Genomic DNA, 144179 nt, shown 5'->3' on the forward strand with positions numbered 1-144179 from the left:
CCTCCAGAGCGCGAGGGAGTGCTCCCTCTGCACTTCGGAGGCTTCACGTTGCTATCGCTGAAGCCAAGGAGCCTGCATTCCACTCCATAAGACGCCCCTTAATTTTTGGAGGGGGAAAAGTGCGTCCTATAGAGCGAAAAATACGGTATCATTTTCAACAACTATTAAACATACTTTTATATCTTACACAATTTTTTGACTTCCATCAATCACATCTGAAAATTTTACAATCTTTTCTACTTAGTATACATTTCTTACTTCCACTATTACATTTAAATATCATAACTCATATCTCTCTTCTTTCTCTTCTTTGCAATATTTCATATATTTCTCCTTACAAAACTTCTTGTAGTCCTACTAGCGTAACTTGTTGATTACAGTAGCTCTTCAAGGGTTTCCTAGCAACTCTCAGCGCCCTTCACAACCTCCCGTTCCCAGGATGCTTTGGGGGAAGCCATAACTGTTTAAAATGGTGGGCTACTGTTGTAGCTGGGGCCAGAGGCCGCCACGACAAGAATCGCTATGGGATGCCTTGTGGGAAGCAAGTCATGGATGAAATAAATGAATAAATAATTGGTAAACGAAGTAGGGTTGCCATATTTCAAAAAGAAAAAACCAGGACACCTCGAAAGTTGCAGAACTTTGTTTTAGACAAACACCAAAAATTTTCAGCTTTTTATTTTTACAAAAGCGCCAGCGATTTTGCAACTTTTGAAATCCCAGTAATGTCTGGGGGAATCCAGAATCCACCACTAACCATCTGTTCGGCAGGCAACTGCCCAGTCCCATGTTCTGCATTTCAGGGTCTGAGAACTTGCATACCCCTCAACTGTCCCAATTTAATCGGGACATCCTGTTTTGGGGTGCTGTGCTCTTGCGCGACATCATGGCCCCAAAAGATGCACGTTTTCGGGTGCCGTGGTCTCACACGGGTCATGTGACTTGCACAGGAGCACGGCCCCAAAAGATGGGCGCCCCAGTTTTCTGCTGGGATATGTTGAAGGGCATGGGATTGGGCATGAATCCCACCGCACACACCAATGTAATATTAGAAGACTAGAGCAAGGCCCCTTGAGGATCTCTCCTAAAATCAACTACCCTTGGAAGATGGCAGGGGGCGCTGTGTCTTCAGGCAGGAAGTTAATCGCTCTGGTTTCACTCTATGTTAGGACTTCCTGGATTTTTTCAGGAAGTGGAAGCTGTAAAACATGGCCGCTGTTTGGAAAACAAATATCACAACTGGAGAGAGACCTGTTGGAATGTAATGTAAAAGTCCTGTCTAAAATGTATAAAATTTTATTGGAATGGGAGACAAATTATGAGCAAGTAAAATCCTCAATGATACAATGGGCAATAGATATTGGTCATAATAGAGACATGGAAGCATGGGGACGGTTGTGGAATATGGATATAAAATTTTATGGTCTAAGAGAAAATTATATGAAAATGATATATCGATGGTATTTAACACCAAGTAAATTGGCAAAGATGTATAAATCTAAATCAAATAAGTGTTGGAAATACAAAGAGAAAGAAGGTTCTTTTTATCATATGTGATGGTCTTGTAGTAAGGATAAAGCTTACTGGGACATGATATATAATGAAGTGAAGATGTTTGAAATAACATTTGTAAAAGAAAAACCCAGAAGCTTTTCTTTTGGGAATTATATGACAGAACTACCAAAACTGTATAGAAACCTTCATATTCAGTGGCAAGAATGTTACTCGCCCCAAAATGGAAAAAAGCAGAAGTCCCAACAAAGGAAGAATGGATACAAAAACTTATGGAATATGCAGAAATGGCGAAACTTACCGGAAGAATAAGAAATCAAGATAACAAACTTTTTATAAAAGAATGGAAATGGTTTATTGAATATTTACAGATAAATTGTAAACAGATAAGAACATTGACAGGATTATTGTAATAACCTGCAGTCTTATAAGAGTATATATTTAACGTAGATGAATAAATGAGCAAATTAAGTAAATCTAGATATGCAAAAGATATTAAAAATAAATTTAAGGAACTGCAGTAAGAGGGGGAAGGAAGTCAAGGTGTGAAATGTTAAAATTATTGAAATGTATAAACCTAAAAAGCATGAATAAAATTTTAAAAAAATAAAACATGGCCACTGGATTGTTGCTGTTGCTGTTGTTGTTTTAATCATGGCTGTGTAATAAGGATCTCCTGGGGAATGTGGAAGCGGATGCGCTCTATAATAAGAGCGATACGGTATCAACGAAGACCGATGTGCGATGTGTTTGCTGCAAGTAAGGACATGAGAAAGTGACACTCGGATAGCTGACACTTTTTATCAGGGCGCCAGAAGTGGTTGCTGCAAATGTGGCGCAGTTAAAGGAGCCCAAGTACTTGAGCTTCATTGAAGAGATTTCCACGGCGAGGAATGGAACCTGCCAACCATTTCTCGTGTCACATCTGAGGTGTCCCTGAAGATGCTCAGCATCTGCTTTCGGCTAATCGGAGCTTTGTGATTACTAGAGACCTGACGCTGCATGTTAACAAGAGGGGCCTCGCCTCTATGGCGTCCCACAATGCTTTGCAGCTGATTGATGTATTGCTGAACCTAAGGACCTGACACTTCTAGAAAGGCTTCCTGTTTGGCGAAAAGTTCATATTGGAAGAAATGCATGCATTTATTCTTTCATTCGTTCAGCCTATTTTATAGCCTGTGCTTCCTCCCAAAGGGGACAAGGAAGCCACACAAATAATGAAATAAGTCATTTAAACTATATAAACATCAATAAAAACATCATTAAAATGACAGTTACAGATAGGTAGCCGTGTTAGTCCGTGTTGGTTGGTTTTGATTAAAATGACAGTTACTGTGCAGAGGCCTCACACCCAGTTATGGTCCAAAGACCTGGATACTAGTGAAAATAATACAAATATGTGTATGTTTAGTAGAATCAGCGCTTTTTTTCTGGCGGTACTCAAGGGTTCACAGTTCTGGCACCTGTTTTCCAGATATTAAAAGTGTGGCCTTTGAATCATTGTTTCTAAACAGTTTGTTTTTGTTACGTTCTATTTTATCATTGCCGTTTTTAAATGTTGTAAGCTGCCTTGAATCCCAGCTTGGGAGAAAGGTGGGATATAAATTCATTAAGTAATAATAAGGTAAAGGTAAATGTACCCCTGCCCGTACGGGCCAGTCTTGCCAGACTCTAGGGTTGTGCGCTCATCTCACTCTATAGGCACTTCCGGGTCACGTGGCCAGCGTGACATCGCTGCTCTGGCGAGCCAGAGCCGCACACGGAACACCGTTTACCTTCCCGCTAGTAAGCGGTCCCTATTTATCTACTTGCACCCGAAGGTGCTTTCGAACTGCTAGGTTGGCAGGCGCTGGGACCGAACGACAGGAGCGCACCCCGCCACAGGGATTCGAACCGCCGACCTTTCGATCGGCAAGTCCTAGGTGCTGAGGCTTTAACCCACAGCGCCACCTGCGTCCACAAGTAATAATAATGATACTAATAATTGGGGGAGAATGTTTGGATGCAGATATGTGCATGAAAGACTCTCCCAATGTGGACTGATGCCAAATGCAAGGACACTGGACGATGTGCCCAATATCCATGAATACCGAACATCTGAATAAGGTCCGAAAAGGCCCTGAAATCAAGAAGCTTGTGCCTGATTCAGATCTGAGAAGCGGGCCTCCTCTCAGCTCTCTGTTACAGGACCTCGTCAAGCCAGCCTTGAAGATAAAGGGGCTGCTTTCTTCTTATCATTTTGACAACAGACAAAGTACCAGGCTGAGTGCTGACACCATTTCCCAGAGCCCTGGCAGGATCTGGGCCAAAGGGCCATCAAAGAGAACCAGAGGGGATGTTTGTTGTCTCTGAAGAGCTTCTCACTCCCTAGCAAAGAGTAGGGGAGGAGCGCCAGGGGTCATGGCCCTGGGACCACCATTTTTGAAGGGCCGTGAACCAGGTGACCCCACGCAGGCGACCCCAGCACGGCCCTCTTCTCTGCCCACCAATGGCAGTATCGGCCAGCTGGTCTCCCTCCTGCGAGGGCAGGTAGGCAGCTTAACACAACCCCATTTTGCTCCAGTGGTGGTGGGGTCACTCTGGCGGGGTCGGTGGTGAAGGCTGGGCAGGTTTCCCCCAATTATTAGTATCACCCACCTCATGTGCACGCACACACCCCACCACTTGCCTATCCGGCATGCAAGCAAGCACCCCGGGCAGCAGCAACCCACGCTCTGCCACTGATTGTGCTAGATGGCTTCAGTGAAGGGGAAGCAGCTCTGTACCTCTGAGATGCTCTATTCACCACAGTGATTCTTTCTAGGAGAGGGCTGGCCCTACCATTAGGTAGAGTGAGGCAGCTGCTATAGGCAGGACATGCTGCAGGGGGACAGGACCTGGTCCCAAGGCCATTCACTCCAAGCCATTCCCATCCTCATCTGAGTGAGCACCTGATGAGAAGGACCCTTACCCCTTGCTATCATGGGCTGGCTGTTTCACCCGGCCCCCTTCCCCTAACGCAGAGCTTTCCAAACTGTGTGTCATGAGACGTTAGTGTGTCAGCTGCAGTGTATGTTGCACGAAAGCTACCCGCACTCCTCCTGGGGCTGGAAAGGGCTTAGTTTAACCTCTGGTTTGCTAGTAAAACTGAATTGCCATGTCGTGAAATGATGCATGTCTAAAAAACATGTTGCTGACATGAAAAGTTTGGAAAACTGGACTGCAGTACAGGCACACATTCCCCACTTACATGTGTTTTACCTGCGCACAACTGTGTATACACATGGCGCCAGGAGGTCCAGAAACACATCAATAGGTCAGATTGTTGTTTTTTAAAAAAGAAGTCCTATTGAAACACCCTTCCGAAGCACTGCTGAAGCTTTCGGGAGCCACCTGCTTCCCTTTGGACTAGACCTGGATTGCTTCAGGGGAGGTCATAGAATCATATAACCATAGAATTGTAGAGTTGGAAGAGACCACAAGGGTCATGTAGTCTCTGCAATGCAGGAATCTAAACTAAAGCACCTCTGAAGCAGCCCTACAGAGTAGGAGTTGGGCTTCCTCCAAAGCAAGTGCACACCCGGCAACTTGTGATGCAAGACGCAAGCAGACAACTTTCACCAAACGTAGCACTTAACTAGGGTTAACTTGTCGTGCCAGCAAAGACTTAGGATTCCTAACTGTGTCATTGCCATCAAAGGAATTTCAGCAGGCAGGAGAATTCCAAGCGAGGAGCGATGGTGTGATGGCCTGGGACTCGGAACCAGAGGAGTCTCAGTCCGCACCGGATCCTTTGTCTCAGGCAGCATCTGAACCAGGTCTGGGGCCTGATTCTGAAGAGCCCCAGTCTGCATAGGTTTCCCTGCAACAAGCACCAGCTGGGCCGAGTCAGGGGCCTGAGCCTGCCCTGGCTCCAGATGCGGGGATTACCTTATTGCCTTCAACTGGGTAATCACTTACAGCTGCTCCACTACCAGTTGGGTCAGGAGAGGCTGAGGCAGCCTCTGGGTCCAGTAACCCACCAACATCTCCTGAGCTGCAAAGACTAAGGTCTGAGAGAAGGAGAGACCTGAGTACTTGCAGGAGTGCTCGCCTTCGGGCAAGACAGGGAGGTGAGTCACCGGGGGATCAGGACCCCAACACAGATAAAAGGCTGTCGGACCCTGCCCCAGGTTGTGGGAGCAACACTGCTGTTTGCTAGAACCTGCCTGAGACCCTGTGCCTGACCTAGCCTGGTTTCCTGCCTAGGCCCTGCCAGACTGACTCCTCGTGGAATCCTTGGATTCGGGACTGGATCTGGACCACGTTACCCGGGTTAAGCCCCGGGCCCAGCACAGACAGGTTGTTAAACCACTCTGAGAATCGTAGTTCTGCGGGGGGAACTGGACTCTCTGAACAACTTGCAGGACTCTCAAGAAACTACAGTTCCCAGGATTCTTTTGAGCAGGGACAGCCATGGCTGTTTAAAGTGGTGTAACAGTGGTTCAAATGTGTAGTCCGCACGGGGTCTGTGAGAGTGGAATGCACCTGCAGAACCGGGAAGGAGAAAGTTATCGGAGGTTAATATCCTTCTGGCGCTCCAATTATCTACAAGCCTAGGGGGAGGGGGGAGGATGGGCTATTTTCTGTCACATGCACTCTGCACCTCACCCCAGTTGCTTTCTCTCTTTCCCCCTATCATCTGTTACTGTCTCACCCCGATGCATCTAGTCTGGCGATTTTTAAGCCTTAAGAAAACAATCCCAGGCCACTGTCTTCAGCCGAGGGGGGAGGGAGAGAGGGAGACCCCCGTTTTGTCCCACATAGCTCCTGTGTAACTTGAACTCCACTGCAAGATTAATAAGATTCTTTTTGGGAGGACGGACCTGATAGAGCGAGCGGCAGCAAGCAGGTGTGCCTGTGGCAGGGAAGAAAAGAGAAAGCGTGGATCAAATATAGCCTTTGAACGTGGCTGCTCAGCCGTGTATCAGATATCTGCCAATTCCCTTAAAATCTTTCACTACCCAGCAGTTGTTAGGCAGGGCGAAGTCCGTGGGTCTTAATTAGGCCAGGTGGGGTGACGCCTTTGGGAGAAGAAAGGAAGGAGAAGGGTCTCCGCTAACACCCGGCATTAACGCACATGTCGCTCGCCCGGAGAATAAAGAGGTGCAGATTGCACAGATGTAACCTTGCTTTGCAAAATGGGACTGCGGCAGGGAGGGGGGAGGATTTCCACACAAGGGAAATGCCTCACCCATTGTCGATGTTGCCGTCCACCTTGTTGAAGGGGCTTTAGCTTTCTCTCCCCTTTGTTCCCCCTGCATTCAAGCGGTGCAGTTTCTCCCTACAAAATTGCAAAAATACTGTATTGGCCCGAATATAAGCCACAACTGAATATAAGCCACAGCTTTAAAATTGGAGGGGGGGGGAGGAAAAAAAATCTGAATATAAACCGCTCCCTTCCTTGCTGCTCCTGGCTGCATACTGGACGGGGGGGGGGGGGGGAGCCGTGCTGTGTTTCCGGCAGCCTTTCCCCCTCCTTGCTCTCTCCCTTCCTGGCCTTGGGGGAGAGGACGGGGGACTACGCGTGGGGTGGGCACCGCTGCATACTGTAAGGTCGCGAATATAAGCCACACTTGAACTTTTCACAGTCGGAATTTGGCGGGAAAGCGCAGGTTATATTTGGGCCAGTACAGTACAGTGGTACCTCGGGTTAAGAACTTAATTCATTCCGGAGGTCCGTTCTTAACCTGAAACTGTTCTTAAGCTGAGGTACCACTTTAGCTAATGGGGCCTCCCACTGCTGCCACACCGCTGGCATGCAATTTCTGTTCTCATCCTGAGGCAAAGTTCTTAACCCGAGGTACTACTTCCGAATTAGTGGAGTCTGTAACCTGAAGCGTCTGTAACCCGAGGTACCACTTTATGTTCCTTCCTCCCTGCCCCCTCGACAAACAAGCAAAAGGAAAAACAACCTCCATGTCTAGGGACAGGGAAGAAATTTAAATATTTTATTTATTCACATTTCATAGAATTTATACAGTGGTACCTCGGGTTACATACGCTTCAGGTTACAGACTCCGCTAACCCAGAAATATTACCTCTGGTTGAGAACTTTGCTTCAGGATGAGAACAGAAACCGTGCAGCGACGGCACAGCAGCAGCAGGAGGCCCCATTAGCTAAAGTGGTGCTTCAGGTTAAGAACAGTTTCAGGTTAAGAACGGACCTCCAGAACGAATTAAGTTCTTAACCCGAGGTACCACTGTATATGGCTTGATTGTAAAAAGCAAACTCAAAACCTTAAACCTGGAGGGAGGGAGAATGGAATGGACTTTCCTAGGAGAGGGCATGGCTGGCTGTTTGGCACCCTAAAGAAGAGCACTCCACATCACAACACTTTGTTTCAGGTTCTACTCGTCCACTTGATGTTTCAGAAAACAGTTTCCACGTTCATCAGACTGTTGTTTTTAAGGACAAGCAAATAGATTCACTGTGGACACTTTCCATTTTCTGTAATAGAGAAATGTTATTTTACCTGCACGGGGGTGTGTGTGTGTGATTCGTTATGACATCCATTGGTTCGAATGCTTCCCTACCAGCTTGATAATTAATCCTGAAAATTTGTTCGTTGACAGCGAAAGTCAACACTGGCACCCAGCATCAACACGACTCCCATTTACACAGCTGCTATTTGATGGAGAAATTATCTGCCTGTGTTGTAGAGGTTTGCGAACAAAGTCAAGGATGTTTGCTTCATGAGGGATCTCAGAACAAACCTCTTTCAGAAATATTTGCTGAGCTGTAATACAGAAATTCTTCCTTTCTGATGACGGGATGTTTCCAGGCTGCTCTCCTTCCTGTAAGATCCCTGTGTGGTAACCGCACAAGAGAAAACAATAAAACAAATAATTAGAAAGACAATTAAAAAATCACATCGAACCAATAAAACAGATCATCAAAATAATCGTGCCTCTTCAGACTTCCTCCAAGTACCTTTGAGAAAAGATGTGTTTTACTATGACATCTAAAGCCGTCAGTGAGAGGGACAGAGAGATGGGGGACCACAAACTTGGGGGGACCACAGTGTTGACTCTATCCCATAACACCCGTTCGTGCCCACCAATGGGACCCCAAGAAGACCTCCCTCCACAGACCCCTGGGCCTGACCTGGCAGACAGGGCGTTGCGGGGAGGCAGTGCCTGGGCATGCCATTGCTGTTGTCAGAACCTCAAGGTCTGAAATGTCTCTCCTCTGGGTCAAGTCAGAAAATGGTCTCGAATGCGAGCGAAGCAAAAATAAGGTGAGTTTGGGTGGTCAGTGCAGAGTTTCAATAGAGGCTTCCTCACCCTTCCCTTCCTGAAATACTCAGCAGAATGGGAGAGGGGTGGGAAAGAAATAGAGAAACCCACCAGTGTCTGGCTAGGTAAAGGTAAAGGGACCCCTGACCATTAGGTCCAGTCATGACCGACTCTGGGGTTGCGGCGCTGATCTCGCTTTATTGGCCGAGGGAGCCGGCATGCAGCTTCCGGGTCATGTGGCCAGCATGACTAAGCCACTTCTGGCAAATCAGAGCAGCACACGGAAACACCGTTTACCTTCCCGCCAGAGCGGTACCTATTTATCTACTTGCACTTTGACGTGCTTTTGAACTGCTAGGTTGGCAGGAGCAGGGACCGAGCAATGGGAGCTCACCCCGTTGCGGGGATTTGAACCGCCAACCTTCTGATTGGCAAGTCCTAGGATCTGTGGTTTAACCCACAGCGCCAACCACGTCCCTATGTCTGGCTAATGAACAGCAATATTCCTCAGTATTTTGCATTCGTCTAACCCAGCCTTCTCCAAACTGGTCTGCCCATATGTTTTAGACTACAACCCTAGCAGTGTGCAATTGTGCTGGTTGCAGAAGAGGGAAGTTGCCCAAAATATTTGGAGGGCACCAGAAAGCTGATCTAAGCATACTGTGATCCCTCTCGTTTGCTTGATATTATTGGTGTATGCCTACTTTATTCCAGCAAATGCCAGAGGGATGGGGAAATTGGTGCGTGTGTTTTTGTCTTCACCAGCAGGAAAGAACTCCGTCATCTGGAATCAGTGGGTTTTCATGGGCATGGGAGCCCCTAGAGGTATCTCTCCATGATAGGAACCAGCTCTTCCCGACAACAGGCAGACCAGCTCCCTCCGCTGGAAGAGAACAGCTCTGGTTCAATGTCAGCACTGCTCAAAGTCAGGCAATGTTCTCTCTGCTCGCGTTTGGCATGTGCCAATGGGCTTGCCTGGCCATGCTTGTATCTTTATCATTTTAATTAAACTCTGGAGGAGGGGGAGAATCCCAAGCAGTTAGTTTGAGATTCATGTCTCTGGTATGTGCTCTTGGCTCCAATCAGGATGTTTTCCCCCTTCCCTCTCTTCATTTCAGGTAAAGGGGAGGAGGCTACAAGAGTGTCCGAAATGGCTCATCCTGGCCTTACTCACTGCGTTTGTGAAAGGCTGGTTGCCTGGGGAGGTCTCTCTCTGCCTGGCTCCCATTAAGGGCCTCCTCGCTTTTGCAACCCTCGCCCAATGCGTTGCCATTTGGGTGAATCAGTGCAATGGATCTCAGGGGAGGCAGGCATGTGCAGGAGAGTTGGGGAGGCAGGGAAATATTTCGTGAAAAGTGGTGTGACTCTCTGCAAAACTCACCACTTGCATCTCCACGCACACACCCCTTTGGCTGTCTCGTCGCCGGTGTGTTATTGTGCAGTGGCCCCATTTGTGTGCCAACAGCAAAGAATAAAAGAATTCTAGCGTCGGAAGGGGTCCCAGAGGTCATCTAGTCCAACCTCCTGCAACGCAGGAATCTCAACTAAAGAATCCTTGGCAGGTAACCATCCAAACTCTGTTTTAAAATCTCCAATGAAGGAGAGTCCACTATGTTTTTATGTATTCGTTCCTGTCCTGCCTCTTGACCAGATATGGGATGGAATGCAACATAGAAGTAGAAGAAGAAGAGTTTGGATTTGATATCCTGCTTTATCACTACCCTAAGTAGTCTCAAAGCGGCTAACAATCTCCTTTCCCTTCCTCCCCCACAGCAAACACTCTGTGAGGTGAGTGGGGCTGAGAGACTTCAGAGAAGTGTGACTAGACCAAGGTCACCCAGCAGCCACATGTGGAGGAGCAGGGAAGCGAACCCGGTTCACCAGATTACGAGTCCACCGCTCTTAACCACTACACCACGCTGGCTCTCTAAGGAGGCTCCATCTAAGGAGGTTCCATCAGTGCAAGGATTTTGGCTGCTTCTTCTCTCCTCCTCCTGCATGCCCCCTACAGCTCTGTTCTAGGGGTTCCCCCGGCCCCCTGGAACAGATTTTTGGAGGATGCAGGGCACCGGGGGGTGTAGGAGAGGGAAAAAACAATCTTTTGCACAAACAGATATTCTTGCACTGACAGGATGCTTTAGTGGAAAACCACAGCATAATAACAATGACAAAATCAATCAACAGATTAAAGAGCAGTTGAAAGCCATTGTGGAATTCAATCCTAGTTTACCAGAATCATTGGAGAACATAAATATACAACCTAAGATATAATACCAGGAAAACAAACAGCATCAGAAAGAATAGTTTAAAAACAAGGGCTGCCCACCAAACCTGAAAGCAAACAGGACGGACTTCACTTAGCACCTAACATTCAATTATCGATGACACAGGTGTGCACACTCAGGAAGGAGATCCATTATTCGAGTGCAACCACTGAAAGGGTTCTGAGTTCAATTAATGTCCACACGTGGAGAGGAGCAGGGGGGAAATCCAGAAAAGGACTTTCACAGAGGATCTTGGCTGACAAGAACGTTTGTGAGACACAATAGCATACAGTGAAGCCTCACATGTGCCTGTAGTGGCTTGTTTTTGACAGCCACAACTGGCAGCTGTGTGAATGTAGAGCCTCCTTCCTTCTCCTTGCCTCCATGCTCCCATCAAGGTCACAGGCAAGAGGTTTTTCAGCCCTGCTACCTGTGTTCCTTTCAACTGGAGACGGCTGGGGATTGAAGTTAAGGTCTTCTAGGTCTGTATCCTATGCTCCACTACCAGATCCTAGCCCGTTCCACTCTATTTAGTTATGGCATTTTTACAGTTCCATCCCTTCCCTCCACAGGTGCCTGGGTCTTCCATAAAGATTTCAGAAAAGCTAGCTAAATCACTCGATTCTGCCATTGTTGACTTTCTGGAAATCACCAGCACAGATCTTTATTTCAGGCCCGTTGTTGAAAACCCCCGCTGTGTTCGGCGCTCTTGATGGTTTCTGCAAAAGGAAGTCCGCTCACCAAAGTCTATTTTTTGTCAACAAAGGGCTGATTAGCTCCAGCCAATGTCTCCTGAACAATAAGTGACAAAAACCAAACTCCAGGTCTGTTGAGATGCTGATAACATATAGCTGCTACGCAGGGGCTGTTGTTGTGGGAGCGTTTGAGGAGGGAGTGCCTGCAATGTTTGTTGCTTTCTGCCTTCTGTGTTCTAAACCGATCTACTGCTAAACAGATTAACTTGCAGAGTCGCAAACAAAAAGGAATTTTGCATGAAACAATAATACGTTGTTGTGCACGAAAGATGGCTGCTATTTCGGGTCGCTTCCTGTCGCGTGTTCCTTTGATTATAAACACGGCTGTGTGCCTAAATGAAGTGGGTGTGCACACACCCAAGGATATTGCAAACTCTGGTGCTAGGCAATCCACGTCCCTGAGATGAACAGAACGCAGCATCCCACACAGGGTTGCACAAATTGAGCGAGCCTTCATTGTTTCTCTTGCACAGTCGCCGGAAGGGGCACAGGGCTTTGCTTCCATCATGGCTTGCAGCCACTGTTAGACCTCCTCGCTCCTGCCAGTGTAGCCCATCAGAGGCCCACTTTGCTGAGGGCTCTCTCAAACCTGTCTCTACCAGAAGCCACCAGACACCTCAGCTCAAAGTACCTTACCATAGTAGTTGCACTTAGACCATATGAACCTAAGAAGAGCCTGCAGGATCAGGCCAATGGCCTGTCTAGTCCAGCATCTCACAGGGGCATCATGGCTTGCAGCCATCAATAGATTGGTCCATGAATTTGTCTAATACTTTCTTCTTCTTTTCTTGGTTCAGCTTTATTGCATATGTGGCACACACAAAGACACCATTGGCAACCACTCTCCATACACTGACATCTGTGGAAAGGCTGCACAAGAATGTTTTATTTTTATTATTTATTCAATTTATACACCACCCTATACCCAGAGGTCTCAGGGTGGTTCACAAACAAGATAAACCCAGTGGAAAAAGAGAACAAGGACCATCAACAACAAAAAATGACTTTTTCCAATACTACAATATGACAGTCAATCACCCATCTCCTACTACCCTCCTGAGAAAAACCCCACCCTCCCACTATATACAGTGCTACCTCAGGTTAAGAACTTAATTCGTTCTGGAGGTCCGTTCTTAACCTGAAACTATTCTTAACCCGAGGTACCACTTTAGCTAATGGGGCCTCACACGGCCGCCACACGATTTCTGTACTCATCCTAAAGCAAAGTTCTTAACCTGAGGTACTATTTCTCGGTTAGCGGAGTCTGTAACCTGAAGCGTCTGTAACCTGAGGTACCACTGTATAAGGGTCTGGTGACTTCTGTTTCAGTGTATCTGAAGAAGTGTGCATGCACATGAAAGCTTATACCCAGAACAAACTTAGTTGGTCTCTCAGGTGCTACTGGACAATTTTTTAAAAATTATTATTTATTTTGACTACATTATGACAGATGCTCTTATCTTTTGTTTCTTTGTAATGTGGTTATGTGCTGTTTTATGTTATACAGTGGTACCTCGGGTTACATACACTTCAGGTTACAGACTCCACTAACCCAGAAATATTACCTCGGATTAAGAACTTTGGTTCAGGATGAGAACAGAAATTGTGTGGCGGCAGAGCAATGGCAGCAGGAGGCCCCATCAGCTAAAGTGGTGCTTCAGGTTAAGAACAGTTTCAGGTTAAGAACGGACCTCCAGAACGGATTAAGTTCTTAACCCGAGGTACCACTGTACTAATATTTACATACCCAAAATGAAATGAAATATTGTGTAAGGGGAGTCTAATCCTTTCTTAAAGTCAAGTTGGTGGCCATTGCTGCCTCCTGCAGCAGCGAGTTCCACAGTTTAACGATGTGTTGAATGAAGAAGTACTTTTTTATTTTTAAAAACCCTGCCCTGACTCTTCCAACAATCAGCTTCATTGGATGATCGCAAGTTGTCCTATATTGAGAGAGGGAGAAAAACATTTCTCTATCTACTTTCTCTCCTTCCTTGGAGGTTTTTAAGCAGAGGTGGGGCAGCCATCTGTCACAGAGGCTTTAGCTGAGATCCCTGCATTGCAGAGGGTTGGACTAGATGATGCTTCCAACTCTATGATTCTGTGCCATGCATAATTTTATGAGTTTCTGTCATGTCACCTCTTACCTGTTTTTTCTTTTTAAAAAACCCCCAAAGTTGCTGTCAGCGGCTGCCTCAGGTCCCAGCTCACAAAGGACCAACGCCAGTTGCTCTTTATAAACAAAAGTCTTTATTGTGGTTCATTGTTGGTTTGACATCCGTGGCGCGCAGCGCTACGTCTGAGTCCTTAGACCGGCGAAGCTCCCTCTGACTCTTCCCCTCCCCTACACCAGTTTAACACCCTAGCTTTGCTCCACCTCTTCCTCTGCTCTTTTTTCCTCTGGGTCCTCCTGCCCCCTGGGGTTCCACCCCTCCTGGACTCTTCGGAGGCGGATTCCTCTGACTCCTCCCCCTGTCTCCGGTGGGCTTTGGGACCTGGCTCCCAATCCGGATTTTCTGCTGACCCGCGCGCCTGCACATTTGAACTTGGCGCGCGCGCCCAGCCGGCCACTTTCCTCCTAATGGCTACACTGCTCCTGTCACTGCTTCCTGCTTCAGAGGGGCTGGCTGGAACTGACCTCTGCTCCGCCCCTCCACTCCCCGACTGAGGCGTGGTCAGCTCTGGCTCTTTCTCTCTCCCTGCTAGAGTGGACGCCGGTTCTGATCTGTGGGTTTCTTCCCCCCCGCTACGCTCTGGCAGGGAAGCTGGCCCTGATCTCCAGCTGCCGCTTGGGGACTCACCGCTGGCCCCCCTTGCCCTGACCCTGGGCGCCTCTTTCTGAGAATCTTCTGATTTGCTGGAGAGACTCATGGAATCTCTCGGGTCACTGTCATACCCTCCTAAGCTCCCCTCAGATTCCTCCCCTTCGCTCTCCAACTCCTCTTTCCCCTTTGGCTCAGCCCCTGAGCCCCTGACAGTTGCAAACCTTCCCATAGGATAGTTGCTCCATTCCCTTGATAGCTTTGCTCGCCCTTTTCTGAACCTTCCCCAAATCCACGCTATCCTTTTTGCTCAGCTTGTATTGAAAATACTGCAAAAAAGTTCTTTGAACCACTGTTTGATCCTTGCAAACAAAACGAACCTTTATAAAGGCTGTCTCCCTGAGCTTCCCCACTGCAGTGGGAAGTGGGGTAGCGGACATGACACACAAAAATTCCACTCTATCTAGTGGATAATCAGTTCACTCAGGTGTAATCTGATTTGCCTTCGGTTTATTGATGCCAATTCCAAACCCACATGCGGTATATGTGAGGAATGCATTCCCTACAGATTAAAATGTCACCAGAAGAGGTGTGGAAAAAGAGCGTCTGCTGATAGCGCTGAGAGGAGCCAAAGCTGTGATGACTTAAAGGCAGACCTTTGCTTCAGCGACTCCTCTTCGAAGCACGTGCGCCAGCAGGCAGTCGTTAATTTGTAGAGCTGGGTTGTTGCAGCTGAAACTTTTGAAACATTCCCGGACCGTCAGCTAGGGTCTGAACGCAACCTGCTAGCTCTGAAACTTCAAACTGCTCATTTGCATATACTTAAGCATTCAAATGAATGCATCTTTAAAACGCTCAGGCTTAATACTCAGACTGTCCACACACACACAAACAAAGGAGAGAGGTCCCACCCCCAAACAAATATAAGTAAAAACTTGTGCTCCTTATAGCAGGTTATTCAATGGAGGAAGAAAGGAGAAACTTTGTCCCTCTCAGCAAGACTCCACAACTCAGTGGCGTAGCGTGGGGGGTGCAGGGAGGGCCAGCCGCACCGGGCGCAACATCTGGGGTTAGGGCAAATCCACGGGTTAGGGGGCGCAAATCCACAGGTTAGGGGGCGCAAATCCACGGGTTAGGGGGCGCAAATTACTTGCCTTGCCCCGGGTGCTGACAACCCACGCTACGCCGCTGCCACAACTACCGTATTTTTTGCTCTATAAGACTCACTTTTTCCCTCCTAAAAAGTAAGGGGAAATGTGTGTGCATCTTATGGAGCGAATGCAGGCTGCGCAGCTATCCCAGAAGCCAGAACAGCAAGAGGGATTGCTGCTTTCACTGTGCAGCGATCCCTCTTGCTGTTCTGGCTTCTGAGGTTCAGAATATTTTTTTTCTTGTTTTCCTCCTCCAAAAACTAGGTGAGTCTTGTGGTCTGGTGCGTCTTATAGAGCGAAAAATGTGGTAGGTTGCCATATTTCAAAGAGTGAAAATCCAAACATAAAAGTTGTTGAGCCCTTCCTTCCTTCCTTCCTTCCTTCCTTCCTTCCTTCCTTCCTTCCTTCCTTTCCTTCCTTCCCAAAGTTGTTGAGCAAAGTTGCAATTTTTTTTTTACATTTTTGAGCTATTTTTATTGGAAATCGGCAAAAACAACACGGCAATACATCCAGATTTGACTAGAGTGTTCTGAATTTTACCAGAGTATTCTGGATATGTCCGGGAAATTCCAGACGTATGGCAGCCTACACTACCACTACTCCAGAACCATAGAACATCAGTTCCACTTCACCTATTCTGCTGCTCCCCAATTATATTTTTTAGTAATTGCAATGATTTTTATTATTAAAAATGATGAACTAAACTCAGGGCATCTCTCCTATACATAGGCACAGAGCAAGGGCCCGGCCAAACTCACAATTCCCTTTCCTCACAGAGACGGCACTGTGTGTCACAAAGCTAACTGCAGGCCCATTCACTCTGGTGCACTCGCCTGTTGGTGGATATTCCACAGCACAGCCACTCAACCAATGGGTGGGTGGGTGGACTCTCTCGCTGGAAAGCAGGCTGATAACAGGCAGTTGCCAGCTTTCAGCCTCTTCAGTAAATAGCTCCGGTTTAATTCGCATCTTTAGATTCACTTGGGAGGTGGGCATGCCGAAACAGATCCCATTTTTCCACTGCGGCTGGTTGAGTTTCAAAAAACAGCCACCCCAAGAACACCACCTCCACAGTAGTTCCTTTTCCCAGATTAAACCTCGCATCCGTACGAAGTGTTTTGTCAGCTACAGAGTGCTGACAGTGGTGTGTGCCCAGAACGAGGCTGGCAGCAGATTGCCCTGCATAGTTTGTGCACTGCTTAAACTTGCTCGCTGATGACTTCTTGCAAAATTACTGGAATCCTGACAATATATTCAAGGTGGTAACCCACGCATTATGCAGGCGTAGATATTTTTAAAGATAGTCATTCCTTTAAACAAAGAGCCATAGGCCATGCTTTGCTTCGCCCTTGTTTTCCAGCTCATTTAGATGGAGCTAGATTGCCCTTTTCTTTATCTCGTGTTTCCTAAGGTTTAATCCAGCTCTTCTCCTGTTCAGATCTCCAGGAGAGGGACTGGATTCGCCCCTTTGCATTTGTGCAGTGCTTTCTCTCCGTAATCCTTTTAAAAAAACCACCTAGAATGTGTGTGGCTCTCTCTCATTGTCCCCATTTTACAGATGTGCGGGTGAGAGAAGGAGAGAGAAAGAAAGATGGAACATTTGCCTAAAGCCCGCCAGAGAATATGCGGCTGAGGCGAGATTTAAAAGAGGGACTTCCCACCCCACAGCTCGTTTACGTTAACAACATGCTTACAACATTAATTACATCTGTGTTCCCAGTGTTTAGGAATCTTCTGAATCCCAGACTATAAGAATAATGGGTGGAGCTTGGGAGCTGATGGGAGGTGCCTAGCAGATGAGGGGGTGGAGTTTAGGAGCTGATGGGAGGTGTCCGACAGATCAAGGAGTGGCTGGGCCGGATTAACCGTTAAGCAAAATAAACATGTGTTCGCGGCATCAAGGGAAGGAAGGCATCACAGAAATTTTCCATTGCCAAATTTCCAAGGACCATATGGTGCCGCTGAACCAGGTTCCACAAAAAGGCTCCTATAATAAATGAAAGAATCACATACATATATATACAGCAACAATAATGATAAAAATAATATACTAATAATGAAGTAGTAACAATAGAGATTAATGATATACTTTAATCTTGGGAATACAACAAAATTAGAATCTGGTAACTGGTAAACTAGGGACGCAGGTGGCACTGTGGGTAAAACCTCAGCGCCTAGGACTTGCCGATCGAAAGGTCGGCGGTTCGAATCCCCGTGGCGGGGTGCGCTCCCGCTGCTCGGTCCCAGCGCCTGCCAACCTAGCAGTTCGAAAGCACCCTCGGGTGCAAGTAGATAAATAGGGACCGCTTACTAGTGGGAAGGTAAACGGCGTTTCTGTGTGCGGCTCTGGCTCGCCAGAGCAGTGATGTCACGCTGGCCACGTGACCCGGAAGTGTCTCCGGACAGCGCTGGCCCCCGGCCTCTTGAGTGAGATGGGCGCACAACCCTAGAGTCTGTCAAGACTGGCCCGTATGGGCAGGGGTACCTTTACCTTTACCTTTAACTGGTAAACTGCAACTAGGCCGGATGAATGCCTTATCTAAAAGCAGATGTGTTACGTAAGATTAGTTTTGAGGATCTGATCAAAGACTTTGCAGTTAGAAAAAGTAGGAGAGAATGTTTCAGGTATAAATAAAGTGGAAGTATAGATAAATAAACATAATTTTAGATCTTACTGTAAGTTTTGTTTCATTTTGAAAAATAAAAAAATATTTTACAGTTTATTATTGTTTCTATTTTGAGTTAGATATATATGGGGGGACTCAGTTCCGTCACCTCTCAGGTGGGTGCCATTGGCATTATAAGACAAAAAAGGAAGTATTCATGGTGAGTTCCGGAACCTCTTTTTCTAGAAAAATATCACTGGGAGGCACCAAAATCTTTTAAGCGCAGAGTGCCTCTGAAGGTCTTAATCCAGCCCTGAGGAGTGGTTTAGGAGTAAAAGGGTGGCGCTTGACAGACCAGGGTGGTTCCTGATGGTGATCAGGCCTAGAACCTTCTTGACAAAGAGAGTGAAGGGTACAGAATGAATGACAAAACCTCTGAAATCAAAACAGAAAATATCCTGTCTGCCTTGAACCTGACTCCCCGTCCTGAGATTTTGCACCTTATTCTTATTAATTAATTTTGTATACCACACTACACCAGTAGGTCTCAGGGCAGATCGCAACACAAAGTTGCAATATGCAAAGCACAAAATACATAATAAAAACAATCAAAGCACAAAAGATGTAATAATAATAATCAAAACATAATAAAAGTAGTTAAAACAATTAACAACACTAATGTATGCACACTAATAAACAATACACACACGCAACAAAAGGTGGAGGGGTGTGCCAGTCCTCAGCCAGATGCTGCAGACAGTCATGTGAGGTGTGGGGAGATGCCAGTCTTCAGGCAGTCAACTACAGGTCCAGGTAGATTGAATCCCCCAGGCAGGTAAAGGGACCCCTGACCATTAGGTCCAGTCTTCACCGACTCTGGGGTTGCGGTACTCATCTTGCTTTACTGGCCAAGGGAGCCGGCGTTCAGCTTCCGGGTCATGTGGCCATCATGACAAAGCCACTTCTGGTGAACCAGAGCAGCACACAGAAACGCCGTTTACCTTCCTGCTGGAGTGGTACCTATTTATCTACTTGCACTTTGACGTGCTTTTGAACTGCTAGGTTGGCAGGAGCAGGCACCGAGCAACGGGAGCTCACCCCATCGCAGGGATTCGAACCGCCAACCTTCTGATCGGCAATTCCTAGGCTCTGTGGTTTAACCCACAGCGCCACCTGCGTCCCGTGTTATAGAGCTGCTCTAGCTACCCCAAAGAAGGCTGGAACCTTGGAACTTCAGCTCAACCCTGAAAGCTGCCCAAAGCGCTTTCCCTCTCCTATGTTCAGTCTTTCAATACCCACCTTAGTCTGTTCAGAGAGTTAATTAAAACTTGAGAAGCGCATTTCTTTGACAGCACGCATCCTGGCCTTTAGGTGCCATCTTCCTTTTTTAAAAACAAAACAAAACCATCAAGGCAGGTTTCATACAATTGGCTATTCCACTTCCCGTTGAAAGCTGAATTCACCAAGAGCTGGTATTTGAAACCCTTGCCTCTTGTTTGCAGAACACTTTATGCTCCGGACATGAGGCTACATGTCGATTTCATAAATCACCTAAAGAACAAGGTGAACTTTCCAAATGAAAAGGACAATATTTTCTAGGAAATTCCTTTTCCCCCTCCCCCCCCATAAATGTATTCATTGGCGCAGAAAATTATTTACATATAGTGTGTGCTTTTTGGGGGGTGGGGTTGTACACCCACATACATTTCACCAACAAAACAACTCCCCCCCCCCATGCATTCCAATTATAAACTGTTAATCATGCTGCCCTTTTGTGGACAGAAAGCACACAACTTACAAAAAAACAAGCCTCCATCGTACTACACAGTCATAATATCAGAAAGGAGACAAACTTGAAAACATAGACCTATTGAGTAGTGCACACGAGACACTTCTATGTTCTTTTAATTTCAGTAGGCAAGTTTGGAATGTATTAGCTGGGTGTGTTTAGCCTGGAAAAGAAGAGAGTGAGTGGAGATATGATAGCCATCTTCAAATATCTCAAGGGCTGCCACATGAAAGATGGCGCAAGCTTGTTTTCTCCTGCTCCGGAGGGTAGGACTCGAACCCATGGCTTCAAGTTACAAGAAAGGAGATTCCAACTAAACTTCAACAAGAACTTTCTGAGAGTCAAAGCTGTTTGACAGTGGAATGGACCCTCTTGGAAGGTGATTGGCTCTCCTTCCTTGGAGATTTCGAAGCAGAGGTTGGATGGCCATCTGTCGTGGCCCCCTTAGTTGAGATTCCTGCATTGCAGGGGGTTGGACTAGATGGCCCTCGGGGTCCCTTCCAGCGCTACAATTCTATGATTCAAATCTTTACCACTGAAATGAAAGGAACTTCAAAGTGTTGTGGTACAAGCACTTTCCCCCAAAGGATCTTTCCCCCAGTATACCTGAAGGAGCGCCTCCACCCCCATCGTTCTGCCCGGACACTGAGGTCCAGCGCCAAGGGCCTTCTGGCGGTTCCCTCATTGCGAGAAGCAAAGCTACAGGGAACCAGGCAGAGGGCCTTCCCGGTGGTGGTGCCCGCCCTGTGGAAAGCCCTCCCATCAGATGCCAAAGCGATAAACAACTACCTGACATTCAGAAGACATCTTAAGGCTCAGGCTTAAGGTTCAGGGAAGTTTTTAAGGTGTGACATTTTAGTGTATTTTTGGTCTCTGTGGAAGCTGCCCAGAGTGGCTGGGGAAACCCAGCCAGATGGGCGGGGTATAAATAATATATTATTATTATTATTATTATTATTATTATTATTATTATTATTATTATTATCATCATCATCATCATCATCTCAGGTACTGAGGCTGGGGTAGACCTGGGAGAAACCCTCCAGAAATTGTTGGACTCCAATTCCCATCAGACCTGGGCAGCAGGGCTGATAGGGATGGAAGGTGCATTATAACAGCATCTGGACATAAGAAGAGTCAACAGGATCAGACCAAAGGCACATGGAGTCTAGCATCCTATTTTTATAATGGCCTATATCTGTGGGAAAGCCTGCAAGCTGGAGATGAGCAGAACAGCACTCTGCTCACCACATGTGATTCACAGGAACATTGGCTATTCCTGGAGTAGATGATGCTAGTATTGATGGACCAGGGTTTGACAAGGTTTTGGCCATACTGTTCCTTGCCTGCATTCCAAAATGGTACTGGGTATATGGCTATCCCAGTTTCCCACATTCTTTTTATACGTGGGTAAAGGGACCCCTGACCATTAGGTCCAGTCGTGGCCGACTCTCGGGTTGCGGCGCTCATCTCGCTTTATTGGCCGAGGGAGCCGGCATACAGCTTCTGGGTCATGTGGCCAGCATGACTAAGCCACCTCTGGCGAACCAAAGCAGCGCACGGAAACACTGTTTACCTTCCTGCCAGAGAGGTACCTATTTATCTACTTGCACTTTTGAGGCGCTTTCAAACTGCTAGGTTGGCAGGAGCAGGGACCGAGCAACGGGAGCTCACCCCATCGCGGGGATTCGAACCGCTGACCTTCTGATCGGCAAGTCCTAGGCTCTGTGGTTTAACCCAAGTGGGTAGGACCAGCCAAAATGGGCTTAAGTACGAGAACAGAGCTGAGCTCAATAATCGGAAACTGGGAAGCTGCCTTATACCAGGCCAGACCATAGGTCCATCTAGCTCAAGAAGGTCTACACAGAAAGGTGGTGTTTCTTCAGGAGGCTCCTCAATCCCAACCCTACCTGAAGATGCTCGGGACTGAACCAGGGGCCTTCTGCATGCCGTACCCCTAAGCTTCTGCAATCTTTTCACACAAAAGTAACCCGGTAACTCCAAGCTTTCTCCATTGTGGTATCCAAGGGGTCCTTCCAGATTAAGTTTTTTTTTTTGCAAGTTTATTCTGCAATAATGTGCCATTGACACAATAATGGTGCATTCGATTTAGGTAGGACCAGCCATTATTCTTGTTGTTGTTGTTGTTTAGTCATTTAGTCATGTCCAGCACTTCGTGACCCCATGGACCAGAGCACGCCAGGCACTTCTGTCTTCCACCGCCTCCCGCAGCTTGGTCAAACTCATGTTCATAGCTTCGAGAACACTGTCCAACCATCTCCTCCTCTGTCGTCCCCTTCTCCTTATGCCCTCCATCTTTCCCAACATCAGGGTCTTTTCCAGGGAGTCTTCTATTCTCATGAGGTGGCCAAAGTCTTGGAGCCTCAGCTTCAGGATCTGTCCTTCCAGTGAGCACTCAGGGCTGGATGGGTTTGATCTTCTTGCAGTCCATGGGACTCTCAAGAGTCTCCTCCAGCACCATAATTCAAAAGCATCAGTTCTTTGGCAATCAGCCTTCTTTATGGTCCAGCTCTCACTTCCATACCTCACTACTGGGAAAACCATGGCTTTAACTATACGGACCTTTGTTGGCAAGGTGATGTCTCTGTTTTGCCTTTATTCTTAGAGTTGAAAAAAGCTGGTCTGTGACTAGTTGGTTGACCACTTTTGCATGATGAGTTCTTATCAGGAAAAAAGAAGGAAAGGGGGTGAGGGGTGTGGGTTAAGTGGAGAGAGGAGGTGGAGGAAACTCTTCAGCTGCTATCTTTCAAAATGACACATTTCCAAGGTGTGAACATCTTGTTTGAGTGCTTATCTTATCTGGCAAGTCCTTGTCTTTCTCTGTAGAGCCGATCCAGAAGGAGGCAGAAGAACTTGCTTGGTGACGCCAAGTCAAAAAGATCTTGCGTCCTTCTGCTATTCCCTGGTTCTCCAGAAGACAGAAAAAGCGAAGGAGGAAACTGAGACTGTTCCTTTCTTTCTCACTCACAAGAAAAGTTAGCATATTGGACAGTTGGCGACACTTGGCAAGTTCATCTGGATCGAGTTCTAGCCCAGAGGCAATTCAATTCCCAAGAAACAATATTAGATGTAGACGTTCCCTAAGGCTGTCGAAGTTTAATGAATGGAACCAGGCGTGCTTTGGCCTCCATTCATTAGCCTTGTGTGGAATGCAGCTTCCCAACAACTATTTTATAAGAGAATTCTGACTGCGCTTGGTGTTCGATTCATCGTGCAACAGCTCCCCTACTCTGGCAAGTGGTTTCACGACCTGAACGCGCAGCAACGTGCAAGTCAGAAATTTGGGCCAAGAATCCGAGGATGTGACGGCTTCAGGTTTTCAACCACTTCCTTCCGATGTTCGTGTAGCCATGGGTAATGGGCGGGAGGAGGAAAGTAGCTCTTGGCTCTTGCATCTCGCAAATGTTGGAAGATCTCTTTTCATCTACACACAACATGGGCTGATAACCAAGGGAAGTCTGTGCATTCCCCATTGGCTTTGATCCAGGTCCTTACATGTTCTCACTAGCGAAAAGCCTTACTCAATCTCCCAACCGGGAGGTTTAAAGCTTTGAACAAGGCTGATCTTAAGTCCTCTTAGATTGTGCAAACCAGGAAGTAGTGGACTTGATCTGTAGCCACATGGGCAAACTGTCTCTTCATAAGGGATCTTGCATCCTTCAACTATGGCAGAGCACATAGACGGCTTTTTTCTCCATCTGATATTTGTAATCCTGGTTACATCATAAGGGCGAGGAGACTGAATGGGAAGTTTGGAAGCACATCTGGGCAAGCAAGCACAAACAAACAATCGGCACAAAACCCATGCTTTAAAATAGGAAACTGTGTGGTGAGATGCCATCTCAAAATCTAATGAACTCAGAATATCCTGAGAAAAGCCATACTTATCAATAACTTCCAGTGTGGAGTAGCTCTATTGTTTAGACTCTGCATCTCCTTGAAAGCAGAAAGTAGAAAATGGGCCCTATCCCCATTTTTTAACTTCAGCCACTACCTAAAGACAAGGATATGCACATTGGCCTTCACTGAACAAAGACCAGATTCCAAATGGAGAATGGAAGACTTGGTTGCCTCAGAGAACTCAAAAATGGCACAGATATTTATCCTGGAGTATTTCCAGATTCCTTTTTTGAGGTGATCCCCATATTTGTGTGCCATAACAGATTTGTGGTATGACTTTGGCTTCATAAATTTTGAGAGCTAGGGGAAGATTGCAATGGTACTGCTGTCAATTTTATTTTATTTTATATGGGAGGGGTCAAGGCAGAGATGATTCTCGCTTTCATTTTTTAAAATCCACCTGCATTCAGTTTTATTTTTACAATCGATGCTCTTATTTCCCCCCCCCCCATAAAATATATACACCGCTTAATTGTAAAAACTGCTCAAAGCAGTTTACAAAAAGAATAAAATTACAAAATTACAAAAACAACTAATGACAACAATTTAAAACATTCAAAAAACTGAAATCACCAACAAGCTGAAAACTGATTAACACATCACCATTCTGTACACCTGGCCAGGCTTGTCTAAACACAAGCGTTTTCAACAGTTTTAGGGGTTGCTTGCTAATTGCAGTTGTGTACCTGGCTGTGTGTTGCGTCTATCAATACCGGAGAAGCAATGAATCAATTAAATAAGTGCAAAGGGCAATTGCGTAACCGTTGGCAGGGCTTGGCTTCGAGATGCTACAACATGTGCCCTAGAGGAGGCTTTCATCGCGGTGACATTGCCCAAGACCTGATGCTTTCCTAACTGAAAACACAGCAAAGACAACTCATTTGGAATAGCTCATTCCCCTGGGAGGCACTCTGCCAGGCCTCCTCCTCATCCCTGCTAAAGGAATGGAGCTGGGTGTGGCAAGCTTGCAGTTATGTGAGGGAGGAGAACCAAAGAGAAGCGTAATAAACCTGAAGACATAAGGTGGCATAGATAGATAGCTAGAAAGATAGCTAGAGTTAGCCCCAAGTGTCAGTCAACACTATTGAGGCAAACGCAGTTCACTGATTGGACGATGGAATGGAGGGCAGACCTGGGCTTGCCCTTCTGAACCAATTGAGTTCTGTTAGAGTGAACATGTGTCCTGCCTTACAGAGGACACTTCATTTGAAGGGCTTTGCGGTCCAAGCCTGGTTTCTAGATAAAGAACCATCAGACAGGAGAGCAGGAAAGGGGTCTTGAAGTTGAGGACATAAGAAGAGCCAGCATCCTATTGTCACACATTGGTCAATCAGTTGCCGGCCACAGGGAAGTTGTTAGCCGCTCTGAGCCTGGCTTCGGATGGGGGAGGGCGGGATATAAATTTTTAAAAATGTTGTTGTTGTTGTTTAGTCATTTAGTCATGTCCGACTCTTCGTGACCCCATGGACCAGAGCACACCAGGCACTCCTGTCTTCCACTGCCTCCCACAGTTTGGTCAAACTCATGCTGGTAGCCTCGAGAACACTGTCCAACCATCTCGTCCTTCCTTAAGAATGGATAGGTTTGATCTTCTTGCAGTCCATGGGACTCTCAAGAGTCTCCTCCAGCACCATAATTCAAATATGAATTAATTAATTAATTAATTAACTATTAATTATTAATTAATTAAGCCATCTTCAAATATCTCAAGGGCTGCCACATGGAAGATGGAGCAAGCTTGTTTTCTCCTGCTCTGGAAGGTGGGATGTGAACCCATGGCTTCAAGTTACAAGAAAGGAGATTCTGACTAAACATCAGGACGAAATTTCTGAGGGGAAGAGCTGTTCAACAGTGGAACGGGCTCCCTCAGGAGGTGGTGGACTCTCCTTCCTTGGAGGTTTTAAAGCAGAGGTTGGATGGCCATCTTACTGGAGATTCTTGCATTGCAGGGGGTTGGACTAAGATGACTCTCGGGGTCCCTTCCAACACTACAACTCAATTATTCTATGATCACCCATTCCCTCCATTTCAAAACAGAGTACTTCTTTACCCAAGAATATCCTCTGACATGAGATAATTCTTCATAGTTTTCTTACGTTATCAGTTCCTTTTTTAAAAAAATAAAAATATTTTATTAGTTTTTTTAACATCATATTCAACAATTATTAAACATACTTTTATATCTTATACAGTTTTTTTGACTTCCATCAATCACATCTGGAAATTTTCCAATCTTTTCCACTTAATTTACATTTCTTACTTTCATTATTACATTTAAATATCATAACTAATATCTCTCTTCTTTCTCTTCTTTGCAATATTTCATATATTCCTCCTTACAAAACTTCTTGTAGTCCTACTAGCGTAATTTGTTGATTACAGTGACTCTTCAAATCATTCGTATATTTCTTCCAATCTTCTGTGAATCTCTGGTCCCACAGGTTTCAAATCCTTCCTGTCATTTTGTCCAATTCTACGTAGTCCATTAAATTTGTCTGCCATTCTTCTTTTGTCGGTATTTCTTCTTGCTTCCATTTCTGGGCCAACAATACTCTTGCCGCTGTTGTTGCGTATAAAAAGGTAAAGGTAAAGGTACCCCTGCCTGTACGGGCCAGTCTTGACAGACTCTGGGGTTGTGCGCCTATCTCACTCAAGAGGCCGGGGGCCAGCGCTGTCCGGAGACACTTCCGGGTCACGTGGCCAGCGTGACAAAGCTGCATCTGGCGAGCCAGCGCAGCACATGGAACACCGTTTACCTTCCCGCCAGTAAGCGGTCCCTATTTATCTACTTGCACCCGGGGGTGCTTTCGAACTGCTAGGTTGGCAGGCGCGTTGTTGCGTATAAAAACAGTTTAATGTCCTGTCTTTTAATGTCTTCACTTATATTCATACGTTATCAGTTCCTATATATCCTCTCGACCAAGTGTAGCACACCTGCAAGTCGTTAGCTATTGCAACTCGTTAGCTGTGATCCATGGAGGGGAAATCCTAAATTGCAATTACTGAGCTTTTCCTCCATTGTGTGTCTCTTTAATTGCACATAGGTGGGGTCGTCTTCTTCAGAAGCTGCTTGCCAGTGAGATAATGTGCGGGGGTAATGATGCTAGTGGAAAAAATAATTCTCAAATGATATGGCCCCTGGCTTTTTAAAGGAGGCCAAGAGAGAGACAGCAAAGGGAAAGCAGGAAGAAGGGAGCATCTTGCGGCCACATGGAAGATGCATGAGGGGCCTAAAGGCCTCTGAAATTTCCCAAGGTCGGTTTTTCCAACATATCATGGGAATGGAATGGAGGAGAAGGAGGAAGGATGGCAGCCTAGCTGTGGAGGTTTTCTGGTTTCTGAAGAGCCCCATTGTTCTGGAGATCCCCACTGGGAATTCTCACTGGATGTGATCTCAGCTGTAAGGGAAATGCAATACCTTCTAGCACTAGGAATCAACAAACACAAACACAGCAGTAAAATGAAACCCAACACTTTTGGATTAGAGATGCCCAATTTCTTCTCCCACTCCCTGGTCAGGTCTTAACTGGCAAGGAGCAGCGGAAGTAAAATTCTGGGGGAGGTGGGATTTTGGCTTAACTGTACCGTGGCATTTCAGACACTGAGCAGCGGCTGAGAGAAGACTCAGCCAAAGGTCTTTTTTATTGTGCATTCATGAATATTTGGGCTCGTGGTGGTATCTGGGTGGTTGTATGCAATCCTCCTTTTGATACTCTTTGCATCTGCAAAAGATTTGGGGAAGAATCGTTGCTTTGTTTTCCGTCGGTGCATGTCCTGTAACTTCCTACTGAAGTCCTGTAACTTCATGTTGCACATGTTCTGAGCTGCTGCTGTTGTGTTGTCCCACTTTTGGTACAAGAATGCCTCTCCAGCAGTAACTGGGGAAGCATCACAAAACACAGTGCAGTGACATGTAGATGGCCCAGTATCAATCCATCATTAATGCGCTATTATAGCATCAATGACTTGTTGCAGAGGGCACCTGAAAAAAAATTTAAAAATCAGTCTGGAAGGGCCACACTGTGATTATGACACCCTGTTACAGATGTGAGTACGCAATAGTGGCTTCTGAGGTAGACCCACCAAGCTGTTCTGGGATAACCACGTCCACCTTTCCCAGGTCTGATGTCATATATCATGTCAAGCATGAGAAAGCTCAAGTCACAGCTGAAAGGAAAAAGATTCAGGAGCATACTCACTGGGAAAAATTCAACGTTGCACTAAGGCAATTGTTCCATATGATGTCAACAGGCAGGTTGTTCAAAAATGTTGGTTGATTTCTTACAAATGTGGAATGAGTGACAGAGCCACAGACAGAAGCGGTTGAATGAATAAGAAGAAGAGGAGGAGGAGGAGTTTGGACTTGATATCCTGCCTTTCACTCCCCTTAAGGAGCCTCAAAGCAGCTAACAATCTCCTTTCCTTTCCTCCCTGACAACAAACACTCCGTGAGGTGAGTGAGGCTGAGAGACTTCAGAGAAGTGTGACTAGCCCAAGGTCACCCAGCAGCTGCATGTGGAGGAGCAGGGAAGCGAACCCGGTTCACCAGATTACGAGTCCACCGCTCTTAACCACTACACCACGCTGGCCCCCATGGGCACTTATGGGGTAAGGCGATCGCACAAGTAGGGAACTACCTACCTAGGGGGAACTACCTAGAAAAGCACATAAACATGTGCATTTTAAGAGGAAAATGTGTTGGCATCTGTCCGTCTTAAGAGACAATGGAGTGCATCTCCTGGGATGAAGTCAAATTGCTGTGTTAGCAACACCGAAATGACCTCCTCGGGGAGCAAGCCTGGGCAGTGTGTATGGAGGTCCTGGACAGCCCAGATGACAAGACCCCCTCTCAGCCTCACTGATGGGGTCCAAAGGAAAGCAGAACAAGACGTTTGGCACCAGCTTGGTGCCATCCAACCGCCTTAGGGATTCCACTCCGGATTTGTGTAGGGTTGACTTCTTAGCCTTTTCTTCTTCTGAAGACATCCCACAAAAGCAGTGGAGGTTTAGGATCAGAGTTTCCCTTCTCCTAGAAGGGCTACCTTCCCAGGTGGACGAGCCCCACCTGCCTCTCACTTCCTTCTCAGCACGTGCAGAAACCACCTTCTTGACTACTGGACCCACAATTGGACTTGTCTGCTCAATCCACCAGAGCCTGTCTTCGCACGCAGGGGAAGTCCCTATAATTCACCAAGGGTTTGAGATTCAGTGGCTGTCCTCACTTGGTTTAGTCAGCCAATCAAAGCCTGGGATGTGGCGTCTACCACGTGATGACAGCTTCCAGGAGCCACAGGTGAGAGCTGAGCGCAGGGTGGGGGCCAAAGGTTCACAAATTAGCCCAGAAGCACAGAGTGGCCCCCGCCAGAGGTACTACGCCTCCTCTAACACCCCATACTGCCCAGACAAATGTGTACAGAATTCATATTTTAGGTGGGATGCTTTAGAAAAATGGAAACAATTTGAATGTAATGGTAATTTTCTTTCTTTGTTCTAAATCCACGGAGAACGAGGCACAATGGACTGGAGAAACTGCAGCGGAATGGAAGTAAAAAACTGCAGGACAAAATCATTCTTTTTAAATAATAATTTTTATAAGTTTTCAATTACAATAATCCAGTAATAGCCTCATTATAACAATGCCAAATTATAATACAGTTACTAATACCAATCATTCAGATGCCAAATTATACAATTTAGGTGCACCCCCCCCCCCGGGTGCTAGAATTATAGTTTGGTGGTTTACTTTATTTCAGCGTTCTAAAATCTTATTACAGTAGTGCCTCTGGTTATGAACTTAATTCATTCTGGAGGTCCGTTCTTAACCTGAAACCATTCTTAACCTGAGGTACCACTTTAGCTAATGGGGCCTCCCACTGCCACCGCCGCACAATTTCTGTTCTCATCCTGGGGCAAAGTTTTTAACCCAAGATACTACTTCCGGGTTAGCGGAGTCTGTAACCCGAAATGTTTGTAACCCGAGGTACCACTGTAATTTCAATTGCACTCCAAATACCAATCCCTTATACAACAACTGAAATATTGACGACTTCCATTCGTATCGACACATTAAATGATTTATAAACCTACAGGTGAAGCATTCAAAATAGAAAGATAAAACTACAAAATATAGAATCAACATAGAAAACAACCACCCAATAAATGCCCCCCTCCCCAAAAAAACCACCCACACATTTTAAAAGGGCATACATAGGAGGTCCCTCTCCCAGAATTGGAATGCAGAGAGTGACTGAAGATTGCTCAGCAGGAGGGGGAATGAGAAAAGCTTCCTTAACCAAGTTCCCAGAACTGCCTCCTTCTGGAGGCTCAGTGGGGCAAGCCTGTCGCCCAAGGAGACATTTACCCCCCTCGCAACACACTTGGCTGCCGTTAGGAGCCAGGAAGGGCAAGGGTCAAATACACAGGTGGTCACTCCTCATGAAAGCCCACAGTCATCACAGACTGGCTAAATTTGGAACTGCTTCCTTCATTACATTACTGATTCATCTCTTCTGTCTCCCTCTCACTCACACACACACTCTTCTTCTTTCACGATGGTGCTGCTTTGGAATGTGCGACCAGTTTCTTTGCCTCTTATGTGCACAATAATCAGCCTCTGGTCTGCGGAAACTTGTCACTTTTAAAGGTGCTGCATAATACAGCAATTGTGGAAACTGGTCTTAAAACCCTTTTCTTAAAGCAAGGCTATCCACACATAGAAAGCTGGCACGTGCTGTAATCTTTCACTGTTCATTTTAACTATCTTTAAAATGTTTTGACTACACTTTTAATTGATGATTTTAAAAATTTTCTCATAAAGCGCTTGGAGGTTCACATTTTCTTAAGTAAATAAAATAAATTTGTTGTTGTTTAGTCGTGTCCGACTCTTCGTGACCCCATGGACCAAAGCACGCCAGGCACTCCTGTCTTCCACTGCCTCCTGCAGTTTGGTCAAACTCATGTTAGTAGCTTTGAGAACACTGTCCAGCCATCCCGTCCTCTGTCGTCCCTTCTCCTTGTGCCCTCAATCTTTCCCAACATCAAGGTCTTTTCTCTTCTCAGGAGGTGGCCAAAGTATTGGAGCCTCAGCTTCAGGATCTGTCCTTCCAGTGAGCACTCAGGGCTGATTTCCTTAAGAATGGATAGGTTTGATCTTCTTGCAGTCCACTGGACTCTCAAGAGTTTCCTCCAGCACCAGAATTCAAAAGCATCAATTCTTTGGTGATCAGCCTTCTTTATGGTCCAGCTCTCACTTCCATACATCTCTACTGGGAAAACCATGGCTTTAACTATACGGACCTTTGTCGGCAAGGTGATGTCTCTGCTTTTTAAGACGCTGTCTAGGTTTGCCATCGCCTTTCTCTCAAGGAGCAGGCGTCTTTTAATTTCGTGACTACTGTCACCATCTGCAGTGATCATGGAACCCAAGAAAGTAAAATCTCTCACTGCCTCCATTTCTTCCCCTTCTATTTGCCAGGAGCTGATGGGACCAGTGACCATGATCTTCGTTTTTTTGATGTTGAGCTTCAGATCATATTTTGCGCTCTCCTCTTTCACCCTCATTAAGAGGTTCTTTAATTCCTCCTCACTTTCTGCCATCAAGGTTGTGTCATCTGCATATCTGAGGTTGTTGGTATTTCTTCCGGCAATCCTAATTCCGGTTTGGGATTCATCCAGTCCAGCCTTTCGCATGATGAATTCTGCATATAAGTTAAATAAATTTGCATCAGCTAAATTCTCCTTTTCTTCAAAATGCTTGTTTGTTCTCCTCTCACTGCTTCCCTCCCCAGCAGGTGGCCTTCAGGGATACACTTCTGAAAGTGGAGGTTCCATCTAGCAGTCACGACTAACAGAAATTGCCAGACCTTACAATCTCTTCATCTGTCTGATCCCCAGAAAAGTTAGAAAGACCTTTTCTCCAGGCCCCCAGAGACAGATGAGCCGTCCTGGAAGCTGAATTGTTTGCCCCCATCCCCTGCTAACCCACGGGCTGCGTTATCGTGCTTCCACCATCATGTACTGCAAGTTCCAACAACCGCCTGCATCTTAGAAGAATAACATTTAAGGTGTTGTTTTCCCCGCTGTTATAATGAGCCATAGAATCGGTAATTTAGAACTGGAATGCAAAACAACTCTGCTGCGTTTCAACAGGGCAGCTACTTTCAAGTCCGACGCAAACTAGAACACTGAGACATCCTGCTTTTGTGTGTGTGTGTGTGTGTGTGTGTGCGCGCGCGCGCAACCTTTAAAGAGGTGTGGATGCCTCTGAATTAAAAAGTTTGGGTTAGGATTTCAGAGGCTGAGACGTCCCTAACTGAATGTGGTCTGCAGCTGTTAATATGGTTTCTCTTAAAAGAGACAATTCCATTTACACAATAGCTTTTTTTAAAAAAGTTGGGTTTTCTGCTTGTGAATACTTTTCATGCAGAATACACTGGTGGTTGATTTATGGTCTTAAGATTACACAGACACTGTTTAAAGGCCTTCCTCTGACATAGGTTCCCTGCATGGCCTTGAGCAAGTCACTTAGCGCCTGGACTTCACCCCCTTTCTGTGATTCTTCTTACTAGGATCAGTTTCAGACTGTCACTATTTTGGAGTGGAATTCAATTACATGGTGGCCAATTCAGGTTCTGCGGTTAAAGCTGATATGGTCCAATAGTCTAACAAACGTGTCTCCTCACCAAAAACAAAAACACAAAAATCAGATAAGGAACTAGCAAAAAATGGCTTTGGGTTTGGCCAAATCCAGTGTAGAAGCCTACTAGTTTTACACAATAGCAACCTGTTCTGCATAACAGCATATGGTGGTATTCAAATACAGACAAATATCTTATATAGTGGACAGATGAAGAATCAGAAGCTCCTTATTTTCTGAATCTTATTTTTCTGTCTTTCTCTTTTAAACTGTTTTATACTCTTAATTTGTTTCTTTTTCTTTCTATATTTCTTTCTCACTTCTCCTTTTTGTGTTTTTATTGTATCTAGATAAACGTCTTGGTTTGGTTTTAGGAAACGGAAAAGATACTAAATTTTGTATTTTTCTCTGTAAACCTTAATAAAAGGTTTAGAAAACAGACAAAAATCCAGTCCCCATTTCGACAACAATCATGCCAACTTGGGTTACATTTTCTTCAGAGGTGTCCAAATCAGGGCACCTTGGAATTGTTCAGCTTGCCATCTTGATTCAAAAATGATTTTGAACCAACAATATCCAAATGTAAATCAAAATTGCTCCTCCATCTTGGGAACATTCACAGTGAATTGAGTAGCCATATTTGTAGAATCATTCAAATCAGAGCTGTTTAGAACCATCCTGCCTAACCGAGGAACATCACACCAAATTGGGTGACAGTATCTTCATAGGTGTCCAAATGGCCACAACTTGGAGCCCTCATGCTAAACTGAGTGAAGTAATGCCAAGGTCGCATTTTGGTCAGCCATCTTGATTCAAAATGGCGCCCAGCAGCATCCAACATAGACAAAAGCAACTGCCTCCACCACAGGAACCCTTGTTCTAAGTTGGAGCTGTCGTGCCATCTGGATTCAAAATGGTGCTTCAGGGCCAAATAGAATTGTAGAGCTGGATGGGAACCCAGGGGTCATCTAGTCCAACCCCCTGCGATGCAGGAACGAGAAAGAGCAGAACAAGCTATGTTGAACCTGCAACTGCCGCTTCCATCACGGGAACCCTTGGGTTGAGTTGGAGCCATATATCTCTTTCTTTATTTCATTATATATATATATATATATATATATATATATATATATATATATATATATATATATTGATTTCGTAGATTTCCATGGTGGCACCTCCGGATGCTGCACCCCCCTGCAATCCCTACACAGATCTGGCTGGCACAGGCCACAAAACCACAGCTCGCCCCTATACACGAAGCCAAGCCAGAGCACAACTAAATGTAGTACACCCATCTTCTCAGAAAAACTCTTCACAAAGTTCAAGAGGTCAAGACACAAAGGCTTTAGCAACTAATCCACACCTAATGACCCACCTAAGTGGTACTCAGGATATCACTCAAGAAATCACTCAAGATATCCCTCAAGCAATTAAGGAACAAAAGAAGAAAAGGCACACTAGCCTGGGAACTTCCTCTCTGCCCAGAACATTGGAGGCTATACACCATACCTCCTCAACAGTATTTATAGGAACTCAAACACTGAGATCCTGCTCTGTTCCAGTAACAAGAAGCCGAAAGCACCAGCCTGAAGATGACGAGTGAGACCTCGTCGAAACGTCGCCTAGACACCCCAACTTTTACACGGGAAGATACCCGAGGACACCAAAACCTGCATATATATTGATATATATATATATATACTGCTTGGTTGCAAGAAAGAAAGAAAAAGCCTCAAAGTGGTTTACAAATATAGTGGTACCTCGGTTTTCGAACGTAATCTGTTCTGGAAGACCGAGTTCCGAAACTTTCGAAAACCGAGGCGCGAAGGGCAGTCTGCAAATTCAATAGAGAAAATTGGGGGGGGGACCTCAATGGAAGCCGTTCGACTTCCAAGGCATGTTCGAAAACGGAAGCATTTACTTCCGGGTTTTCGGCATTCGAAAACTGAAACGTTCAACTTCCGAGACATTTGGAAACCAAGGTACCACTGTACACATATACCAAGTTGGAAAAGCGAAAAAATACTCTTTCCCCTTATCTCTGGATACCATATTGTCTTACATTGAACGTAACCGAAAGACTTTATAATCTGAACACGAAAAAGAGACATTGCATGTTCTTTTGTAGTTCATGAAAATCTTAAATGATTATTTTAATGGGGTTTACAAAGAGAATAAAACAATAAAATTACCAACTAAAAAATCAGCAATAAACTAAAAATAGCCGAGAACTAATGTCCACATTCTACATGTTTGGATAGGCTTATCTAACCAAAAATGTTTTTAGCAGGTGCCACAAAGAGTACAGTGAAAGTCCCTGCCTGCTGTCAATAGACAGGGAGTTTCAAAGTTGATTTCGTGAAATGCAGAACAGGTATTGTGTGGCGCTTGTAACAGCGCTGTATGGAAGGTTTATACAATCTCTATTCTATAATATCCTAGTTCACAATGTATTTATGCACATGTTTTTCAATGTGAGCCGCTCGGTGGTCTGTCTGGCGGCAAGGGACTAATAAGTTTGATTTAAAAAAAAAAATAAGAATTGCTTCTCCGCTTCAGCAGAGCACATTTTGCACAACAGCTTTGCTGCAGAGACCCACATGCCCATCGCCAAGACTCCTCCGAACATCTCGTTCTGGCCTCAAGACAGATTATTTTTCCCTTCCAGCCTCGGGTGGGAGTATTCCGAAGGCCTGTGCTTGGGCCAACTGCTTGTGTCAGGCTGACAGTGACGCACAGTTTGTCTCCAACATCCTTTGTTGGCTATTTTAAGAGGTCCCCATTTCTGGAAAACACAGGAAACGGAAGCCAGTGGATCTTCGGTGCATTATCCAAGAAGGGGATTTGCTGGAACGGGGGGCCTTTGATCCTGCCTCCGAGATGCCCACCCGCACGTTCAGAATTCCTTGCCATCTTGGGCGAATATATCAGATAGGCAACCAGAAACAAATGGGTACCCTATGGGGAGAGGCGGAAGGGGACTCCATATCTGAGCCAAGGTCACAGCTCAGCGGTAGAGCATCAGTTGTCTCTGCTTCAAACCTCAGCATCTCCAGGTAGGGCTTGGAAGTAGAATCATAGAATCATAGAATCATAGAATCATAGAGTTGGAATAGACCACAAGGGCCATCGAGTCCAACCCCCTGCCAAGCAGGAAACACCATCAGAGCACTCCTGACATATGGTTGTCAAGCCTCTGCTTAAAGACCTCCAAAGAAGGAGACTCCACCACACTCCTTGGCAGCAAATTCCACTGTCGAACAGCTCTTACTGTCAGGAAGTTCTTCCTCATGTTTAGGTGGAATCTTCTTTCTTGTAGTTTGGATCCATTGCTCCGTGTCCGCTTCTCTGGAGCAGCAGCAAACAACCTTTCTCCCTCCTTTATATGACATCCTTTTATATATTTGAACATGGCTATCATATCACCCCTTAACCTCCTCTTCTCCAGGCTAAACAGGCCCAGCTCCCTTAGCCGTTCCTCATAAGGCATCGTTTCCAGGCCTTTGACCATTTTGGTTGCCCTCCTCTGGACATGTTCCAGTTTGTCAGTGTCCTTCTTGAACTGTGGTGCCCAGAACTGGACACAGTACTCCAGGTGAGGTCTGACCAGAGCAGAATACAGTGGCACTATTACTTCCCTTGATCTAGATGCTATACTCCTATTGATGCAGCCCAGAATTGCATTGGCTTTTTTAGCTGCCGCGTCACACTGTTGGCTCATGTCAAGTTTGTGGTCAACCAAGACTCCTAGATCCTTTTCACATGTACTGCTCTCAAGCCAGGTGTCCCCCATCTTGTATTTGTGCCTTTCATTTTTTTTGCCCAAGTGCAATACTTTACATTTCTCCCTGTTAAAGTTCATCTTGTTTGTTTTGGCCCAGTTCTCTAATCTGTCAAGGTCGTTTTGAAGTGTGATCCTGTCCTCTGGGGTGTTAGCCACCCCTCCCAGTTTGGTGTCATCTGCAAATTTGATCAGGATGCCCTTGAGTCCATCATCCAAGTCGTTGATAAAGATGTTGAATAAGACCGGGCCCAAGACAGAACCCTGTGGCACCCCACTAGTCACTCTTCTCCAGGATGAAGAGGAACCATTGATGAGCACCCTTTGGGTTCGGTCAGTCAGCCAGTTACAAATCCACTGCGTGGTAGCATAGTCAAGTCCGCATTTTAGTCAAGTACCATGTCTGAAACCCTAGAGACACGCTATCCATTTTTGTAGACAACATTGATTTAGATGGCCTCATTATAAGTAGGCTTCCTATCTTCTTAAGATCCAGATTCACCCATCCATCCCACCCAGTTCTTTCAGGAATGACAAAGAATGAAACTTCAGCAGCAAAAGGAAAGAGGGTTCGGAACCAAATTCCTCTACCTTCCTAGTCTCTTTTCCTGCTCAGGCTAAACATGTTTCTACTTTTATGCAAGAAGAAACAGGAAATGTATCACCCACACATAGGCAAACACTCAGAGGCCTGGGTAAGGCCTTGCTGTGAACAAGCAGCACAAAATTCAGTCCTTTGATAAGGACATACTTATTTGTTTGCTGAATTTATATACTGCGCTATACCCGGAGGTCTCAGGGCGGTTCACAGAAAAGATCACAATATATAAAATCAAAATAAGAACAATACCACCCCCACACAAAGAGCCACATTTTAAAAGGGTATAGGATGTCAATCAGGTCAACCAAAGGCCTGGTTAAAAAAGAACGTTTTTGCCTGGCGCCTAAAAGTGTATAATAAAGCTGCCAGTCAAACTTCCCTGGGGAGAGCCTTCCAGAGAAGGCCCATTCTCATACTGCCACCCTCCACACCTCTCCAGGAGGAGGCACAAAAAGAAGGGCCTCAGAAGATGTTCTCAGGGTACGGACAGGTTCATATGGAAAGAGGTGGTCCTTGAAGTATTGTGGTCCTGAGCCATTGAAGGCTTTATGAGTCCAAACCAGCACTTTGAATTGGGCCTGGAAACTAATTGGTAACCAGTGCAGTCGGACCAGGACTGGTGTAATATGCTCAAACCGTCTTGCTCTGGTGAGCAAAATGGCCGCTAAATTCTGCACTGGCTGAAGTTTCCAAACCATCTTCAGAGGCAGCCCCGCGTATAATGCATTGCAGTAATCTAACCTTGAATTTACCAGAGCATAGACAGACAGGGGCGCAGCTGGGCCACCAGCCAAAGCTGACGGAAGGCGCTCCGGGCCACTGAGGCCACCTGAGCCTCGAGCGACAGCAAAGGATCCAGGAGTAACCCCCAAGCCGTGAACCTGCTCCTTCAGAGGAAATGTAACCCCATCAAGAGCAGGCAACCTCCCAGCCACAAGAAGAGTCCTGCTGGATGAGGCCCAAGGCCCATCTGTCCAGCATCCTGTTCTCACAGCCGCCAACCAGATGATGTCCCATCTCCCTCACCTTTTCTCTAACAACTTGTTAAAGTGGTTGTAATGGTTTTGTGCATGTCCCTGGCCCCAGAGGGGGCCGCTTTGCTTAACACTCCCCCAATGTTACAGGTGCTTTGTTTGTTTCCAATGCTCCTGCCGCTTTGGCGCAGCTGAATTCTTAAAAGCAGCAGCCAAGCTCTCCCTGAGCTTGTTTTCCTGCACGGGGTGGGCGTGCCGTGGAGCCAGAGTGTCTGGGACAGCAGCGGTCAAAGGAAGCCGTTTGCTGCTGCTCTTAGGAGAGGAAGTTGGCGTTCCAAGGCTGAGGCAGGGTTAGTGCTGATTTTTCTTCCTGCAGGCGGGCGGGGGGGGGAGAGGGAGAGGAGGCTAAGAAATGAGGAAGGAAGAGGCTCTGAGGCACAGGCCGCTGATGTCACCGCAACAAAGCGGCCTGAGAAATTCTTGAGGCTTTTCTCAGAGTGGTGCAGAATGCTCGTTGAGGTAGGGGCGAACGAAGGCGCCGTGACACCCGGCGTCGCCACGTAGGGCGCATGTGTGGCGTTCCTATGTGTGACACATGCGCTGTACATAGCGATGATGCACATGCGCTGTACATAGCGGTTTGCCGCCGGCGCCGGGATCCTCTGCTTGCGGCTGCAGCCACGAACAGAGGATCCTCCACATGCGGCTGTGGCGGCGCAATGGCTGCTCGCGCCACCGCACCTGGGCGGAGGCAGCAGGGCAAGCACCCCACGGGGTGCCGCCTTGTCACCCTCCTAGATGTGGAACCCAGGGCGCACTGCCCCCCTGGTTGCGACGCCATTGCATTGAGGCAGGCGGGATGGTGGCCACAATGGCGTATGCTCCAACATTCTGCTGATAAAAATTGGGGCACAGGCCTCACACCTCTTTCCCAAAGCCCTGTTAGCTTCTGCCCAGCTTAGGGAAGAAGGCACGATGCTCTGACAGGGTGTGAGAGCCCTCCCGCCTCTTCCAGGACACTTGGCAGGTATATATATATATATATACACTGAGCCCAAAAGAGTGTGTTAGGATGCTGCTAGCATGGCTGCCAGCAGAACAGAAGGCAAGTGGTCCAGGCAAGGGATTGAATAAGCAGGCAGGTGGGTGGGTGGCCCAGGGGAGATGCAGAGGAACAGCCAGGGGCTGCTGCTTTACTGCTGCTTCCTTCCTCATACCAATGCCGCCATTTGGGCTTCAGTAGCACTGGAGCCCAATGAGGACAGAAGCTGGACAGCTGCAACGGAGTTGCCCCGGCCTGTCCCTTTGTGGCTTGTGTGGGGCTTGGTTTGGTTGTGAGCTGTAAGGCGAGGAGAGCAAGGCTCTGGGCAAGCTGCAAAGTTGCTTTTCCTAAGGTTCAAGGGGTACTGAAGTGTTGAGAAAGTGTTGGGGTGGCAAGGTGTAAAGGAATGGGGAGGAAGGTTTGGCGAGGTGTAGTGACGCAAAAACCCAGAAAGTTATTCTGCGAAGCTAATCTCAAATAGCAAAGCATGGCTCCTTAACCCCACTGCTGTGCTGCACAGATGCAGCGTCTGCTGAAATGCATTTTCTCCCTTGTTGTTCTTGGTTTTTCGTTGCATTGTGTCAAAAATTTGAGGCATTCCCCACCCCCACCCTGCTGCCTTTCAGGGCTGCCCTTGCTTCAAGTTGAAACGTGAACCTGGCAGCCTTTTCTTCCAAGCAAGTGATGGCTATTCATGCCGGCACGTCCCGTTTTGACTCCCCAAAATCAATATACTTTATAACCCAACCTTTGCTAACCTGGTGCCCTCCAGATGTGTTGGTTTCAAACTCCCACACCAGTTGGGGATGATAAGAAGCAGATTGACAGGGGCCATGATAACAGGGCATGTGCCTGTGTATATGTTATGTTATGTTATATGTTATATGTTATATGTTATATGTTATATGCTATATGCTATATGCTATATGCTATATGCTATATGCTATGATGTTATATGTTATGATGTTATGATGCTCCCGCGGCTTGCGGAGAGGGGCGCGAAGTCTGGGCGCGCTGAGCTCAGCGCGCCCAGCCTTCAGCATGCAGGCAACTCTCCGCAAGCCACGGGAGCCCGGCGCAGGGCTCCCGTGCCTTGCCGAGAGCTGCGCGAAGTCTGGGCACGCTGAGCTCAGTGCGCCCAGCCTTCGGCATGCAGGCAACTCTCCGCAAGCTGTGGGAGCCCGGCGCGGGCTCCCACGACTTACGGAGATCTGCGCGAAAGCCTGCATTCGCCCCATAGGATGCACACACATTTCCCCTTCATTTTTGGAGGGGGAAAAGTGCATCCTATGGGGCGAAAAATACGGTATGTTATATTATATGTTATGTTATGCTTTTGTAGCACAGTCACCCCTTCATGGATCACTGCCTTGCTGTGGCGAAGGGGCTTGAATAATTCAGAGAAGCTATGAGCTATGCCATGCAGGGCACCCAAGATGGACAGGTCATAGTGGAGAGTTTTGACCAAACGTGATCCACCTGGAGCAGGAACTAGCAAGCCACTCCAGTATCCCTAAAAAAGCAGAGAAATCACCTTGCCAAGAAAGGTCCGTATAGTTAAAGCCATGGTTTTCCCAGTAGTGATGTATGGAAGTGAGAGCTGGACCATAAAGAAGGCTGATCGCTGAAGAATTGATGCTTTTGAATTATGGTGCTGGAGGAGACTCTTGAGAGTCCCATGGACTGCAAGAAGATCAAACCTCTCCATTCTTAAGGAAATCAGCCCTGAGTGCTCACTCAAAGGACAGATTGTGAAGCTGAGGCTCCAGTACTTTGGCCACCTCATGAGAAGAGAAGACTCCCTGGAAAAGACCCTGATTTTGGGAAAGATTGAGGGCACAAGGAGAAGAGGACAACAGAAGACGAAATGGTTGGACAGTGTTATCGAAGCTACCAGCATGAGTTTGACCAAACTGCGGGAGGCAGTGGAAGACAGGAGTGCCTGGCGTGCTCTGGTCCATGGGGTCACAAAGAGTCGGACATGACTAAACAACAACAAGCACAGTCAGTGGAATATTTCACATACAGACCCAGGTTCAAATCCATACCCAGGATGGATCTGAGCTTATTGAATCAACCTGAACCACCATTACCTCTCAGCTAAGCCTACCTCGCAATAATAATAATAATAATAATAATAAATTTTATTTATATCCCGCCCTCCCCAGCCGAAGCCGGGCTCAGGGCGGCTAACAACACTAAAACAGTACAACATTATAAATACATTCTAAAAATTAATTAAAATACAAATTGATGGCAACCATAGACTAAAGCTTTGTAGAGATTGCCAAAGGAGGGAGTCAGGCTGCGCCCTGACCAAAAGCCTGGTGGAACAGCTCTGTCTTGCAGGCCCTCCGGAAAGATGTCAAGTCCTGCAGGGCCCTTGTCTCTTGCGACAGAGCGTTCCACCAGGTTGGAGCCGCAACCGAAAAAGCTCTGGCTCTAGTTGAGGCCAGCCTAACCTCTCTGTGGCCTGGGACCTTCAAGATGTTTTTATTTGAAGACCGTAAGTTCCTCTGTGGGGCATACCAGGAGAGGCGGTCCCGTAGGTACGAGGGTCCTAGGCCGTATAGGGCTTTAAAGGTTAAAACCAGCACCTTAAACCTGATCCTGTACTCCACCGGGAGCCAGTGCAGCTGGTATAGCACCGGATGAATGTGATCTCGCAGCGAAGACCCCGTAAGGAGTCTCGCTGCGGCATTCTGCACCCGCTGGAGTTTCTGGGTCAGTCTCAAGGGCAGCCCCACGTAGAGCGAGTTACAATAATCCAGTCTGGAGGTGACCGTCGCGTGGATCACAGTGGCTAGGTCAGGGCGAGAGAGGTAAGGAGCCAACTGCTTAGCTTGGCGGAGATGAAAAAATGCCGCCTTTGTTATAGCTGCAATCTGCGCCTCCATGGAGAGGGAGGTATCTAAGATTACACCCAAACTCTTAACGGACGGTGCTGGCACTAATTGCACCCCCGCAAGAGAAGGGAGTTGCCCCCTCAATCTCATATCGTCCCGTCCCAGCCAGAGGACCTCTGTCTTCGAAGGATTTAACTTCAACCGGCTCCCACGTAACCATCCAGCCACAGCTTCCAAGCATCTGATCAGTGTGTCTGGGGCCGAGTCAGGATGGCCATCCATCAACAGATAGAGTTGGGTGTCATCAGCATACTGATGGCAGCCCAGCCCAAAACTCCGGACAAGCTGGGCAAGGGGGCGCATAAAGATGTTAAAAAGCATCGGGGAGAGAATCGCACCCTGAGGCACTCCACACACCAAGGAGTGGCGGGATGACAATTCCCCCCCAAGCGCCACCCTCTGTCCCCGACCAGAGAGAAACGAGCGCAGCCATTGAAGGGCTGTGCCCTGGATCCCCACGTCGGCAAGGCGGTGGTCCAAGAGTTCGTGATCGACCATGTCGAAGGCTGCTGACAGGTCTAGAAGAATCAGCAGCCCTGACCCGCCTCGATCCAGCTGCCTACGGAGATCATCTGTTAAGGCGACCAGAGCCGTCTCGGTCCCATGACCAGCGCGGAAGCCGGACTGGAATGGATCCAGAGCCGATGTTTCATCCAGAAACCTACCAAGCTGTTCCGCAACCGCTCTCTCAATCACCTTACCCAGGAATGGAAGATTCGAAACTGGGCGGTAATTGGATAGATCTAAGGGATCTAATGATGTTTTCTTTAAAAGCGGGCGCACCACTGCCTCCTTCAGTTCCCCTGGGAATGTCCCGGTGCCAAGGGACAAATTGATGATATCCCCCAGGGGGGCCCGCACCTCGTCTGGACACGCTCTAATCAGCCAGGACGGGCACGGGTCGAGAGGACAAGTGGTGGGCTTTCCAGCTCGGAGGAGTCTGTCCACATCGGCTGGGGATATCCGGTCAAAGTGGTCCAATACTGGACCCGAGGACAGTCGAGGGGCCTCCAGTTCCTTTATTGTATCGAAATTGGCGGGGAGGTCATGGCGGAGCAACAGGACCTTCTCCGCAAAAAAGCTCGCAAATGCCTCACAGCTGTGTGTCCAATTGTTATTTAAATTTGGCTGTCCTTCGAGGGACGTTAAAGACCGAATTATACTAAATAATTGCGCCGGGCGAGAGCTAGCGGATGCAATGGAGGCCGAGAAGTAGGACTTCTTAGCGGCCTTCACTGCCATCTCATAGGTTTTCATAAAAACTCTATAGGATGTTCTTGAAGCTCCGTCACGGGCACCCCGCCATACTCGCTCTAGCCGTCTGAGGTCCCGCTTCATTTTCCGGAGCTCCTCGGTAAACCAGGGAGCCCGGTTTCTGCGGGGTCGCAGAGGGCGCTTAGGTGCGATCTCATTGATGGCTGCCAGGAGCTGGGTATTCCAGCCCTCAACAAGCTCAGTCAATGAGTCGCCAGGGGGAGCAAGGTCCCGCAAGGCTTGACGGAATCTATCAGGGTCCATCAGCCTCCGCGGGCGAGCCCAAATCGGCTCGCCACCCAAGCAGGGTGGGGGTGGAACGTCAATCCTGGCTTTCAGAGCGTAGTGATCAGACCATGGCACCTTCATCGAAGGAAACATGATCACATCTATACCGACGCCAAAGATCAAATCCAGCGTGTGGCCTGCTTGATGTGTGGGGCCCGAAACAAACTGGGAGAGCCCTAGTGTCGCCATGGAAGACACCAGGTCCAGAGCTTGTGAGGAGGGAGTGGCATCAGCATGGATGTTGAAGTCCCCCAATACCAATAGGTTAGGGAACTCCAAGGCCCAGCCGGCCACCGCCTCCAGCAGGCCTGACAGGGTGGCTGCTGGTGCGCTAGGTGGCCGGTACACCAGCCAGACAGCCAAGCTCACCTCGGAGCCCCACACTAGGCCAACACATTCAATGCCGGGGATCGATGGCGATGGTAGAGCCCTGAAAGAACAATCTTCCCGGATTAATAATGCCACCCCTCCCCCCCGGCCCACAGTCCGCAACTGGTGGAGGACGGAGAAACCCGGGGGCGCCATCTCTCGTAAGGTAACAGTATCCCCTTCGCGCACCCAGGTCTCCGTCACACAAGCCAGGTCGACCCCCTGAGAGATGAAGAAATCTCGCAGGGTGGCGGTTTTGTTGCCTATAGACCTGGCATTGCACAACACCAGTGACGGAGGTGAGTAATCCTTGCTCACCCTACTCTCGTATCTCGGGATGGGGCGCAGATTGGAAGGGGTACGAGCATATCCGTATCTCGATCCCCTTCGCCTATAACATCTGCCCCCACCGCCATACCTCCCTCGCCCCTCCACAGTAGGAATCCCAAGCCTCATATTCGCCTCCATTTACAAAATATAAAAGCAAACAAACAGAAACAATTACACCAGAACAAAACCAATCCCCACCCCACTCAACAACCAGCCCACCCCAACCCAAAATAAAACAAAACAAAATAAAAATACATGGATAAAACCACCGTTTATGGTGGTACAACAAAATAAAAAGTAAAAACACCTTTACAACACTTTAAAATATATAAAAACATTTTAAAAAATTGCTGCAGCAGCACCAGTGTCCCCAAAGTTGTGGCGGTGGTGGGTGTGGGCCCACCACAATGTTCACGGCAGAGCGGCAGCAGCAATGTTCCGAGGCCTCCTTGGAGCCTTATGTGCTGAGGTGGAGTATGGGGCCCGCCCCCAGGCCCAAGATGGAGAATGGGCTTCAGGGGGGAGCGGTCCTCCCCAAGACTCACCGGCAGAGCGGCAGCAGCAATGTTCCGAGGCCTCCTTGGAGCCTTATGTGCTGAGGTGGAGTATGGGGCCCGCCCCCAGGCCCAAGGTGGAGAATGGGCTTCAGGGGGGAGCGGTCCTCCCCACAAACTCACCGGCAGAGCGGCAGCAGCAATGTTCCGAGGCCTCCTTGGAGCCTTATGTGCTGAGGTGGAGTATGGGGCCTGCCCCCAGGCCCAAGATGGAGAATGGGCTTCAGGGGGGAGCGGTCCTCCCCAAGACTCACCGGCAGAGCGGCAGCAGCAATGTTCCGAGGCCTCCTTGGAGCCTTATGTGCTGAGGTGGAGTATGGGGCCCGCCCCCAGGCCCAAGGTGGAGAATGGGCTTCAGGGGGGAGCGGTCCTCCCCACAAACTCACCGGCAGAGCGGCAGCAGCAATGTTCCGAGGCCTCCTTGGAGCCTTATGTGCTGAGGTGGAGTATGGGGCCCGCCCCCAGGCCCAAGATGGAGAATGGGCTTCAGGGGGGAGCGGTCCTCCCCAAGACTCACCGGCAGAGCGGCAGCAGCAATGTTCCGAGGCCTCCTTGGAGCCTTATGTGCTGAGGTGGAGTATGGGGCCTGCCCCCAGGCCCAAGATGGAGAATGGGCTTCAGGGGGGAGCGGTCCTCCCCAAGACTCACCGGCAGAGCGGCAGCAGCAATGTTCCGAGGCCTCCTTGGAGCCTTATGTGCTGAGGTGGAGTATGGGGCCCGCCCCCAGGCCCAAGGTGGAGAATGGGCTTCAGGGGGGAGCGGTCCTCCCCACAAACTCACCGGCAGAGCGGCAGCAGCAATGTTCCGAGGCCTCCTTGGAGCCTTATGTGCTGAGGTGGAGTATGGGGCCCGCCCCCAGGCCCAAGATGGAGAATGGGCTTCAGGGGGGAGCGGTCCTCCCCACAAACTCACCGGCAGAGCGGCAGCAGCTCGCAGAGCTGTTGTTAGTTATACAGGGGCAAGGAGGGTGGAAATTACGCATGCCACTCTGTCACCCTTGGAAGATGATGAATCCAGAACATCCCGAAACCACAATTTCTGTGCATCATCTCCATGTACCTGAGTTAAGGGGTGTGTGTGTGAAATGCAATGTGTCTATTGAGAGATGAGAGGTATATTAGCGAGAGAGGGAACCATGCTCAGGACAGGTATGCTATAGAGAAGACAACCCGCCCAAGCAGTTTAGCTGCCCTGTTTTGCATTTTCTATACAGCCATATATATATTCAGTGTGTTTTGACTGCCAGCCGCAGAACGTGCGCACACAAGCCGATCAGCAGCAGCCATGCACATTGCGTTTTTGTTATAAACGTAGCCTCAGGTAAGGTGGAATCCATGCCAAGCATACATTAGCCCAGCGAAATGAGATTCTCAGCAGGCGGGTCTGGGCTGTGCGCTTCCTTGTGGGCAGAGCCGCTCTTTGGCAGGGCTCGCCTCCCTCCTCCTTCGCAAGCGAGGCCGAAGACGCTCTGTGATCCTATCTGAACAGAGAGTGAACTTATGCAGCAAGCCCCGGCTTGTGCCCTATGTGAATACCGCGTTGGCGGCGGATGCCAGAGCAGCCTTAAAACAAGCCCTCTCTGCCTCAAAAAAATATCTCCCTGCCCCGAGTCCTATTTGAATGGACACAACAGGCTATCGTGCGAGAAATAAGAAGCCCAATTGCTAAAGCATGGGATAAGGAGGTGCCTAAATTTTGTACACTCACCCATCCATTGCAAGCTCCCCGGCCTTCCTAGTGTCTCTGTTTTCCAGGGACAGTCCCAGATTTACAGAAGCCATCCAGGTTTCTGATTTGATCCCACAATTTTGATCCTACTTTTCCTTAGGCTGTCCCTGTTTTCAATGAAGAAATGATGGAGGGGGTGGAGTTAGGTGACCCCTGAGCCAAGGAGATAAGTAACTATGCAACCTTTGGAAGACATCTGAAGGCAACCCTGTATATGGAAGTTTTTATTTTTTAAATGTTTAACATATTATTATGTTTTTATACATGTTGGAAGCCTCCCAGAGTGGCTGGGGCAACCCAGTCAGATGGGTGCAGTATAAATAATAAAATTAGTATTATTATTATTATTATTGAACAGGACGTCCCTATTTTCATCGGGGAAATGTAGGAGGGTATGAGCTCCAGCTAATGTGAGTTTCATTCAACCCTAGAAAGCTGGTATATAGCATAGCAGCTGTGGAAATAATTAGGCACTGCAAGGAAGCAGAGGTTACGAACCACATGTTTTTCTTGCTCAGCAAATGTAGCAGTTTGGGCGCACAGTTTTCAGTCGAGAACCGGAAGATGGATGTGGGGCATTTAATGTGTGGAGGTTGGGTCAGAGACCGCAAAGGAATTATCTCAATCTGCATCTTGCTATGTGCTGAATGTCCGTCGGGGGTGTCGGGCCGGGGGAGCCGAACAGAACTTCACGGGCAAGATTTGTAATTGTGGTGGGCGCTTTGAAGATGTCAAGGAAAAGCGACCCAATCTGGAGACTCAGTTACACTCCCCTTTAGCTCTGCAGTTGAATTTAACGGGAGACTGCTAAATCTCAGCAAAGGTTCTAAAAAGGTTGGGCAAACTGTGATGTTATTAGAGAAACCAGCTAAGGCATATCAAGAGGCTGAACACATTTTAAAATTAGCCGAGAGGGCCAGATGGCATGCACCCTGAGGGGTTTAAGGGAATTAGCTACAGAAGTCTTAGCCATTATCTATGATATTCATTTGTTCCTGGAGGCCAAGAGGAATCCCCAAAGCCTGATAAAAAGTGGGGGGGGGGGAGTAAGTACAGGCTCCCCCCCCTCCCAAGGGGATATTGCAATCCCAATTAGGGGCATGTTCATCTGGGACTGGTGCATCTGAGAAATTATTGGGTGGACATTCGGGGGGGGGGGTTAGAGGAAAACTGCCCACTCGTAATTATATACCTAAAAAGCTGAAGGGCACTTTTAAAATAAAATATATGGATCTATATGCATCGTTAAAGGTAAAGGTATCCCTGACCGTTAGGTCCAGTCATGGCCGACTCTGGGGTTGCAGCGCTCTTCTCGCTTTATTGGCTGAGGGAGCCGGCATACAGCTTCCGGGTCATGTGGCCAGCATGACTAATCCGCTTGTGGCGAACCAGAGCAGCACACGCAAACGCCGTTTACCTTCCTGCCAGAGCGGTACCTATTTATCTACTTGCACTTTGACATGCTTTCGAACTGCTAGGTTGGCAGGAGCAGGGACTGAGCAGAGGGAGCTCACCCCGTCGCGGGGATTCGAACCTCTGACCTTCTGATCGGCAAGTCCTAGGCTCTGTGGTAGGCTCTCGTCCAGTAAAGTGAGATGAGCGCCCCAACCCCAGAGTCGTCCGCGACTGGACCTAATGGTCAGGGGTCCCTTTACCATTAGGAGGCCATCTGTCACAGATGCTGCAGTTGCATTCTGAATTGTAGTTCCTGGTTTGAACAGGGGGTTGGGCTAAATGACCTCCTGGTGTCCCTTCCAACTCTATGCTTCTATGATTCCTAGCTTGGTCTACCTAGTCTCCACGCGTAGCAAAATCAGCTGGAAGAAAACTGAAATGGCAGAATGGACTTCGCTAAACAATGCTCTGTTGTTCTCTTGGTTGTAAGTGCAGTAGTGGGGATCATCCAGTTGGTAAATTAAGGGTTAATTCTGTTAATGTCAGCTACCCAAGAGAGAGCCAGGAGGAGATGTTGCTTAGCAACCAAGCAGAGTGGCATGGTAGTCACAGAGGTATGACATGCCCTGATTGGCTGTGTAGTTCTTGAGGGTTTTCCAACTGTATGTTTGGTTGAATGTCTTTCTGCTATCTATAAGGCCTGACCTACGAAAGACAAGACCTCTCTGTTCCTTTCTCCTCAAATTATGCCCTGTTTATGTTCAGTTTACTCAGTAAGGTGTTACCAGGTTTCTTTTCTCTCTGGGCTCCATCTGTGTTATTCAACTGGCTTTGTTAACACCCCTCAACTAGAAAACTAGCAGATCAGGAAAGTGCTATCAGCACCAATAACAGCTTCTCTCTCCCAGGCCAAAAACCACTGGGGGGGTATTAATTGGGCAAAAGGATTAAACCCTCCACTCCAAATGCTACAGACCTAATCCTAGTCAGCCCCCACCTCTTGTGCAACTGCTATTAAACACAGATAGAGAGAGAGAAGTGTGATCACATAACATTTAATATGGCTCTCAACCACTCGGATGAAGTATATAAAATATCCTGTTTGAAAAATGACTCCGAAAATACAGCTGGGGTTGTGTTGCAGAGAGGAAATTTACATAAACACCATTTTGCTTGGTCACACCGTATTTATCTGGTGTGAGTCCTCCTTGGAGGCTATTTTCGGCAAACCGGTTACCATACTCTCGTTACCATGGAATCTCTGGCAGAGGAGCCATGAATGGTTGCTAACCGGTTGCCAATGTCTTGAGGAAGCCATGTGCTCTCTGGGATTCTGCCGGGGCCACCAGGCACTTCCGAATTCAGGCTGCTGAGCGGAGAGGAGTGAATCCCAAATATTTTGATGGCTGCTGCCTACGAAGGCATTGAAATCGGAAAGCCACCAGCCCACAGACATCCATGACTACGACGAAGCATCTTGACTTGAGTCCAATTGGCAGCCCACGGAGCAAAATGCCAGTGGCTGGTTTCGCACACCCTCCCTCTCCACTTCCATGTCTAAAAGCATCCTCTGTGCTGTGATGAAAGCCCACCAGTGACTCCTCCACTAGAGAAGTAATTGGAACATTTGCAGGGTTCTTTCTTTCTTTCTTTCTCTTTCTTTCTTTCTTTCTTTCTTTCTTTCTTTCTTTCTTTCTTTCTGGAGACAGGGAACTTAAAACCCCAAACCAGATCATTTTTTAAAAATTGCCAGAATGTTAAAAAGCTTGGAAATCCTTAGGAGAATAAACCCAGCTGCAGGAATACCAAGCAATTTCTCTAGGCCAAGAAGTTATTCCTTGCCATGACTCCAGATGCATGGCTTGCAAGCCAATATCTTGATTTGGAGAACATGTTGATTATTCTAGTAGTAAAAAATGCAGGCATGGTTGCCATTGGTGGATGTTTATTGAAATGTATGACTGGACCTAGGGACGCGGGTGGCGCTGTGGGTCAAACCACAGAGCCTAGGACTTGCCAATCAGAAGGTCGGCAGTTCAAATCCCCACGACGGGGTGAGTTCCCGTTGCTTGGTCCCTGTTCCTGCCAACCTAGCAGTTTGAAAGCACGTCAAAGTGCAAGTAGATAAATAGGCACCGCTCCGGCGGGAAGGTAAATGGTGTTTCCGTGCACTGCTCTGGTTCACCAGAAGCGGCTTAGTCGTGCTGGCCACATGACCCGGAAGCTGTACGCCGGCTCCCTCAGCCAATAAAGCGAGATGAGCACAGCAACCCCAAATGAATACTGGCAAAGACGTATCAGTGGGAACAAGACTTGCTAGCTGGCCTTGAGGCAGTTGGATAAGGGGGGAGAGGTTGAAGTATGAGAGATTGACCATCCCTTCCCTCATTCCCTTTACGAAGCGGCCCTTCAGGAAAAGGACCCGGATGGTGATGATGCTGATGATAAAGATAAAAGGGGATGCAGACTTAGCAAAGCCAAACAGAATATACATATTTATTTATTTATTTATTTATTTAGCCATATGTTTGGACAGCGCCTTGTTAAGCAACGCATAGAAGCAAAACGGCCATGCTGCAGTCAGTGCAACCTGAATAAACAAGAGATAAGAAGACTTCAGGCTATTGCTCTGCAGCAAAGGAAAAGATGAAAGGGATTGAAACAAGATGCAATGTGGAAAAATGCACACCGGGAGACCGATTATTATGATGACAATGCACACTTTGCCGTGCAGTAGGGGAAACGTTCCACCGTACGTCAGCTTTTGACAGCCTCCTGCCCTCCACTTGTTTGGGACTCTAACTCTCACAAGCCCCAGCCCCGATCTGGGTCCCCCTATCCATGGGACGCGGGTGGTGCTGTGGGTTAAACCACAGAGCCTAGACTTTGCCAATCAGAAGGTCGTCAGTTTGAATCCCTGCGACGGGGTGAGCTCCAGTTGCTTGGTCCCTGTTCCTGCCAACCTAGCAGTTCGAAAGCACGTCAAAGTGCAAGTAGATAAATAGGTACCGCTCCGGTGGGAAGGTAAACGGCGTTTCCGTGCGCTGCTCTGGTTCACCAGAAGCGGCTGTACGCCGGCTCCCTCGGCCAATAAAGCGAGGTGAGCGCCGCAACCCCAGAGTCATCTGCGACTGGACCTAATGGTCAGGGGTCTCTTTACCTTTATCCATTGGTGAGCTTGAGTACTATGGCACCCTGTGCAAGGCGAAAATTTGGCAGCCCCACCAGAACCTTGCGCTGCCTTCCCAAAGGCAAGTAAGGAGGTGCCTGGATTTGGGATGGAGACACAAGGCTCTGGCAGGGTCCTAGAGCCCTTCCACCACATTCCCAAAGCTGGTAAAGCGCTAACTAGGCTTTGGGAAGGAGGGAGAACTCTAGGACCCTAACAGAGCCTCACACCGCCTTGCTTACTGGGCTTTGAGATGGCTCCATCTTGGATCAGCACCCAGTGCATGCACCATTTGCACAGCCCTAGATCCACCGCTGCCTTATTTCATCTAGGACCTTGGGAAAGCAACTGAGCAGAAGTGGCCTGATAGGCACAGAGGTATGACATGCCCTGATTGGCTGCGTAGTTCTGAGGGAGTTTTCCAACTGTATGTTTGGCTGAATGTCTTTCTGCTGTCTATAAGGCCTGACCTAAGAAAGACAAGAGCTCTCTGTTCCTTTCTCCTCGAATGATACACTGTTTTTGTTCCGTTTACTCAGTAAGGTGTTACCAGGTTTCTTTTTCTCTCTGGGCTCCGTCTGTGTTATTCAACTGGCTTTGTTAACACCCCTCAACTAGAAAACTAGCAGATCAGATAAGTGATATTAGCACCAATAACAGCTTCACCCTAGATCTACCCCTGCCTTATTTTGTCTAGGACCTTGGAAAAGGCAGCAGCAACAGATCTGAGCCAAACCTCAAGTCCAGCGGCTTAATAAGCAGCTAGCAGTTCAAGGCCTCCCCACCACTGGGACTTCCCAGTCTTACATTTAAAAAAAAAATAACGTTGATCGGTTTAGAGCAGATTTAATAGCACCTGGAAGCTGAAACTACCCAAGAGATATTATTCCATTCCAGACATATGTATTAATTCTGTTAGTGTTAAAGTCAACTAGCCAAAAGGCGGGAATGGGTGGAGGTGTTGCTTAGCAACCAGGCACAATGGCATGAATTTTCCTGAGGTAGAACACACTCTGATTGGCCGCATAGTACTGAGGGAGTGTTCCCTCTGTATGTTTGGTGGAATGTCTTCCTGCTAGGAACAAGGCCTGCGGTAAGGAAGACAAAACCTCCTTGTCCATTTCTCCTAAAATTATATGCTGTTTTCGTTCAGGATTTCTTTTCTCTCTGGACTCCATCCGCATCCAGTGACTTTGCTAGCAATGAAATGTGTGAAGCGTCAGGTTTAGAAATCCCCCTGGCCTTTTAAAATTTTATTTTATTAATAAAAGCTCAGATTTGGAGACCTATGCAGCTGAGAAAATGCAAAATTGATTTCAACAATGAGGTTTCTTGTGAGAGGCAACACTCGCACCTATTTCATGAATTGCGGCTTCGCCGTTCATTCAGTTTAGCTTGTGTAAACATATATTTCGAATCGAGGCACTTGACAGTCAATTGTTTCTGGCTATCAAAGGTTTTCTCTGAGAAACAACAGATGGTCCAAGAGCTTTGAGGGGTATTGCTTTGTGGTGCTGTCTGTAGTGAGGGGAAAGAGAAGTTTTGATAATGTGAGAAAAATAAACATGAGAGCTAAACATCAGCCAAGAGAAGGAGAAAATAGCGATGGTGTGGTTTAAAATGTGTAATGGGGGATTGTTTTAGTGCAGAGAAAGGAAAGAGAAGACATTCATTTTATTGTGATTTCCCCCCCCCCTTTTTTTTTTTTTTTTTTTTTGCAAACCACCCACCCCTGGGAATCTGTTGCAGGGCGAAGTATGAATCCCTTTAAATAAAGAAGAAATGATGTAAAAATACACACTTCTAAGGAAGCAGAGTAAAAATTAATTAGACCTGCGGGTGATTAATGAAAAAGCTGGGCTATGTTTTTCATCTAGGGTGAGAAATTTTGAAAGAGCACCAAGAAAAGCAAAATCTCCTCAAGTAATATTCCAGGTGTGCCTGTTGGGCACACTAGGTCCAGAATGGTGTAGTGGTTTGAGTGCTCAACTAGGACCTGAGAGACCTGGGTTTGAGTCCCTGCGCTCAGCCATGAAGCCCACTCGGACCAGTCACTGCCTCCCAGCCTAACCAACCTCACAGGGTCGTTGTGAGGATCAGTTGAGGAGCAGAACCATGTACACCACCTTGGGGTCCTTGGAGGAAAAGGTGGAATATACATGCCAATAATTAAAAATAAAAATAAGTAGGCAAGACGAATAAATGTGCAATCGCAATTCATTTGCTTCGCTTGTTTTTAAAAACTAAATAGCGGACATGGGATTGGGGCCACAGTGGGCAGAGTGTAATTAAAATGTGAAGGGCTGGCAGAGGCCAGTCCTCTGTTCAAAGGTGTCCTCTGTTTAAAGGGGTTTGGACGACAGTCTTGTATTTGCAGGCATTCCTGTGCCAGTGTGGTGTGGTGGTTAAGAGCAGTGGACTCGTAATCTGGTGAACCAGGTTCACTTCCCTGCTCCTCCACATGCAGCTGCTGGGTGACCTTGGGCCAGTCACACTTCTCTGAAGTCTCTCAGCCCCATTCACCTCACAGAGTGTTTGTTGTGGGGGAGGAAGGGAAAGGAGAATGTTAGCTGTTTTTATACTCCTTAGGGTAGTGATAAAGCAGGATATCAAATCCAAACTCCTCCTCCTCCTCCTCATCCTCTTCTTCTTCTTCTTCTTCTTCTCTTCTTCCCTGTTTAAAGGGCTGCATTGTCCAACTCCAATTCAAAGAACCAAAAGAAGACAGATGAGGAGCCTTGAAGGTGCCCATCAACAGACAGGTCACTTCCTCCCAAGTCTTCCCCAGTATGTGTTGTATATTTATTTAAGTTAAAGGAATCATAGAGTTGGAAGGGATCCAAGGGTCATCTAGTCCAACCCCCTGCAATGCAAAGCATCCATGACAGACGGCCATCCAACCTCTGCTTAAAAACCTCCAAGGAAGGAGAGTCCACCACCTCCCCATGGGAGACTGTTCCATTGTCAAACAGCTCTCAACAGTAGTGGTTTCTAATTGTCACCTATGTCATATTAATTGACTTACTATGCAAATATCCTTACCCCTTCATAGGCCGCAGCCTCTACCTATTCATTGGGTGTTTTGTACAGGGTCTTACATGGGGAAGATAAGGAGGGTCCTGCAGCTGATGTTGCATTTTAATATACTAAACCACATGCATATCTTCATTGACCACCTGTACTGGGCATATGCTGGCTGCCAGAGTTTAATCACATTGTTATTGTAGCCTGGTAACTGCAATTGGAATTGTGGGTTATTGGTGTGTTTTTTAACCTTGATGGAAGGTTCTTCTCCATCCTATCAAAGTTGCTTGAATTATTCACTCCTAATTCGTTACCTGGTTGATGTTTAACTTCCTCCCATTTGCGAATTGTACATAAGCCGATTCCAACTTCAATAGTTATATTTGTCATTCACAAGCACTCTCCAACCTGTTTTCTCCTCCTACATTCCTGCCCAGTGATCAGCTGCCAGCTGTTCCCCTGTGGCTGTTTATCATTCACCATTCCCTATTTATAGTTATGCACCACGCTCTTGAGCATCAGGTAAGATAGCCGGTCTTTTCCTGCGTAACAAATCGTTTGGAAGATGAAATGTTATTTTGGCATTTCGGAGCATGTTCTGTTCTCCTTGGGAAAGAAGCCCTTGCTGCTTCTCAGAATAAATGGCAACCCCCTGGAATTTTCAACAATGTGCACATTTGATAACAAGGTAGGGGCAGAGAGCTGCAAGTGTGAGCGCCCCCCCCCGATGTTGCGCCCGGTGCGGCCGGCCCCCCCTGCACCCCCCACACTACGCCACTGCTAAGTCCAGGTCTAAATTACAGACCCTTTCACATACTATGCTTTTAGTTGGGCAGTACCTGCCCGCAGACTGTCTCACAAGAGTGGTGCGTGCCCTAGTTATCTCCCACTTGGACTACTACAATGCGCTCTACTTGGAGCTACCTTTGAAGGTGACCCGGAAACTACAACTAATCCAGATTGCGGCAGCTAGACTGGTGACTGGGAGTGGCCGCCGAGACCATATAACACTGCTCCTGAAAGTCCTACATTGGCTCCAAGTACGTTTTCAAGCACAATTCAAAGTGTTGGTGCTGACCTTTAAAGCTCTGAACAGTCTTGGCCCAGTATACCTGAAGGAGCATCTCCACCCCCCATTGTTCAGCCTGGACACTGAGGTCCAGCGCCGAGGGCCTTCTGGTGGTTCCTTCACTGCAAGAAGTGAGGTTACAGGGAACCAGGCAGAGGGCCTTCTCAGTAGTGGCGCCCTCCCATCAGATGTCAAGGAAATAAACAACTATCTGACTTTTAGGAAACATCTGAAGACAGCCCTGTTTAGGGAAGTTTTTAATGTCTGGTGTTTTGTTGTGTTTTTAATATTCTGTTGGAAGCCGCCCAGAGTGGCTGGAGAGGCATGGCCACATGGGAAGGGTATAAGTTGTTGTTGTTGTTTGTTCACCTAAAAATTAAAGTGACCAACACATGTATCATGCCAGTGGCTCCAACTTGAATAAAATATCGGGGAGGAGGGAACCATGGCAGTTAAACAATTTTTTTAAAAAAACTCAGATAAGTTTGCAATGCAAAATATGCCCCGGCCCTGACATTATATGGAGGGTAAATTTGGGGGGACGGAGACCGCACAGCGAGAAAAGCTTTGTTGTTGCAACCTTGTTTGTCATTTACACACTTCCCAAAATATCAAGCAGGCCTTAGAAAAGGCAGGCCACCTTTTTCCCCAAAACCCTGTCGCTGTGGTTCGCCCATTAATGAGCAGCTTATGACGAGTTTGATTTGGCCCAAACCCTCCTTTGCTTCCTAATTACGAGTTGGTTTAAATGTTGCCCGTGGATTTGGGGTTGTGCCGCTGTCAGTTTTTTGTTTCGGAAGTCTCGAGTTAAATAGTCCTCCAGAGCTTTTGATCGGGGATGGATTGGAAGGTTCCTGAAAAGCTCGGAGCGAGATCGCTCCCTACCCCCACAGCTCTTTTCTCTTCTTAAAGCCAGCCCCATTAAACTCTCTCCTTACACACTGGTGGGTATGCAGCATTCAATAGGGCGCACCGCCAAAGGCAGCTCGTTGATGGTGTAATTGGTGTCGTGCTACGCTAATCTGACGGCCTGTTTCCAAAGCATCCCCCTAGGTGCTTAGCTCACAGGGCGAATTGATACAGGCACCTATCGAGACTGAAAGGAACCTGAATGGGAGGAGGAGAATCTGTTCCCAGAGCTTCCGTGCAGGACCTTCGTTGCTATGGAAATTACTCCATCTGCCTTGAAGCGTTTTGTGGAAGGCTGACACTAAGCCATTGTGAAAAAGCTTAAAAACAAAAAGTGATGTTGAGATATTTCCTTAACCTGTAAACCGAAAGTATGCAAATGTAACACTTTCTCTGTTGTCAACAGATGCCTCAGAAGAGTGTTCTTCAACCTTGGGGGGTCTCCAGATCTTTTGCTGGACTGCAACTCCCATTATTCTTGACCATTGGCTAAGATGGCTGGGGTTGATGGGAGTTGTAGTCCAACAAAAAGGTTGAAAAATCCTGCCTTGGAGTGTGCTGTATGGGGCTTATGGGGGAAATTTGTGGGTTATCTGAAATGTTATTGTACACATATAAGTTCATTAGCAGGATTAACTTAAACCAAACAGTTAATGCTAACAACTAACTAGGGAGTAATTATTAATTGGAGTGATGAAGGAGATGCTATGCTATAAATTTACAGTGGTACCTCAGGTTAAGAACTTAATTCGTTTTGGAGGTCTGTTGTTAACCTGCAACTGTTCTTAACCTGAAGCACCACTTTAGCTAATGGGGCCTCCTGCTGCCGCTGCACCGCCGTTGCACAATTTCTGAAGCAAAGTTATTAACCCGAGGTACTATTTCTGGGTTAGTGGAGTCTGTAACCTGAAGCGTATGTAACCCAAGGTACCACTGTAAAAAAGAAGCCACAAAAGGAGTGAGGGGAAGTAAAAACATATATTTTTGTGAGAAATATTGCATTGTATTTAAAATATTATGGAAAAACTGAATATAAATCATGGAGTTGGAAGGGACCACAAGGGTCATCTAGTCCAACCCCATGCAAAGCAGGAATCTTTTGCCCAACGTGGGGCTCAAACCCACAACCCTGAGAGTAAGAGTCTCATGCTTTACTAACTGAGCTATCCCAGGTCTCTGTGTGCATAGGAAGCTGTCTTACCTTGTGCCAGACATTAGGTCCATTTGGCAAGTCTGGCAGTGGTTTCCCAAGGTCTGTGGCAGAGGTCTCTTTCCTAGCCTTGAACCAGAGATGCCGGAAACTGAGACCTTGTACAGGAAAGCATAACCTCCTTTGGGGGTGGGGGAGGGCACAAACCATAGCTCAGGCCTAGTGGTCTCAGCAATTCCTAGGAGGTCTTTCCCCAATGCTGCAGTTGCGAGGACTCAAGGTGCCCCCCTCCCACTCTACAGTTCCTCTTCTCCAGGGTTTCCCCACACAGAGTCTCAAAACTGTGTCTGCACACATCTAATCTCTGTTCTGCTCTTTTTGTTTCTCTGTGTGTTCTCGGAGACCAGGGGGGAGGGGAACTGGTTGCAGCAGGAGGGGGGGACTCCCTGGGTTCTTCAGAAGCCTCTTGACTCCCCCCCCCCACACTCCTCTCCAGCCTCTGCTTCAGCTGCAGAGTCTGAACTGCACTCTGCCACAGACTCTTCCTGCTCACTAAGCCCTGTTGCCCCTCCAGCTTCCAACACCTCTTCCTCCTCCCAGCCTACCCCTTCTTCTTCCTCTGACCACTCGTCGTCATCCCACCACCATTCCCCAGCCCTGGGCCTTCTTCCCCTGGAGGTTCCTTTGGGGGTTCCCTAGCTGGTGCCCCCCACTCCTCTGCATCCAGCCAGTCCATGACAACATCTCAGCATGTAACCTTGGGTGGGGGAACACCAGAACTCCAATCTTAACTCACCCACGGACGTCTTGGGTGGTCTTAGGCTAAGCCCCGTCACTTAAGCTGCACCCTTAATCTCTGAGCTCTGCAACAATAATAAAGTCCTACCTCATAGGGCTGCTAGGAGAATGACTAAGATAAGGACTGCAAATCGTTTTTGCTCTCCAAAAGACGAACGGAATAGCTTTTTATCTTGTTGACACCCCTGTCATCAGGCAAGGCTTTTCCAGAGGGGGAAATAATAACTGTAGAGATTTCCAGGGATCATTCACTCCATCAATGCAGATTGGTTTCTGGGAATCAACCATTATTTTTGGAGAGGGGAAGAGTGTTCCATGGTTAAAGTAAATAATAGAAAACACACCCTCAGGTGTTGTTTTTTAAGCTTCTTCAACTAACTAGACTTGCTCTGCTCTGAAAGAGGAAGAACACTACCCTGTTATTGCCAAGTGCTCAAACTGAAACTCCGAGGATTGATGGCTTTGATTAATTCAGAGGGATCAACTCTGTACAAGAAAGGAGGAGTTTTGGCACAGGAGTGGAGAAGCATCTCTGAATGTTATAATCTGTAACTCACGCTTGCTGTTTCTCTAACATGTGCTTTGTCAGGTATGGGGAAGCTTTCTTTTTGGGTGCCAAAAGGATTACAGATACGACTAACATTTAAAAAGGAAAGAAGAGGGTTTGAAGCAGACAACCATCAGGGTAGAAATCACATTTCAGCCGTGCAGCCGCCAGAATTTTCAGCGAGTCTGAGCTTCCTGCAAACTACTGCCTCTCTTGATTGCTGGAATCAGAAGTGTAAAGAGACAGAGATTTCCATTCCATCCTGCATTTGTCACAATCAGCTCTGTTTCTGTTCTGCTGCAGTTCGGCTTCTGCTAAAACCCACATCCGTCGTCTTGTTGTCTGCTATGGCCAAAACAAACACAATTAATTGCACAGTTAAAAGCACAATCAATTTCAATGCATTTCGATGGGAGGGAAATGTCAAAAACAGGGCAGAAAGTAACACATATGTGTAATGTTTGCAAACTAAAATAAAAAACAATGATAATGACTACTGCCTGACTAAAAGAAGGCAGGAACGATTCCTGCCAAATCTCTAGTGGCAGGGAGTTCCACAGGGCAGGTTCTGCCACACCAAAGGCTTGGTCCCTAGTAAAGGCTAGCTGACTCTCAGGAGCATGAGAAACCACCAGAATTGACTCCAACTCCAGGTAATGAGCAACATTCATTGCAATCCTCTCTTTCCCCTGCTTTTTTCACTCATCCTTTGCCAATTGCCTTCCTTGTCTTTCCAGGGCCCTGATTTGCTTTTCCCAACCTCACCTGCTTTGCTCCTTATACAAACCCATGCTACATAATCTTGTTGGAAGTTCAACAACAGAGATCATCCCACGTGTACCTTAAGGGTTAATTCTGTTATCTGCAATTCAGTTAACCAAAGGTTGGAGGTGTTGCTTAGCAGCCAAACAGTAGCATGATCCTCACTGAGGTGGAATGCGCTCTGATTAGCTGTACAGTTCTGAGGGAGTTTTCCCTCTGTATGTGCTAATTGAATGTCTCCCTGATATTTACAAGTCCTGATTTAAGAAAGACAAAACCTCTCTGTCCCTTTCTTGTTAGATTATAGGCTGTTTGTGTTCAGTTTTGCTCAGTAAAGTGTTATCCGGACTTTTCTTAAATTACGCTTGCAATAATTAAGTGACTTTGCTGGCAAATCTAACCTCTCACCGGTTTGGGAATGGAGGCAGGGGCGTAATCTGGTTTGACAGGGCCTCACACTGAGGTTAACGTAGGTGGAATTCCCTTGTTCATTTGGACAAAGGAGCAACCCTCCTGTCTTTCTGTTTGTTCTACTTGGCTAAACCTATTTTATGGAAGGAAAAATCCCATATACGTTTTTTAATGTACTGGCCCATTACATAACTGAAACGGAATTAAGGTGGAGTCGTTCCCCATTCCATTCTGGTTCCCCTCTCTAGGCAAGTATGAGCAGAGGGTGGAAGACTTAAGGAGATGGTCCAATTAGCACTTGGCTAACAAAACAAGCTCCCTTGCAAACATTTCACAATAGTTTACGTAATAATTGCCACTAACATCCATGTGGGACACGCAGCTCCCGCTTGTAGCTACTACTCCAAGTCCTCTATGAACAAACTTTCCATTCTTAAGCAAATATGGCTCAAAGCTACAACTTCCCATTCCTGCTTGCAGAAATTTCAGATTCAGAAAATGCAATGGATATTGATGAGATCCCACTCCGTCGATTGTGAATAATGGGTCCCAGAATCAGTGGTGGAGAGTTTTGTATCATTTATTTATCCATATATTTGTGGAGATTCCTGGATGCTTTCTGGAAAGGATCCAGGAAGTTTTTTTAAAAAAAAAGTTTGACATTTTATTAAGTTTTTATGTGTTGGAAGTCGCACAGAGTGGCTGGGGCAACCCAGCCAGATGGGTGGGAAATAAATAACAAAAGTAGTGTTGTTGTTGTTGCTGTTGTTGTTGTTGTTGTTCCAGCTGACTTTCCTGAAGTGAGGCCAGAAAAATTATCAAATAAAAATAATTAAAATTGCAGCTGATTTTTAAAAAGGAATAAAAATAGAAAACATTCGCAGAACAAGCAAAAGCAGCAACAGCAAATGTAATGGTCTTCGCTTCTTTCTAAAAAAAGAAGCTGAATGAACAGGCTGTAAAAGTTGAGATGGATGGATCAGTCTATTAATCTATATTTTTTTAAAAAAAATGTGTAGAAATACTTATTTAAATTTGTGTTCTGTCCCACAATAAATATCTCAATAAGTAAGCCCTCTGTATGAAACGGTGTTAATAAAACACACTCTGTTTATATTAAGTTAGGAGCTAGTCCTTTGCTGATAGAATCATAGAACTGTAGAGTTGGAAGGGACCCTGGGGATCATCTAGTCCAACCCCCTGCAATGCAGGAATATGCAGCTGCCCCATGCAGGGATCGAACCTGCAACCTTGGCTTTATCAGCACCAGGCTCTAACCAACTGAGCTATGCAGGAAATAACGTTCTTTGTCAGACACACGGGGAAATCCCACTCCACCCCACACCAACTTCCAATGGCCGCACCGGGCCGCAATCGCTGCTGCCAGTGAGAATGGCAGGCAAGTTTTTTATTAACTGTTCTCCAGCATCACCATGTCATTGCCGCCTGGAAGGGCACACCAGCACTATGGTGCAACAAAAGCATGACCAACACATACCCCGGAACATATGTGGAGTGAAAATTTACAGGATTTCTGTGGGAAGTGACAGGAGAAGCCTTGATTGGAAAAGGTATGACTGCCCTGAAACCTTTGCAGGTGCCAGCAATATGGAAAGCCAGATCATTTAATAACACCAGTGCTTTTTTTCTGGGTGGCACGCAAGGGTACACATACCCCTAAACATTTTGTGAATCTACGTTTGGCCTCATTGAGGGGCAGTATTTCAATATGCCCCTTCATGGATCACTGCCTTGCCGTGGTGAAGGGGCTTGAATAATTCAGAGAAGCTATGAGCTATGCCATGTAGGGCCACCCAAGATGGACAGGTCATAGTGGAGAGTTTTGACCAAACGTGATCCACCTGGAGCAGGAACCGGCAAGAAGATCAAACCGATCCATTCTTAAGGAAATCAGCCCTGAGTGCCCACTGGAAGGACAGATCCTGAAGCTGAGGCTCCAATACTTTGGCCACCTCATGAGAAGAGAAGACTCCCTGGAAAAAACCCTGATGTTGGGAAAGATGGAGGGCGCAAGGAGAAGGGGACGACAGAGGATGAGGTGGTTGGACAGTGTTCTCGAAGCTACCAGCATGAGTTTGACCAAACTGCGGGAGGCAGTAGAAGACAGGAGTTCCTGGCGTGCTCTGGTCCATGGGGTCACGAAGAGTCGGACACGACTAAATGACTAAACAACAACAATTTCAATATGAGTAGCAAAATGAGAGTACCCCTAAACACTTTTTAGGAGGAAAAAGCACTGAATAACACTATTCCCAGCCCCAACATTTCTCCAATAGAAATAAGGACATCCTATTCCATACCCTCCAACATTTCTCCAATGAAAATAGGGACGGCCTAAGGATCATTGCCTTGCCGTGGCGAAGGGGCTTGAAGAACTCAGAGAAGCTATGAACTACGCCAAGCAGGGCCACCCAAGATGAACAGGTCATAGTGGAGAGTTTGGACCAAACGTGATCCACCTGGAGGAGGAACCGGCAAGCCACTCCAGTATCGCTGCCAAGAAAACTCCATGGACAAAGACAACAACAACAAGGAAAAGCGGAAGCTTCTGGGATCAAATCAGAAACGGAGGCAGTTTCTGTAAATCTGGGGCTGTCCCTGGGAAATAGGGACACTTGGAGGGTCTGCTATCATGAGCTAAAATCACCTTGAATACACAATGAAAAGGGCGTCTGGAGGGGCCCTTAGTGAGGTTGGCAGGTGTGGCTTGCCCCAAAGAATCCTGGGAGCTCTAGTTAGTGAATGGTGTTGGGAGTTGCTAGGAGAGCCTTATTCCCCTCACAGAACTACAGTTCCCATTTGAGGGAAGCCATGCCTGTTTAAAGTGGTGCCATAGTACTTCAAATGTATGGCATAGATGTAGCCCAATGTGCCAGTGCAGTGGGTTCTTGCCAGTGGGCCCCTACTGGGCTGTGGCCCTTAGCAGATGCCCAACTCCACAACAGCGGACTTAAGCAGTATACCTGAAAGAGCATCTCCACCCCCATCATTCAGCTGGGGTCCAGCTCCAAGGGCCTTCTGGCGGTTCCCTCGCTGCAAGAAACGAAGTTACAGGGAACCAGGCAGAGGGCCTTCTCAGTGGTGGCACCTGCCCTGTGGAACGCCCTCCCATCAGATGTCAAGGAAATAAACAACTATCTGACTTTTAGAAGACATCTGAAGGCAGCCCTGTTTAGGGAAGTTTTTAATGTTTGGTGTTTTATTCTGTTTAATATTCTGTTGGGAGCCAGTCAGAGTGGCTGGGGAAACCCAGCCAGATGGGCGAGGTATAAATATATGATGGTGGTGATATGATCCTAGATCTCGGACCCTTCTGAAGCAAAAGCAATTAAAGAGGGCCAACAACAAATTTGTTGTTGTTGTTTAGTCGTTTAGTCGTGTGCGACTCTTCGTGACCCCATGGACCAGAGCACGCCAGGCACCTCTGTCCTCCACTACCTCCCGCAGTTTGGTCAAACTCATGCTGGTAACCTCAAAAACACTATCCAACCATCTCGTCCTCTGTCTCCCCCTTCTCCTTGTGCCCTCCATCATTCCCAGCATCAGTGTCTTCTCCAGGGAGTCTTCTCTTCTCATGAGGTGGCCAAAGTACTGGAGCCTCAGCTTCACGATCTGTCCTTCATTTTGCAAAATATCGCTAGATAACAGTCAAGCGTTCTGAGGCACTGCAATCATGATGGATCTTAGACAAAGGGGCACAATGCAAGAAATGAAGGGGAGGAAATCCTTGTTTCTTTTGCTGTAAGCAACACCATTTCCATGCTCTTTGTGCCCTACATCTCAGCGCAAAACAATACAGCAGAGCTAAGCAGTTTTGCCTCCATCCACCGACCACGTCACACAGCTAAAGGGGCAGCTGGGTTTTTCCCTACATTAGCAAGGAAGCGATTTATTTGCTGTAGGTACATCCGCCTTGGGCTCTCCCACCCTAACCCAGACACTCCCCGGTGCTCTTTTGTTTATGCAAAACGAGAGCTGGGGACATGACGGGTCAAAACCAACGTTGAGAGTCGGAAATCTGTGTTTGCAAATATCTGCCGCTGCAAGTTCCAGGGAGGTGGTGCATCTAAGGGCTTTTCTCTATAGAAATGGAAGGTTTTGCCTACAGAGGGGGTGTGTGGAAACCTGTTTTTGTGTGCGGCTTGAACGTAACCTTACAAAGGTACAAATCAAAACTGCTGCCCTGCCCGCATTTTGCCCCAGGCCCCACCCACCAATGGCCTCCGCCGTTCCAGAGGCTTGCCCACAAACGGATGTGGAAAGATGGAGAACTGGACTTGGCATTGGAGACGCAAGAAACTCAGATAAAGCAAAACTGACAAGTTCACTCATGCCTGTGTTGTTTCCGAGGGTCACCCAATCCTCTGGGAAATGTTTTCAGGAGTCACAGTTGCAAGGGTGAGTGCGCAAACCCCCTGCTCCTTCCTTTAGTTAGTGAGACCTTCCACAACCTTCTCCTGCATAAAGAAGGGGAACCATAGGAAACAGCCCGTCGGTCTTTTGCATGCCATATCAATGTCAGCAACTATATGTGAGGCAGCAACGTTAGGGCAGGAAGTGACGTCATGTTCCTTGCAAGCCTGTGTGGGATGGAGGTCTTTTTCCAAATGATCTGCCTACTGAACATTCATCCTCATTTGTCTGAAGGGAGGTTAGATGGTGGTGCTGCTGAGCATCCATTCTGATTTGTTTGTGGAGAGGTTAGATGACGCCTGCTTCAAGCAAATGTGATCCCATGCTTTTCCATGCATTTTCCTTCATGCAAAATGCCCATTCAGGGGAAAGGAAGAAAGTCTGTTGCTCAAGGGCACCAAATCAACGAGAGCTCAGTTGGTAGAGCATGAGAATCTTAATTTCAGGGTCACGGGTTCAACCCTTATGTTGGGCCAAAGATTCCTGCATTGCAGGGGGTTGGACTAGATGACCCATGCGGTGCCTTCCAACTCTACAATTCGATGAATTCTACAACCTGGCACGTGGGTGAATCCTACTGGAAAATAGAAACAGCCAGGAAGTGCCCTGAGCTTCCAGGAGCCAACACAGGGGTGGCTACCATCTTAGCTCATTGACATGACATTTGAGCTTCAGCCAATGCGGCTTAATATGGGATTGGTTCAGAAAACCGTTTAGGGGTTTTGCCGATTAGATTCTGTACAAATCCTATATACAGTGGTACCTCTGGTTGCGGACGGGATCCATTCTGGAGGCCCATTCGCAACATGAAAAGAACGCAACCCGCAGCGGTGCATCTGCGAATGTGCAGGTTGCGATTCGCCGCTTCTGCGCATGCGCGTGATGTCATTTTACATGTCTGTGCATGCGCGAACAGCGAAACCCAGAAATAACCCTTTCTGGTGCTGCCGGGTCGCCGCGGGACGTAACCTGAAAGAACATACCATGAAGCGGACATAACATGAGGTATGGCTGTATAACAAAAAAAATGATTGTGGCTGATAGCTTAACAGAATCTCCAGGTTCCATAAGGACATAGGAAGAGCCTGCAGGATGAGGCCAATGGCCCATCTAGCCCTGCACACTGTTCTCACAGGGACCACCCAAATGCCTGTGGGAAACCTGCAAGCAGAACCAGGGCACAAGAGCTCCCTCCTCTTCAGATGTATGGCAGCCCTACCCCCACCGTTCAGCTCCGAGAGCCTTCTGGTGGTTCCCTCACTGTGAGAAGCGAAGCCACAGGGAAGCAGGCAGAGGGGCCTTCTCGGTAGTGGCACCCACCCTGTGGAACGCCCTTCCACCAGATGTCAAGGAGATGAGTAACTATATAACCTTTAGAATACATTTGAACGCAGCCCTGTACAGTGGTACCTCGGGTTACAGACGCTTCAGGTTACAGACGCCACTGATCCAGAAATAGTACCTCGGGTTAAGAACTTTGCTTCAGGATGAGAACAGAGATCGTGCGGCGGCAGTGAGAGGCCTCATTAGCTAAAGTGGTACCTCAGGTTAAGAACAGTTTCAGGTTAAGAACGGACATCCAGAACGAACTAAGTTCTTAACCCGAGGTACCACTTTATAGGAAAGCTTTTCAATGTTTAATGTTTTATTGTGTTTTTTATATATGCTGGAAGCCGCCCAGAATGGCGTACAAAAACCCAGTCAGATGTACAAATAATAAAGTTGTTGTTGTTATAGCACTCATTCACATAAAGGGACCCCTGACCATTAGGTCCAGTTGTGACCGACTCTGGGGTTACGGCACTCATCTTGCTTTATTGGCTGAGGGAGCTGGTGTACAGCTTCCGGGTCATGTGGCCAGCATGACTAAGCCGCTTCTGGCAAACCAGAGCAGCGCACGGAAACGCCGTTTACCTTCCCGCCAGAGCGGTACCTATTTATCTACTTGCACTTTGATGTGCTTTCAAAGTGCTAGGTTGGCAGGAGCAGGGACCGAGCAACGGGAGCTCACCCCATCGTGGGGATTCGAACCGCCGACCTTCTGATCGGCAAGACCTCGGCTCTGTGGTTTAGCCCACAGCGCCACCCGCGTTAAACCGTGGCTCTCACTCCCGCCAACTAGGAGAGCTTTAAAAGATGGTTGGACAAAATGAACGGAGATAAAGGCTGCCAATGGCTACCATCCATGTTGGCTGTGCTCAAGTCTCCACATTAGAGGCAGCAACACTTCTCAATACCAGTTGCTGGAAACCACAGGAGGGGAGAGGGCTCTTGTGTTCGAATCCTGCTTGCGAGTTTCCCACAGGCATCTGGTGAGCAGCTGCTGAGAACAGGATGCTGGACTAAATGGGCCTTTGGCTTGATCCAGTAGGCTCTTCTTATTTATGTTCTAAAAAATGTTAAAGTGGATATTAAAGCGCCGAGTGCAATATTGTGTGTTGGTGTGTGTGTGCCTCGCACAAAACCCCAAGAGCTTTTTTTCTCAGTGGTAAAGATATGATGATCACTAAACTATCTGCTTTGCTGTTTGTTCCCACCACTGCCCCCAACCCCTGCCTCATAAGCTAGGGTGCCTCAAGACTTCCTTAACATGGTTTGTTATACTTCTGAACCGTGGTGTCTCCTATATATCTGGGAATGTTTTCCCAGGCCAAAAAGGGTGTGTGTGTGTGTGTGTGTGTGTGTGTGTGTGTGTGTGTGTGGAAAGGCTGCTAAACAAAACGAAAGTGGCTATTGCAACCAGCAAACAACCCAAAGCTCTGTACGGATGGCCCAGTAAATATAAACTGAGAAGAAAGTTCTTGTTATAAATTCTTGTTACAAAATCCCTGTTCCTTGCACTATGCTGCCACCTACTGGTCAATGACTCGGTCCTGCCAAAATGTACTGAAAATTCATAAACCCCGTTCTATTTAAACGATCGGGTGTCTTGTCGGGCAAAGGATGGGGAGGGAAAACTAAGAGTAAATGTACTCTGCCAGCTTCTCCCTTACTGCTGTACAATAGCCCCTCCCTCAGCCCAACCCTCAGTTATTGAAAATACAAAAAAACAGGCGTTACGTGTGCAACTTCACTTTTAAACAAGAAATTGGGGGGGGGGGGGGGAGAGCATGGTTCTTGAAGGGTATGCATATTGCCCAGAAAATGTGCATATTGCCCAGAGAATGTACAAAATGCAATCTAGGTTTGTATGTTCCCCAGAGCCTATTATAGGTTTGCCATATTTTGAAGAGTAAAAAAGAGGACGCTATGACTACTCTCATTTTAAATACCCCTACTACATGTAGGCTATAGAAGCTGTGATATATTGCTGAGGGGGGCAGGAGAAAAGAAGAGGAAAGCAAGCCTTCAACCACCAATTATGTCTATGTCTCATCCAGAAAGTACAGCCAGAAACATTTTGGCAATTTCTAAAAAATACACTTGGACAGAAATTTTACTCCTGAAAAGAGGACATGTCCTGGAAAAAGAGGACACATGACAACCCTAAGAGCATACAAAGGCCAGTCAATATATGCACACTTTCCAAGCTCTCTTTGGGATTATGCATGTGCAGAAATGTGCAGAGTCCCCTTTTCATGGAAGGATTATGTGCACATCCTCCAATAAGGCCCGGCAATTGTGCACATTAACCGACCAGCTTACATTCCCGCCCTCTACACCACCAAAGAGGCACAATTGATTTGGCTGGGAGACATTTTCCTGTACTTTCTTCCCCTCTCCATACTGCCCCCCCATAGTTACCCCGGAAACCAGCTAGGCTACCACCAGTGAGACACCATCGAAGATGTTATCATTCCAAGTCCAAGGGAAACGCCATTCATAACCCTAGCATTTTGGCTCAGTCACAAATATGTGGTCCTGAGGCTGAAGGCATCCAATCTAAGTAAAGAATCTCCTCTATTCCTGTGGAATAACTGCTTGGGCTGCTCGGAAAGTGGACTTGGGGCTTCTGCAAGACGTTCACACAAGGTATGTCCTCACCAATGCTCTCAAATGAGGACTAATCTTCACCAACAGGCAATTCCGTGGTAAAACTGTTATAGGTATAAGGGGCATGTGTGGCAGATCTGAATGTTACCGTATTTTTCGCTCTAAAGGACGCCCTTTTCCCCTCCAAAAATTAAGGGGAAATGTGTGTGCGTCCTATGGAGCGAATGCAGGCTCCTTGGCTTCAGCGATAGCAACGCGAAGCCTCCGAAGCGCAGAGGGAGCGCTCCCTCCGGGCTCCAGAGGCTATGCATTGCTTTCGCTGAAGCCTGGAGAGCAAGACTCTCCTGGCTTCAGCAGAGAGGGAGAGCTGCGCAGCGCCCCTTCAGCGAAGCGGGAGGAGAAAAGGAAGGGGCTCCGTTTCTCCTGCCGCTTCGCTGAAGGGGCGCTGAGCAGAGAGGGGGAGAATTTTTTTTTCTTGTTCTCCCCTTCTAAAACAAGGTGAGCCTATGGTCGGGTGCTTCCTATAGAGCGAAAATACAGTAGTTCCCCCATCAAAAAATTAAAAAATAAAAGCATCTCTCAGGGATCATTTGCCTTTATGTTTTCATTTTTGTTTCTGTGAGATCTCACTCTTGATATTGCACCTCACTTTTCTAGGGTTGGAGATGATTTAGGGTTTTTTATTCTATTTTATTTAACAGGCTAAGGACGGCAATTAATTATACCAGGCAACAGAGCCTCAAGAAGGAGCTCTACATGAAAGGGCCGTGAGCCAGCCCAGAACGCATTAATTTATAAGGTGTTAACTTCCCCAAAATCTGATCTGTCTGGAATCCGACTTGAGCCTCTCTCCAGAAACCCTACCCCACGATGACTCCCCTGAAGTTAAAAATAAATGCTGGATTCTAGTGCACACCACCGCCAACTGAGAGCAGAGAAAGTGGGGAAAAAGCTGTGTGGACAAGCCTAAACAAGGAATAATTAATAGAGAAGCACAAATAAATGAAAGATGAGCTGAAGATTTGCAGTTCAGCTAATAGCCGCTGAATTTTGCTGAGTTCAGAGAAGCCTTTAAGTTTAAGGTTCTGGCTTTAAGTTTTTGGTAGACTGATCTGTCGGAAGGCAAGGAAGACTTTGAGAACCCACAGAGATTCTGACTGACACAGCCCAGCAGCAATCTTGATGAGGGTGGGAGAGCCAAGGTAGGAGAGGGGGGAGTCCCCACAGGAAAATACTGGATGATATGGGTTGCACTCTCTTCCTTCTTCTGTCCACCCCACAGCCATTTTCCTGCTTTCCACTTCCTTTCCCAGTCATTCACAAAGTTTTGTGTCTCCACCACTAGGGAACAAATTCAGTTCACATTCACAGGCGAACTTACCTAATTTGCACTTTTCAAAACAATACGCAGATCAAAGCACAGCCGTCCTGCAAAAATTCACACTGCTCTGATTTTTCAGTGCAATTCTCCAGGAAAATCGCATACATAAAAATCTATATACTAGATTAAAGCGTCCATACAAATGCATATTTTAAAGCAAAAAACCAAACATCAGTTTATTGCAACACATGACAGGATATGATTTCCTTGCATTATTTTGACTGATGTCAGAAGGAGGTCCCCTGGTTTAGGTGAGGATATGTCATAAAAAGGGGACGCGGGTGGCACTGTGGGTAAAAGCCTCAGCGCCTAGGGCTTGCCGATCAAAAGGTCGGCGGTTCGAATCCCCACGGCAGGGTGAGCTCCCATCGCTCGGTCCCAGCGCCTGCCAACCTAGCAGTTCGAAAGCACCCTCGGGTGCAAGTAGATAAATAGGGACCGCTTACTAGCGGGAAGGTAAACGGTGTTTCCGTGTGCGGCTCTGGCTCACCAGAGCAGCGATGTCACGCTGGCCACATGACCCGGAAGTGTCTCCGGACAGCGCTAGCCCCTGGCCTCTTGAGTGAGATGGGCGCACAACCCTAGAGTCTGTCAAGACTGGCCCATACGGGCAGGGGTACCTTTACCTTCACCTATGTCATAAGAAGAGAGCAGAAAAATGAAGAATGAGTGTGTAAGAAAGTCTTTTAACATCTTTTTCCCCAATTTTCCTCATGATGACTATCAAATTCTTTTTTTAAGAGAAATTCTCAGTTTTTGGGGGTGCTACTGTTGCTGGTGCCCTAAGCACATGCTCAGTCTGTCATAATCAGCACTGGATTAGAAACTATCTGTGTCCTAATGGGTATTTTAGCTTTTGATCAGCGGCAAAGGAGGGCAGCTTAGCACAGGCCCTTTACCACTCATTTTTGTTGCTGTTGGTCTTTAAAACGAAAGCAACATTCTCCCCTGAGCGTAGTCCAGCTGTTTATGGACTACAACTCCTATCATCCCTAGCTAGCAACACCGGTGGTCAGGAATGATGGGAATTGTAGTCTCAAAACAGCTGGAGACCCAGGTTTGGGGTACATTGTCTCCAGCTGCTTTCAGTCTACAATTCCCATTATCCCTGACCACTGGTGTTGCTAGCTAGGGATGATGGGAGTTGTAGTCCATAATCTAGATTGACCAATGGTCTGACTCAGAATAAGGCAGCTTCCTATATTCAAAGGAGAACAAAATAAGGGAGTACACACAGAGAGAGGGGGGGGATGTCCTTAAAGGCATAGTTTACATATGGCCAAGGTATTCCTCTAGAAAGGCAACTTATCAAGTAAAGTCCCTTCATGACTTTTCCACCGACCCGCAACCAATAACCTTTCTTCTTACAGCAAACAATGGCCTTTCTCAGTTTGTATTTTTCAATGGCTTGTATATATACCTTCTTCTTGTCCTCACAATTAAAATATCTCATTAAGCAAGCCTGGACTTGCCTGGGCCGATACCGGCTGCTGTAAAAATCCAAACCTTTGGCTAATAAACCAAGGCGGAGAGGAGAGACAGCCTGTTCCTCGAAGCAGAGACTGGCTTTGCTGATCTTATTTCTAACACGAAACCCGTAGCTTTGTGTTCCACTCCTGTTGCTTCTTGGCCAGCTTTCAGATTTCCTAGCACTGGGTCAAGTTATCTTACACTGGCGTTTTAAAACTTTCAGTCCCCAAGGGTTGACTTTGCATATTGTGGTTGGTCTGAGTCCAGACTGAACCTACTAACCTTTAAGGTGCTGCAGGACTCTGACGCAAGACCAAAGAGCCATTCAGCATCCTAACCACAGGTTCAAAGTAGGACAGCACAGAAGGGGAACAGATGTGGCTTAGTGGTAGAGCATCTATGACTCACCTGCTGATCATAGGTTGCAAGGTGACTGATATTGCGGAAGGCACTCTTTTAGATACTTGAGTCCCAAGACATTTAGGGCTTTATAAAGAAGATTCTGACTAAAGATTAGGAAGAACTTTCTGGTGGTAAGAGCTGTTTGACGGTGGAACAGTCTCCCTCGGGAGGTGGTGGACTCTCCTTGGACGTTTTTAAGCAGAGTTGGGTGGCCCTCTGTCACGGGTGCTTTAGCTGAGATTCCTGCATTGCAGAGGGTTGGACTGGATGACCCTCATGGTCCCTTCTTACTCTTCAGCTTTATGATTTTATGATTTATATGCTAGTACTAGCACCTTGAATTTGGGCCCGGTAGTGTTCTCTCTGTCTACTTCCACCTCTCTCTCTCTCACAGTCAGGGCAGGTGTCAGGAGCAGGCCAGGAATAACTCACAAGGTGTCCATGAAGTTAACTCTTTATTCAAAGAAACAGAACAGCTCAGGCCTAGTGAGCACAGCAACTCTTCCCAGTAGGGTTTGCCCCAATGAGGCAGTTGTGGGGGCTGAAGGTCCCTGCTTTCCCACAGCCCCCTAAGTCTCCTCCTCATATCACCCCTTAACCTCCTCTTCTCCAGGCTAAACATGCCCAGCTCCCTTAGCCGTTCCTCATAAGGCATCGTTTCCAGGCCTTTGACCATTTTGGTTGCCCTCCTCTGGACACGTTCCAGTTTGTCAGTGTCCTTCTTGAACTGTGGTGCCCAGAACTGGACACAGTACTCCAGGTGAGGTCTGAGCAGAGCAGAATACAGTGGCACTATTACTTCCCTTGATCTAGATGCTATACTCCTATTGATGCGGCCCAGAATTGCATTGGCTTTTTTAGCTGCCGCGTCACTTCAATCTTGGGGGCAACCCATGGTTGTGTTCGAACAATGTGTACGAATTTTCATGTGCCTTTTTTTTCAACTGATGCAGAAACGAGGCGAACGAAAGACCTGAGATACGGAATTGTACAGATTCACCCAGTTCCATTCTTTTGCCCTGCTCACAGCTCTGGGAGAAAAGGTTCTCCCTCTCCACCCCCATGTTCAGTTCAGCGTGCTTAATATCATGTTCACTTCAGCATGCTTCGGAATACTTGCAATTAGACGGCATTTATTTTGCTAAGGAACAAAGCGAATTCCAGTAACCCTCTGCAGTCCTTACAGAAAGGTGAATCAGATGGGCAACAGAGAGCTTTTGATGGGAACTGCAAGCCCACCCTGCCCAGACTTTGCGATACCCAGCTCTTAAAATACTCTTTGCTAACATGCCTTGAGAAATATGAAAGCCACCGCTTTCAACAGCCCCTGTTACATCTGACTCTGATCTTGATTGTGGTGAGAGCCCTGGGGGCAGGAGTCCAGGGAGCTGTATCAGTGGGGTGAAACCTGAGAAAACTGCTCCGAGCGTCGGTGGGGGTCTATCGCTGAAACGACACAGGCAAGATGGAGTAACAGCAATGGGACAGCAAGACCAGCGTTACTCCTTAATTTGCCTGTCTCGTCTCCTTTGCAGAGAGTTTCGGTTACATTTCATTACATGAGAACAGAGAGGAAGGGGGAAATTCTTAAGGAAGCAAACTGGAATCGAGAACAATCCCCCTTATCTGCAGATCGGTCCACCAACAATTCAATAAGTGTGTGCAAGCTTTTGTGTCCTTCATAAATGGACTGCACATTTGAAAACGGGCCGTCAAAGCACTTCTCTCTCAAAGCAAAAGACCAAAAGGATTCCATTGATATAGAGATTCTTGGTATCTCTCTTTGCTGGATTCTTTAAAAAAACGAAGCAGAACTGAGGAAACAAGAATGAAATTCACCACTTTCATATTCAGTCTCAATGGCCCTTTCTGTTCCCAAGAGAACATCTACTCAAGGGGCCCTTCCATTCAACGGCAGACTATAGCTGTTTGTTCTTTTGATGGCAGCCTCTTACATGGGGAGAGATCGATATTTACTCTGTGAGCATTGAGTGTGGGTGAAGAGGAGCCCTGGCTTAGTGGTGGGACAACTGTGCTGCATGCAGAATGTCCCAGATTCTATCCCAGACATCTCCACCTAAGGCTGGGTGTAGGAACAGGAGAAATTCAGTTCTATTCGTGTTTAAAGGTGAATCTACCTAATTCACACTTTCGGGGGGGGGGGGAATACAATTACAGAAATGCAGCCGTCGTTTGAAATTCACACGTCTCCAGAAAAATGAATGACCCTCATCTTCAGGGAAACAAAACAGGTGAGTTTAATGGTAGTTATGAACTCTGGAAACAGGGAGAGGAGAATTGTATAAATTTATCATCTTTCATTAGAACGATCCTGCACTTGGATAAACAGAAGGAGTCTAGAGAAAGAGAATGCCTTGATCTCAGTTGGCAGAGCATGGAACTCTTAACCTCAGGGGTTCGAGCCCCACGTTGGGTAGTAATAATAATAATAATAATAATAATAATAATTTATTATTATACCCCGCCCATCTGGCTGGGCTTCCCCAGCCACTCTGAGCAGCTTCCAATAAAATATTAAAATACAGTAATGCATCAAACATTAAAAGCTTCCCTAAACAGGGCTGCCTTCAGATGTCTTCTAAAAGTCTGGTAGTTGTTGTTCTCTTTGACATCTGGTGGGAGGGCGTTCCACAAGGCGGGCACCACTACTGAGAAGGCCCTCTGCCTGGTTCCCTGTAACTTGGCTTCTCACAGTGAGTGAACCGCCAGAAAGCCCTCGGCACTGGACCTCAGTGTCCGGGTAGAACGATGGGGGAGGAGACGCTCCTTCAGGTATACTGGGCCGAGACCATTTAGGGCTTTCAAGGTCAGCACCAACACTTTGAATTGTGCTCGGAAACGTACTGGGAGCCAATGTAGGTCTTTCAAGACTGGTGTTATGTGGTCTCGGTGGCCACCCCTAGTCACCAGTCTAGCTGCTGCATTCTGGATTAGTTGTAGTTTCCGGGTCACCTTCAAAGGTAGCCCCACATAGAGAGCATTGCAGTAGTCCTGCATCGCAGGGGGTTGGACTAGACAACCTTAGAATCATAGAATCATAGAGTTGGAATAGACCAAAAGGGCCATCGAGTCCAACCTTCCAATACTACAATTCTATGATTCTATGACCCAAGTTAGGATTGAGATTTCTAGGCCTGAGTTCAGCCAGGCAGGGCCAGCGCACCTATGAGGCAAGGTGAGGCAACCGCCTCAGGCAGCAGGATGTGCAGGGACAACAGACCCGTCCTCTAAGAAATGCATCACCCGCTGCCACTGCTGCTGTGGCAGCAATGGCTGTGGTGCAACTCCTCAGAGGCCGGATCTGCCTCCTCCTCAGCAGATTTTGAACCTCACAGGGGTGCATGAGAAGGGGAGCAATGACACGAAAGAGGGAAATAAAAGTTTCAGGAGACACACAAGATGTTAAGTTGTGTGTGCACATATCAGACGACACAGCGATTCTTCAAACAGCTCTTGTTTATTCACAGGCCCAGAACAGAACTGGGCTAAAGCAACAGTAACAACTTTCTGTAACTATCCAATCACTGAACATCACTTTCAATTCCTTATTTGCATATGTGGACCTGAGTGAAAACTATCTACAGTATCCCCCTGCTGGCCCAGGGTGAGAACTTCAGTACACAACACAAGAGTTGGTATCTTTCCTGCCAAACGTGCCTAAATGTTGTCATCCGGTGAGATGTCTGCTGCAAATTCCTGCGTTTGGAGTAATCAAGCTTTGTCTTTCTAATTCTAACATGTCGTGAGTTATATCTGGGCTTGACACTTGGTGGAGCCTGTTCTCCGAGGGACCGATAAATTACTGACTCGGGAAGCTTTCCCAATGGTGTTTCCGTTTTGCCAATGTTATCAATATTTGCCTGCTTGCAGTCTCTGGAGCCAGAAAGCCGGCTGCTGCATTCTAGTTCATAAATAAGAGTCACACACTCTCGCATGTCTTTGCAGCTAAGGTGAGCTGAGGCTCCGGTTTTTCATTTAATGTATCACGGACTGCTGCCTTTTGAACTGTGAAGCAAAGCGGCAGGTACTGTGCCTGGCCTTTATTCCTTCCACCAGGGACAAGCAAAAGCTCAAACGCAGAGAGGCCAGAGGTCAAGCAGGACTAACGTGACCCTCTCTGTTTGTTTTATGGCACTTTTCTCCAGCCGTTTCACAACACAAGACTTCGGGCAGCCTGGAGCCATGTAGCTTAGCAACTTGCAACACACATGATATAACCACCACGAATGAGTTTTGTGCTTAATTGGGAACGAACGAGAAACAGCAACAGGGAACTTTCAAGACAACAGCAGCAGAAAATCTGGTTTTTCCTACAGGGTGTGAGCCTTTCGAAACAATTGTTGAATTATATGGTCATTGTCCCAAAGCATCTAACCCACTTGCCATTGAGCCCCTAACTGATTAGCCTTTATAAACTGGACTGTGAAATTTGTTTATTTATTTGTTTGTTTATTTATTTTGCATATTGCCTTTCATCTGTAGATCTCAGGGTGCTTCACAGCATAAAAATGCAAGATAAAAACAAGAAAAAGAACAAAAGAAAGCAATAACTACCAACATAGTGGACGCTTGGGTTGCAAACGTGATCCGTGTGGGAGCCACGTTCGCAACCCGCAGCGCCGCGTCTGCACACATGCGGGTTGCGATTCGGCCCTTCTGCGCATGCGCAAAGCGTGATTTAGTACCTCTGCGCATGCGTGTCCACTGGAACCCAGGTTTCGGTGAGTCCGTAACCCAAAAAAACACAACCTGAAGCATCTGTAACCCGAGGTATGACTGTAATCCAATCGGGAGAGTTTATGTTTTAGCTGAAGCACCAGTGAATCTGTTGGAGACACAATTGCAGTATCAAATGTGGAGCTCAGAGGCTCTTGAACACTTTGGACATTTGTGTCTCCCAAAAGGCTGGGGGGGGATTTCCTACTCCCCCAAAAAATATGATCTAGTTTCAGAGTCATGTGATATAGAGACAACTCTACAGAATGATAGGGCCGGCCCTCACACATTGTCAAGGAGCCATCAGGTGAGCACAGGTCATCCACAGGGCAGGAAAGAACGCGAGGCAAGAAATGCAACCAGCTTTTATTCACAGAAAGCAAACAACACAGCAGAGTTCCTCTGGCTCTGGAGACATTGCCTTCCCCATCTAGCCTCTCACTCCGGATCGCTCCCAAGCAGACGGAGGCTGCGACGAGGGGGTGGACTTGCCCTCTGAGCCCGTCCGGCCCACTGCTCAACAATATGCAGGACTCTCCTTGTTCTGGGTGTCAGAGAGGGAGGATAGCCAGCAGGACTGGGGCTGCCCCGCTGCATCCCGCAAGATCTCGCGTGATTTCAGGTGAGATCTTGTTAGAGTAAGTGTGAGAGGGTCTGTGATGGCCCGTGAATATGATTCAGAGGCTGAACCGGAGGAATCGCAGTCTGCACAGGAGTCCCCGCCTCCAGGGCCGGCTAAGCTGGGGCAGGGCCTTGAATCTGATGGGCCCGCACCTGTGCCAGATCCTCAGGAGCAGACACCAGTTGAATCCACTCGGGCTCAGGGGGTGATTGAGGACCCATTGCCTGCAGGTGCTCCTCTCCCAGCCCTGTCAGGGGAAGGTGAAGCTGCCTCTGGGTCCAGTAACCCTCCAGCCTCTCCTGAGCTGCAGAGGTTCAGGGCAGAGAGGCGGAGGGAACTAAGTTCTCTCAGGAGGAGTGCTCGCCTTAAGGCCAGGAGAGGTGAGTTACCTGTGGGCCGGAACCGCTCTATGCCTCAGAGGAGATAAAGGCCAGTCAGCCCAGTCCCAGGTTGCGGGAGCAACGTCGTTGGAAACCTGTTTCTGCCAGCACCCAGACCTGTTCTTCCGGAGTTCCCGACCACGCCCGACTTCTTGCTTTGGACCCCGCTTCACCCTTGGTGGACAGTCTCCGGACCCTCGACCCAGGACCGAACTCTGACCACACCTCACGGTAACCCACCCCACCCCCCGACAGGGTCATTCATTTCCAGAAACTGAGAGAAGATTCTTGAAGATTCTTGAAGCATCAAAGTGAAATTTTGTTTGGTCTGCAGCAGCCTATAAATAGGCGTGGAGCACTTATCGGTGGGCATGCGCAATTCTTACAGGGGAGAGACTGTGGCCTGTGTGCAGGCAGCATGGAGGACAGAAATGTGCCTTACTATCTGTGCGGTAGTAAAGTTGTAAATTGCCTTTCAAGTAAACAGTGCTTGACTGAGCTTTATTGCTTTCGTGAGTGTTTTATTGACATCGGCCGTGTGCAACTTGATCTTTCAACGCAAAGCTGTGCGATTACTTATGCTAACTAGCACACACGCAAGGAAGTGTGCTGGACCACCCTCAAGATTTACAGTTGGAGATCACAAAATCTTCTTCATACCTTGCCCCAAATCAGCACAATTTTGCCCCAAATCGGTACCAGTTGACCTTTATCTGCCTCCATCCTTATAGTTTCATGAGCTTATGGTCCCCTAAGCCTACAGATGACTCGCTTACCAATTCTGACTATAATAATTATGATAATATTCTAATAAGTTGTTATTTATACCCCATCCATCTGGCTGGGTTTCCCCAGCCACTCTGGGAGGCTTCCAGCAAAATATTAAAATACAATTATTCATCAAATATTAAAAGTGTCCCTAAACAAGGCTGCCTTCAGATGTCTTCTAAAAGTCAGATAGTTGTTTATTTCTTTGACATCTATAAATCACATTTCATTATGCTATACAAATAAGATCCCTTTTCCAAAAGCCAACAACGTTTAGTCATAAATTCTGAACCCTTCTGGAGGTAGAGAGCTTGTGTGTTACAATGTAAAATTGATCAAGAATTAATGAGCTGGGCTCTTCATTGCAGCATAGAAAACTTGGCCTCAGGCACAAACATTTCTCAGCAGGGCTTGTTTGGGTTTGTGTTGTGTTTTTCCCCTAAAACACACTTTTTAATTTGAGTGGGAAAGTGCTCTAAAACGGCATACTTCAACTTGCAAATGCCTAAAGCTCTAAAGAATTGAAGTGATAAAGAACTGAAGACCAGAATTCGGCTTACGATAATGAAGTTCCTCCCGTCCTTTCACATTTTACCCAAAGTCGACAAGGTGCCACGTTGCTCCACATTTTTCTCAAGAGAAAATCAAAGCTGCTTTCTACAAAGTACTCAGAGCAGAATACATCAGAGCTTCCCCCATTTCAGCCTTAGTCACAAAAACCCTTTGAGATAACCCTATGTGTTTTGTGGCTTTCTCACTTAAACACCACACACCACCCCCTGCTCCACACTGTCTTGCTGTCAGATTTCCAATTCCGTTATCATGGCATCACAAGTGCGTCCCAAATGATACGTACATTGAAGGAGCGAGGAGCTAAGGCTGCAGGAGGTCATTGGCAAACCTTCCAACATTCCTCTGATGAAAATAGGGACGCCCTATTCCATCATCATCATTTTATTATTTATACCCCACCCACCCGACTGGGTTGCCCCAACTCCTCTGGGTGGCTTCCGACATACAGTGGTACCTCGGGTTACATACGCTTCAGGTTACATACGCTACAGGTTACAGACTCGGCTAACCCAGAAATAGTGCTTCAGGTTAAGAACTTTGCTTCAGGATGAGAACAGAAATTGTGCTCCGGAGAGCAGAGAGCTCAGAGGCAGAGGACACATCTCAGCACCCATAGCGATGGTGCATAATGAGAGAGAGGGAGGAGATTCACTCAGAGTAGCGCCATTATTTCCAAGCCTCTCTCTGTGAATATGGAATAAAAAGCAGTCGGTAAGAACTTTTCCTTGTCTTATCCGTTCCTGGTGACCTGCCGTGGGGGTTGGCTCCTCTGACGCCTGACACTATACAACCTTTAGGAGACATCTGAAGGCAGCCCTGTACTGTGAAGTTTTTTTTAAAAAAAAGTTTTATGTTTCGTTATGTTTCGAGATACAGTGGTACCTCGGGTTAAGTACTTAATTCGTTCCAGAGGTCCATTCTTAACCTGAAACTGTTCTTAACCTGAAGCACCACTTTAGCTAATGGGGCCTCCCGCTGCTTCCACACCGCCGCTGCGTGACTTCTGTTCTCATCCTGAAGCAAAGTTCTTAACCCGAGGTACTATTTCTGGATTAGCGGAGTCTGTAGCCTGAAGCATCTGTAACCTGAAGCGTCTGTAACCCGAGGTACCACTGTACTTAATTTTATCAGTCCTCTATCTTCCAACACTCAGCTTCATTGGGTGTCCACAAGTTCTGCTATTAAGACAGAGGAAGAAAACCTTATTATTGCTGCTCTTTGGGGTTTCAGGCAGGGTCTCTCCAAGCCCTACCTGGAGATGATGCAGACTGAATCTGGGACCTTTTCAGGAATTGCATTGATCCCTTGATACAATAAGGGACGCGGGTGGCGCTGTGGGTTAAACCACAGAGCCTAGGACTTTGCCGATCAGAAGGTCGGCGGTTTGAATCGCCGCGATGGGGTGAGCTCCCGTTGCTCGCTCCCTGCTCCTGCCAACCTAGCAGTTCAAAAGCACATCAAAGTGCAAGTAGATAAATAGGTACCACTCCAGTGGGAAGGTAAACGGCGTTTCCATGCACTGCTCTGGTTTGCCAGAAGCGGCTTAGTCATGCTGGCCACATGACCCAGAAGCTGTACGCCAGCTCCCTCGGCCAATAAAGTGAGATGAGCGCCACAACCCCAGAGTCGGTCACGACTGGACCTAATGGTCAGGGGTCCCTTTACCTTTACCTTGATACAATAGAAACTACAGATATAAGGCAACAAAAAACAGTCGAGATTTTTTGGGTCTGCAGATCTGGCTTCGACATGTTAGGATCTGCCCCTTCTAGAGATGCTTTGATAAGCTTTCATGCCGCTGAGCAAGTTCAACAGGGGCACAAACAAGTGACCCAGAAAATAGTATTTCTCCAATTGCATAAGGTTCGAAAGGGATCTCCCGCCCCACCCCCGGCACCCTCCACCCCCACCTCTTTTCTCTTTTTAATCAGTCAATTACCACATCCTTCTGCGCATCACCTGTGGTTTGTCTGCATGAGATAATTCCTGTCAAGTAAGAACAAGAACGAGTCGAGGTCACGCGTGCTAACATTCATTATGAAAATAAGGTTTTCAGCAAAACCAGCCAAGGGTGTCACGTACGAGGAGCAGATGAACCCAACCGAACGGAGTCGCTCTACATTCCAGCTGCAGGTGACTCCTAATTCATTTTTGAAAGGGAAACATTAAAAGCCTGACTCACGCTCCATGGGGCTGCATGACTGGGCTGCCCTTCTGTGTCACTGTTGGATTCATGTTGCTTACTCCCCAAAAAGTTGGTTAATTGCAGGGCAGCTGGTGGAGGAAACCTGTGCCTTCCCAGCTGTTGCTAGACTACAATTCCCATCAGTCTTACCCGGCATGGTTAATGTTCAGAGGTGACAGCTGTCAGTGTCCAGCAACTCCGGGGCGGGCACAGGTTCCCCCTGCCCCCTAGTGTAGTGGTTAAAAGTTTCAGGAAACCCCCACATCAGAAGGTGAAACTGCAACAGGGCCTTCTCGGTAGTGGTGCCCACCCTGTGGAACACCCTCCCTTCAGATGTGAAGGAAATAAGCAGCTATCCTATCTTTAAAAAACATCTGAAGGCAGCCCTGTTCAGGGAATTTTTTAATATTTAACGCTGTATTGTTTTTAACACTTGATTGGGAGCCGCCCAGAGTGGTTGGGGAAACTTATTATTATTATTATTATTATTATTATTATTATTATTATTATTATTATTATTATTGCAGCATGGAACATTCTCCATGTGCAAAATTCTAGCCATTCTATTCCATACCCTCCAACATTTCTCCAGTGAAAATAGGGACGTCCCATTCCATAATGATAATTTTGCTATAAGCCAACACATCTTACTAGGTTGCCCCAGCCACTCTGGGCAGCTTCCAACATATATAAAAACATAATAAAACATTAAACATTTTTTTTAAAAAAAAAACTTCCCTATACAGGATTGCCTTCAGATGGCTCAGGGGTCGGATAACTCCCTACCCTCCAACATTTCTCCTAAGGAAAAGTGGGACATTCCGGGATCAAATCAGAAACCGAGATGGCTTTTCTAAATCAGGGACGTCCCTGGAAAGTAGGGACACTTGGAGGGTCTGCTATTCCTCCCCCTGCCTGGTTTTACTCCCTTTTTTCTGTCGCCCATCCCCTCTGAAATTCAGTCAGTCCTTATTTGGTGGTTTTTATCAGGGCAGATGAAGATTGGGCTATAAACTTTTTTTGGGTTCAAGCCCCATTGGACTAGATGACCCTCGTGGTCCCTTCCAACTCTGCAATTCCATGATGCCTCCCCAACTGTTGCCATTGGATGAGGACTGCTTGTGATGTCATGAAAGCACTGAGTGAATATCTTCTTCTTCTTTGGTGATCACTTGTAGCCGAGTAAGACTGTCTTCCATAAACACGGTTTTAACAATGAGTGACTGTGGAGGCCAATTCTTGATCCATACGTCCTTCCACAGTGGGGACATTGGTTTCTGGGCAGGAGCTGATCACGGTGTGGATTTGCCAAGCGTGCCTTCCTCTTAGCACATTTCTCCCTTGCATCCTGAGTTTGAGTGTCTTCAAAGCCCATGACACCTTTGGTAAAGGCTGTTCTCCAACTGGAGCACTCACATGCCAGTGTTTCCCAGTTGCTGGTGCTTATACTACATTTTGTTAAATTTGCCTTGAGACAGTCTTTAAACCTCTTTTGTTGACCACCAGCATTACACTTTCCATTTTTAAGTTCGGAATAGAGTAGTTGCTTTGGAAGACGATCATCAGGCATCCGCACAACATGACCAGTCCAACGAAGCTGATGTTGAAGAATCATTGCTTCAACACTGAGTGAATATAAAGGAGGGCCAATGGGGATTTGAATCTCCCTTCTGCTCCCATGAAAAGGCCCAAAGGTGAGAGGTTCTTCCTAAGTATAACATGGCCTTCCCAGGCCCTTCCATCTGAGATCCTACCAGCTGGCAATGCTTGAGGATTAAGCCTGGGGCTTAGTGTGTGGAATGCAACATGTTGCCTTATAACCCATCAGGCCCTAGGTCCATCAAAATGGTGCCCATAAGTGCCATGGCACCTGCAAAGGCCTTTCATGTTCCCAGGAAAGTTCTCCAGCTTACACACACACACACACACACACACACACACACACCCTCAAGCAAAATCAAATTCCTAAGCTCAAGGAAGCTGCCCTGGTCTTTTATTTCCTAGTTGTCCACATCTGCCAAGGCTTCCTTCTGAATTGGACCCCAGAACAGGGCACCTGGAGAGGAAGACATGGAAGGAGAAAGGGCTAGAAACAGTAGTTTGTTAAAGGTGTCAGGAGCTGTTAGGAGACACATATTCCCCTCACAGAGCTACAATTCCCAGAGTTCCCTGTGAAGCGGGATTGATTGTTACACTGCTACAGAAACTGTAGCTCTGAGGGGAAGAGGGATCTCCTATCAACTCTCGGCGACCTTAACAAACTACAGTTCCCAGGATCCTTTGGGAGAACTCATAACTGTTAAAGTGGCATAAAAGCGCTTCAAATGTATAGGGCAACTGTGGCCTGTCATTACTGTAGCAGCCAGCTATGAAGAAAGCTGGAGCGATCTGCCTTTGACAAAGCCAAGTTATGGCCCACTATTGAAAGATGCCATCTAAAAAGATGTTTCGGGGCGATAGGGAAACCAAGAGACTTGTTTTTGATGCTGAAACAATATTTCTGAGAAAAACACTTCCTTCGAACCCGTATTGTGAACACCACACAAATCACAGCTCCACCCTTCTGAAACGGAAGATGCAAACTGCATTTTCGGCATTGATTTCCACTTAATCTAGGAGGAGCTCACCCACATCCCACAAAGTGATAAGGGTTTTGGTTTGCTATGTGAGAAGTCTACTGGGTTCAGAGCAAATTTTTCATTTGTCTTCTGTGCCCCAATTTTTGAAGCAAACAGAGGCTTACCAAAAACAAAAAAACAGATTGGCTGTAGTTGCTTCCACAATAGTATGGAAATGACATCCTTCCATCAGCGACTTTCTTTGGAGAATTTGAACAATGTCACTCCCAATCAGTTTTGTCCTCTCACCTTTTTCTTTTAAAAAAACCCAATCTGATTTGCAGTGATTTTTAAAACATAAAATACAATTGTAACATCCAACTGTCCAGTGACACTGTTTGTTTGTTTGTTTGTTTGTTTGTTTGTTTGTTTGTTTGTTTGTGGTATTTATACACTGCTTTTCAGGCAGACCTCACAAAGTGGGTTTATATATGATTATAACAAGAAGCATCGCTTTTCAAAAACAAGTTACAGGAAGACAACTGGTTTGTTTACAAAAAGCTGTTTTCTCCCCTTCAGATAGTTGCAGGGAGGAAAGGGCCACTTTCGGAACCGGATGGTAGAAGTTCCTCGAGCTTCTTTCTTCTCCTCTCAAAGGCTCACTCCAATATAGAGGCTTTGGGGGCAACTGTGCCTTTAATTAAAAGCTTCCTTCTTAAAGGTTATCCTATCCCTGTTCCTATTGCTTTAAAAGGACTGGGGTAACCCAGTCAGATGGGTGGCATATAAATAATATATTATTATTAAGTGTTGTTGTTGTTGTTGTTGTTATATTTTTATTTCCTTTTTAGTCTTGTGAAATTCTTTTTCTTTCCTTCTTGAAAAATCAAGTCAAGAAAAACCACCTCCAACTCACAGTGTGTCACAAGTGTTTCTCCCCCCTCCCCCTCCCCAGGCCACTTTTCTTAGCCTGATCCTTGATCTCCCATAGTGCTGTGGAGATGTTTCAAATGCCTCTTGAAGCTCAGTGTAATATCGGGGGTGCAACCCCACACCTGCCCTGAGCAGCCGCCCCCTCCAGATTCGGCAGCCAGACACAATTTGGCATCATCTCCTTACAGCGCTGACTAGAGACGCAGAATTATTATTCAGATTGCTCCATGTGGTTGGACAGAGGCTTCCCTTCTGCGTACATCTTTCACTTGGCTCCCTTTCAGCTCTGGACAAACAGGTGTGTAAGGCTTGTGAGATCATAGAAAAGCCAGCGCAACCTGTTTGATCAGGCACAAAAGCAGAGCAGCGATCCCTCTTCCAAACGGACTCGGTTTCCCAAAACAAAAATGCCTGACTGCCTCCATTGCCGAGCCTTGCAATCTGTGTTGCGGCTCTCACCCTCTCCTCCGCCTCGTCTGTTTCCTTTTCCTGTTCTAGACAGCCATGCTGTGCCTGCGAAGGGAGCAGACCAGACCATTTGTAAGCAATTGCCACCAACTACTTTATCAGCTTTCAGCAGACCACTTCCTGGCATTTTATTTTTATTTGGGGGGGGGGTCCATTAGAAAGTCTCCAGAATCTGTAACAATGCCTGGAGACAGTCTATCGTTTATAAGAGAGTTCAAAGTGCTTTGAAAAAGGGGAGGTATTTCATTTTCCATGATGCACACACCAATTTCCTTGGCCCCAATTCACCCCAGCTCCATGAGGTTTTTGCAAGCTTTAGGAACACCTTCCAAAACTTGATTACAGTTGGGAAGAGGAATTAGATGGCATTTAGCCCACCAGCAGCAGTTCCATGCAGGATTTTCAGGGCAGGCTGAACGAATACAGCAGTAGTCTCTTGAACATTTGCAACTCCAGGAACAACCTTTAACTCAAACATGAACTTGGGGACCCATGGTTAAAGGTTTACCCTCTATTTGTGTGGTGGTAGAGTCACTGCTACAAGGGACACGGGTGGCGCTGTGGGTTAAACCACAGAGCCTAGGACTTGCCAATCAGAAGATCGGCGGTTCGAATCCCTGTGACGGGGTGAGCTCCCGTTGTTCGGTCCCAGCTCCTGCCAACCTAGCAGTTCGAAAGCACAAAGTGCAAGTAGATAAATAGGTACCGCTCCAGTGGGAAGGTAAACGGCGTTTCCGTGCGCTGCTCTGGTTCGCCAGAAGCGGTTTAGTCATGCTGGCCAAATGACCTGTATGCCGGCTCCCTCAGCCAGTAAAGCGAGATGAGCGCCGCAACCCCAGAGTCGGTCACAACTGGACCTAACAGTCAGGGGTCCTTTTACCTTTACCTAGTGTCACTGCTGCTGTGACACATCTTAGATCAAGCTACTTACTACAGTGGTACCTCGGGTTACATACGCTTCAGGTTACATACGCTTCAGGTTACATACTCCACTAAGCCAGAAATAGTGCTTCAGGTTAAGAACTTTGCTTCAGGATAAGAACAGAAATCAGGCTCTGGCAGCGCGGCGGCAGCGGGAGGCCCAATTCACTAAAGTGGTGCTTCAGGTTAAGAACAGTTTCAGGTTAAGTACGGACCTCCGGATCGAATTAAGTACTTAACCCGAGGTACCACTGTACTTGGTATCAGACCCTGACCCACCTGTTGTGGGTCGATGAGCCACAGCATCCCAGATAAATGACTGCGTAGCCTCTGCTTAGTACCTTCAGTGAAAGAGTGTTCTAATTCTCGCTGGATTAAGAACTCAAACTCAGATACGGTTTCTGCCAAAATCCTTAACGCTCAAATCAGAAGGCAAGGAAAGAGTTAAGATGCACAGTCAGCAGGGTAAGGGAGCAAAGAGATTGGTCCGGCAATCGACACGCCACCCCCACCCCACCCCGCCCTTGGCTTTTAAGGAGCAGGGTGGGCACAGTTTTAGTGCAGAAAGTGAGAGCAGTGGCGTAGCGTGGGGGCTGCAGGGGGGGCCCGGCCGCACCGGGCGCAACATCTGGGGTTAGGGCAAATCCACAGGTTAGGGGGCGCAAATCCACGGGTTAGGGGGCGCAAATCCACAGGTTAGGGGGCGCAAATTACTTGCCTTGCCCCGGGTGCTGACAACCCACGCTACGCCACTGAGTGAGAGGCGTCTTTGAGCTGGGGAGCAAAATGAGCACTTCTTCAATTAGGCTGGGCCTGGGCATTCTGTTTGTGCTTCCAGACATAGGTGCCAACTCTCTGGGGCCCTGGGTGCACGAGCACCCACAAAAATTCCCCATGAATTTCGGCGCCAGGGCCAATGACACCCAGCGAGTCACGATGCCAAGTTGACACTTGCGCTCTCAGATAACCTGTTTATTGAGCATTCATCCTGTGTCTGTGTGTCTTTTTTGCTGGAATATCAGAGGACGTTCCTACACACTGCAGTGCCTTTCCTTACCACTTTCCTTCTTGCAAAAGGTCCAATCTTTGGGGGATGCAGGTGGGTTGTGCAAGGTCTCTCAGGCAACTCTTAACTGCACAACCTGAATTTGCTGGCACAGGACTGAATCCCACCTGAAAACAGCAGCAGTCTAGAAGCCCCCAAAGCTTATCCGGTAGTTATGTTCTGTCCCAGGGGGTCGCTAACATCCACCTGGGGGCACCACAGTCTACTAACGCCTTTATTGCCCCATAGTGCAGAGCCTCCTGGCTCTGAACTTTCATTTAAAAGAAAAGTAAGTCTCGAGCCTTCCTACAAAGTCATAAAGTAAAATGTACAGGTACCCTTCTAAGCAATTTCTGTAAGATGAGCAAGACTGGCTGCTTCTGCCTATCTGTGTTTTTAGCCAATGAGGAAAGTCAGAGTTGTGACCAATGAAGAATTCCCAGGAAACCCTGGGGTGCTAAAAAGCTTCTGTTTCTGCTTTCTCTTTAATGCCCTCTTCCTGCTTCCATCTTATTTTCGAGGCAGAAACTCAACAGGTCAAACCTTTTCTCATATAGAAATACAGCTACGGGGGACAGCTTCAGCACGGTTGTTCTAAATCTGTGTTATGCCCTGTGCCCCGTGGCAGCCATTTTGTGACTGGAGCCCCCAAAACGCTCCCAAAATTCAAAATGTGACCTTTGGTCCAAAAGAGTTCTATCTGGCCCCTGTTCTGTCTGGTATTTCTGGTATTGAGCATTCACTCCGTTTTGTTTGCAATATGGTTATACAGTGGTACCTCGGGTTAAGTACTTAATTTGTTCCGGAGGTCCATTCTTAACCTGAAACTGTTCTTAACCTGAAGCAACACTTTAGCTAATGGGGCCTCCCGCTTCTGCCACGCTGCTGGTGTGCAATTTCTGTTCTCATCCTGAAGTAAAGTTCTTAACCTGAGGTACCATTTCTGGGTTAGTGGAGTCTGTAACCTGATATGTAACCTGTAGCGTATGTAACCCGAGGTACCACTGTACAACAATGAGCATTTATTCTGCACCACCACCACCACCCGATCTGGTTGTGGAGGGTTTACATTTGCTCATCGTAAACTTTTCAGTGCATTTCCCAAACTGCAAAAAGGCTGCCTTTTTATTTTAAAAAAGATGAAGTATATTTGTTGTGCTCAGGTGAGAAAGACCTTTAATTTAACCTGAAGTTCTGGTGTCAGCTTGAATCCCTCTCTCAAAATACTTTCCCCCACCCCCCAAAGATCTTTATTGAAACTTAACATATATACATAATAACCAACATTCCCAATGATTCCCTCACATAAAATATAATATCTAAATAAGCTACTTAATTATACACTTAATTATAAAAGCCACCATCCACCCTCCACAGCAATTCAACTTCTTTATATTTCTTTCAACCTTTTTTCCTTGCATTCTATAATAAATTATTTTTGTTAAATTCTGATTTTTCCTTCTTTCTTTTTTGGTTTTGTTATTGCTTACATTTTTTTATTCTAAGCCTATTAGCATGTCATTTTTAGAACAATATTTTGACATATAATCTTCGAAATACTTCCACTCTTAACAAATCTTAACTTTTGATTTGATTGATATCTTATAACTGAAGTTAATTTTGCCAATTCCATACACTGACTTAATTTACAAATCCACTCTTCCTTTTTTGGTGTGTCCTGAGATTTCCATTTAGTGGCAATTACTACCCTGGCAGCTGTTGTTCCATATAAAAAAATTGTTTTTTTCATATGTGGTATGAGACATAAAAGGTAAACGTAAAGGGACCCCTGACCATTAGGTCCAGTTGCGACCGACTCTGGGGTCGCGGTTCTCATCTCACTCAAGCCGCTTCTGGCGAACCAGAGCAGCGCACGAAAATGCCGTTTACCTTCCCGCCGGAGTGGTACTGTCAGGGGTTCAGGAGCAGAGGGACAGGAAAGGGAGGGATTGGAGACCGAGGGAGAGGAATCCGAGGGAGAGGTCAGCGATGATAGCCATCCGAGGTCTCTAAGTCTCTCCAGCGAATCAGAGGATTCACAGAAAGGGGCTCCCGTGGTCAGAGCTAGGGGGTTGCCAGAGGGAACACCCCAGGAAGGAGGGGCCAGAGGGGACTCAGAGAGCAGCAGCTGGAAATCGGGACCAGCTTCCCCACCGGAGAGCAGTAAGGGGGAGGAGTCCCAAGCATCGGCAGCAGGCAGCTTTCCGTCAGCGGAAGGACATGAGTCAGGGTTAGCCACGCCTGCATCAGAGAGCGAGGAAACGGTCAAAAGGAAGGTCAGGGGCAGCGCGCGCGCGCCAAGTTCAAATGTACAAGAGTGGGCAGTGTTGAAACAATTGAGTTAGTTGTGCAGGGTTCTTTTCTTTTTCTTCTTCTGTTTCCCCCCACCCCTCCTGTTATGTAGTGTAGTTTCAACCTGGGCCAACAGGGGGATACTGTATATAGTTTTCACTCAGGTCTGTAGATAGTTTTCACTCAGGTCCGCGGCAGTTATTTTAGGCGGGAACTCTGGGCTGTTGTGGTTACAATGTGACAGCCGGCTGCCTATAAATACAGGCCGGCTGAGCTGTTCACTGCCAGTTCTATTCCAGCTTACCATAATAAAGAGCTACTTGAAGAGATCGCTGTGCCGGCTGCTATGTCAACCCACGACTTAACACTGGCGACGAGGATGGGATGGATGGACATCAGAGCACAGCCAGATGCGGCCAGCCTCTGAACTGAGCTGAATCACTGAGCTGAATCACAGAGCGAAATCACTGAGCGAAATCACTGGGCAGAACCAGTTCAGAGCTGACCGTTCTGGCTAGAGCACTGTGTTCCATCCATCGCCCTTCACGCCGGCATCGGAATCATGGCTTCACTTGTGCCTCTACCGCCGTTTGCGCCAGCCTCTGAATCATGGGACTCCTACCTCGCTCGGTTCGACTGCTTCCTCCAAGCCAACGAGCTGACAGCAGTATCACAGGATCGGAAGCGGGGCCTATTCCTCAGCCTCTGTGGGCCTGAGGTGTTTGAGACGGCCCGAGCGTTGGTTGCGCCTGAAGCAGTCCAGGCATCACCATGGGACACGATCCAAGAGAAGCTCCGCAACCACTACGCACCAAAGCCGTCCAAGATTGCTGCCCGCCATGCGTTCTACCACAGGAACCAGGCAGAGGGGGAGTCAATCAACAACTACACCACCGCCCTGCGACAGGCTGCAATGCACTGTGAGTTCCGAGACTTAGACGATGCCCTGATGGATCGAATCGTCTGCGGGGTCCGGGACATCCATCTGCAACGGCGTCTCCTAGCCAAGCCAGACCTCACGCTACAGAAAGCCATTGAGGAGGCTGTGGCCTCAGAAGCTGCTGAACGCTCCGCTCAGGAGATCCGCAAGTCCAGCAGCCTGCGTCTTGCTAGGGAGCCAGTTCCGGTGCATCATGAAGAGGCCAACAGTGAGGAGGCATCCTCCAGTGAAGACGATGATGTGCACCAGACAAAGCGGGAGCGCAGGAAGTTCCAACAGAAGTCCAAGGGCCAACCGGAATGTGCTGGCTGCGGAGGCAACCATTCCCGTGCCAAGTGTCGATTCAGAGACGCCATCTGTAGGAGGTGTTCCAGAAGGGGCCACATCGCTAAGGTCTGTCGATCGGCTCCGTCTGACACCCCCCCTTCATCGACTCGCAAGTCCAAGTCTTCACTCCAGTCTGCCAAGGAAAGTTGTTTCGCTCTCACCAACTGCCGCTGCCCGTCTGGAACCACGATTGGCCAAACCGACTTGCCTACGCGACGCAAGCTGAACGTCACGGTGCTCATTGAAGGAGCTCCATGTGACATGGAGATCGACACCGGGTCTGCCCTGTCCATCGTGTCATGGAGCACCATCAAAAGACTGGTACCCAGAGTGTCCAAAAGGCAACTCGACTCTCACCGCGTACACCTGAGAGACTACCAGGGAAACGACATTCCCGTGGTAGGCGTTGGCCGGTTCCGGATCGCCTTCAAGGATTTTTCGGGCCTGCTCCGGTTGGTGGTGGTCGAAGGTCAGCGGCCAAGCCTCCTAGGGCTAGACTGGTTTGATGCCCTCGGCCTGGAAGTCACCGGCATCAACTGCATCTCTAACGCAGAGACTGAGGGTCTGGTCAAAGACTTTGCCGAGGTTTTTGACGGCACCTTGGGCCAATATACAGGTACGCCCATCTCCTTTAGCCTGGATCCACAAGTCGCCCCCATCAAGCTAAAGCCACGCCGGGTTCCCTTTGCTCTCAAGGCTAAGGTGGACGAACAACTGGACAAACTGATCGCTCAAGGAGTTTTGGAGCCGGTTGACCACGCAAAGTGGGAAACCCCCATCGTCACGCCTGTCAAGCCAGATGGGTCGGTGAGAATCTGCGCTGACTACAAGTGCACGATCAACAAGGCACTTCAGCAGCACGCTTATCCGGTTCCTGTTGTCCAACACCTGCTGCATTCCCTGGGTGAGGGTAAGGTCTTCGCTAAGCTGGACCTTGCCCAAGCCTATCAACAACTGCCAGTCGATGATGCCACTGCTGAAGCCCAGACGATCGTCACCCACCGGGGGGCATTCCGTTGCCGCCGGTTGCAGTTCGGGGTGAGTGTGGCTCCTGGCATCTTCCAAAGCCTTATGGAGCGTCTCCTGCAAGGGCTTCCGGGCGTGGTACCATATTTTGATGACGTCTTGGTGTCTGCAGACTCACACCAGCAGCTGTTCGAGCGCCTCCGTGCCGTGCTGACCAGGTTCCAGGAGGCCGGGCTCAAGGTAAAAAGGGAGAAGTGCCAGATCGCCGTTCCACAGGTAGAGTTCCTGGGCTATCTTATCGATGCCTCCGGTCTTCATCCAACCACAGCCAAGATCCGCGCTATCCAGCAGGCCCCCACTCCAAAGAACAAAACGGAGTTGCAGGCGTTCCTGGGGCTGCTGAACTTTTATAACATGTTCCTGCCCCACAAAGCCACAGTGGCTGAGCCTCTTCACCGACTCCTTAGCACTAAGACGCCTTGGGCCTGGGGTCATCGGGAGACGGCGGCCTTCAACGCGGTCAAGGCTCTCCTTTCTTCGGACAGTGTGCTGGTACAGTACAGTGAATCCAGGCCGCTGGTCCTTGCCTGCGACGCCTCACCTTTTGGCATCGGTGCTGTCCTTAGTCACCGTTTTCCAGATGGAAGAGAAGCACCGCTCGCCTACTTTTCCAGGACACTATCTCCGACGGAACGGAATTACAGCCAGCTCGACAAGGAGGCATTGGCACTTGTGGCTGGAGTGAAGAGGTTCCATGAATACCTCTATGGCAGGACTTTTGACCTCATCACTGACCACAAGCCACTCCTGGGCCTCCTCGCCGGTGATCGTCCAACTCCACCGGTCCTCTCACCACGCATGCTGCGATGGACTGTTTTCCTGGCTGCCTACCACTACCGGCTCATCCATCGCCCGGGGAAATCGATGGGCCATGCCGACGCCCTCAGCCGTTGCCCTCTTCCAGCATTTGTGGAAGACCCGGCTCCAGCTTCATCGCTCCTTCTGATTGAGGATCTTCCGGAAGCGCCTGTATCAGCTGCCACTGTGGCCTCCGCATCTGCCCAGGATCGCACCATCAGCCGGGTGCTCAACTGGGTGTGGAGGGGGTGGCCACAAGGGCCCTTTGCATCGGAGTTCCAGCCCTTCGCAACCAGACAACATGAACTCTCAGCACATCGCGGCTGTCTGCTGTGGGGAGACCGCGTCGTGATTCCCCAGGGACTCCGTCAGCGCGTCCTGGAGGCTCTGCACGTTGGCCACCCGGGAATTGTCAAAATGAAGGCGTTGGCTCGGTGTTACGTCTGGTGGCCTAATATGGACGATGCCATCACTGCCTGGGTGTCTGCCTGTCAAGCGTGCCAGGAGTCGAGGCCTGCACCACCGGCAGCTAAGGGACACACCTGGGAGACGCCAAAGACACCCTGGTCGAGGGTGCACATCGATCTGGCTGGCCCTTTTCACGGCCGGACTTTTATGGTAGTGGTGGACGCCTATTCCAAATGGCTGGAGGTCGCCCTGATGCCCTCCACCACTACCGAAGCTGTCATCCGGGTGCTGCGAGGCCTGTTTGCAACGCATGGGTGTCCTGATGTCCTTGTCTCTGACAACGGACCGCAGTTCACGTCAGGCACGTTTGAGCGGTATCTTTTGGGACTGGGCATCCGCCATGCCCTAACGGCACCCTTTCATCCATCCAGCAACGGGCAAGCGGAAAGAATGGTGCGCTCGACAAAAGAGGCACTGGCGCGCCTGGACCGGGGAGACTGGCATGAGCGGGTCGCCGAATACTTGTTCGTGCAACACATCACCCCTCATGCGGCCACAGGGAGGAGTCCTGCTGAACTGCTTATGGGCCGCCGCCTCAGGTCACCGCTCGACCGGCTACACCCAGACTTTGCCGTGGCTGAACCCCCAGGCTGTGCCAACGCACCACGGTCATTTGTCCCAGGAAACCAGGTCTTTGCCCGGAACTATGTGGGGGACATCCCTTGGGTGCCAGCCACAGTAGTGGGAGTCACTGGACCTCGCTCGTACCAGGTGGCACTCGAAGACGGACGCTTGTGGCGACGGCACATAGACCAGCTTAGGCGCAGGGTTGGGGACTTGGACACTACCGAGGTGCCCCCAACTGCGCTTGCGGCTCCAGAAGAGACACGTACAGATGGCGAGGCCCCACCTACACCTCCCTCGCAAACTGCCAGCGTGGAGCCGAACCAAGCCGTTTCAGAACAGACTCAGACCACTCCACTTGCGGAGGCTCCACCCACAGCAGCGGATCCAGGGGAGTTGGTGCCAACGCCACCTAGGGTCGCACCACAGCCTCAGCGAGAACTGTGTGGCCCTCCGGACTTGGCTACCAGTCCCCGGCGGTCTGGCAGAGTTTCCAAGCGCCCAACTTATTTAAAGGACTATGTTGTTGGACAGGTATCACTGTTGGTCTAAGTATGGGAAATGTAACCGATATGCTTTTGTGCTTAATGGAACCATTACGCGTAGTGCTGTATATAAGGAAACCATTACGATTGTAACTAACGCCTTATCTCGGTGGGGAGGGGTGTTATGTAGTGTAGTTTCAACCTGGGCCAACAGGGGGATACTGTATATAGTTTTCACTCAGGTCTGTAGATAGTTTTCACTCAGGTCCGCGGCAGTTATTTTAGGCGGGAACTCTGGGCTGTTGTGGTTACAATGTGACAGCCGGCTGCCTATAAATACAGGCCGGCTGAGCTGTTCACTGCCAGTTCTATTCCAGCTTACCATAATAAAGAGCTACTTGAAGAGATCGCTGTGCCGGCTGCTATGTCAACCCACGACTTAACACCTCCCTTTGTTTGGAGCATGAGCTAACACCACAACTGACTGTTACTTCCTGGCCCCGGTTTCATGCATGTAGGGGGAGAGAGACAAGTCGATGCCAGCAGTAGCCGGAGGACCTCAGCTTCTTCTTATACTCCTTCGCGAAAAGAGAGCCCCAAGGCACTTGAGAAGAACCGGGAGCTGCTGATCGCAAAGGTAAGCCATCGCTAGTGTTTTCTGACACTGGCATTTTTTGACACGGGTGCCCCATTCGGTGCTCGACTGGGGTTGCCCCTGTGGCGAAACGCAGCGCCACCCTTTCCAGCCTTACTCAGAAGCCTGCCTTACTGAGTCCAGTGAGACTTACTCCCTCGTAGAGAAAGCAGCTGTAGGCTGAAGACAGGCAATTATATGCACACATAGATAATACATAGGTAATAGAGAAGCACCGTTGCTCAACATTACCACATGCATCCTCGTGATCACGCTGACGGAGAGGTTTTTGTGACAGTTCTAATACCTTCATAGCAGAGCACATGTTTCGTTTGAGACTGGGAATGTTTTCTTTGTAATTCCGTTTCACATTGGTTTTGCATGCCAGCTTTTGGGGGGGGGGGTGAGGGGAGGAGAAAGGGTATATATAGTGCTATTTCCTAGGAAAAGAGGTGAACTCACCATGAACTTGTTCTCTTGTTCTCTTATCGTGGCAATGGCGCCCAACCTGAGAAGTGCCAGAACTGAGTTCTGGTGAGTTCCACCTGAAACAAGCCCTGGGTATACATTTTTGAATACAAATATATAATCACCCCGAAGCTTCATGGGTGCGATGCAAGAGGTCAAGGTGCTTATCACAGGAAATAATGTGTCTGTCACTTAAGATCAGCTCTCACAGAAAGCCACTGCCTGTCTGGAACCAAGAGCTGGTGTAATGTAGCGGTTGGAATTCCCAGGAAAAAGATCTGTGAGACCCAGGTTCACATCCTCACTCTGTCCCAAAACTTGCTGGGTGACCTTGGGCCGGTTTTTATCTCTTCCTAGCCTACCTCTCAGGGTTGTTTGTCATGATCAAATAGGTGTGTGGTTAGAACATTTATTCAGTATGAATTGTAGGGGCTGCAAAATCCGGATTGGGAGAGTGAGATTGTGATGGCTGGATTTGTGCATTTGGCTGAGGAGCTGTAGCTCAGCAGGAACTTCCAGGCAACGTGTTTGTTGATCGTTCGTCCTGATTTTGTTTTGAGGAAGGTTAGATGAAGCTGTGTGGAAGAAAGTGAGACCCCACACTTTCCAGTGCATTTTCGTGTCACTTTCTTTATTGCAAAAAGTCTGATACTTTGGGGAAGCGGGTTTCTTCAAGACTTCCCAATCAACTTAGACTTGTTTAACCTTAATTTGTTGGCATGTGATTGAACCCCTTACAAAAACAGTGACATCGATGTCTATTTCTTTACATACACAAGATCCCAAGTTTGAACCCCATTTAAACATTTTAGGTATCTGTCTCTGCTGGGATGTTAAAGATCTTCTTGCCAGTCAGCAAAGACTGTGCTGGGCTAGATTCAGCAGCTTCAGAAACCCAGTATGAGTACCTTGGTTTGCATGTCAGACCAGGGAAGTCTAGCTTTAAATTCCCAGTGCTCAGATTTATTCAAAAGGCGCCAGGTGATTCAAATTCCCACTCAGCTACGAAACTTACTAGGTCAGCTGAACTTAGGGAACAAGCTGTACTACCAAAATGATTAAGGTTTTAAATGACAATTTTAGGTTATATTTTAGTGATCAAGATTTAATGTATATTTTTAACTGCCGCTATATCTGAATTGTCTGTTATACCCAATTGCAATTCAATGTATTCCTGTTGTGTGATTTTCTTGATATTTTAAGTGAGCCACAACTGGTCTGTGACCGTAATAATAAAACTGAATTCAGGTGAGGCTAGTCATTATCTCTCAGCCTGCCCTACCTGACACGGTTGTTGTAGAAGAGGGTAAAATGTAAGAGACAAATACATGTGTGCTGCCCCTAGCGGCTTGGAGGAAAGGCAGGAAATTCCTGTAGCAAATAACTAAATCTGTATGCTCACATGTTTTCAGGCACAAAATCTTATAGCCATCTCTGTACTTTGGATATCTGCTTGTTGTTGGGCTTTTTTACGTAATGTTTGTATGTAAATTGCTCCCCTTTTGACCAGTGACATCAGACAGCCAGGACTATCTGCTAACTGGGCAACGGGTTTCCCACCCAACCCTTTTTTTTCCTGAGGGTGCATGGAGGTAAAGAGTCTATGGTCACATCCACAGCATACATTTATAGCACACTTACATCACTTTAGGAGGCATGTTTCCCCCCACCCCCAGAAGAATCCTGTGAACTATAGTTTGTTAAGGGTGCTGGGAGTTATAGCTCTGTGAGGGGTCCCTTAGCAACTCAAAGCACGCTTAACAAACGACAGCTTCCAGTATTCTTTGGGGGAAGCTGGGGGGGGCGTTGTTCAGGGGGTTTCATTGGGGTTTTTTGTTGCTGTTCATGGTGTTATTTCTTTGTACCTTTATTTTTAGATCTGACTATGATGGAAACTGTTCGGTTTGGCTGCGTATTTTCAAAGCGTTTTATGTATCGTTCTTGACCACTTTCCTTCTGTTTGCAATTATGTGAATCTTTTAATGTGGTAAATGGCCTGGAGCGTGGTTTTAACGATGGAAAGATACAAATAAAATGATGGTGATGACTGTTTGAAGTGGTATACGAGTGTATCTTGTGGATGTGAGCTTAGTGGTGGGCTGACCCTGCCTAATTCCAGCTCTGAATTAAGAGTAATAACAATAATAAATAATAATAATAATAAGTTTTTATTTATACCCCACCCTTCCCAGTTCAAAAACCGGGCTCAGGGCGGCTAACAACACATTTAAAACACTTAATTGTAAAAGCAGCATAAAATACAATATAAAAACATGAATAACAATAAAATTCAAAATTCAGATGGCTGTGTCTTCTCTGGAGCACAACAACCCAGGGATCCTCTTTCGTTGCCTCATCTTTATTTCACAACCGGGGTTGCTTTGTACATTCCACCCACTCCATTAGCTTTTTAAGAAAATGTGAAATTGAGAGTTGGCAGGAGGCTTTTTCATTCTTCCATCCTCCTCCCAGATGCACCTTGCCTTTCTTCCCTGTGACTTTGCTAAGGGCTCTGGATGATAAAAGCCTGGCACCATGATTATTGCTTCTGCGTCCCACTTCTCACTTGTGGAGGGGCCTTACCCTAGAGGTCAGGGACAAACTTTGCACATCCCTTCCTTGTTGGACAGTTGCCTATTTCTCTGCTCTGTAAGTTGACTCACTGCTGCTTCCTTTCCCAGTCCATGGTTGCTGTAAGCTTTGTGTTTTCGTTTTAGTTTGGGCGTGAGCTAATTTGCACTTCCTTTGGATGATTTAGATCTAGGGACATTCACAATATACACAGAGTGAAGAGCATCTGAAAGCCCTTGATAAACATCCCCATGTTATGATGTTCCCCAAGGGCTGTTTGAAAGCCCTGTGATTCCCGACAATGGGGGCTTCAAAGGGAAGCCTCACCAGATGTAATGATGACATTTGGTGATTGACAGGTGGGTGGCCCTGCATGCCTGTCAACTTTGGCTCACTGGGATGTGGGTGGGGCTAAAAATCAGGCTTCTCCGGCCAGAACAAGTTCCCTTAGAGCCTCTTCATTGGTTCTTGACATTCCAAAAAGAAGGCAATTCATCCCTTCCACCCACCTTGGTGCATTACTGATGCAGCAAGCTGGGAACTATCTGCTTTCACTTTCGATATGCTCAGCTCTTCTGTCTGTGGGTGGAGTGACCACTAGTGGTGAAGCAACCGCCATAGCTATGGTTTGTCAGATCAGACATCCCACCTAACCATAGGTGGTGCGCAAGCTACAACTTGCAAAGCCACTTGAAAGCATGGTTGCTAAGTCTGGTTGGAGAGCATATCACAGAAGCTTCTGAGATCTGCGCACATCTGCCCTGTGTTGCAAGCCACTGACCTGCTTGTGGTAGTAGCCTTCTCAGTGAAGGGCATTTAGATCCTGGGCTTCCTCTGCCAACGCATGTGGCCCATTGGATCCTCCTGAGAAGGACAAGGTATAAGAGAACTTCCTGTTCCAGACAAGCCTTTCTTGATTAACAAGGTATGAAGATCATAAGAAGAAGCAATGGCCCATCTAGTCCTGCATCCTGTTCTCACAGTGGACAACCACATGCCTCTGGTGCTGACCTTTAAAACCGTAAATGGCCTCGGCCCAGTATACCTGAAGAAGTGTTTCCACCCCCATCATTCTGAGGTCCATCTCAGAGGGCCTTCTGGTGGTTCCCTCACCATGAGAAGTGAGGTTACAGGGAACCAGGCAGAGGGCCTTCTCGGTAGTGGCGCCTTCCCTGTGGAACGCCCTACCATCAGATGTCAAGGAAATAAACAACTATCGGACTTTTAGAAGACATCTGAAGGCAGACCTGTTTAGGGAAGCTTTTAATGTTTGATTTTTTATTCTGTTTTCATGTGTGTTGAAAGATTCCCAGAGTGGCTGCAGAAACCCAGCTAGATGGGTGGGGTATAAATAATAATAATATTTATTATTATTATTATTATTATTATTATTATTATTATTATTAACCCACAAGCAGGACCTGAACACAAGAGCTCTCTTCCCTCCTGTGGTTTCCAGCAACTGAAATCCAGAAGCATTGCTGCCTCTGACCATGGAGGCAGAGCATAGCCATTATGGTTAGTAGCCTTTGCTAGCTCACTCCTCTATGAAAACCATCTGTGTTGGTGGCTATCACTGCTTCCTGTGGCAGTGAGTTCCACAGTTTAGCTATGTGTTGTATATTGTAAAATGTATTGCTTAATCAGCCCCACTGCCCCCTCCTCTAAGCAGTGTGCATAGAATCATAAACTTGGAAGGGACCGCAGATATCATCTAGTCCAGCCCCCTGCAATGCTGGAATCTTTCGCCCCACATGGGGCTCAGATCCCAGGACCTTGAGATTAACATTCTCATTCTCTAGCGACTGAGCTAGCCCTTGTGGAACAGTATCAAATATTCAATAGACAACACCAATAAAATTAAACTTGGAAACAGATAGACATAATGAAATGCATCAGGGTATAGATAAATAATCAGCAGTTTTTAAAAAAACGGTACAATACAATACAATACAATATGATAATCTTTGTTGTCATTGTCCCATACAGAACAATGGAAATTGAAAAAATCTACATCAGACATTCAAAAACCAACAAGCCTACTATCCCAGCTATCCCAGCCTGGTTATCCCCCTAAAAACTCTGATACCCCATAATTAAATACAATATACTCCCATAGAGACTACCTTACACTGCGTTTAAAACCAAAATCGCATTTGGAACTGTTTCTCAGGCGGTTAGGGTGGCACTGTGGGTTAAACCACAGAGCCTAGGACTTGCCGATCAGAAGGTTGGTGGTTCGAATCCCCGCGATGGGGGTGCGCTCCCGTTGCTCGGTCCCTGCTCCTGCCAACCTAGCAGTTTGAAAGCATGTCCTGCACTGTCTCTGCAGCTTTCTTGTGACACCTGGAAGCATAGATTTGATCCAAGCTGGGAAGAGTGCACACCTAATAACATTACATTTCTGGGTAGGCTCACTTAAACTTTTTAACAGTCGTCAAGAACAGCACAGCAAAAAGGCACCAGCCTAATATCAAAAGGCAGGGAGTTTCAGAGAACAAGTGTTGCCACACTAAAGCACTGGTGGTCTCTCGCAAGTGCAGGACAGAGATTATATGGTGCTTGCAAAAGTGTCGGTTCCACAGATCACAGCAGTCAAGTCCTACTCAGAGTAGACCCACTTGAACGAAAGGCTATCTTTGCTGTGCTCATTAACCTATGGGTGTACCCTCCAGAGGATTAAGCATTGGCATCAACCCCCAGATCCTTATAATACATACTGTTGCAAAGTATTACTTTCCCCTTGAGATGGTAGGCAAATGAATCCTCCAGCAACTAATATTCTCAGCTGCCCTTTAAATGTTACAGAAACCAGACATGACAGGGGTTTGGCGTGGGATGGAACCCATGAGGAAGACTCTCACTCTCAAGGTTCTTTCGCCTCGCTAGCCTGTGGGCAGCGGAACCAAGCTGAAAACACCATTTCTTTGCAACCAGATTGTGGTTGCTGAGCTTTGTGAAGAGGAAAGAAAGTTTTGCTAGCTGCCTTGTGGTTTGGTGTCTCCAGGGCCACCCATGCCCAACAGAGTGCAGAATACCACAGGCCCTTGTAGAGGTCTAGAAGACATTCAGGTATCTACAGTGGTACCTCGGGTTACATACGCTTCAGGTTACAGACTCCACTAACCCAGAAATAGTGCTTCAGGTTAAGAACTTTGCTTCAGGATGAGAACAGAAATCATGCTGCGGCAGCAGGAGGCCCCATTAGCTAAAGTGGTGCTTCAGGTTAAGAACAGTTTCAGGTTAAGTACAGACCTCCGGAACGAATTAAGTACTTAACCTGAGGTACCACTGTATCCGTTTTGCTCAGGAACTGGGCAGAGACAGCAGAAGGAAGAATAACTGGGTATTACCTTGGAGTGATCATTTCAAATATTTTCAAGAAATCTTGTAGATACAGCTGACAGACAGATAGTTGGATAGATTTATTCTGTATTCCTCTCTGTTCCTCCCCCCACCCCGGTCCTTTTAAAATTCTTTATACCTCTCTGGTCCTTTTTTCTCCCTGTGTGAGAGGCAGGGAAGGGGAGCTCTCCCAGGGTGAGAGGCTGGGGGAAGAAAGAGATGCTCCCAGGTGAGAGCTGGGAGGACACACCTTTTTCTGCATGGGAGAAAAGTTAAGATACAGTGGTACCTTGGTTGTCGAACTTAATCCGTTCCAGGAGTCCATTTGACTCCCGGGACTGTTCAAAAACCAAGGCGCAGCTTCCGATTGGCTGCAGCAGCTTCCTGCACTCAATCGGAAGCTGTGTCGGATATACAGCTTTGAAAGAACGTTCAAAAACAAAAACACTTAAGTACGAGTACCAAGGCGTTTGAGAAGCAAGGTATGACTGTATATCTGTGAGAGAGGGCTTCACATTTTTCTATCTCTTTTTCTTTCTCTCTCTTTTCTTCCTTTCTTCTTTGTTTACATTAGTTTGTTTTTTTACTGTACTATGCAAAAGTTTTAATAAAACCTCATTTTTTAAAAAAGGAATTGGGCAGAGATGCTAGCAAGCAAATGAGAACAAGTTGTTATCTAATAACCCTGGAATGTATGCTCCTAAGGTTCTTTTGTCATGTTAGTTTCCCCTGTAATTCTCATAGTCAACAAAGATCAAATTAATTCCCCATTGTCATCATCCTGTATCTATACCATTGCGTAGTAAACTACGCCCAAGGCAGATCACAACTCGGGCGGGGGGGGGGGGGGTTCCCCGCAATTCATAAGTTACAGAATACAACAAGCTGCTTTCTTTTTGCTTCATGTTTATTTTTATTTAAAAGAAAGAGGGGGAAATAACTCAGGGTCCCTTCTACAAATCTATGATTCAATTATTCTATGAAATAGTCGGTAAGTTAGTGAAAACCTCTCATCCAAAAATATTCCACAAAATTGAACTATACCCTTAATAAGGTCTAACAACAAAATGCAAAAATAAAAATAATGCATCACCAAAAATTAAATCTGGGTGTCAACAGAAGCCTTAAACACCACACCACCCTGATCACAGAGCAGCTCACAAAATATACTATTACTATAGCCTTTCCAACCTGGCACTTTCCAGATGTTCTGGACTGCAAATTCCCATCAGCCCCAGCCAGCGATGGTGGGAGTTGGCATCAGGAGGGCACCAGGTTGACAAAGGTTGGAAGACGAGGCGGTAAACAACTAAAAACTGGATCAGTTCATAACCCAGTAACCTAACAGTAAAGTCAACAGGAAATTTGGTTGCCGCCGTTATTTCTTCACACACTCTGTCTGTTTTTATCTGCTCTCCCACCCTCCTTCTCACACACTGGCAACCTGCGTTACCACGCTGACATGCATGGCCTGGTGTGATTTCCTGCTTGGTTCAATATCTAAACACCTCCGTTCTTTTCACTTTCCCCTACAGCAACAGGACTGACTCTAAATTTGAGCCAAGCTGGCACCCTTACCCAGAAAGGCAACAGGCAGCAGCAACCTAGCCCATGCCAGCCACTGTTTAAATTTCCCACAGTGCCTATATTTCTCAAGAATATTGTGGGAAATTAAAACGGCAGGTTCCAAACCCCAACTGGGAGGCCTCCATCTTTGTTTCCCACAATGCCCCGGGAAACGTTACGTTAAGGGCATTGTGGGAGATTCCTGGAATTGTACCTGGCTAGGACCTTCTGCATGCAAAGGAGATGCCTCACCATTGTGCTACGGTCCCTCCCAGTGATTTGGGAATCACTGCCCCTAAGGCGTTAGGAGATAATATCGTTACAAAAGTTGCGTGCCACCCACACCCTCTGCCAAGCTGCAACAAGAGCCCATGGGGTGCCAGGCATTCACTCAGGGTCTGTGTTCCTTTGTAGAATTGAGACATGGCAGAAACTGTTGTAGTTTTAAGAAATATGGCTTATTCACCTATTTACACTTCAGTCCAGATCTGACAGCATGGTCATTTCAGGAGGGGCTTGTCCCTCACAGCAAAGCAGCTCTGGAGTCCAAGGCATCTCTCCCAGCCAGCCTTCAGCCAGCCTGCCCAAGATGAATCCCAGTCTTTATTCTCCCTTCTTCTTCCCAGAACACCCTGCTAAAAACTCTCTTTTCACCTCTCACCCAGTTAACCCTGCCAACCTCCCAAAGCCCCAGTCTCTGTTCACAGCTCAGGGCAAGGGGAAGGACAGTTTTCTTGCATTGTCAATGGCCCTGTATGTATTGTTTCTTAATGTCCCTAACTTGGCCAGGTCATTTTGCATAGGCTAGCCCAGGAATTCCTCTGCAGCTTGTATTTATCCCTTCATATCCCACTTATTAATTTCTAGGGTTTAGCGCTGCCCCCCATCTATAACAATACAGTGGTACCTCTGGATACGAATGGGATCCGTTCCGGAGCCCCATTCGCATCCTAAAGTAAACGTAAGATGCAACTGCACATCTGCGCGGGTCGCGTTTCGCCGCTTCTGCGATAGCGTGTGACGACATTTTGAGCGTCTGTGTGAGCAGCAAAACCCAGAAGTAACGCACTCCGTTACTTCCGTGTCGCCACGGAGCGCAACCCGAAAATATTCATCCCGAAGCTACTTCAACCCGAGGTATGACTGCATTATGCAGTTAAGAACTCTCCCAAAGAGGAGCTTTGGGGCATTTTTGAGTGGGCTTTGAACAGATGTTTCTACTATTTCCACATCCGCTTTCATAGAACGAGATGCCTGTTCTCAGATCCTCTTTTTAAAACTAAACAAAACGTAGGAGCTGCTTCCTTAACACTGAAGAGAGGAACCCAGTCATCTTGCAGACATTGGGTGGAACTGTTGGGACTGTGTGACTTTTTAGTCCAGGGAAAAGGCAAGTAAGAGGGGACAAGATAGAAGTCTATAAAAGTCTTGTGAAAAGGAAAGTGGTGAGAAAATGCACATGAAAGTGTGGAATATACCCTGCTTTGACACAGCTCCATTTAACCACTTTGTAAACAAATCAAGATAAATGCTCATCAAATAGGCAACTTTGTAGAATCATAAACAGCCCCACATAAGCAAATCAGGACAAGTGCTCATTGATGTATAACCTCCCTGCAAGCAAATCAAAGAAATATAAGAAATGGAAGAAAGGGGAAATCACAAAGGAGGAGTATACACAAGTAGCCAGTGGTTGCAGGGTGAATGTCGGGCTGGCTAAAGCTCAGAATGAGCTCGGGCTTGCAAGAGAGGCTAGCAATGATAATAATAAAGGTTTCATCGGATATGTCCAAACAAGAGGAGGAAGAGGCAAGCAGTAGGTCCTCTGCGTGGAGAAGATGGAGAAAGGTTGTTGGGGACTTCCAGGTTGGCGCCATCCGAGCTCCAGAGGGAATCTGCTCGACAGGGGTCGGGTCCTGCCGCGCCGGCGACGCGGGGACCCTCAAAAACCATGGGCGCGGAAGCCCGTGGACGTGGTGACTCGGCGGGCACCGTTTGCGCCCCCCGACCCGCGAAGGAACCTTTTTAAAGGCTACAGAGCGGTGGACGGGGAGCGGCGCGGTGCTGTGAGTCCTCTGCTTCCCCTGCCGAGCGAAGCCGCATGCCATTCGACGGAAAGCGCTGACTTCTTCTTCTGAAAATTTGGACTAAAACTAAAAACAACAACCCGTGCGTAATTTGGAAATTGGACTAAAAACTTTTTTGGATTCGGTACGAGCGGGGGAGGTGCAAAGAGGAAGTCCGTCTCCCCCCCCCCCATTGTAAACAATTTAAAGCAAGGATTTGACAACTAAGGTCGAGAGAAGAGCCTTTTCTTTATTGGATAAAAGTTATTAATTGCACGGATTGATAGTATAAGTAATTGTGCCGGAAGATAAGAGCTAACTTTCTGAGTTAAAGTCCCACCCCTCCCGGGACCAGGAGTGATCCGCAAGAGGAGCCTGCTGAGGAGACACAGAAGATTTTGACAGCTGTCAAATTAGCTGTCAAAGTCGGAAAAAATAGAGAACTTTATTTCTGATGTTCTTGCCGGTTACATTAGATACAATATAGTTACAAGCTGTTGAAATTAAAGAAGTACTGAAACAAATTAACTTGACTTTTGGGTTGGAAGTGAAAGGAATACTGAATAACCAGAATCTTTCTAGAGGGGGTTCAGGGACATTACAAGAATGGAAATAGGTCGGAAAATACTAGCTGACCTGGACGAGGTCGCTTTTCTCTTGGGAAAGTTGCGAAAGTTGCATGAGCAAGGACATGTTTTGTCTACATGTGCCATAACTTCGAAGTCAACAGTAAATGTATCTACTGAGTTGGAAAAGGACTTGACGTACAAAACCCAGGCAGCTGAACAAGAAAAGAAATTAGAGAAAATCGAGGAAGTGGAGAAATAGATATATGCTGAACAGGAGGAGCAGGAAGGAGGGGCTGCAATGTTGCAGAAGGCAAAGGAAAGCCGGAGGCCTGTCAAGATGGATATAAAAGAAAATAAGGACTGGCTGAGGAAAATTTGGTTTGAATTTAAAAATGAGGAATGGAAAGATCTTCTTTTGTGGGGATCTGAAGATCTATGGACTATAAATTTGATCAAGGTGGAAGTTGGAGCCTTTGGGTTATTGGGACTTAAAAGGATTTGAGCTCCACCTTTAAACATGGAGGCCTGGCTGGAAGGAACATGGACATTATAGGGATAGTGCCCCTCCGAGACTTGGTGTTAAATATAAAGGACTTCCAAATAAACCGGCAGAAAGGGACTGAGAGAGATTTAAGGGCCTCAGACGTCAGGTTGCCAGGCTGATAGTAGATGGACTAATGGACAATGGTTTAGGGATCAAAACCGGGGAAGGGAAGGTGGGGTTTGGAAATCCAAAGGGCATCTGATTTTCTCTATTCTTTTTTTTAATTTTGAATTGTTATTAGTATAAAATGGGGAATTCGTGGAAGGGAAACTGGGTCGACCTTAGAAAAAGTTTCTAAGCATAAATGATTGGTGCATATAAGTTAAAAGTTGATATATAATTTGAATTAAATATAATAACAAATTAAGGTTAAAAATTTAATATAATAAATATAATAACAAATTAAGGTTAAGAATTTAGGGATAAGAACTTGTTGGATAAATATTTGGACATGGAATACAAGGAGGTGAGGGGAAGTTGTGGGGAAAAAGTTATTGAAAATTTGGATTGTAAAGGTTGAATCTTTTTTTTTTTTTTTGTACTATTTGAAACTCTAATAAATATTTTTTTTAAAAAAAAAAGAAAGGTTGTTGGGTGACAGCGAGAAAGCAGAACTACTCAACACCTATTTTGCCTCTGTCTTTACCCAAAAGGAAAGCAGTGCCCAAGCTGGTAAAAAGGTAAAGGTAAAGGGACCCCTGACCATTAGGTCCAGTCATGACCAACTCTGGGGTTGCAGCGCTCATCTCACTTTATTGACCAAGGGAGCCGCCGTACAGCTTCCGGGTCATGTGGCCAGCATGACTAAGCCGCTTCTGGCAAACCAGAGCAGCGTAGGGAAATGCCGTTTACCTTCCCGCCGGAGTGGTACCTTTTTATCTACTTGCACTTTGAGGTGTTTTCGAACTGCTAGGTTGGCAGGAGCAGGGACTCCTCACCCCTCACTCCTCAATGGGAGCTCACCCCGTCATGGGGATTCGACTGCCGACCTTCTGATCGGCAAGCCCTAGGCTCTGTGGTTTAGACCACAGTGCCACCCGCCCAACCTGGTAGTAACAGAATAAATGATGGAAGGAGGGAGTTGCAGCCCAAGATAGGAAAAGAGGTGGTAAGGGAACACCCATCTACTTTAAATAAATTCAAATCTCCAGGGCTTGATGAGCAGCACCCAAGGGAACTAAAGGCGCTTGCAGGGGTAATCTCAGAGCCTTTGTCTATGTTCTTTGAGAATTCTTGGAGAACAGGTGAAGTCCCTCCAGACTGGAGGCAGGCAAATGTTGTCCCTATCTTCAAAAAGGGGAGAAAAGAAGACCTGGGTAAATACCAACTGGTGAGCTTGACATCAATATCAGGAAAGGTCCTAGAACAAATAATTCAACAGTCGGTCTGTGAGTGCTTAGAAAGGGATGCTGTGATTACCTGCCAGGTGAATCTCATTTCTTTTTTTGATGGAGTTACAAGCTTGGTAGATCAGGGGAATGTTGTGGACATAGTGTATCTTCATTTCATTAAGGCTTTTGACAAAGTCCAACTCTATGAGTCTATTATTCTATGAAACACATGATAAAGACTGACCATAATCTATCCTTCCCGTAGGCTTTGTTCAAGCAAATCAGGATGAACACCCAATAAATAGGGCAGCTGGAAGAACCCATAGTTGCAAAACCCAGCCATTTCAAAGATGATCCTAAACAAAACTAAATACATAAACAACAAAAGCATCACAAAGAGGACCCATAGATATGAGTACACGAGTCCCCCCCCCCCATTTTAATACCCCTGTTGTTTCAGCAGGCTTTGCTGCTTGACTATCCTACCCGCCCCCTAAAAGCCTGCCCAACCCTGTCAATATCCTGTCCTGCACTGGCTTCTGAAGCAAGGTGTGTTAGCAACCTGACCGCAGCCTGATAGGCAGATGTTTTATCTCACAATGGATCTGGCTATTCTTCGTATAGAATAACCACAACTTAAAGACTCACAGCAACCGTTGGTTTTTCCCGCCGGGGCTGGGAAGAGCAGTAGATGTACATTCGGTGTCCAGGTGCATTGATCTTACTTTTATTTACTTATAACTTTATTTATATTCCACCTTTCTGATTCTGGTCCAGCCAAAGGAGCCCACAATATCGCAGAGAGCACAATGGATGCTGTTGCAAACACCCTCGTCTCCGAGTGGCAAGAGATTCCAGGAGTGCCTGCACATAACCAGGGTTTGGGTTTTTCCACAAGAGTTTTTCTAAAGGACTCTGAGCAACTTGCAGAGTTAATGATTAACTCTTACTCTGCCACCCACTTTTTTTTTGTCAAGGGCCACCTGAAATCAGGCCAAGGGCTGATGTTTGCTAACACCTTGTCTTCCAGGAATGGACTGCCTTTCAGCCAGGCTGCACAGGACAACTTGATGGTAAAGATCATGGGTAGGCAAACTAAGGCCCGGGGCCCAGATCCGGCCCAATTGCCTTCTAAATCCGGCCCGCAGACGGTCCGCGAATCAGCATGTTTTTACATGAGTAGAATGTTTCCTTTTATTTAAAATGCATCTCAGGGTAATTTGTGGGGCATAGGAATTCGTTCATTATTTTTTTTTCAAAATATAGTCTGGCCCCCCACAAGGTCTGAGGGACAGTGGGCCCGGCCCCCTGCTGAAAAAGTTTGCTGATTTTCCAGAGATCCCTGAGATACCTCTTAAGGTTTTCATTGAGGGATGCTTGAAAACCTTAGGAACATAGGAAGCTGCCCTACCCCGAGTCAGACCATTTGTCCATCTAGCCCAATATTGTCTACACTGGCTGGCAGCAGCTCCCCGGGGTTTCAGGCAGGAGACATTCCCAGCCATACCTGGAGATGCCAGAAACAGAACTTTGGACCTTCTGCATGCAAGGCAAATGCTCGAGCACTGAATCATAGCCCTTCCTTCAGAAGAAACTCCTTGAACAGAGTTTCAAAATCTAGATCATCAGATTGCCCAGAGTGGCTTAACTGAAAGGCAGTACATTCCTGGAGTACTGCAAATATTAATATTGTTCAGCTTGAAGCAAACGGATGCATAAAAACTGACTCCTCTTCTTGGAATAAAACATTGTCCAGACAATGTATTAAGTAGTGCATTAATGTGATAAGTATTGTTCAAAACTTTACTTGCAGAACTTTCTTCCAAAACAGGTACAAAACAATCAAAGATACAACCAGATAGTTCTGTAAGACACATGCCTGTCCAAGGCATAGGTTCATCTTCTTAGAAATAAAATAACTTATAATCAGAGCTGACAAACATCTCTCTCTCACACACACACACACACACAGGCACATTAGCCTGCATTTCAGCCAAGACTGTAAGCTCCTTGGAGTGAGTAATTTGCACATCCTTCACTCACAGAGCCTGGGAACAAAGAAAACAGCCACCAGCCTTCCAAGATGGCGATTTGCAATTGAATACCTTGATTATGTGATCTAAGGTTAAACACTCATGTGATAGAGCAGAGAACATTCTCAGTTAATCGTTAACTTAATCAGTGCTCAGAAAGCTCTTAGTATGCTGCTATGGAAAATCTCCAAAGTCAGCAATACACATTCAAGCATTCTCCATTTTGGTGTCAGTTAAACAATTATACTTAACATGGAGGGCAGGGAGTAGGCAAATTTCAGCCTTCACACGACCCTTGGTCTAATTTTCTGGGGGTGGCAAATGGGAATAGCAGAGAGGGAAAGAGAATAAAGTGAGCACCTCCTCTTCTTTGGATCTGACTCCTTCCACCACTACCCTGTAACCCCTGGCAGATTATCCCCAGAAGATATGTCACCCTCAGCAGGAAAAGGTTCCCCAGCCCTACTGTAGGGCAACAGTTAAGTCTGGCCAGTGAATAAGCCCCCTACAACATTCCCCATGATCCTTTGCCTCATGCGAGGGTTCAGTGGCAGGTGTGCCAAGCAGAAGCGCTCCTTGTGAGACAAGTTGGTGCATAAATGAAACAGGCTGCAAAAACTTTCCCTGAAGCTGGAAAGTATCAAAACCACAAGCCAAATGCAAATTCTAATTTGTCCAATCCTCTTTTAAAACCATCTAGATTGGTGGCTGTCATGGAGCGAGTTCTCTAGTTATCTATGCATGTTTGAAGAATTTTGTCACCTAGATGCATGGAACTGAAGTGTGGGTAAACATGGTTTCTCTAATCCTAAACTTACTTCTCCACATTTCCACATCAGTCCTTGTGAAAATTCCCCTTCATTTTAGTGCAAATTCCTCCTAATATCCTAATGTTTTATTTTCCTTTTACATGATCTTGCCTAATACACACGTTTTTGCAAAACAGATTCCCCTAAGATAGTGCAATTTTGTATGTTATTTTCGCCAGCATGTGCATTTCTGGAGAACTGCATTGCAAAATTCAGAGAACCACAAATTTTGACAGGAGGCATCATTTGGGGGGGGGGTTTGCATCATTTTGGGAAGTGTGAATTGGGTAGGTTCACCGTTAAATGTGAACGCCTTCAAACGTTGTGGTGCAGTTCTCCCGCAAAGTAATGTGCAGAAAGTCATGCACAAGTGAAAATAACATACAAAAACATTCCTCTTTGGCTGATTGACATCCAATGCCCTTTTAAAATGTGTTGGGGAAAGGGGGTTTATTGGGTTGTTTTTGTTAGTTATTTCTATTATGTATTTCGTATTTTTATATTGTGGTTTTGTGTTGTAACCGCCCTGAGACCTGTGGGCGTAGGGCAACATACAAATTTAAATAAGAATAAGAATTTCTTGCACAAAAGTATGTTAGTCAAAACTGCATGCAAAAATCTGAGTATTAGAATAAATTCAAACCAAATGCTGACAAATTTTCATGAGGCTTATTTTTATTTTTATTATTCAAATTTCTGCAGAAAGGTAAAGAACTTGAATTTAAGCCTAGGGGGGGAATGAAAAACAGGGAACCAAAACGGGCAAATCTGTCCATCCTTAATCTATCGAAACGTGTTGGGTTTGGCCTTTAAGGTGCCACAGGGAGTGTGTTCTCTCTCTCTCTTTCCCTCTTTCTTTCTTTCTTTCTTTCTAGCTGGTGCCACTTGCATAATTTCTTGCACATAGTGGCACAGGAAATATAAAAGGCAGAAGGAACTGAGAAAGGGTGGAGGCCTCCCTGGGAGGGATAGGGCTGTTTACGTTAACTGAGGCCCCAGCCATTTACAACTTTCTCTCGACGACAAGGCTTGCAGTTGGTTTCTGTGTTATCGTTGCAAGAGGCGATGGTGAAAGGGCTCTTGCGCCATGCAGACGCTCTCGCTATTGAGCTCCAGGGGGCTTCCAGAAGTGGAGCAAGACCCAGGCAAAAAGTCCAGAAAGGAAGGAAGCTATGGCTTTGAAGCAGATCATGAAGCTCGCCAAGGAAGAAAATAAAAGTCGCTACCAGAGAAGAATCCCTGGGACGTGGGTGGCGCTGTGGGTTAAACCACAGAGCCTAGGACTTGCTGATCAGAAAGTCGGCAGTTCGAATCCCCGCGACGGGGTGAGCTCCCGTTGCTCGGTCCCAGCTCCTGCCAACCTAGCAGTTCGAAAGCACATCAAATGCAAGTAGATAAATAGGTGCCACTCCAGGGGGAAGGTAAACGGCGTTTCTCTGTGCTGCTCTGGTTCACCAGAAGCGGCTTAATCATGCTGGCCGCATGACCTGGAAGCTGTACGCCGGCTCCCTTGGCCAGTAAAGCGAGATGAGCGCCGCAACCCCAAAGTCGGGCACGACTGGACCTAATGGTCAGGGGTCCCTTTACCTTTACCAGAGAAGAATGGCAGATCAAGTTGATGGCTAAAATGACCGGAAGAATCAGAAATCAGGAAGACCAAAATTTTAATAAGGAATGGGGGAAATTTGTAACTTATCTTAAAAACCATTGTAAACAGTTAAAATTGTTAGTGGGATTGGAATAACACTTGTTGGTTAATGGTGAATGTTCGACACAACGGAGAGGTAAAAAGATTTGGATTATTATAAAAGATGCAGGAGGAAATGATTAGCAATAGGACCCAGAAAGGGGAGGAGGGAAGTCCAGGAGGTTCTTTGGAATCTGGTTTCTATGTTGTATGTTGGCTATGTGACTGCAAAATATTATTCTGAAAAACCATATATACAAGCAAATGCAGATGGGCTGGCCAGGGAGGGTTTGCAAATCCACTGCGACCAGAATAAGAAAAGAAGCAATGCAAAGCTGTACAGTGGTGCCCCGCAAGACGAACGCCTCGCAAGACGGAAAACCCGCTAGACGAAAGGGTTTTCCGTTTTGGAGGCGCTTCGCAAGACGAATTTCCCTATGGGCTTCCTTCGCAAGACGAAAGCCCATAGGGAAATCTCCGGGACAGTGGGGAAGCGCAGCGCGTCTTCCCCACTGTCCTCGGACCTCCTCCGAAGGCTGGCGGCGGGCAGAGAGACCTCCTCCCGCCGCCAGCCTTCGTTTCTCCGCTATCCCCGACGGCTTCTGAAGGCAAGCGGGGGGTGGCAAAGACTTTCGCACCCCGCCCGCCTTCAGAAGAGGTCCTGGACCTCTTCTGAAGGCGGGCGGGGGGCAAAAGTCTTTGCTCCCCCCTGCCTGCCTTCCCGGGGGCTTTTAAATCGCCCCGGGACAGCGGAGAAGTCCTCCGCTGTCCCGGGGCGATTTAAAAATGCTGGCGGGCGGCAGCGAAGGCTTTGCTGCTGCCCGCCAGCATTTTAAGATCGCCCCGGACAGCGGAGAAGTCCTCCGCTGTCCCGGGGTTTTTTAAAATGCTGGGGGTGGGAAGAAAAGCCCTTGTCCCCCCCCCCCCCCAGCCTTCAGAAGAGGTCGGGGGACAGACTGTCCCCGGACCTGATCTGAAGTCGGTTTCCATAGGAACGCATTAATTGATTTTCAATGCATTCCTATGGGAAACCATGCTTCGCAAGACGGAAAAATCGCAAGACGACAAAACTTGCGGAACGAATTAATTTCGTCTTGCGAGGCACCACTGTATTGGGAAATAGGAAAAGAGAAGGGCCATATATCTCAGTGGCAGAGCAGCTGCTTGCATGGAGTCCCAGGTTTAATCCCCAGACAGGGCTGGAATTTGCCCCCTGCCTGAAACCATGGAGAGTCACAGCCAGTCAATGCAAATAATTTTGAGCTAGATGGGCCAGTGGTCTGACACAGCAGAAGACAGCTTCCTGTGTTTCTATGAAAGATCAAGCGCAGCTTTCATTTGTGGGGTAAACCAGCATCAGAACCACGATGGCAGACAGCTCATGCCTCAGTCTCCTCTCGTTCTCTCTTCACTTGTTGTCGATGTCAGATGTTTGAGTTCACTGCTCCCTTGACCAACTACGTTCTTCCTGTGGGGCTGAGGAGCCCAGTTAGATCACCCCTCGCCTGCAGAGCTGGCAGCCTCTCAACCTTTTTCAAACACTCCCTTGTGGGGTGTTCCCTCAGTCTCCTCTCCTTGAGAGTCCTGCAGGCAGCTGCTGCCGCCGCCCCTGGTCTCTGAGCTGCCCCACCCTACCCCAAAGAAAGGTGCCTCCACAGAGGCCTGGAACCTGTCTGTCCATTCCCAACAGCAAGGGCTGGCGGACTGGCTGGCTGGGCTCCCTCGCCCGCTTGCTTGCTTAATCCGAGGCCAACTCAGCTCCTGGCAACCAGCGCCAGCAGCGTAGCTAGCCGCTCGGGTGCCCGGTGCGGCACACGTGTCCTGCAGCCAGGGGCGAAGCGAGCCACCCATGGGGGTGGGGCAAACTGCCCACAAGGGCGGAGTGAGCCAAGGCAGGGCATGCTGCGTGGAGCCTCTCCAGAGCCTCCCCCTCAGCTGTAGGGCGGCTGAGACAGTGGGCAGACGCAAGCCCCACGCTGCATGAAAAAGCAGCACGGAGCTTGCAGGCAGTCCGCCCACCGCCTCCCCCTCAGGAGAGATGTGTAGCTCAGGAACACTGCAGGCCCCGTGGTGTGGTGCCCAGTGCCCCCCGCCTCACCTAGCTATCAGTAGCATAGGAAGGGGGTTGCAGGGGGTACAGGAGTTATTTTTCCAAAAAAAAGTGTAGAGAGCCCAATTTTTATTTACTTATTTTAAAGGCACATATTTTGCCATTTTGTCACCCCCCTCAGTGATGACACTCGGGGCAGTCCACACCCACCACACTCCCCTTCCTACGCCACTGGCCAGCACCCCCTGAAAGGCACCATTCGCCTGCTGAGCTTTTAGCCAGGGCTGCTGCAACGAACAGCTGTGCAAGCCTTTGGGAGGCAGAGATGCAAGAGGGCATCAGAGGAGGGAGGGAAGGAAAGAGGGACAGAGGCCAGGGTTGCCCACAGCATCCCTGACCATCATTCAAGGCACACTGGTTGAAAACCACTAGTTTATGTACTTAGTTTTGCTTAGAATTGGTTTATCCAATTATTTATTGCTTTATTGAAATCGTTTTTAAAGGGCAAGATTACTCTACAACAGGGTTTCCCTAGCTATGGTCCATGAACTTCATTCAGATGGTCTGCAAATTATCATGGGATTTGCGGTTCAAGATGGGAGACAGCACTTCTGTTGCATTTAATATTCATAATGATCTTTAACCACATTTCTTTGCTTCTTTTATCATATTGTTTTTTTATTGTACAACAATTTGCATTCCATTTATCAGACAGCATCTAGCACAGCACTTTGGAATAGCTACAACAAGCAGAAAAATCATTCAGTGGTCTGCCAAGAACCTCAGCGCTCGGGCTGAGGGGTGTTGAGGAACCCCTGCTCTAGGAAATTGGGTTGAGAGGAGAGAAACAAAGAGACACAGAGATTCTTGGTGACACCACGGGTGCTGGCCAATCAGCACTATACGCAACCACCATTAAGCCTGACACAAGATAGGAACAGTATGTTTGGGGTGAGTGCATATTGTGCATATTAAATTTGAGACACACCCTTGGCTTGACACTCTGCAAGAATTTTGCAAACCTGGCTGTGATTTTAGCCTCTTGAGTCATTTTCAAAACTAAAAGTTGGAGAGCTAGAAAATTCCCCAGGCATGCTCTGTTTAGGTATTGCATTTATATTCCATACTTGCAGGGTTCAAATAAAAACAAAATCCTTCTCAAGCTGCCAGGCAGCCTCCCTTCCTGCCCCCATTGACTGCTACACATGGGCTTGACTGAGGTGTAGCCCTGGCTGCCATAGAGGTGGACTGGGGCCTTCTTAAAGGGGCGTTTGTGCAAGGCTATCCCTTGCAGATCTTCTCAAGGGGCCCCTCCCAGCCCTACCAGGCTATGCTGGGAATTGAACCTGGTACCTTCTGCATGCAAAGCAGCTGTCCTACCACTGACCGAGAGCCCTTCCCCTTTCATTAGGGGTTTTGCATAAATGGTGGCTTTCGAGGGGGCGCTTGAAGAAAGATCGCAGGCCAGCATTGGCCTGTTCCCATTCCTTAGCGCATCTAACTTTCTCCGTTTTGCTTCCAGACCTTCCAAAGGCCCAGATGAAGGACGCCACATGCAATTCCACGGCCATGCCATACAAAGACAGCCAGCATCTTCTGGTTGCGGTATACAGCACCGTCTTTATCATAGGCATCCCAACCAACTGCTTAACTGCCTTCTTGACGCTCGTTCAGATTCGCAAGGGAACCATCGCTGCCGTCTACCTCTTCGGCCTCTCCCTTTGCGAACTGATGTACCTGTGCACCCTCCCTCTTTGGATCCTGTATGTGCAAAACGGCCGCGATTGGAAGCTGGGGGCCCTATCTTGCCAGGTGACAGGATACATCTTTTTCTGCAACATCTACATTAGCATTTTATTGCTGTGTTGCGTCTCTATCGACCGCTACGTGGCGGTCGTGTACGCGCTGGAAAGTAGAGGGATACGGCGCCAGAGGACGGCTGCGATAGTCACCACCTCCCTCTTTGTCACGGTTGCTGTGATCTATTGCCCCGTTTTTTTCCAGGAAGAAATACAGCAAACAAAGAGCAAGATCTGCTTTGAAACGCCGCTCAACCGCCGTATAGCCTATTACAACGTGGCACGGTTCTTTGTGGGCTTCCTCGTTCCATTCACTCTGCTCCTTTTCATGAACTACCGGATCTTCCGGTGTATCAAGAGCAGCTGCAGCCTCAGCCCACCCCAGAAAACGAAAGTGAAGCGCCTGGCAATTGCCATCATTGCCATATTCCTGGTCTGCTTCGCCCCTTACCATGTGGTGCTCCTCATCAGGTCCGGAGTCTACTTTCTCCGCCCAGCGGAGAGCTGCAGTTTCGAGAGAGGCGTCTACACGATCTCTGTAGTGTTCCTCTGCTTCTCCACCGCCAACAGTGTGGCCGACCCCTTCCTCTACGTGCTGGCTAGCGAGAACGCCAGGCGTGAAATTTGCCGGGCTTTCGCGGCGTGTGGGATTTCGCTGTCCAGCAGCTCCAAGACGGACAGCAGCAAGGCTGACGATTCCCAAAGGCCGCCGAAGGAGATAGGAGATAAAGAGGGCAGGTAGCACCACCTCCTCTGCAAGACTTGTGTGTTAAAAAGCAAGTGGGTGCTGGCCGTTTTCTTCAGAAGGGAGGCAACACCTTCATATCTTCCCCTTGGGTCACTTGGGCTGAGTCACAACTTGCCCACTTTGGGAGATAAGCACTGCCCAGTGCACAGTGCGGTCTCGTTTGCATTGTGCGCGATGAATAGCCCTTTCAGCAAATCCTGGCTGTTATGCATATCAGGATGATGTCATGATGTCGTGATTTGCAGCTGAATTCTGGGGAATGCTTGTTGATGCACCATTGAAGGACCCCACAACACTGGGAGACCCTGCTGGTGAGGAAGCTGGTGTCGCTTGTGCATGGTTTATTATTTATTGTCCTCTGTGCCAAGAGGGAAGGGTTGGAATACAGCAATTCAAGAGAATTCTAAAAATTCAAGAGAATTTTTTTTGGTGCGATATTGGACCTTGTACAAAAACTCACAAGTTTGTATCTTGAATAAACGACCCACTTCTTCACGGCATGCTCCACGTCTAATGTTCGCAACAAACGCTGCACGGAAAGCACGTGGATCTCTCTCTCTGCATGTGGGAGTTAATGGGGGGGGCAGTCACACTAGAGCAGGCATGGCCAAACGTGGCCGTCCAGCTGTTTTAGGACTACAATTCCCATCATCCCTGAGCACTGGTCCTGTTAGCTAAGGGTGATGGGAGTTGTAGTCCCAAAACAGCCAGAGGGCCAAGTTTGGCCACCACTGCACTAGAGCAGTGTTTCCCAACCTTGGGCCTCCAGCTGTTTTTGAACTACAACTCCCATCATCCCTGACTAGCAAGACCAGTGGCAAGGGATGATGGGAATTGTAGTCCAAAAACAGCTGGAGGCCCAAGGTTGGGAAACACTGCACTAGAGCAACTGTTTCATGCAAGTGTTGATGGTGTCGTCATTTAAGATGTCTGTGTCTGCATGGCAAGATCCTTGTTCTGGCTCCTAGTTGCCAAAGAACAAGGAGGATTCTTTCCAAAGACTTTAATGTTTAGATTGCTGTGGTACATCTGTAGATCGCAGGCATCAGGCAATATATATAATCAATCCTAAACACAGCTGCTGCACCTGCCAAAGTGTTGATTTGACACTGTTACCCCTCTTTGCTATCCTATATACAGGAATAGGGCAGGCAAACTTATTTATATATAAACAAGTTTGTAGAGAGAGGCTCTGTAGAGCCTATCGCCTTCCCTCCCTCCCGCCTCATGGCTTCCAAAATTAACCTTTATATCATTGCATTTTGTACATTTTCCAGTTCTAATTACACTCATTACAAAATGGCTCAAAATTTAAATATAGAAAGACAGAAAATTTCTCATTACAAGTCTCCAGACAGCCCTGCTAGTGATGTTAATTGCTTACAATAATCTTTCAGATATCATATAAATTTACTCCATTCCTTTTGGAATACTTGATCATGCTGGTTTCGGATTTTTCCTGTCAGCTTCACCAGTTCTGCAAAGTCCATTATCTTCATCTGCCACTCTTCTTGTTGTTTCCATTTTGGGGCTAAAAGAATTCTTGTTGCAGTTGTTGCAAACATAAACACTCTTTTATCTTCCCTTGGTATCTCTTCACCCACTATACCCAGTAAAAAGGCTTCCGGTTTTTTAACAAAAGTATTTTTAAACATTTTCTTTAACTCATTATATACCATTTCCCAGAAAGCCTTTACCTCTTTGCAAGTCCACTACATGTGGTAGAAGATACCTTCCCTTTCTTTACATTTCCAGCACTCATTAGTTCTTGTCTTGTACATTTTAGCCAGTTTAAAGGTAAAGGTAAAGGGACCCCTGACCATTAGGTCCAGTCGTGGTCGACTCTGGGGTTGCAGCACTCATCTCACTTTATTGGCTGAGGGAGCCGGTGTACAGCTTCCAGGTCATGTGGCCAGCATGACTAAGCCGCTTCTGGCGAACCAGAGCAGCACATGGAAACGCCATTTACCTTCCCGCAGGAGTGGTGCCTATTTATCTACTTGCACTTTGACGTGCTTTCGAACTGCTAGGTTGGCAGGAGCAGGGACCGAGCAACGGGAGCTCACCCCGTCGCGGGGATTCGAACCGCCGACCTTCTGATCAGCAAGCCCTAGACTCAGTGGTTTAACCCACAGTGCCACCCGTGTCCCTTTAGCCAGTTTAGCTGGTGTTAAATACCATCTGCACATCATTTTCATAACATTTAAGCAGGCAAACTTAGTGAAGTGAGCATTCCTGCAATTTCTCACAGGCTCCTCCTCTACCTTTCTACCTAGGTGAAAGGGAAAGTGTCTCTGCCTCCCCAGAGGCTGCCAGGACTGGCAAAACATTCCCCTGTGGAAAGGCAGAGTGGCTCCCAGCATCTTACAGTGATGGGGTGGGAGCCATGGACAAGCACCATGGAAGAGTCAGAGGGAGACCCCGATGGCTGCGGAGAGGGAGATGGGGGGCTGGAGAGGGAAGCAGGGGCCACAACTCTCATTGCACAGACAGTCCTTGGCAAACTCACCATCTCAATTGTCCCGAATCGTCCAGCCCACCATGATAATCATGGTGGTGGTGGTGATGATTAATTACATTTGTATACCGTCCTATACCCGCAGGTCTCAGGACGGTTACAACACAATCTAAAAACACAAAATACATAATAAAAACAAAAACAACCCAATAAAAACCACTGACCATAGACAGAGCAGGCATTATCTGTGCAAAGTTTCCCAGTGTGGGCAATGGCATTGTTGGCAGCCTTCATTTGGCCCCTGAGACCAGCAGCCGTCAAGTGACGATTCTAGTTGCCTGGCTGCTAGTTCTGGACTCGGTTTGTATTAGGAAAAGAATGGAAGTTTCTAATTCATTTACTTGTCTGAGGTGCAGTGTGTGGTTATGATCACTAGAGGGCAGAAAAGGCTAAGCTATTTCAGCAGCTATATATCTGGAGGGAGAAAAAATCAGCAGTTTAACCACTCACCTTAGTATAAAGGTAAAGGGACCCCTGACCATTAGGTCCTGTCATGGACGACTCTGGGGTTCCAGCACTCATCTCGCTTTATTGGCCGAGGGAGCCGGCGTACAGCTTCCGGGTCAAGTGGCCAGCATGACTAAGCCACTTCTGGCAAACCAGAGAAGCGCACGGAAACGCCGTTTACCTTCCCGCTGGAGTGGTACCTATTTATCTACTTGCATTTTGACGTGCTTTCGAACTTCTAGGTTGGCAGGAGCAGGGACCAAGCAACGGGAGCTCACCCCGTCGCGGGGATTCGAACCGCTGACCTTCTGATCGGCAAGTCCTAGGCTCTGTGGTTTAACCCACAGCACCACCCGCGTCCCTCACCTTAGTATAGTTGTATCTAGAAACATAGAATTGCAGAGTTGGAAGGGACCCAGCGGTCATCTAGTCCAGCCCCCTGCAATGTAGGAATCTCAACTAAAGCATCCATGACATATGGCCATCTAAGCTCTGCTTAAAAAACTCCAAGGAAAGAGGGTCTGTCACCTTTCATGGGATTCCGTTCCACTGTCAAACAACTCCTACCCTCAGAAAGTTTTTCCTGATGTTTAGTCAGAATCTCCATTCTTGTAACTTGAAGCCATTGGTTTGAGTTCTGGGCATGGGGACAGTTGTTTTGTTGTTGTTGTTGTTGTTTTGCTTGCTTGCTTACTTAAATGGCTTTTTTCCCCTTGCTTACTTAAACTAGTTCCCACAAAATATCTCAAAGTGATCTCATAGTCAAAACAACCAGCAATTAAAAGAATCATAGAATAGAATCATAGAATCATAGAGTTGGAATAGACCACAAGGGCCATCGAGTCCAACCCCCTGCCAAGCAGGAAACACCATCAGAGCACTCCTGACATATGGTTGTCAAGCCTCTGCTTAAAGACCTACAAAGAAGGAGACTCCACCACACTCCTTGGCAGCAAATTCCACTGTCGAACAGCTCTTACTGTCAGGAAGTTCTTCCTCATGTTTAGGTGGAATCTTCTTTCTTGTAGTTTGGATCCATTGCTCCGTGTCCGCTTCTCTGGAGCAGCAGAAAACAACCTTTCTCCCTCCTCTATATGACATCCTTTTATATATTTGAACATGGCTATCATATCACCCCTTAACCTCCTCTTCTCCAGGCTAAACATGCCCAGCTCCCTTAGCCGTTCCTCATAAGGCATCGTTTCCAGGCCTTTGACCATTTTGGTTGCCCTCCTCTGGACACGTTCCAGTTTCTTGAACTGTGGTGCCCAGAACTGGACACAGTACTCCAGGTGAGATATGTGAAAAGAGTTGCACATATTTTTTTAAAAAGCAATTAAAAACCATTCCAAATGGACCCAGTACAGAGGCAGACTGGAATAAAGATGTGCGCTTAAAAGGCTTGAAAAGGATTTCCAAAGGGGAGGTGCCACCATGCTGAAGGCCTTGGGTCTATGCCCACTCCCAGGCTTCTGCCACCCGAGGCGGCTGCCTCACTCTTGTCTAATGGTAGGGTCGGCCCAGCAGTAATACTTCTTCCGTTGTTCTCAGTGTAGCCATTCATAACTTGTTTTTAAATATGCCCTTTTTGTCCGGCCCTTTCAAGGCGTCAAGAGTGATGTTCATAACCTTCCCCTTCTTAGATTTCTATCCCAAGAACAACCCTCGAAGGTAGGCTGAGAGAGGCCTAGGTTCAGCCAGTAAGCTTCACAATTCCGTGGGGAGCCAAACTCCCCAGTTTTAGTTAGCAACACGCTAAGTGCTGCACCGCAGAGGCAGGCAAGGATTTTTACACAGGCAAAAATGACAGGTTCCAACAAGTGTCTGGCGGGAGTGGGGAATCAAAAGAATGACACTAGATATATAATATGAGGCCCAGCTGCAACTGTCACAAAGCAGGCTGGATGTTAAAGTAGGAAAAGGAAGGGGGGGTTATTTTATTTATTTTATTTCTATGCCACTTCTCATGCAAATAAGTCCCGGAGTCGTTTGCAAACAATACATAATAAGAACATGTCAGAACATAGCAGAACATCACAAATACATTGTAGCCTTATGAGGCTTTGCCTCGGGTGGGAAAAATATTGCACCCGGGAGAGGGAGTGGGAGTCAAACAGACACTCAAGGAATAGTTTCAGAGAAAAAGCTTTATTTCTACCATCCATGAACTGGTAGAAGGAGCAAGCGTGATAACTCACAAACAAGCACGAGTTCACAGTCATTTGCACAGAGTATATATTCCCCTTCCAGTTCCCTCCCCTTTCTCCTCCTCTTCAAGAGTCCTGCCCCATGTTGAGTTTCCTGAGCATGTACAGAAAGCTCCTGTCTTGGGACTCTTTTGGACTCTTCCCAGGAAAGGGGGTGAGAAGCCAAGGGGGTCGAGGAGCCTTGCGGTTCAGCATGTCCAATATGTGCTGCAACCGAATGAGATAAAAATCAGTTCTCAGGCTTGCTTTGAACGGAGCCTATTCATTAGCTTTTTGAAGCCTTCTCGTGCTGATAAAAGTAACATTTTGCCTATGCACAGCATCTTGTGAGAAAACAGAGGAAAACTTTAGCTGTGGATTTTTAGAAGACAGAAGGAATTTTGGACAGTTTTGAGGCCTGGGGTGATTATTGAGGGGGGACTGACTTCGGGCCTAGGTGGGGTCACCTGTCCTCACCTCCTTCAACATCATAAATCATATTTTGTTGGGTGTGATGGAAAAGAGACACAGTCTGCTCATTGCAACAATCTGGAAGAGCTGCTTTGCAGACAGAATTAGGTTCCTGGTTTTAAAATACCAATAAGAAATCTCAGGTTGCAGCAAGGCATGCTGGGTGAAGCAGCCTTTGAAAAACATAAGAGCTACCAGCAATCCACATTAGAGGTACATCTGCTGTGGGAAACGGCATGCATTTCGTTTGCCTCTCCAGAGTGGTGCATGCTCTGGTTATCTCTCTCTTGGACTACTGCAATGTGCTCTGTGTGGGGCTACCTTTGAAGGTGACCCGGAAACTACAACTAATCCAGAATGCGGCAGCTAGACTGGTGACTGGGAGCGGCCACCGAGACCACATAACACTGGTCTTGAAAAACCTACATTGGCTCCCAGTAAGTTTCTGAGCACAATTCAAAGTGTTGGTGCTGACCTTTAAAGCATATACCTGAAGGAGCGTCTCCACCCCCATCACTCTGGCCGGACACTGAGGTCCAGCACCGAGAGCCTTCTGGCAGTTTCCTCACTGCGAGAAGCCAAGTTACAGGGAACCAGGCAGAGGGCCTTCTTGGTAGTGGCACCTGTCCTGTGGAACACCCTCCCACCAGATGTCAAAGAGAAGAACAACTACCAGACTTTTAGAAGACAACTGAAGGCAGCCCTGTTTAGGGAAGCTTTTAATGTTTGATGCATTACTGTATTTTAATATTTTGTTGGAAGCTGCCCAGAGTGGCTGAGGAAGCCCAGCCAGATGGGTGGGGTATAAATAATAAATTATTATTATTATTATTATTATTATTATTATTATTATTATTATTACTACTACTACTACTACTACTACTACTACTACTACTACTACAAGCAAAGGGGGCAAGCAAGGGTGAGGTTCATGGTCCAGACAAAGAACTAAAAACAATGTTTCTTGGGACCAAAGGAGAGGAAGAGAGAAGACACATATCAGCTGGAGGGAGGAAGCAGAGACCAAAGAATGCAGGGCTAGACTGGCTATGCTGAAAAGCCAGCCAGGAAGGTCTCCTTATTAGGGAGTACATATGGCAGGAAGTGGGCTGTGATTGGCTCTTTTATCAGTCACCTGACTCCCAGGGCTCAGAAAGGTTGGTCAGAGCATGAAACTCCTGCATCTCCATCCTCTGGCCAGTGGTGGCAGCAGGGAGCAGAGAATCCTCAGCAGGGCTGAAAGGCAGCTGCTCCAAGCTCGTGACTCACTTGCAAGATCTGCAAAAAGTTTCCTACAGATCTGGTGGCCTGGAGGAGGAGGCCGGAAGCATTACGTGTTTCCATTAGCAAACGTGCAAGAGGAAAAGAAGGTTGCAGCTCCCGCTGGGGCTATGGGCAAGTCTCGAGGAAGAGTCCCTGCCTCAGGATTGCCATCTTGAAGTCAGGACACAGAAGGAAAAGGGGTTGAGGAGGGAAGAGGAAGTCAAGCAAATTCAGGCGCTGGTTCTTAAAGGCTGTGTACACATATTTTATTCCGGAAGAGAGAGAAATGGATGGGGGAAAGCAATTGGGGGGGGTGGAAGATTCACAGCACACCACCTTCCTTTGAATTGTTCACTAGCCCTTTGTGGAAGGGCTTTCAGAAACCCTTGAGAGCTGCTGCTGTTAAACACCCTTTGTTGTTGTTGTTTAGTCATTTAGTCGTGTCCGACTCTCTTCATGACCCCATGGACCAGAGCACGCCAGGCACTCCTGTCTTCCATTGTCTCCCGCAGTTTGATCAAACTCATGCTGGTAGCTTCGAGAACACTGTCCCACCATCTCGTCCTCTGTCGTCCCCTTCTCCTTGTGCCCTCCATCTTTCCAACATCAGGGTCTTTTTCAGGGAGTCTTCTCTTCTCATGAGGTGGCCAAAGTATTGGATCTGTCCTTCCAGTGAGCACTCAGGGCTGATTTCCTTCAGAATGGATAGGTTTGATCTTCTTGCAGTCCATGGGACTCTCAAGCGTCTCCTCCAGCACCATAATTCAAAAGCATCAATTCTTCGGAGATCAGCCTTCTTTATGGTCCAGCTCTCACTTCCATACATCACTACTGGAGTACTGAGCTAAAGGGACCATTTTTCTGATCCAGGCTATGTTCACATTACCACTGTGCTCTCATCGCTGGTGTATGAAACTGCGTGTAGGGATTATAACTGGCAGGGCTGTGCCCTAGTGCACCTTAATGGGGAAACCGCACAAGGCAATTGATTGTCTGTGTGAATAAGGTTACATCCTCACCAGACCTTTAGAGTGCATGGCTTACCTGACTCCCCCCACCCCCACCCCCACCCCGCAATCCACACTCATGCAAAGAAACCTTGGAACTGCAGTTTGTTAAAGGCACTGGGAAGCGTCACCTGTATGAAGGGTAACCATTCGGGCTTCCCACAGGCACCTGGTTGGTTACTGGAAGAAGAGGATGCTGGAATAGATCATAGAATAATAGAATCATAGAGTTGGAATAGACCACAAGGGCCATCGAGTCCAACCCACTGCCAAGCAGGAAACACCATCAGAGCACTCCTGACATATGGTTGTCAAGCCTCTGCTTAAAGACCTCCAAAGACGGAGACTCCACCACACTCCTTGGCAGCAAATTCCACTGTCGAACAGCTCTTACTGTCAGGAAGTTCTTCCTAATGTTTAGGTGGAATCTTCTTTCTTGTAGTTTGGATCCATTGCTCCGTGTCCGCTTCTCTGGAGCAGCAGAAAACAACCTTTCTCCCTCCTCTATATGACATCCTTTTATATATTTGAACATGGCTATCATATCACCCCTTAACCTCCTCTTCTCCAGGCTAAAGATGCTCCACTGCCCCCATCCAACAGGCTTGCCTTATGCTCTTAAAACCACAGTTCCCAGGATTCTGTTGGAGAGTCATGCGTTTTGCATGCATGGTGTGCGGATGTGATCTAAAAGTCATGATTACCAATGAATATCATTTATCCATTTTGCACGAAGGCATTTCTTGCCTGGTTTGTCTTTGTTTTGTCTCCAACCCTTTTGGCTTAGGTCGAGTGACAATGACACAGAGCCTCCGACCAAATAAGACTTGCAGCCAGCCCCCACCATTCTTGGCTTGCCCAAAAACTTTTTATTTGCACTTAGGCAGCTCAAGGTCCTCTCTGTTGTGCCTCTCCTAGTAGTTGGGCCCTTTGTCTAACCCTGCTGTTCAGAAATCCCTCTCTGTGTGTGTGTTTTGCTTCTACAACAATTCTCCTTTCTTCATTTTCTCTTTCCAGGCTCCAGCCCTGCCTTCCCTCCCTCCCCAACTCCTTGCTTGCCTTGCCTATAAAGATCCTTGTTCTGCAGGAAACTGCAGCTTTGCTACTGCTTCTCTGGCTGCATTTCACTCCTTTCTCCTTTGTCGCCTGGAGCAAACCTGCCTTCTTCCCCTTCCCCCTCTCCTGATCACTGAAAGGCAGGCAGGCAGCCAGCACCAGTGAGGAGCACCCCAGGCTTTTAGCAGAGCTCAACACAAGGATTGGCAAAGGTGCAAAAACAGGCTAGGCGAGCTGGAAAGCAAGAGAGAGGAAACAAAAAAACGGCAAAGAGGGAAGGCGTCAGGAATAGCTGGATATGATGTTTGCCAGAAGCGCCTTACTAAAAAGGTTGCCTGTTATATTTGCAGAACCGTGCTGGGCCCAAATACATAGGGCTGCCCTCTTCCTCCCCACCCCAGGGGTCAGTTTTGCAGTGCTGCCAAGCTGTACAGCTTGAGCAAAATGGCAAAACCTTGCAGAGTAGCCAGCCCCACTGCTCGCCAGGATTGGTGTTGTTGTTTTTTTATTACATTTACATCCCACCTTTCCCTCCAAGGAGCTCAGGGTGGTGAACATGCCTCTCCCTCTCCCCATGTTATTCTCACAACAACCCTGTGAGGTAGGTTAGGCTGAGAGACAGTGACTGGCCCAAGGCCACCCAGTATCCCAGGTCTTCGTCCAACACCCTAATCCAGAGCTTTCCCAACTGTGTGTCGTGACACGTTAAGTGTGTGGGCTGCAGCATGTAGATGTGTCATGCAAACGCTCCCTGTGTTCTTCCCGGGGCTGGAAAGGGGTTAATTTAACCTTTGGTTTGCTAGTAAAACTGAATTACTGTGCCGCAAAATAACATGAGTCTAAAAAGCGTGTCACCGGCATGAAGCATTTGGAAAGCTCCACCCTAATCACTACACCCCCACTGGTTCTCGCCAGTGTCTGTGAATGGAGATCACCTCTCAATAATTCGCTGCCTCATTTCCAGGGCTTCAATAGTAGTTTTGAATCCGAGGTTTGAAAGCAGCACATCAGTCATAGGCACCCATGTGCCTGGAGATGCCTTCGCTGGCACCTCGGACGGCCTTTCTACCTCTGAAACTGGGCTTGGGGGGAAGGAAGCATTCTCTTGTATTCCTGACTATCAGAGGTAGCAGGCCTTTGAATACCACAAGTGGGGCAAGAGTGCAGTACAGTGGTACCTCGGGTTACAGACACTTCAGGTTACAGACTCCTCTAACCCAGAAATACTACCTCGGGTTAAGAACTTTGCTTCAGGATAAGAACAGAAATCGTGTGGCAGCAGCGGGAGCCCCCATTAGCTAAAGTGGTACCTCAGGTTAAGAACAGTTTCAGGTTAAGAACGGACCTCCAGAACGAATTAAGTTCTTAACCCAAGGTACCACTGTAGAGCTCAACTCCTGCTCATGGGCTTTCCATTGATACCTGGCCAGCCCCTTTGAGGGCTCTTAAGAACATCAGAAGAACCTGCTGGGTCAGGCCAATGGCCCATCTAGTCCAGCATCCTGTTCCCTCAGTGGCTGACCATCTGCCTCTGCGAAACCCTCAAGCAAGGCCTGAGCCAAAGAGCACTCTCCCCTCCTGTGGTTTCCAGCAACTGGTATTCAGAAGACCATGCAGTCTGAGCATAACCATCATGACTATTGGCCTTTGATAGCCTCTGTGAATTTGTCTGATCCTCTTTTCATAGAATTGTAGAGTTGGAAGGGACCCCGAGGGTCATCTGGAGAGCCAGTGTGGTGTAGTGGTTAAGAGCGGTAGACTCGTAATCTGGTGAACCGGGTTCGCGTCTCCGCTCCTCCACATGCAGCTGCTGGGTGACCCTGGGCCAGTCACACTTCTCTGAAGTCTCTCAGCCCCACTCACCTCACAGAGTGTTTGTTGTGGGGGAGGAAGGGAAAGGAGAATGTTAGCCGCTTTGAGACTCCTTCGGGTAGTGATAGAGCGGGATATCAAATCCAAACTCTTCTTCATCTAGTCCAACCCCCTGCAATGCAGGAATCTCAGCTAAAGCAGCAATGACAGATGGCCATCCAACCTCAGCTTTAAAACCTCCAAGGAAGGAGAGTACACAACCTTCTAAGGGAGAACGTTCCACTGTCGAACAGCTCTTACTGTCAGAATGTTCCAGTTACAGATAGGTAGCCGTGTTGGTCTGCCATAGTCAAAACAAAAAAAAATTCCTTCCAGTAGCACCTTAAAGACCAACTAAGTTAGTTCTTGGTATGAGCTTTCGTGTGCATGCAAGAACTAACTTAGTTGGTCTTTAAGGTGCTACTGGAAGGAATTTTTTTTGTTTTGTCAGAAAGTTGTTCCTGATGTTTAGTCAGAATCTCCTTTTAAAGCATGGGTGTAGCCGGGGGGGGGGGGCAGGGACAGGCAGCTGCCTCCCCCAATCAATAACAATAAATAAAAGTACATAGCAAACTGGGGTCCTCCCCCCACTAACAAAAGGCCTGCCCCCCCAAAAGAAAATCCTAGCTAGTCCAAGTTTTAAAGCTTGAAAGCCCTCACTGCTTCCTGTGGGAGCAAGTTCCATAGTTTATACTCTGTGTGAAGTACCGGTATTTTCTTTAATCTGTCCATTGTACAATGGTACCTTGGGTTACAGACACTTCAGGTTACAGATGCTTCAGGTTACAGACTCCACTAACCCAGAAATATTATCTCGGGTTAAGAACTTTGCTTGAGGATGAGAACAGAAATTGCGTGGTGGCGGCGCAGCGGCAGCGGGAGGCCCCATTAGCTAAAGTGGTACCTCAGGTTAAGAACAGTTTCGGGTTAAGAACGGACCTCCAGAACAAATTAAGTTCTTAACCTGAGGTACCACTGTATCTCAAAACAGATGAATGCCAATATCATCCTGATTTGCTTCCAGGGTGTTAGAACTCTTCCCATTAAAATCATTCGTTCATCCCACACTTTTCACTGTGTTCGCCCCTCACTTTCCTAACCACAAAAAAACTTGCTTCTTTTGAAAGTGGACTTGTGGCACTAGGGTGCCTTTATTTTACTTTGTTGTTGTTTAGTTATTTAGTCGTGTCTGACTCTTTGTGACCCCATGGACCAGAGCACGCCAGGCCCTCCTGTCTTCCACTGCCTCCCGCAGTTTGGTCAAACTCATGTTGGTAGCTTCGAGAACACTGTCCAACCATCTCGTCCTCGGTCGTCCCCTTCTCCTTGTGCCCTCCATCTTTCCCAACATCAGGGTTTTTTCCAGGGAGTCTTCTCTTCTCATGAGGTGGCCAAAGTACTGGAGCCTCAGCTTCAGGATCTGTCCTTCCAGTGAGCACTCAGGGCTGATTTCCTTAAGAATGGATGGCACTAGGGTGTCTTGTGGCACTAGGGTGCCTTTATTCTACTAACCCAGTTTAATTGCATGAACCTAAATTTCTGGTCAGGGGACGCGGGTGGTGCTGTGGTCTAAACCACAGAGCCTCTTGGGCTTGCCAATCGGTCGGTGGGCTTGCCGATCAGTTGGTGGTCCGAATCCCTGTGACAGAGTGAGCTCCCATTGCTCGGTCCCTGCTCCTGCCAACCTAGCAGTTCGAAAGCACATCAAAGTGCAAGTAGATAAATAGGTACCACTCCGGCGGGAAGGTAAACGGCGTTTCCATGTGCTCCTCTGGTTTTGCCAGAAGTGGCTTAGTCATGCTGGCCACATGTCCCGGAAAATGTCTGCAGACAAACGCCGGCTCCCTCGGCCTATAGAACGAGATGAGCGCCACAACCCCAAGTCGTCTGCAACTGGACCTAACGGTCAGGGGTACCTTTACCTTTAAAGTTCTGGTATGCGCTTGAATACCTCCAGCAAAATACTGGCAGTCTGGAGGCGACCTAAAACATTGCAGCCATTTTCTTCTTTTTTGCTTTCACACTTTACAGAATCCCTTTATATTGAATATACAGGTACTCCACAGGGGAATTAGCATGAAACCAATGTGCAGATCTGAGAACCTCACATGCAGGTTTTGCTACCCTGCTTAGCTTTGCAAATACACTAGCAGTTTTATTGCTGCACCACTAGGATTAACCCTTGGTTTTTGTAAACACCCACAGACAAGAGCACAAGGTAATGGATAGCTGATTCTGAAAGCAACCTCTGAGAAGAGGAAACAGAAAATAGGTAGATGAGTGGCACAAAGAAAGTCAGACGGGCAAAATGACTTAGTGACATTTTAACAGGTCACCAACAACACTGAACACAAACCCCTTGATTCTGCCCCAATTACTTAAACCCACTGCTTCTTTCTGTACCAGGGCAATTAAAGCTGAAAGGTTGCATGGTCAAAACCAAAAGAGAGCAAGATGAAGATGATTATAATTTGTACACGATTTGTAGCAGAAAACTCATGGCATACAAGCAGTGCTTTTCTTCAGGAGGCACGCAGGGGTACACATACCCCTAAACATTTTGTGAATCTTTGTACTTTTGTCCATTTACTGTATTTATTTTCCCCGATTTGAACTATAAAATGGTGATTTTCTTGAGTCAAAATGAGAGTACCCCTAAACATTTGGGGGGGGGGGGGGAGCGCTGCATACCAGGCCTTCCTCTGTTTCCTATTGAGTGCTAACCATAGCTTGCTATGGCGTTAACAAGGGGGGGGGCTTTATTTCACCCTGGTCAAATAAATTTTGGCACCCCCATGTGCATTTGCGCACGCACGCACGCACACACACACACACACAAAGCTGAGAGCCTCAATGGTGCCCTTCTGGAAGATTCCCCTGGGGCAAAAAAAAACCTGTCTAGCCTACCCCATGGGTGCAGCCAGGATTTTTTTTGGAGGGGGCAGGCTTCATGTTGGGGGGGGGCAGAACCTCAGTTAAGTATTTTCACTTGAGGGGGGGCAGCTGCCCCTTGGCTACGCCCATGGCCCCTCCCCGGAGTTACCGTTCTGCATTAACAGCAACTATGGTTAGCACGTGGGCAAAAAACGGTAGCCCATGGTATCTGAATTAAACCACAGTTTGCAGGTTCCGGATATCATAGTAAACCAGGGTCAACATTTAAAAGGAATCGAAGAGGGAGTCCACGGATGTAATGCGTAGGGTTGCAGCCCGAAGTTCGGCGAGGCTTACTCCCATGTAAACGCGCGTGGGATTCCCCTCCGAATCCTTCCCAGCCTTTGGCAGGCGTTTGAAACTTCGCCTGCCTCCCGGCCAGCCACTTACAGCCGAGGGGCGGGGCTGGGTTCCATGGCAACGCCCTGCACCAATGCCCGGCCGAGGGCCCAAGAATGAGAAGGAAAGGCGGCTGGCGGGTGGGCGGGACTAATCCCCGTAGCGATCTCCACTCCCCCCCCCCACCAGCGCGAATGATCTCAGCGGAGAGAGTCTCCCCCGCTTCCCTCGCGACCCAATGGGAAGGCCGAAGCCTGCGATGGGCGGTGCCGAAGGCCTCCCACGTGCCTCCTCCGCGCCAATAGCAAGGCGGGAGAGGGAAGAAGGGGGCGTAGGCGACCGTTTCTTTGTGGGGTTTGACAATAAGATGGCGCAGGGGGGAAGGGGGAGGAGCTCCCGGGACCGTTGGCCCCGCCCCTTTCCTCTCAGGCGCGGAGCTCGTCGAGGCGGGAGCGGGAGCTCGTCAGGGGCAGGCGGCGCGGGCCGGCGGGTAAGAAGAGCCGGGCGGCGGGCTGGGCCGCGGAGGGGGCCTCTGGCCCCGGGTCGGTGACTCGCAGGAGGTGGGGGGAGGAAGCGGCGGGACCGGGCCGGCCGAGGAGGAAGAGCCCGCGGAGGGTCACGGAGCCGCGGCTCCAAAATGGCGGCCGAGGAGGAGGAGGAGGACAGGATGAATCATCCCGCCCGCTTCCCCTGGCGCCCCGCAGCAGCAGCAACCCCGTCGGGTCTTGCCCCACATGCGCTACTGCCCCGTCCGGCTTCTCTCCTCGCGAAGCAGCAGCAGCTTTTGCTATCCTCTCCTTCCACCCGCTTTGGCCCCGCTCCAGCAGCAGCCTCGCTCCCCGGCCGGAACCTGGTTCTACCTCCTTCGCCTCCTTTTCTTCGCCCCCCCGCCGCCGCCACATCATCCCCGTCTGAGCATCAGGAGTGGGGTCGGGGGGGGGGGGGCGGCGGCGGCTGCAGCTCCTGTTCCCCTTCCCCACTCGCGCCCCGAGCCCTTTTGAAACGCGCTCATCCCCCGCTTCCAGGCACATGCACGGGTGTTTCCACCCCTTTATGTTTCTTACATCTTGCCCACGTTTTCTCTTTTCTGCCCGCCCCCGCTGGAAAACCTCTGCTGCTCCTCTTTTTCTCTTCCTTTTTTCTAGTGGGGGAGGGGGGAGCAAGAGAAACATCATATACATACACACACATATCTATATCTCTCTATATATCTATATATATATATATATAGATAGATAGATAGATAGATATCCCCCCTTTCATCCATAGATCTCAGGGCAGCTCGCAACACAATGTTTCTCTTGCTCTCCCCCTCCCCTACTAGGAAAAAAAATCCCCCGATTGAAACCTGGTGCTCCTGGTCCCATCAAGCCCCACTTCCCCGCAAGCGTGGCGTGTTCCTTTCCTCCGACACGTGCACACGTACATGTGTACCTTTCTTGCAAGCAACCGTGGCATGTCTTCTTCACCCGCCCATCAGTAATAGGTGGGTCGAAGCTTTGGAGGTGTATGGGTACAAACAGGAGTCCTTGGAAAGTTGGGTTCTCATATCTCTTAAGACAGCACAGGGGAGGGGTGGGTGGGTGGTTCTCTTTTTTGGTAAGAGGCTTAGGTGGTCTTGTATGTGGGATGTGTGTCTGATGATTTAGAATAAAGATGTGTCAGCATTTAACATCACCTACCTGCCTGACTCCTTTATATACCTTGACTGCTGTCCTTCATCTCCACTTTTGCCCTGCACCCTTTCTTGAATATTATTATCTGTGTTCCTGCCTTTTTATCCTTACCTTTGACTTGAAATTCTTACATCCTCTTGGGCTTTTTCCTCACAGCCATTGCATGCTGTCTTCCCTATTGCCAAAGAATTTTTCCCATAATTACGTCATCATATTTATCCATATATAGTTTTCATCTGAGACTTTCCATCTTTTGGAGCAGTTTCTCACTTCCCCATGAATTCTTCAGTTATCCTGTTCTTTTTGTCCTTTCTGTGACACCATATATTTGATTCTCTGGTCTACCTGATATTCTGAACTATCTTGAATATAATGCACTGTACTATCCCTTTTACAGAAACAGTTTACAACACAATTGTAAGAATGCTTATTCTGAAGTCAGTCCAAGGGGATTTGCTTATTAGTAATTGTGTTTAGGAGTACATCTTTAGTTTATTACAATTGTCCAAGGCAGAAGTTTTCAATTATCTAACTTCACAGTATTTCAGTTAATAATTCTGTTCTATTTGCATAGATCTCTTTCAGTTGTTTTTATAGCCTTATAACATAGGACATTATTATTTCAATAATGCAGATAAGAGCCTGAAGCTGAATTGTTGGTTGCTTAAAGCGACTGAGGTAAGCTTTGATATATGGGACTTCTCAGTTTTTAAGCCTGCTAGAAGGTTCAGACCTAAGGCGACTGAGGTAAGATTTGATATGTGGGACTTCTCAGTTTTTAAGCCTGCTAGAAGGCACAGACTTTGATTAGCCAAAAGAACCCAGTTTATAGGGAGATACCTACTGGATCAGATCAGTCCATCTTAGTACTGTGGGCAGTTGGATGCTTCCATTAATCCCACAAGCACAGAACAAAGGCAAAAATACACTGTTTCCATTCCAAGTTAGTGGTATTCAGTGGCATGCTGGCTACTTTTGGATACATTGCCAAAACATGGTTTTTAACATCAAAAGCACAAACCTAGCTGCACCTCTCCTCTGGGGCACCAGTGAGGAGAGAATTGGGTTGTTCTGCTTCTATTCTATATTAACCACAGTAGTGTATAGTCTGAACCCTGACAATGGTTAACTTTAACTATGTTTAATTAAAACAAGTTAGCTGAATAAGCTGTGGCCTGAAGTCGGCACGTTTCCACTAACCATAGGTAAGATTGGCCACAGTTTGTCAGAGTTCAAATAAAATAGCAAGCTGTGGTTAATCCAAAATTAAATGTAAAGTTTCTAAACTCCAAATCAGAATGAGGAGGTATATGCGAGCCTGGGGGAGGCTGTTTGTTCTCTTATCTGTAAACTATTGGTTAATATTGTGTCCTAACCAACTATTGATAAGTATTCACCATGAGTTTGTCTAAGCCCCTTCTATAGCCATCCTAAACCAATGAGCATCACCCATGTTTTGTGGCAGGGACTTTAATAAAACCATGTTGCATGAAGTACTTTTTGTCTCCTACATCTACTACACATCAACTTTTATTAAGTAAAACCTTGGTTTATTAAGGGAAGGATTCTATTTGGTTTCACCACACAGTGCATGATTTCATCTGTTGCTCTTAGTTGTCTTTTTCTAAACCAAAAAGCTCCACACGTTAGCCTTTCCAAACAGTGTCCCTGTACTTAATTTTGCAAGACGCTTCAACAAGCCTCCCTTTTTTGTGTCTTGCTTATCACATTGTATTATAAGTTCACTCAGGGCTAGAAAAAGTTCTAGGCATTCAGTTGCCCTAGCACCCAGAAACTTGATCTTGGCAGCCCTGTGCATGGCTCGTGCTTAACTTCATTTTAAAAACCTTAAAATAGTTTTCCAGCTGGACCAGCCCTTGCCACGTCACTTTGGTAACTGTGTTATCCTCACATCCTACATAATCCAGTAATTTCTTAGCCTCTTGTGTCATCCTCCAATCCTTCTCATCTCATACATTGGACAGAGTTTTCATTACCATCCTGTACACAGAAACATTGTTTCCTGATTTTTATCTCTATATCTCACACCAGCATCCCACCCTGTCCATCCAACTTACTGCAGTCCGTAAAGTGCCGCCTATTTTTCCTTACTGCAGTAACTTGAAAGAAACTAGTCTCTAGCTTTTACAGGTATATGGTGATTAAGTCCTAGAGACCTTAGCTGTCCAGGCCCCCACAGCCCATCTTGCATTTCACAGTTACATTTAAATATGGTGACATCACCTGAGCCATTTTAAATTAAAACCTCTCCTATAGTTAGCTCTTGAATGAAGCACTTGGTATCCTATGCAGGGCACATTTGGAATGTTAATGCAATCTCAAAGTACAGTACTGTGGATTTTTCTACTTTGGTAATCATGTTGTCTGCTTGTATTATGTGGGTGACTTGGATTCAATCCACAGCAACTATATATTTTTTGCAGGAAAAGGGAAATTGTAGAATAGCATCAATAAATATTAATAAGGTAGAGAAATGCAGATGAGTAAAGGGACAGCTATCTTGGCATGTAAAGAAGCAAATAATAAGCTTTGAAGCACAATAACATCTGATAAGTAACTGGTTCATACCCCATGTTTCAGAGATCCATGAACTATACATGAGCAGTAGCTAAAGGGATTAGCTGGCTGCATCTAGCTGATAGATTTTCATTCCCCATTAAGGGAGAAAGTACAGTCGGTAATTAGCAATTGTCGAACATACAACATATTTCCAAGGGACGCAGGTGGCACTGTGGTCTAAACCACAGAGCCTAGAACTGGCAGATCAGAAGGTCTGCGGTTCAAATCTCTGACAGAGTGAGCTCCCATTGTTCGGTCCCAGCTCCTGCCAACCTAGCAGTTCGAAAGCACGCCAAAAAGTGCAAGTAGATAAATAGGTACTGCTCCGGCGGGAAGGTCAATTGCGTTTCTGTGCGCTGCTCTGGTTTCGCCAGAAGCGGCTTATTCATGCTGGCTACATGACCCGGAAAAACTGTCTGCGGACAAACATCAGCTCCCTCGGCCAATAAAGTGAGATAAGCGCCGCAACCCAGAGTCATTCAGAGTCATTCATGACTGGACTTAACTGTCAGGGGTCCTTTACCTTTTTACAACATATTTCCAGTCTCAGCAATATTGGTGAGTGGGCAGGGGGTCACCCAATGAAATTGATGACAGTAGATTCAGGACTGAAAGTACTGTATTAAAGGCTGTATTTTTAACATGTAATCTATTAATGCTTCATATGTTCTAACAAGAACATTAAAAAATTAAAAATATTACTAAAATTAGCAGTAGAAGTGAATTCCTTTACCCTGGGATACCACAGCTGGAGTTGAGGGTATTGGACAATAAGTACCAGCCTTGTTGACAATGATACTAGCTGCTAGCTCCTACTGTTGCTATGTGAGACAAACATGAGTGAATTGACAGTTTCTAATTATAAGGTCACCTACCACTGAAGTCCGTGTCTGTATTCAAATCAAGTATTTTGAAATCACATCCCTAATTAATAACAATAGGTCCCTTAGACAAGCGTGGGCCGCCACCAATGCTTTATCCTTCACCACCACCCATCTACAATGTGGGAATAGTACTGATCTATCCTGCTGGGTGTTTGCAAAGATTGCAACACTGTAATATATGTGAAATGCTTTGAATGCTTGGAAGCGCTACATAAATGTTTCAAGTTTCATCAGCCATAGCTGCAGGGGCTGATTTGGGAGGTTTACTGCATACTTTCTGCAAACCTAGCTTTCACTTCACATTATTTTGTCAAATGGGAGAGGGAATTCATATGGGAAGAGAGGAAATAAGTTTGCTTTGAAAATGTTTCTATCATATTTTCTGTGAATTTTCTTTCTAACTGACGGAATGCATATTTATTTTTTCACCTGCTGCTCTCAGGTAGGTGGTGCTAGAACACTTGCTGTATGGAATCTTGCTCTGTAATATGGGGGAAGAGGAAGGACTGCATCAGACACAATTATTGGTAAGTAACTTGTGGACTAAAATTTGTCTGGTAAGCCTTACTGGACTTAGTAAGTGCTCTCAAGTTACAAGGTGCAGGGACTCAAGGAAATGGGAATTTAATGGGCTAAATAGTTACTTGTGACAATCTCTGCCACCATATGTGTCTTGACTTTAGTAGTCTTATATTTGAAGTAGCCCTGAATTCAGGGTGGTCATAATGCACTCAGTTCTGACTTGCCCTGGTTTTTCTCTTCTACAGTGGTGCCCCGCAAGACTAATGCCTCGCAAGACGAAAAACCCGCTAGACGAAAGGGCTTTCCGTTTTTCGATGCGCTTCGAAAGACGCATTTCCCTATGGGCTTGCTTCGCAAGACGAAAACGTCTTGCGGGTCTTGCAATTTTTTTCGCTCCCCCCCCCTTTTTCTAAGCCGCTAATAGCGCTAATCCGCCAAGCCGCTAATAGGGTTGCTTCGCAAGACGAAAAAACCGCTAGACGAAGAGACTCGCGGAACGGATTATTTTCGTCTTGCGAGGCACCACTGTAATCTGCATGGAAGGAAATCTTTTTCTGTTTCACTGGAAAAGGGAAGACAAGAGAGTACGGTAGGGGGTGAATCTAGAATTCTCCTGTAATGGTAGAATTGGAGGGTGCATATTGCTAAACAAAATCAGAATAGTCGCTGGATCCATGTGGCAGAAATCTGTCCATATCTTCCTCATTGCAACCAACAGATATGTGGGATGAGTTGATTTTGAGAAAAGGGTAGTGATGATCTTTGGCTCTGTGATCTCTCATCTTGCTTGAATCTCAGGCGTGCCAGTTCCCATTTCCCCTATGGTTTTGCAGTTGCCCTTGAACTAGGCAAACTGATTTGTCCAAATTATTTTGCCTTTTTCAGATATACCCTCAAACCCTGGTTTGATTAATTAATGAAGTCTGATTGAATTGAGCATGTGGGCCTGAGAATTGGGAATGAACAGGCTCTGTGCCACCAACTTTGTATTTTGGTGCACTCATCTGGAACACACTTAACTAGCCTTGCTTTGGATATATTCCCTCACCTACTCAGCTATTGTGAGAATGGTTTTGTTGTGGCACCGTGATGAGCATTCCCTTCCATGGTGGATTTCTGCCAGAACAACCACCATAAGACACAACGTCAAGTCACCAGAGACAAGACCAAGAGGGACCCTGCTTTATTTGCAGAAGCATATTGATATTTAGAGGTGGCAGGAGGAGTTTGAAAGAGAAGAAGAGAAAATCATTGTTTATTAGAATCATAGAATGTAGAGTTGGAAGGGACCACAAGGGTCATCTAGTCCAATGTCCTGCAATGCAGGATTATTTTGCCCGATGTGAGTCTTGAACCCACAAGCCTGCGATTAAGAGTCTCATGCTCTACCGACCCCCTAAGTGGGTCAGAGAGCTGCTTGTTCTCTTGCAGTCTTGCTTCTTGTTAAACTAGCAGGAAGACGAAAGCATTCGCACAAGTATTTGTTTCCTACGGAAGGGGCTACAGCTCAGTATTGCTTTGCATGCAGAAAGTCCCAACATCTCCAGCTGTGGTAGAGAGAGATTTGTGTCTGAAAACCTAGAGCTCACTACCAATCAATGTACAGAATGCTGAGCTATACCAATGGTCTGTCCATTTCATATGTTTAAAACCTTGCTTGTGTTGAACCTCAAGGAAATGGTGCTAAATGTGATTGAGACTGTGATTCCTAGCAAATTTGCCTGACACGTTTAAGAACCTCCTTTTTCCGCATTGCAAACAGCAACAGGAGCTTTTCGACACCTCAGTCACGTAATCCAAGATTATCTGGATGAGGGTTAATAAGATGAAGCTTAGTCCAGGCTATGGAGATTTTGATGATAAACAGCACAGAAATCAAGAAATAGGTAGGCTGCCACTTCTAGGAAGAGTCATGCTCCCCCTGAAAAAGCAGATTGGAAACTTGAGGGTGCTTATAGACTTGGTTCTGCATCTTGTTGCTGAAATGGCACCACCAGTTTTGGTTGGTCTTCCTTTAAAAATAATTGTCTGACGGCTAGACTATAGCCATTGACCTATGCCTGGCTTGGAGTCCCGGATCCCTTAGGGAGCACTTGAATCTCTCCCCCTGCCCCCCATGGATATGACAAACTGGATTTAGCTCTGCTCCTTATGGCCATCTTCCTTTCTCAGCAGTAGTATCTGTGCTCTGTAGCACTTTCCATAGGCAGACTCACAGGGCTCCTATGGTCTTTAGGAAATCTTTTGAAAACCCCTCTCATTCTGAATTGTAAATATTGTGATGCTGTATGTTGATTCTTTCCATACCAAGAAAAAGGAACAGAATAAGCTTGTATTAGCTACCCTCTCATGCAGAGATGCTCTTCTCTGGTGCCAGGATGTCTGAACGTACCTTGTAGCTAAATAATTCAGAACATTTATTTACTGGTCCCAGGTTAATTGTCCTGGAATGGAGTGGCTGTGCACAAGCTATCTCATTAAGACAGTACCTATTCTGTATTGATCGAATGTTAGGTGTGTGCAAATCACATTTGAAAATGATTTTAACTCAAGTTTTATTTAATAAGAGGAACCTGCTGATTATTCACTTGTCAAAAGCTGGTTTCACCTGGGGTGCCTTTAATACAGTGGTGCCTCGCAAGACGAAATTAATTCGTTCCGCAAGTTTTTTCTTCTTGCGAGTTTTTCGTCTTGCGAAGCACGGTTTCCCATAGGAATGCATTGAAAATCAATCAATGCGTTCCTATGGAAACCGACTTCAGACCAGGTCCGGGGACGGTCTGTCCCCCGACCTCTTCTGAAGGCTGGGGGGGGGACAAGGGCTTATCTTCCCACCCCCAGCATTTTAAAAAACCCCAGGACAGCGGAGGACTTCTCCGCTGTCCGGGGCGATCTTAAAATGCTGGTGGACAGCAGCGAAGCCTCCGCTGCCGCCCGCCAGCATTTTAAAATCGCCCCGGGACAGCGGAGGACTTCTCCGCTGTCCCGGGGCGATTTAAAAGCCCCCGGGAAGGCAGGCAGAGGGGAGCAAAGACTTTTGCCCCCCGCCGGCCTTCAGAAGAGGTCCTGGACCTCTTCTGAAGGCCGGCGGGGGGCGAAGGTCTTTGCTCCTCCCCCCCCCCCCCCCCCGCCTGCCTTCAAAAGCCATCCGGGATAGCGGAGAAACGAAGGCTGCCGGTGGGAGGAGGTCTCTCCGCCCCGCCGCCAGCCTTCGGAGGAGGTCCGAGGACAGTGGGGAAGACGTGCTGCGCTTCCTCGCTGTCCCGGAGATTTCCCTATGGGCTTTCGTCTTGCGAAGGAAGCCCATAGGGAAATTCGTTTTGCGAAGCGCCTCCAAAACGGAAAACCCTTTCGTCTAGCGGGTTTTCCGTCTTGCGAGGCGTTCGTCTTGCGGGGCACCACTGTATTACTATGATTGTGGCAAATGCCGAGTTTAATTTCCAGGGTACAGACTAAAGGAATGCCTTATTAATCTCAGTTTTGTAATAAAGCTGTTTGATTTTAAATATAAAACCTTAGAAGACAAGCTCTGGATTTGTTATCTAATAGCATCTTGCTCTGTTTTCAACAGGACACAATGTTTGTACGTGGACTGAAGAGGAAATGTCTTGATGGAGAGGAAGATATTGAAGGAACTTTAGCTGGTTTTAAAGCCATTCCTTCATATAACCTGCAGCGCCAGTCACTACTAGACATGTCTTTGGTTAAACTTCAGCTCTGCCACATGCTTGTTGAACCTAATCTGTATCGTTCAGTACTTATAGCCAATACAGTACGGCAGATTCAAGAGGAAATGACCCAAGACGGAACTTGGCAGATGATAAATGCACAGAGTACAGGACCAACCTCTCTTGATCGGCTGGTTTCAACAGATATTCTCTGTCGGTCTTCGAAAGAGCAAGCTGAAGAAAAGCTTGTTCAAGGTTATAGTGGCTTCTCAAAAGACTTTGAAGACGCACAGTCAGAAGAGAGTTCAGAAATCTTAAGACCTGCTCCACTACAAGCTCCCAGAAACCTGCAGAGTAATGTGTGGGACATGGAGAGCCCTCCAGAAAATAGAGGAAACTTCCACAAGTCATTGGATCAAATATTTGAAACCTTAGAAACAAAAACTCCTGACTCGGTTGAAGATCTCTTTTCAGAAGTCGACAGTTCCTATTACAATCTAGACACAGTATTAACGGGAATGATGGGCAGTACAAAAATGGGACACTGTGATGTACTTGAAACTTTTCCTCAAGCAGCCACAAATTCTAACTCTAACTGTAAATCTGACCTTAATGAGCTTGATCATTTTGTGGAGATTCTTGTTGAATCTTGAGACAAAGAGTGAAGGAGACATCCTTTAAAGAAGCCAGATCCCGAGTAGTGAAACTTCCAAATAGTTTATCTTCTCAAAGCTGCACATGATCTTCCAAAAAAAAGCAAAAAGCAAAGCACTTCATTTTGCAAAGTTGCGTTAATGTATAAAGTTAACCTGCAATTTGTAGTGTTTGAACTTTACATATTTTCAGCAGCCACAATTCAGGGAGGTATTCTAGGCACATCAACCAGTTGCCAGCCTACTGATTTTGAAACCTTGTGACACCCCTATGCCATGCCACAAACTGCATTAGGAACTTCCTAGGGTTTCAGTCGTGGCTTCTCATGTCAAAAGACTCCTGGGTGCACAAGGTTAGTCACGCCATTTCTCTGTCCTGAACCCATACATTCCCCAGGCTGCCTCCTTGGGGTCCAACACCAGATCCTTCTAGTATTTAGAAGGAGCTTAAAATGGTGTAGCAAGATTCCTCCTCCCTCGAGCATCTCATCCTCCCCTGTAAGGTGCAAGTGCAAGATAGATTCCAGCCCTCAGCATGCAAAAGGTGGGCTGTAAGGCCTTTGCTTAAGTTGAAGCCCATATTTTATCTAGGCTGGGAACCTTCCACCAATCATTTGCTTTTGCTGGTTTAATCATATGACTTTAGTGGGACTACTTTTGAAGTAATTGGCCTGAGGACCAAAGGTTTGGTGTACCCTTCCCACTCCTTTATCCCAAGTAAATACTTCACAGACTTCTCTACATTTATTTGCCGTATAAGCTCTTGGAAGAGCCAAAAAAGCAGCGGTGCCCATTTTCCTAGCTAGCTTTCTCTGTCATTCTTTCTTTTCTGTTTTTAAATAGTTAATAGTTTTGAAAAAAATGTTTATCAGTATTCAGAACCTTTCAGCTATTTTCTGAAGATATATTTTTGCTATAAATCTTCTGCCAACTGCTTATTTAAAACCTGAAATATTTGCAGTTGTATTTTTTTAAATCACTTTGAAAAAGGGATTTTTTTTTTCCATACCGTGGGCCTCTCTCCACAGCTCAGCAGAAGTTTGTAAATATCTGACTTCTTAAGGTAGGAGCAGTTGACAGCATTCAGTCTTGGGAATACTATGAAAAGCAGCTTTCTCCAATCTAGTGCTCCCCAGACATTTTTTACTTGCAGGCGTTTTAGATTTTAACTGCCATTAGCCCCAGCCAACACAACCATGTTGGCTGGGGCTAATGGAAGCTGCAGTCCTAAACATCTGGAGGGCACCAAGTTGAAGAAGGTTGGAGTAAGGAGTTAAGTTTTGACATGTGAACATCAGAGGAGGAGCATTCATCAGGCTGCAGGAGCTCTTGATGCCTAAGTTCAAGCCATGTTTTTGTTACCTTCAAGCATAAATTATGTGGGTTTTATTTATAAGTATTTATATGTTTGTGTCATCAAGTGAATTATTTGGCTGAAGTTTACCATCCTACTTCTCTGTGTTTGGGGGGGAAACACCCCCTTCACCTTGCACTAATTACTACAAGACTGTTACAGAGGCCTTTCAAGAGTGTTCTCCGAACTTAACTTGCTCCACTCATGCCAAGTGTGAATATGCGTTCAGCTGAGTCGTGATTAACATATGTTACCATAGCAGGTTAACATTGAAGAAAAAGATGAAATTGTTTGAGTGCGTATGAATTGTCTTAACTCCTAGAAGCGGTTTCCAGTGAGAGGGTGTGTTATATGTGATAACCTTTGCAATACAATTGCCCAACGTTTGCCTTGGTAAACTGGTAATACAGGAAACAATACTGCGTTGTGGGAAAATAGAAAGCGCTGTGAGTACTTTGATTATTTTGAAAAAAAAGTTTCATTTAACAGTTAAAGGAGTATATCTGCCACCTGACAAAGCAATTTTAGCTACCTTGCATCTGTTTGCATAGATCAATGGAAATGTTGCTTTTTAAAACTCATTTTGATTTCTGCAGCTGTGACACTGTATGCAAAAGACATGTCAAAATGTTGGACGCCTTATCTCCCAGCAAAGAGTTGTAGTATCTTTGCAATGGGAATTACCATAGCCCTCAAAGCCAATATGGCTGCGCACCATGCACAACCCGAACAACTCTTTCAAAGCATAAAGATCCTTGTCATTGTGTATGTATAGCTAAATGTCTTTGTCTTAGTTTAGGTTGCAATTTGAAACCACTTTGCATAAGTAGCCCCTCCTGAGGTTAATGGGGCTGCTTTCAAGGAAGTGGTTTCATGATTGCGGCCTTAATAATTTAAGTGCTTTTGAAGCACCTGATTTGAAAACAGCAGTGTATGTTTTCCAGACCTGGCAGGTAGATGCCTATTTCTGTAACTCAGTTTTTGTGCCAGATCATGCAGTTTGTAAGGGGAAACTTTCTAATGCATTTGAAAGTGATTAATGTCTTTTTATATTAAAGTTGAATATGAAGTGACTACTTTGCTTAGTAGGTTCTTTTCAATCTGGGTAAATTCTGTGCCTGTTGGTAACTTGTACTTAAAGAACTGGACTCATGAAATTGCTTCATCAGTTCTAGCTGAAGGGTCACCTTAAAACTGGAAAATCCATCACCATTTATTACAAGTAATCAACCCCCTGCAATGCAGGCATAAGCAGATGTCCCATAGGGGTGCAGCTGATGAATGCCAAACAGATTAAATTGGTTGGTCCATAATAGTATATTTGAAAACGCCAATTTCCAGCATTGCCAGGTGCCTTCCATTCCCCCTCAGCCCTACCTTTACTTTAGCCACTGCCTCTTCTCTTGACACTTGCTCAATATTTCCTTTGACTTCTTGATTATACCTCAGGGATGAGGAATCTACAGGTGTCGGATCAGGGATATGACGGGAGCTGTGAGCTTCCAGATGTGTTGACCTGCAAGTTGTTCATCTATGTTTTCGCTCTCACTTGAATTTTGGCATGTGCCTGGGAGCCCAACACTTTTATGTGTGAATGCTTGTTTAAGATGACAGCTACCAGGAGGAGTTGGCCATATTTAGTTAGTTGGAATAAAAAACACAGCTCTTGCAGCTGATCAATCAATGAAAGTGTATGCCACAATAACTTAAAACAGGCATAGGCAAACTCCAGCTCTCCAGATGTTTGGTACTACAATTCCCATCATCTCTGACCACTGGTCCTGTTAGCTAGGGATGATGGGAATTGTAGTCCCAAACATCTGGAGGGCCGGAGTTTGCCTTTGCCTGACTTAAAAGCTAAGGTGAGACCCCCAACATTTACTTGGTGTGTGTACACTTAAAAGTGCATTAAATAGAAGCACTATATAATTTTTGGAAAAGATGGCTAAAGCAACTATGAAAGCAGTAGACTTATGTCATCTGAAAACCAGCCACTCCAGCATATCAGAGGGGCTCAATAGTTGTCCTGGGACAGCAGGAAACTGCTTAAGTGGTGCAAAGTAGGTTTTGCTGGTGGTCTGCACTACAAGAGCAGAGCTACTATTCAGGGTCTACCACCAGCCTTGCAAGATACACTGCCACCACTACTGTCCAGCCAGCCTGGGACAGGAGACTCAGACCTTAGCAGACACCCCTAAGACTCTAGAGAAATGGCAGTGGCTCTACTCCTTGAGCCTCAGGATCACTAACTTAACAGCAAGCGACCAGGAACTTAGGAACTGCGTTCGGTACAAAGGCTTCACCCAAATAGGCACACGCCAATTTAAAATGAAGTGGATTAATAAGAAATAACAAAATAAACGATAGCATAAAATGGGATCAAAATTCTCGTAAAAACTACAGTTAGAAAATCCAATTGTCAATGCAGCTTGGAATTGTAAACCAGAACAAAATAGCAAAGCTAATTTAGTCTAACTCTATACATATTGCCAAGCATTGAGGCTACCAGATATAATCCATGGCAATTCACTGGTGTATGGGGTGTTACTCATGGAACTTTGAAGTGTCAGGCATAGCCCTATTGGCTTTAGCCCAAACGTAGCAGAGTTTTCCTGCACAGCGAGGAAGCTAGTTGCGGCGGTAATGACTAGTCAGCTAGACTCAGAATAACTATTTACAGGATTTATTAAAAGGAAAAATAAAACCAGCAGAGTTTCTGCATACAAATCAAAGCAAAATAAATCCTCTCTTTCTCTCTCTCAAAACCATACACAGCACTTCTACTCCTAACAACACCTCACATCAAACTGAGCTAGCAATCCCTTGATAACAGAGCAGAGTGCTGGTCGTTAACCAATCAGAGTGAGTAGTTTCTAGGTCAAGCAGACCTGGGCTTTCTGCCAAGAGTAAATTGACACCAGCCTGAGTTAATTGTGCGAAGCTAGAATCTGCAAGTTTCCCACGAGAACCAATTAACAGAAACTGAACACCCCCTCACAGATTCTGCTGAACAATTAACACCAAATACACCTATGTAGGAGATCATTTTTCCAGCAAACCTAAACCCTTGCACATTCGCTTGTTCTTTATCTTTGCCAATGGTTTAGTTAACACATCTGCTACATTT

General features: G+C 47.0%; 2 protein-coding genes and 1 long non-coding RNA gene across 5 annotated transcripts; 2 read left to right on the top strand and 1 right to left on the bottom strand.

Moving 5' to 3' along the window:
• Nucleotides 1-57004: 57004 nt before the first annotated feature.
• Nucleotides 57005-115483, bottom strand: LOC144326673 (uncharacterized). The gene is made up of 2 exons (XR_013391651.1): nucleotides 115347-115483; nucleotides 57005-58885 (listed from the first exon to the last, which is right to left on the bottom strand). It is a non-coding gene; the product is annotated as an uncharacterized LOC144326673 (long non-coding RNA).
• On the top strand, nucleotides 93911-116143 carry GPR132 (G protein-coupled receptor 132). Its single transcript, XM_028746637.2, has 2 exons — nucleotides 93911-94060; nucleotides 114619-116143. The coding sequence occupies exon 2, from the start codon at nucleotides 114636-114638 to the stop codon at nucleotides 115635-115637; it is 1002 nt and encodes a 333-aa protein (XP_028602470.2). The 5' UTR covers nucleotides 93911-94060; nucleotides 114619-114635; the 3' UTR covers nucleotides 115638-116143.
• Nucleotides 116144-130081: 13938 nt separating this feature from the next.
• Nucleotides 130082-142125, top strand: CDCA4 (cell division cycle associated 4). 3 transcript variants are annotated; one of them, XM_028746838.2, is made up of 3 exons: nucleotides 130082-130205; nucleotides 135298-135382; nucleotides 138949-142125. In XM_028746838.2, exons 2-3 carry the CDS (start codon nucleotides 135344-135346, stop codon nucleotides 139696-139698), a joined length of 789 nt encoding a protein of 262 aa, XP_028602671.1. In that variant the 5' UTR covers nucleotides 130082-130205; nucleotides 135298-135343; the 3' UTR covers nucleotides 139699-142125. The 3 variants fall into 3 exon arrangements, with proteins under 3 accessions (XP_028602671.1, XP_028602592.1, XP_028602746.1); XM_028746759.2 differs by having other exon boundaries at nucleotides 130109-130205; nucleotides 135302-135382; XM_028746913.2 differs by lacking the exon at nucleotides 130082-130205 and adding an exon at nucleotides 130946-131201.
• The last annotated feature ends 2054 nt before the right edge of the window (nucleotides 142126-144179 follow it).

This window comes from Podarcis muralis, chromosome 1 (assembly GCF_964188315.1).
Source record: "Podarcis muralis chromosome 1, rPodMur119.hap1.1, whole genome shotgun sequence".
Taxonomy (NCBI): domain Eukaryota; kingdom Metazoa; phylum Chordata; class Lepidosauria; order Squamata; family Lacertidae; genus Podarcis; species Podarcis muralis.

What these genes read in the sequence shown, in the direction of transcription:
- CDCA4 (XM_028746838.2), top strand. Translation starts at nt 135,344, where the DNA reads ATGGGGGAAGAGGAAGGACTGCATCAGACACAATTATTG. An exon ending in TGCATCAGACACAATTATTG is followed by an intron (nt 135,383 to 138,948) that starts GTAAGTAACTTG and finishes TGTTTTCAACAG; the next exon opens with GACACAATGTTTGTACGTGG.
- GPR132 (XM_028746637.2), top strand. Translation starts at nt 114,636, where the DNA reads ATGAAGGACGCCACATGCAATTCCACGGCCATGCCATACAAAGACAGC.